The sequence below is a fragment of the Seriola dumerili genome, unplaced genomic scaffold (assembly GCF_002260705.1).
Source record: "Seriola dumerili isolate Sdu_G_001 unplaced genomic scaffold, Sdu_1.0 BDQW01000432.1, whole genome shotgun sequence".
NCBI lineage: Eukaryota > Metazoa > Chordata > Actinopteri > Carangiformes > Carangidae > Seriola > Seriola dumerili.
Window position 1 is genome coordinate 427422 of NW_019174687.1, and position 144179 is coordinate 571600.

Sequence of the window (144179 nt, forward strand, 5' to 3'; positions counted from 1 at the left end):
AGAGGAAGACAGATAAACAAGGTCAAGAGAGTATAGAAACTGGATGATAATCACTAAGTTGCACTAAACAAACACTTCCCAAAAATCGACTGTTCAGTCTGCATGACCTTGAATCTCCTGATAAACTGTAGTAACTCATCAGCATGTAGCATGCAATGAAACAACCGCATGCTGCAGAAAAGTTGATAACCTTATAATTTTGTTTAACACACACATATCCCTTAGCTCCAGAGTTTTTATAATGAATTTCTGCCATTAGATAATTATTTTTCTTTTTATACACTACCAACTTTCAGGACTTTTACAGACTAACCACATGATGTTCTGCTGGAAATTCTGAGAAATGGCAAACACAACCTCTGGAAAGTTGGTCCAGGTTGAGGGGATTTGTGCTCTTTCAGATGCTGTTCATCACTGTGTAAAAACAAGCTCATTGTGAATGAACAAATTACATTCTAACTTGTAGCTCTGGGATTCTTTTTGCTTCTGCTTAAAGTGCGGGCTTGTTTATTATTACAGCTTGCTAAACTGTAGTTACCTTTTGAGTCTGTGTATATGTGTATTTTCAAAACAGAGTGAGATTTTGGCAGGTGGTCACTCTCTGACACACCCTCAAAGGGCTGTTTATACTTGGTTTTAGGGTTAGAATTAGGTTTAGGTTAGTTTTAGGCTGTGGTGGCTAGTATTGATGGTTAAGGTTAGGGAAGGGTCTAGGGAATGCATTATGTTAATGAATGTCCTCACAAAAATGGAAGCACAAGTATGTGTGTGCGTTTGTCTGTGTCATCATGGCAGAATGTGGTCGTGAAGATGCATACTGTATTGGAACTACCACAGTTCTGAGTATAGGTGTATATATTTGTCTGCCTGCTTCTACAACCCTTTGGTAACTGCTGCCCACTGAACCTCCATCATCCTAAGACTGGGGATGAACCATGATGAAGCACAATTAAATGACATCAAGTAAAACAACATCTCCCCAGAATGTTGTATTTTGACAGCTGAGATCTTGGAACGTGGCAACATCACTTTTCCTCTCTGGTTTCCAGTCCTCCATAACTTAGGTCGGGCACATCTACCTGCTGAATTTTTCTCCTCATCATCACTGCAGTCCTTTCCTCGTCATCCTCATCCTCAACCTCATCCTTCTCTCTAGATATACTTGGTGCACAGCTATAGTGGGTGTGGAATTTCCCGTGAGGCTTAGAGGCTTTTGGGTTAGGGTTAATGTCTAGCCTCAGTATCCTCCTCCTCACTGCCTCCTATGTTGTCCTAGCTCACCACATTCTCTCAGATGTACTCTTCAGAGAGAATCAAGTTCTCTTTGCTTGCCTTTTTAATTTGTAGCTGTGTGAACAGAATCACTATAGCTGAAGGGAAATGAGAATGAAAAAGGGAAAAGTGTAAATAAAGAGAGTAAGAGAGAAAACCAGGAACTTCTGAAATCTGTAAAACAATTAAATACAAAATAACATGGATTAAAAATACACACACTTCATAATACCTGATAAAACATGTGATTCATTTCTCGCCCTCAGAACAGTGCAGTAGAGCTTTAAAAATCCAGTGCATGATCTGATGGCTATAAGAGGGCACTAGTCTGTTACTGTCTTCAAGTCCCTGAACATGAAGTTGTGCATGCAGTGTGTGATACATGACATTTACACCCCTGTACTTACCTAATAATATGACAATACACAGCAAGATGGCAACAAAGGCCCCAATGAAGACCAGGTGAAAACAGGAAGGCCTGGACCAGACAAATGTTGCTGTTCCGCCCCCTAGTGTTGCTCTGACACACACACACCCCTAGGGAGAGTGTGGTGGTGCTGCTTACCGCCATCAGCCACCACCACCAACAGGAAGAACCATGAAGACCCCTGATATCTGTCACACTGACAAGATATTACAGTGGCAGCACTGTCTGCAGGGTGAAGGAGATCAAGGGAGGAAGGTGTAGGTAGGATGTTAATGAGATGGATGAAGGAAGAAAGAAAGAATGGTATGATATGAGAAAGATGAAAGAAAAGAAAACAGTATTTAAGCAAGCACAGTCAAAGAAAAAAAGGCTAGTTGAATCAGCTAGCTCAGTTTAAATTGGCTTCATTTTTCATGGTGATTGTTCAGTCCACATATATCAACATATAGTTTATGTGGAGCCAAGAAGCAGCAGGGCAACTGACTTTAAAACTTTGTATTTCAGAGATAAGGTAAATTTTATTTTAAAAAGGTAGAAATAGGTAGATAGATAGATAGAAGTGCTGTCATCACAGAGGTGGTTCTACTGTGAGGTAGGTTTAAAAATCTGACCTGAAAATTCTAAAAGACACTGGAAGCAGAGTGCCAGGAGAGCATTCACATATGTAGTGCACATCATTTGACTTCAATAGGACCTCACAGCGTAGCATGAACATACTTACAGAAGTGCCCTCAAACCATGACACTTTCTACATGTGTATTTTAACACACTCTCTTCATCTGAAGGAAAACAAAGGATAGCTACAGGATGAGTCTTTTTTAAATATACAATATAATTTAGATAATTTAGTTTTAATATCACTTAGCTCTTACTTCTGTACTTTTTTCCATTTCCACAGTAGTCATTATAGTATAAACATATATAGTAATTGCTCAATGCTGATGGCACCAAGGAGCTGGTTGGGACAAGAAGCACAAGCAGAATCTGATGGGCGTGGCCTATATAATGAGATTAAGATACAGTCAGGGAATGCAAACATGTCAGGTTTTTAAAATTGCAATATACAATATGGGAGTTACTGCCCAATATGCCCTTATCTTGATTAATAGCACCACCTGCTGGTGGACATGTGTCATGTTTGTGCACCACTCTATATCTCTCCTGAAAAAATTACCATTTACTACAACTTTTGCTGGTGGAAAAATAATAAATAAATAAATTTGGATATCACAAAAAATTACAACAATTTAACTATTGAAATCACACAACAAAGTGTTGTTGTCAAATGTTATATAATTAAAATGAAAATGAAATGGAAAAGGTTGAGCATACAGTTTGGTATTGAATAAACTTTGGTATTGAATTTTGCTGCAGACTCCCTGTTTGATCTGATCACCATTTGAAACATTTGATATCTACCATCTACAGAATCTCTGTGTCAATTTTGGTAGCATTTCAATGAAGAGTTATGATGTTAATTGATGTTGCATATTTTGGAAAATATAGAGTGATGGACTTGAATTGACCATAGCACTGAGGCAATCTTTCGTCACAATTCAGTAGATTTGCTGAAAAAAATTGAGCTCTGTAGGACATATATGTGTGCTCTATTTAGATTTTTTAGATTTTTTGGTAATAAGCCATGTCCAGTTCAATCAATCATTACTAAATTTCTGCATGTACTGAGGAATGACCCTTGATTGTTCACATCAAAATCCACATGAATCTTTGCATAGCAAAGCTAGGATCAAAGATCCGAAAACATGCATAGAGTTTTGGTTTCAAAACCTTTAGCCAATGATGAATTTAATTTATAGGGGTTTATGCAAAAATTATATTAAACAACACAGGTTTAAAATTCATTCTTACAAAGGAACATTAAGAATGAACAACCCAGGCAAATACTTGGGGCCCAGTGATCAACAGACATTGTCTCAGTCTATGTGCCCTAAACATAGTTTCTCAAAAAGGAACAGTTCACTACATGTGACCATTGTTTTGTCCAGCTTTGTTTGGTGGTTGACATTTCAAAATCTTTTCTGGAGATTAAAATGAGGTGTAAACAGAATGGTTCACAGTGCCAGTGTAAAGACAGTAAAATAAATAAATATCTAATATCTGTGATATTATGTGATTCAGATAGAGCTGTGTTTATGTTAGCCACTAGAGGGCACTGCAGTGAAACATATGTGTTACAGTGAAGAAGGGACTTCTAGGTAATGTTAGCAGTTTATTGTTCTGAGTTACTGATTAGTACTAGTATACTCATGAATGACTGTGAAACTGACTAAAAGTTCCCCAGCATTAGTAAACTTCATGACAATATCAAACCTCATCCAAGAATATTCAACTGAATTCATCACTAAATGTGCCAAGTGTCCAATATTTGTTAAGATATTCTACTCTGGACCATGGTGGCTGACCTACCAACAGGCCCAGTGATCAACAGACATTGTCTCAGTCTATGTGCCCTAAACATAGTTTCATAAACAGCATTTCATTTTCTGGTTAAATCACTAATGATTTCATGAAACATAAGGATTGAAATCAAAACATTGGTTGAAGATGTTTTTATTAAGTAACATTAATTAATTAAAATACCTGTAAACATATAGTACCTCAGGCACTTTGAAGAGATATCAAATTTACCTTTTCACGCACCTTTTGATAGATTCTCTTTTCTCTAGCTAACTGGCCCACAACTCTAGCTCACATAGACAACTTTCCATAACGTCCTCATAGCATTCTAGCCAGTGCCTGGCACAGTAAAAAAACATGTCTAAAAAAGTAAGCTAGTTGCCAAATCGCTGCCCAGCATCTCTATTGTTCAACTTCCTCTCAGCTCTCCTTAGACATAGAAGGTGGCTGTCTGTCCAGAATACTAGCCAATGTTTGGAATGGCTTTCCCCAGTCACCAAGGGAGCTAAAATCTTCTGAATTGTCAATTGTCCATGACTCCTCTATCGAGCTGAGTGAGCCAGCCACAGAGCCATCACCCTCATAGGCATAAGTTGCAAGAGAATCATAGGGCGGAGCGGCATAACCCTGTTGGCTCTCCTCCAGCCGGTGTTCAATGAACTCCCTAATCATTTCAGCGTCACCCTCAGTCACTCTGCCATGGGAAGAGAGCTGTGCCTTGTTGTTAACAGCAACAATAACACTGGCTGTTTGACGATGGATGTCAGGTGACCTGACATCCTCACAGCGACTGGTGAGATGCAGCAGAACCCCTTCACCATAGCCGTTCTTCTCCTTCTTGGAGGTGCTGGTGTGAGTGCAGGTGTGCTGTGATTGTGTGTTGCACAGAGTGCCCATGTCAAAGGCATGAGTGTCTGCTTCGCCGCCGCCCTCATCATCATAGTGAATGACATTATCACGAATGTCCTCTTTTGATGTCATCAGAGTCTCTTTCTCTTTTTGCCGCCTCTGGCTCATGTATAACGCTCCCATAACTGCAAAACATAAGAAGAAGGAAGTTGTGGGTTAGTTTGAAGGACATTTATAAGTGCAATAAATCCATGTGTTTTAAGTCTGAATCTTGACAACAAGAAAGTGTGCTTGCTAACAATTTCTGGTTAACAATCTTTGTTTTGTGATGGATACATGAGCAGGTTTGAAGATGGTGAGAATACTAAACCCCACTGCTCCCACAAATCTCACAGTTTCTCTTCTTACACTTATACTTCTGTCCTAGACTGCTGTGTTTACTTGACTTCTCTGTCAATACACTCTCACTTTTTTACATTAACATACAACTCAACAGAAAATGCCCTTGGATGTATTGTAGGATCTGGTAATTCATGTTTATGTAGGACAATCAAATGATGGTATGTGCATGACATTGTTTCACATGATGTTGTAGGCAGGCAGTATGAAGAGGATAATGATATGTTCATGTAAAAAAGTAACCATTTCAGCTTTAAGAGGTTTAAGAGTAAAGAGTAAAAACTGTTTATTTTATTTTGCTAATGTAACACCTGTCCGAAGAGGGGCAGAAAAGTGATTTAAAAAATCACGAGTGCAATTTTTTTCTGTCATCCGTTTATTACCGACAACAACACAACAACAGGAACTGCAGACTTTCCCGCCAGACAACATAGACTGGGACATTCAATTCAATTGTCATCTAACAGATCAAGACCTTTCTATGTATCACAGATAACACTGCTATGGCTCAATTCCCAAAAATAAGCATGAAAATAAATGTCGTTCCAATATTAAATCAATTACACAATTTTCTTTTTTTTTCAGTCTCTCATGGACTTGACACTGAAAATTTTCTATGAGCTTGTGCTCAAACAAAGGTCAAAGGTCACAGTCCATAATCACAAGGCCACAGTCCAAATCTGCTGACTGGCCGCTGCAGAAACAGTCCATAATCAGTCTTTCAAAAGTCCATGAATTTCCCATGGCAACAGTCTGTTGGCTCAGGCTTGCTGGAGTCAATACAAAAAGGAGGGCTGGAAGTAGTATGTCTGTAGGGGTGGCAGCCATGGGACCAGTCCTGGTGCTTGGTAAACAGGTAACATTTGAGGTGCTGGCTGAATACTGTAGCAGGAAGGGATGGCCAGCTGAATGTAGGTCATGCGTCTTGGCGGGTGTCTCCCCCTCTGTGGCAACTGGTAAGGCGGCCTCTCAGGTTCAGCAGCAGCATGTGATGATGGAAAAGCATGTGGTGAATTCTCGCTGGGCAAATCTTGAGCAGGTAAGTCTACTTCCTCACCAGGCATGTTTTTAGCAGTAACATTGAACTACCCCAGCTGATCTCCTCCAGGGGGCTGTTCTGGTGGTGCAACAAAAACTGGTGTTTTAACTCTTTCTCTTCCGCTGGTGAGAACTGGTGTTCAACCTCCATTTCTGGTTCATCCAAGATCTTAATTGCTTCTGCTGGCATTGTGGGGGCCTGGGGTGGTTCATAATGGAGTTCATACTGATCCCCACTGTCCTCACCAGATTCCTGAATCAGAGATGGAGTCTCGTGTGTGTCTTTGTGTGATTGTGTGTGTGTGTTTGTGTGTGTATTTGTCTCGGGTTTGTGCGTGTATGTGTGTGTGTATGTGTCTGTGTGAAATGTGGAAATAGGAATGAGTTACAAAAAAGGGTCAGTTCTGATTTTCACCTGAAGTCCACTCCTGAATTTATATTGCGGTCTATGGGAGAGTTGAAGGGTGCTCGTATCACTTGGAGGGTCACATTTCAAATTGGGTTAGATATAGATGGGTTAGATATGTTTTGTATGAAACAGGACCAATTTGTCTACAAATGAGAAGGAAATTATGTGTGAAGATGAAATTTTTTGTGGCAGTAAGTACAAGTGAAACAGATTCTTTTTGGACAAATTTTAGAGCTTCTCCCACTCTAGCAAAGATGTCATCCACTCCAGCCGCGAACATTTCATGCATTACACACCCATTTTAAACTAAAAAATGACCAGAAAAAAAGCTTAGAAACTAAAACTGTGATAAATGAAAGACTGTATAAGATATTGAAAAGTTGAATAATCTTTAAATAGCCAGCATAATGCCAGCAACTAATATTTCAAATGGTGTTAGCCTTGGGTAATTGGCTTACTAGTGTATTCTGAGGTCAACGTGACCTTGACTTTTGAGTTTTGACCACCATAGTCTAATCACTTCATACGTGAGAACAAGTGGATATTTCTGCAAAATCTGAAGGGATTCTCTTGAATATTGCGTTCACGAGGCCAAAATAATGATTTGTGAGGTCACTGTGACCTTGACCTTTGATCCCCAAAATCTAACTTAACTTAATAACTAAATTGTGGCAAATTTGAACAAGTTATGTTTAGGCGTTACTAAGATATTGTGTCCACGACAATGGGACGTTTGTCCTTATGGATGGATGGACATCCTGAAGGCATAAAAACTGCCAAATGTCAGTCAAATGTTTGATAACACTACAGACATCACAGAATTTATCTTATTAGCTGATCTGAATCAGCTCTGTCTGTCCGTCTGCACTCAGATTTTGCCATGGTGATCCCAAGGGCCTGATTTACTAAAGCTTTGCGTGTGTAAAAACGTGCACAAACGCGACAGCACGCGCAAACACATGTTGATGCTGATCTACCAACCGGGCACACCGAGGCTTCCATCTGTCAGTCGGGCAAAATAACACGCGCTATCCATTTGCGCTTCTGCCTTCATGAATATGCAATATAGGCGTGCCTGCCAGAACGCGCAAAATATTGGGAGGAGTAGATGCAAATAGAATCATTTTGCGCACGCAATGTGATTTACCAAACCTCAAACTAATTGCGCTGATTATTTTTGCGAATATATTTAGCACGTTTGAGAGTCAAGTCTTAGGCTACTTGGCACAGCCGTGCCGCTATTTTGACAAAACCAAAAACTCACATTTTTATGTACTAAAGCCCACTTTCTTTTAGACATAGGAAACATTTAGTTCGGCCCAGTTCCTGTAATTTTTTCCTGAAACTTAAAACAAATGAAAACGCACACACTTCTGCGCCCCTGCTGGAACGCACAAACAAAAAAACCCTTTTGGCAATTATGCTTTTCCATTGCACAGCTAAAGAACGTTCATGACGCACGTTCATGTCTTATGTGGTGTACCTGAATAATTTAAAAATATTCCCTCTATCCCAGTAATCTGCTCATCACAGAACGTCAGCTGCACCTGCTATTCAATGGGAGACAGAGGGTCCTCCTCCGCCGGTCCCCCACCTGTTTTATTTGCCGATTTGTTATTCTGTGCGATTTTTTCCTTTGTTCTTCTACGACTGTCTTGCCACCTTTTCTTCATTTCATCCGGTGTTCTTTTGGTTTCCCCCTCAGCATTAACCTTGTCACAGATTGCCTCCCATATTGCGTTCCTCCTAATAAAGGTTAAATTCCTTTGCTATAACTCAGAAATGTGCTTGTTTGCCTCTTGTACCAGCACCTCCAATTCCAATTGGATCTGCTCGTTTGCATTCGCCACGGTGAACACCCTTAACTCGCGCAAAATCCTCATTTAGATAGGGCCGGCTCGATCACTTTTGCGCCTGTAGTCAACTGCGCTGTTCTAATCTAAGTAAATCACTCGCAAGGCCCAAACAGGCAGTGCGCGCAATCTATCCGTGTGCGCACGCAATTTAGCGCTCTTTATTTGGGATCTTAGTAAATCAGGCCCTAAGTGCTCAATTCCTACTGACTGAGACCTGGACTCAGCAGAGACACACCTCTCTACCTGTCTGTTTCTGTCTGCCTGTCTTTCTGTCTGTCTACCTCTCTGCTTGTCTGTATTTATGTGTGTTTCTGTGTCAGTTAGAACTGACTAACTGCTGAATGCTTCCTGATTAAAACTGGACTGAAACATATTTCCATTGAAACCAAATGAGATTACAGACGACAGATATCAGAGGAGTCTTTAATAAGGTAATTTGATCCACCTGTGTGCCCCCTCCCTGCACTCAGAGGTTGCCCTGATGATTTTAACTGCTTAAGTTTTACTGAGTGGGACAGAGACTCTGTTGAAACATACCTGTCAAACTGAGGCTTGTCAGTGAAATATTGTAACTGATCACACAAACATTTCGATTTTGTGAGAGGAGACTTTGCTGATCACTGTCATATAAAATGCTTGTCTTTGATGCCAAAAATGTGGCCTATGCCTTTCCTGTTTCCTCCTGATTTTCTGCTCTCATTAAACATTACAGTGAATGGGGCAGTTAGATGTTACCCTGCCACTTTGAAAGGGCACAATTCAAATTCTGTGAGTCTCTGTGCTTTGTTAGTCACACTGTCTGAAAGCTGACGAGTCTAGGTGGTAGGAAATAATCATGAGCATAGAGTTAAATTTGTGGCCTGGAAGATGAGTTTAAGTTTTGTTTTTGAGTAGTGTTTCCCACTGTAGCGGTGATGTCACCCAGTCTAGCCATGAAAATTCTACGCAATACACACCCATTATAAACTCAAAAATGAAAAAAAGCATCAAACGTAAACTGCAATAAATCAAAAACAAATAGCTTCATTCAGCAATCCCACCAATAATATTAAAATATAAAGACTTGAATAACAATGCTTCAGCATTCACACTAATAAGTATTCAGAATAATAACATATGCCTTCAATGCTACTGCACTGCAGGTACATAATAAAATAAAAATATAATATGTACAATTAAATACTAAATATACAAGATAGAGAATACAAAAAGTAGCAGCAGATGACTTGTATTGCACATGGTGGATTGTCTGTCTATGTTGTGTGATGTCACTGAATGCAGTGTTTGTTGTAAAGCAGCAGGACGGAAAGAACTGCAGTATCTCGCCTTCACACACCATGGGTGCAGCAGCCTGTTACTGAAGAAGCTGCTCAGTGTTGTCAGAGTGTCTTGAATGGGGTTGGAGTTGTTGTCCAACAGGGATGATAGCTTAGCCCTCATCCTCCTGTCACCCACTACCTCCACTGGGTCCAAGGGGCATCCCAGAACAGAGCTGGCCTTCTTCATCAGTCTCTTTCCTGTCAGCAGTGGAGATGCTACTGCCCCAGCAGACCACACCATAGAAGATGGCTGATGCTACCACAGAGTCATAGAAAGTTCTCAGGAGTACCCCCTGCACTCCAAAAGACCTGAGTCTCTGCAGCAGATACAGCCTGCTCTGTCCTTTTTTTTTACAATGCATAAGTGTTGCTAGTCCAGTCCAGTTTATTGTTCAGGTTAACACCCAGGTACTTGTAAGAGTCCACTATCTCAATGTCCATTCCCTGGATGTTCACCGGTGTGGGATGAGCGTTTTTGCGTCTGCAGATGTCCAGCTCTTTGGCCTTCCCAGCATTGAGGCGGTTCCGCTGGCACCAGTCCACAAAGTCCTGGGTCAGTTGTCTTTACTCCCTGGCTGAGTCGTCAGAGAAGTTTTGCAGGTGGCAATAAGTGGAGTTGAAGAGAAGTCTGCAGTGAAGAGGGTGAAGAGGAACGGAGCCAGAACTGTTCCCTGTGGGGCTCCTGTACTGTAGACGATTCTGTCAGACACACAGTCCTGGATCCTCACATACTGCAGTTGGTGGTGAGGTGACGGCCCACTCCCGTGCATTCCAACTTGTCCCTCAGGAACGTGGGCTGAATGGTGTTGAAAGCACTGGAGAAGTCAAAGAACACCCTAGGCACCCTCCCCAGGTTCAGTCTCAGGTTGAAAATGTGCTCCACTATTATGCACAGTTGATCAGCGCAGTACTTGAGGAGCCATGAGCTGATGCCATCTGGACCAGCAGCCTTTCTTGCATTGCATCCTCCTAAGTTCTCTCCTCACCTGGCTTGTTGTGAGGGACAGGTTGGAGCCGGGTGATTGTGTGCTGGAGGTTGGGGATAAGGGAGAAGGGCAGTGGACAGGGGATGTAGTGAATGTGTGTGCTTGTGAGCTAGGTGATGTGTATTGTGGAGCTAGGGTGGGGGTGGGGCAGACCACGGAGGGCTCAGATGGTAATGGTTGCTGCAGGGAGGACAGGACGGGGGAAGGGGCAGATGATTGATCAGATCTATTGAAGAAGAGATTCAGGTCATTCGCTCACCTGCTGCCCCCTACAGGTTGGGAGTTGGGTTCCTGAGAGTAGGCTGAGATCATTCAAAGGCCCCTCCAGACTCTGCTGATGTTCAGCTGCAGCTGGTTCTCCATCCTCCTCCTGTAGCTGTAATGCAGTGTGTCAGACTGTCCCTGTGGTCACCACAAAGCACTTCCCACACAGCTGATTCAAAACAGTCCTTTAAAGCGTCTTCAGCCTCATCAGACCATCTCTTGACTGTGCAAGTGACTACTGGCTGCCTGTGTACAAGAGGTTCATACACAGGGAGGAGGTGCACCAGGTTGTGCTCTGATCTTCCCAGGGGAGGGAGAGATGATGAGTTGCATGCCTCCTTTGAGTTGGCATAGAGTAGGTCCAGTGCTTTATTGTCTCTGATGGGGCAAGTGACATACTGGGTGAATGTGGGTAGAGTGGAGTCAAGAGAGGCATGATTGAAATCACCAGAGATTAGGAAGAGGACATGAGGGTGCTGTGTCTGCAGCCTGCTTGTGACAGAGTGGAAGACATCATTGGCTGCATCAGTGTTAGGAGAGGGGGGAATGTACACTGCTATTGTGATAATTCCCTCGGCAGGTAGAATGGCCTCATGCTAACAGCTAGTAGCTCAATGTCTTTATTGCAGAGTTGCTCCTTAATATTGCTGTGCCCAGGGTTACACCATCTATCATTCACAAACACTACCAGCCCTACTCCTTCTTACCACTCTCAGTTGTCCCGTCCACCCACAACAGCTGGAAACTGTCCAATGCCGCGTTAGTGTCTGGCATTAGCGTGGTCAGCCATATCTCCGTGAACAGCATGATGCTACACTCTTGGTAGTCCCTCTGATGCCAGGTTAGTGCCCATAGCTCGTCTATCTTATTTGGCAGAGATCTCATGTTCCCCATGATGATGGACTCGAGAACTGGCTTGAACCATCTCCTCCTACCATGGTGCTCCATTCCGGCACCTCTTCCCCCTCTCTTCCACCTCCTTAGCTTACAGAGAATGTCGGGTCTCTCTCCGGGAAACACCGCCGTATTGCTGAGTGCTGTCAGCTGTTCCCAAGTGTAAACAATCGAGCCATGGCTGCACGCCGGGTCTCCGGTCACAGACGTAAACAATGTAAAAAAAACTTGGATGGCCAGTGCCAACACCACGAGATTATGTGTGCCCATAGTGTGCATCTAGGTTAACACACTGTTTGTTAGAAAAACACAAGGGAAGATAACACAATAAAAAAGAGAAAAAGCTCAACACTGAGCAGGAGCTTTTGTAACAGGCTGCCACTCCTGCGGCGCCATCTTGAATACCACTGAACGTTTTGGTTGGCAATGGCTTAGGCTTGCTCCATACCTTGCTTTCATTTCTCCACATAGTCTCGCTGGTCACAGGAGTCTGTTGTATGTTCTGAGTTAAGCTACGTCATAGCAGCTAAAGTGATGAGAACAAGTCTGCTCATGAATGACTGTGAAGCTGAATAAAAGTTCAACAGCATGAGACATTCATTCATGACAATAAAAATGTCACCTGACTTCTTTCTTTGTTCCCATCATAATTATTACAGCCATGCCATGGGTACAGTGATGCTACAGAGATGCTGTCTCACACAACTGCTGGATGTAGTTAACTATAAAACATTACTCTGAGTCGTAATAAACTGCTATGAGAGGACAGTCTGTTCAGATTACGGCTGAATCACAATCAGCTCATTGACAACAACCAGTGTCAGTAGCATCTTTAATACTGATTTCACATAAGTGATTTACATAAAATTGTGAAAACTTGGACTTAAAACATGAGTTGCAACACCTGAGGTCAAAGTATTAAAGCTGGTGATAAATACATGGAGTACATGTATACAGGAATGAATGATGATCAGATCTATAACAAATAAAACCCTGGTTTAAATATATATATATATATATATATATAATTGTTGGAGACCACATGCTCTTTGGTCTACAGACAATAGAACTGCCACAGTTCCTCACTATTCATACCTGGGGATGACCATCCCCCAGGGACGACCCTCCCCCAGGGACCTCACTGACCAACTCACTGGACTGTTCAACAACACTAGAAAGGACCTTTTTGTTTTGTTCCAAGGACTGGGTAATGTTAACTGACTGGGCCTAACCTCACTTAGCACAGCACAGCTAAGCAACAGAACTCTTGACAATTGTTAATGTACATTTTGGTTAATGTTTTGTTAATGTTTTGTTGTAGTAATGTTTGCTTAGGTTGTGGTTAGTCATACAGTAAATTGATTACTTGTATGTTCACATGCATACCTGTAGTAGTGGAAGCCAAGTGACTAATTGCTGCTGGGATGCAGGCCGGGGACTGGGGTCACCTGGGCAAGGGTGTATGATGTTCGAACAGACCCGAAACACCCGATGAACCCAGGTTACATCACTGAAGATGCATCCCAGCGCATCCGCAGGATGTATTCTAGAAGCTACACGTCTGGCCTTGCCAGTGGCACCCAGGAAAGACTGGGCTGACAACCGAGAATAGATCAGTGACAACTGGAGAGACAGTTGGCAGCTCGGGAAGACGGCGGGGAGGGTTAGCAGCCCAAACTGAGTCTTCTGCAAGGAGCAAGCTACAGGTAGACCTAAGAGAAAATATCCCCAGGGGATCCCAAGAGGGGGGGAAGATGAGATCCCCAACAGGACGGATACCACGGTAATGAACCATGCTAACGACCAACCAACAATGATGAACAACGTTAGTTGCACCTGCGGCAAGCTTTGTAAGAACGAGCGTGGTCTAAAAATCCACATGACCAAGATGAAGTGCAGAGAGAAGGAGCAGGAAGAGCAGCGCACAGGCACCAGCCCTGGTGAGATGCAGGAGGAGCCCGGCCAGGAATCACCCCACAGAGCCCAGAACCTCCATGCTTTCCAGCCCCCCAAAGTCTGCGCAACATCACAGAAACACAAGATTAGATGGCCTCCAGCAAGCAAGGCTGTTGAGTGGCGACAGTTTGACGAGGATGTCTGCAAGATCTTGGAGACTACATCCAAGGGTGACGTTGACGGCCGGCTGCACAGAATGAGAAAGGGGAACCTCAAGCCCCCTACACTAAGAACCGTAGAGCTGCCCAGATACACCAGCTGCGGAATGAGCTTCGAGCACTAAAACGCCAACACAAGAGTGCAAGGGAAGACGAGAAAGAACCTCTCGTCGAATGAAGGAACATCTTGCGGAAGAAGCTCATGACTCTATGTAGAGCAGAAGGGCACAGGAGAAGGAGAAAGGAGAGAGCCAGGAAACGAACAGCTTTCCTGTCCAACCCCTTTGGCTTTGTTAAAAAGCTACTAGGGGACAAGCGCAGTGGTCAACTTTCATGTTCTCCAGAGGAGGTAGACCAATTCCTCAAGAACACCCTGAGTGACCCACTGAGAGACCAGCCGCTTGGCCACTAGAAGGCTCTCATCGAACCACCACCACCCAAGGTTGATTTTTACCTTAGAGAGCCCAGCCTAGAGGAGGTCAAGGAGGTGGTCAAAGGAGCAAGGGCAGCAGGACCCAGCTGTGTGCCATATATCGTCTATAAGAGATGTCCAGGACTCCTCCAGCGCCTCTGGAAGTGCTTGAAAGTGATCTGGTGAAGAGGTAGAGTTGCCAATCAGTGGAGGTGTGCGGAGAGAGTATGGATTCCTAAGGAGAACTCAAAGAACACCGAGCAGTTCCATACCATCTCACTGCTCAGCGTAGAGGGCAAGGTGTTCTTTAGCATCTTGTCTCAACAGCTGAGTTCGTCCTCCAGAACAATTACATGGACACATCAATACCGAAAGGCGGCATCCCTGAAGTACCCGGCTGCTTGGAACATACAGGTGTTTTCATCCAGCTCATCCATGAAGCCCGAGAGGCCAGAGGAGATCTGGCTGTCCTTTGGTTGGACCTGACCAATGCCTATGGGTCCATACCGCATGGCTTAGTTGAGGTTACGCTGCAGAAACACCATGTGCCCAGTAACATCTGCAACCTCATCCTGGACTACTACCACGACTTCAGGCTGAGATTCTCTTCAGGGTCTGAGCCATCCAGCTGGCACCGGCTAGAAAACGGAATCATAACAGGATGTACTATCTCTGTTACCCTTTTCGCTTTAGCCATGAATATGGTTGCCAAGTCTGCAGAGGTGGAATGCAGAGGCCCAAAGACGAAGTCTGGCTCGAGACAACCACCAATCAGGGCTTTCATGGATGATCTCACCGTCACAACATCCTCAGTGCCAGGAACCAGATGGATCCTTCAAGGCCTAGAAAAGATCATCACATGGACAAGGATGAGCTTCAAGCCCAGCAAGTCTAGATCCTTGGTGCTGAGAAAGTGAAGAGCCTGGGTAAGGTGTTAGACTGCAGCCTTAAGGACTCCAATTCCGTCAAGAAGACCATCAAAGACCTTGAAGAGTGGCTCACAAAGGCTGATAAATCAGATCTGCCTGGGAGATTCTGAGCCTGGATCTACCAACATGCCATCCTGCCTAGGATTCTATGGCCACTGCTGATATATGAGGCCCCAATAACAACAGTAGAGTTGATGGAGAGGAGGATAAGTAGTCACCTGCGCAGGTGGCTTGGTCTTCCCCGGAGCCTCAGCAGCGCGGCACTGTATGGAAGGAGCAACATCTTGCAACTCCCATTTAGAGGCCTAAAAGAGGAGTTCGTGGTGTTGTGGATTAGGGAAGAACTCCAATACAGGAACTCGAGGGACACCAAAGTGTTAGCAGCAGGATTTGAGGTCAGGACAGGCAGGAAGTGGAAAGCAGGCGAGGCACTCGAGGTTGCAGAGTCTCGGCTGAGGCAGAGGGAGCTTGTGGGAAACGTGGCCAGAGGCCGTGCGGGTCTGGGTTACTTACCCCAACATCAGATCCACAACGTTACAGGCAAAGAGAGGCGCCACCTTCTCCAGGAGGAGATTAGAGCAGGCATGGAGGAAGAGAAAGCTAGCAGGATGGTGGGTCTGAGGCAGCAAGGAGCATGGACAAAGTGGGAATCCGCAGAGCAGCGAAGGGTGACCTGGGATAACATCCTGCGAGCAGACTACTACAGAGTCCGTTTTCTGATTCAAGCTGTATTCGATGGCCTACCAAGCCCAGCGAATCTCCACATCTGGGGAAAGATTGAGACTCCAGCCTGTGCGTTGTGCTCTGGAAGAGGATCCCTCGAACATATCCTCAGCAGTTGCCCGAGAGCACTTGCAGATGGCCGCTATCACTGGCGGCATGATCAAGTGCTCAAAGCACTAGTAGAGGTGGTAGCCTCAGCCATAACCACCAACCGACAACGCTGCCCAAAGACCATCAACTTCATCAAGGCAGGAGAGAGAACCTCCACAGCCTAGGTCAGCGACTGGCCTCCTAGCCTCAGCAGCTGACTGGGAGCTGAGAGTGGATCTGGTTAAGCAGCTGCGCTTTCCAGAGCATATCGCCCCAACCACACTGCGTCCGGACATGGTCATCTTCTCCAACTCCACCAAGAAGGTGATCATGGTAGAACTCACTGTACCCTGGGAGGAGCGCATGGATGAAGCCCAAGAGCGGAAACGTGCAAAGTACCAGGAGTTGACAGAGCAGTGCAGGAGCTATGGATGGACAACCCACTGTGAGCCTACCGAGGTGGGATGTCAAGGATTTGTAGGCTGGTCATTATCCAGACTCCTCACCAAGCTTGGGATCATGGGTCAGACTAAGAAGAGGGCCATCAAATCAACCGTTGATGCCGCAGAGAGAGCTACTAGGTGGCTCTGGCTGAAGAGGGAAGCCAAGTGGCTAATTGCTGCTGGGATGCAGGCCGGGGACTGATCACCCCTGGTCGGGTCGCCTGGGCGAGGGTGTATGATGTTCGAACAGACCCGAAACACCCGATGAACCCAGGTTACATCACTGAAGATGCATCCCAGCGCATCCGCAGATGTATTCTAGAAGACGAAGTAGTACATCTCAGCTCTATAACCTCCATGTAGTTAACTTCCTCCCTCTAACCTGGTACCTTTAGACTACATGAGCTAGGCTAACAAAGAAACTCACACCTTCCCTCACCCACACACCAGGTGGTCTCAGTGGCCATTTTGAGTAGTTTCTTTGTTTACCTCCATCTTTTGTAGTCTTCTTTGTTCAGGCCATGTGGTCACAGCGACCATTTTGAATGTTGTGTGTCCCCACAGATACCCCACCCCCCCCCACCCCCCCCACACACTCACACACACCTGTATATAGATTAGATTATACATTGTGTTTTTACTCTGTTCCACTGTAAATAAATGTATTTTAATATAACTACTGGTGTGTTTAATATGGCACAAGTATAAGTATTGCCAGCCTCTACTCAGTAGAACTCCAATCCTACAACCTTTACGTACTGTTTATATGGTAATTTGGTTATAGTTATTAAATTAATTATTAAGTTCCAGGTTAATAGTAATAATTTGAGACTGAACCAATATTGGCTATTTCGCCTATGGTTTTTAGGCTGGTGCTCCCCAGGATTTCCAGCCAATCCATTTTAAAGTTATTTAATATTAATATTTTTAATATTTTCTTTATTTGTGATAGCCAATAAGTTGATAGACAACCAACGGTCCAACATATGGTGTCCCACTCGTGACGCAGAGCTCAGACACAACATAATATAAAAAATATGACTAGAGCCGCTTCACTATGGATCCAGGTTTCAGCAGGGCAGTGACCAAGGCCTTCATCCGGCTCTACGACTCTCGTCTGATTTATCACTCAGGGGGTTTGGTCAACTGGAGCTGTGCTCTGGAAACTGCCATCTCTGACACAGAGGTTGACTCTGGGCAGATGATGTGGTCTGTTCCTGGTTATGAAAACAAGTTTGAGTTTGGTCGGTTTGGGTCTTCAGTGGGTCAACAGGAGAGGAGGACTGACTGTAATGTAATGGATACAGACACATCCCCTGACTGGAGACAGTTGAGGTGGAGAGTTGAAGCCAGAAATCTTGCTGTAGTTATAGACTCAGACCTCAACTACAACAGCCACATAAAGACAGTTACAAAAACTATTTCACTCTACTATTATTGATTGATTATTGATATTACTATCACTAAATGGTCTCAGACCCAAATACATCTCTGATCTACTTGCACTTGGTGCTTGCATTTTCTAATTTCCTGTCAGCTACTTTTTCAGAGAGATTTATTATTACCATCTATACCAGCATTATCGGCTTTCAGGGACACGAAAAGTTTCAGAGTCCGACCGGCAAAAGACAACATAATGGCTCTGAGGACAGAGAAGCAGTGTGACCATAAAAGACATATGGAGAGTAAATATATCGTGGTTAATAGTTACTTAATAGCCGCCACAAATAAATCAATGTGTGTATGAGAAAGGATTCGTCGACGCAAAATATTGACGTTGATGTCCGCGATTATAGCGACTTATCGCGGCAGCCCTACATAGGACCACACATCAACACACACACACACACACAAGTATATGTAAATACATCATGTTGATTTACCTTAGAGTTGCTCTACCTGACTTAAAAGGCTAAGAGTTAATGAGTGTAATTGGCCAATCAGAATCAGCTTTGTCCATTTCTGCCCAGTAATTGAGAGTAGCACCTGCTGAGTAACTGGTTGATATGGGGACTATGGCCACCAGATTGAGGAAGGAAACACACACACACACAATCCCCACTGTCTCCCTAGATTCAGGTCTAGTTACGTGCTGAAACTTCGCTACAGAGGATGAATATATGCCTGCAATGCTATTGCATTGCAGGCACATCATGAGGGAAGTTGAATCCTTATTCACTGTATCAATGTATGGCTGTGTTTTAGTTATGTAGCAGGAACTTACCTATCAGCAGAGCCACACACAGGAGAATGGCCATCAAAGCTCCAGTGCTGAGGCCCACAGGCAGGAAGATGGCCTCGGCTGAACAGGTCAGCAGGGAGCCTCCCGCCTCACAGGAACACACTCGGATGGTGAGGGTGGCTGTGCTGCTCTGAGCAGGGTAACCACTGTCTTCAACTACAACAGGAAGGACATAGATGTCTTGCAGCCGCTGTTGGAAGCCTGACCGCCGAGTCACAATGCCAGCAGTGTTGTCTGGAAACCAAGAGGATGATGTAACACCAATGTCAGTATCCTTGATCCTAACTGTTCACTAACTGGCTGACTAGCTTAAGGTCAATGTATTCCCAATCTCTCACGCACTTTATTTCTTCCCAGAAGGCAACACACCCTCATTCCTTAGGCTGAGGCAGGTTATGTAGTCACTTGAAAGAAGTGTGGTTTAAAGGTTGAAAGTATTTGTTTAATTTGAGATTTACTCATAGTGAGAGGCATAATAGAAAGATAAGATTAAAAAAATAACCGCAATCACAAACAAATGTAACTGTTGTTATAGAGGGAGATTATAACATAATACATATAAACTGTTTAGTGTGTTTAGTGTGAAAGTGTTTAACACCACACTCTTGTTTCAGGAGGTGCAGGGAATCCTTTTGGCGATCATTTGTATTGATAAAACTCTCTGAAAGCTAAATGCTTTGATTTGGGAACATGCTGACATGCTGACATTACTTCTACAAAGATTGACAACAGCCAGATTAAACCACCTGATTGTTTAGATTGCTGCCCACTAGGGCTGGGACGATTATCCGACGTAATCGACGTTGTCAATTATAAAAATTATTCGACGTGGAATTTTAGTGTCGACGCGTCGTGTAAAACCACACAGGGTAAATGTTCATAGAACAAAACCGGAACTTTCTAATGGGACCGTTTATATCCATCAGTTTACCCGGATACAAGTGCAGCGCAAGGGCTGGGACAACGCGGTGATGTAATTGAGGTCATTGACTACGTGAATGATTTGTGTCTGTGAAAAAAAAAGAGAAAAAGATTTGCGTCTGTGTAATCTATTTGAACAACATGGCGGCATCTACCAGCAGTACGACGGAGCGTGTGGAGCAACACGCGGCAAAAAAGGCTCACACACTACTCGCAAATTACTGTTAGGTTAATAAAAAAAATAATCGTTAGATTAGTCGAATAATCGAAAAAATAATCGCTAGATTAATCGTTCAAAGAATAATCGTTTGGGACAGCCCTACTGCCCACATAACTGCTCTAAAAATCTAATACTAACACTAATAGCTTCACAAAAGACAATCCAAAATATGTAAACTCCATGATAAACCAGTCATGGATTTTTCCATGATCATGACCACAATTATTTTTACACAACGCACAGGAGCCTGTATAATGGATTCATATTGGAGCAAAAAGAGGATGTGCCAATACAATAATGATCATGTTTTAGAGTTTGCAAGGTATTTGTTACCAGTGTAGTGTTTAGAGGGAGTTTAAAAAGAATATATATGAGCTAGTTTTTTATGAATGCAAAATTAATTTAAATATTGCAAGTACTAAGTTTGGTTTGTCTTTTTAGTTGCATAACTCATCCCCAGATGAATCTGCTATGACCAATGACCCATTGGAAGATGGAGAAGATGGAGCAGCAAAAACACAGGCAACACTGCATGGCTTGCTGCATTTAAATAAGTCTTTTCAATATTTAAAAAAAAATATTTTTCAACAGTAAAAGTCAATTCAGTGTGGCTAATATCAATGATAATATTAAACTGTCATAAGTCTTCATGATGCTCCTCAAAAATACACCTTACATAGTTTGTTTGTTCATTCTTAGAAAAATGTATTATCCCTGAAAAGGAGTGAAGCCTGACTTATCATCATAATAGGAAATGGAATTTGCCTTAAATCACATTTACGTGCAAAAATGCATACCAGTGAACATATTAAGTATGTGAACAAATAAGTTATTTGTACTTAATGGAATCTGCAATCTTAATCTCTTTGAACTTTCTTCAATTTTAAGACAATAGCTCCTCTGACATGTGCCAGAACATCTTGTCAAAGATCTCCAAATCGTACAATGGATCTTTCAAGAAGGAGGTTCTTAAGACAAGGCACAGGACAGGTATGCTCCTGTATAACCACAGTATTCACTTTGATGTATATATGAAGCTCTTAATTATGTGGCTTTTCATTAACTAAACTTTGATAAATGTGGCTTTTAAATGCCATATGCCTCAACTAAAGAGAGATAATGTTCATGTATTAAAAGTTTAATGCATCGACACAGTGCATGACATTCAGTTTAGTAAAGGATTACCTATGTTACTAAATAGAATCTTTAAATTTTTGTCTTTTTTTTCCAAGGCCACTGCATATATGGAAACCTCCCTTGATGAATCCGATGACACAAACAGTGATTCTGACTATGCCCCAGACTCTAAAGATTCCTCTGAGCACAGTGAAGACACACCACTGTATCCAGTTGCCAAAAAGCTGCTGCCCTCTCTGCGATATCCCCTTTTATCTCCGGGAAAACAAGATATCAGTTCAGAAAGCTCAGTAAAAAGAAACACCACAGTCAGATCTAAGAATTCGGGCACTCCAAGGAAGAGAAAGATCTCATCCTCCAGTCCACTAAAGAGCAACTTGAACACTCCAAAGAAAAGCAAAATCCAACAAATGGGTGACTCAATTAAAGTATTGCCTCCATCAAATTCTGAAACTCGTCGAGTGTATAATAAGACAAACTACTGTATCTTTTGCCTCAAGCCCACATCAAAAATTGCACGACACCTGGAAGCTGTACATGGGAATGCAGAAGAGGTTGCTGTAGCATTTCAGTATCCAAAAAATTTAAAAGAGAGACGCAATCATTTGAATGTTCTTCAAAGGCGAGGAAACTTTGTCCACAATGCCAAAGTTGTGAGGGAAGGAGCTGGAGAACTGCAGGCCTGCTACAGACCACAAGAGTCAAGACGTACTATCAATTTTATTCATTGTTTTCACTGTCAAGGACTCTGCCAAGCAAACATTGTGAAAACACATGAAAGTCTGCCCAGCAAAAAAAGAACCTGATGATGAATCCACAATTGGGAAGCAGTGAGTTCGATCCAAATGTGCCCTTAAAACTGCTATTGTAGGTGAGATTACTGAGGGCTTGAAGAGTGTGATTTCCTGCATGACCTGTGATGATGTCACTGGGATGGTCCAAAATGACCAACTTCTCTTGCAGAGAACACAAACACCTGTTTGATCTGAACTGGTCAAAAAAGAACAGACATGACTACATAAAGCAAAGACTTCAAGAACTTGGGCAACTGTTGCTTGTGGCTCAGAAGAATACCCCTTTCGGAAGGCAGAGGAACCCATCTATCCTGCAGACTTCAACCATGTGATATCTGCAGTAAAAGAGTTGGCTGGGTACAATCCAGAGAGCAACACGTTTTGCAAACCAACCTTAGCCCTGAAAATTGGCAACAGTTTGGGTGCCATCTGTGAGCTTGTAGAGACTGAGAATTTGTCCACAGTTAACAGACTGGAGCCTTGTAGAATTTGCTCAAGAATTCAGGACCATTAAAAATTTCAGATGGAAGGGATCAATTACAAGAGGCGCAACAACCACTATGAGAGAGTCAAAGTGGAATGCACCAAAGATTTTACCTTTCACTGAAGACGTCAAAATGTTGGACTCTCACATGGAGAATATTAAAGTCGTTGCTGAAAGAATGCTGAAACTCTGTCCCTCGGCAAACAACTATGTAACACTTGCCAAACTGACACTTGCTCAGGTGATCATTTTCAACAGGAGAAGAGAAGGAGAGGTGTCAAGAATGGAGCTGGCCACTTTCAAAGCAAGAATAAGTCAGAACTCAATGAGGACGAGGTGCTTTTGGCAGTGGAGAAGAGGACCCTCTCAAAGTATAAAGGCCAAACCATTGACAACATTGAGATTGACCGTGAAGGTATGGATATGTGTGTGTATAATAGTATGTGTATTAGTATGATATATTTAGTTCAGATACTGGGGCAACCCATGGTTATTGTCTCATGAGAAATGTATCATCAATACTTGTTAACGGTAAGGTAGTGTTTATACTGTAAAATTGTATGAATGCAAATGTACAGTCTGTCAAGTTAGGTATTGTTAACATATTTTCTCCATAGAAGATGTTACATATGGTCATGTGATATACAGCATTCCTACACCAAATTATTTTGATTGAATGTGCAATTGAAACAGTCTATAAACAAGCTATGAAAGTATTAGACAAAAAAACGAAAACGTACCATCACTGTCAGATATTAAAAAAACATGAGCGCTTAAGCTGGGACAATATTGTTAAACACACTGACGCGATTTTGATTTATAAAATTTTCCACGGCAAAGCACCTCCTCCATTACAGGAATTTGTGAAAAAAAACTCAAACAGATCAACTAGAGCCGGTTCTAGAGGTGACTGTGTAGTTCCTTTTAGAAAAAGTACCTTTAGTCAAGCTGCTTTTTCTTTTCGTGCATCTCACACCTGGAATTCAATACCAAGCATGATACGTGAACTCCCGTCTCTGACTTCTTTCACCAAACATGTTAAAGCTTGGCTACTGGAAGATCAACATTGTAACCACATCTTAGCCTAAAACTTGTATAGTTGCTCAGTGTTAGCCAATTGTTGGGGTACCATCCGCAACTCCCAATGAGTGCATACCCAGTATTGTGCATTCAAAATAGCAATTATCTACTGTACAATTGGGCAATCTGCAACATAAGTATGCACTTAACACTTTAACACTATAGCACTTTGCACTTTAATCGGCTCTCTGATATTTATCTATTTAAGTTTTTAGCATCTAAATACTAGTGAAATACGTACAATACCCCGACCCTTGGTCTGCATGTTTCATGATCTACAATACTACTGTATCTTTTTTTGTCTTCCAATTGCCCTACTTGTTGTTACTGTTGTTTATTGATTTTATTATTTCACGATGTTAACATCAACCTGCCAAAGGGACTGCAGATGGAAATAAGCCGCTTGGCTATAATCTGTCATATTTACATGTATATGTTCATTAATATGCACCGTCCCTTGTTTTTAAATAAATAAACTCCAAACTCCAATAACTGCAATAATGTGGGCAATCCATTCAGAATGGACTTGTTGGTTTTCTGTCTTAAGGCTAAAATTGTTGAAGCAATGTCCTTTTTTTTCTTCTTTTACATTTTCTCTTCAGAAACGATTGATTCCTCACAAGATCAGGACATGTGAAGTGATGAGGATGAGTCTGTTAATTCAACCACTGAGGTAACAGGGGAAGATGACTGTGAGTCACCGGAGACAGCTTCACTTCCAACCACTTCTTCCAGTCCTCCTCTCAATCAAGGTAAAAAAACATTGTTTTGGCTTGGCTTAGGTCTTTTTTAACATTAGAAAGTTAAGGCATTTTCACACACATAGTTTGTTTGCTGTGGTCTAAATCCAAATCCAAGCGAGCCAAAATGCAGTACTACAAGCCAAATGAGAACATTCACTTCTCTCACTAGTCTGATGTGTGTGGGAGAAGAACGTAAACACAGGAAGAAGGTCCTGAAGGAGGTCCACTAGCTAAATACAACAGACTATGTTGCACTAGTCCAGGCCCTGACCTTGATTCATACTCTGGCTAGTTATTCACAACTGTTAGGATCACTCATCATCCCACTATGCAAAGCACGCTTGGGTATGGCTTAAACTCGAAGTACGCCTAGTAGCTGGATCAGATCAAGATCGGATCAAGTTCCCACCACAAACAAACCACTCTAGAGTTCATTTGTAGTTACCTCCTTTAAAGGGTCTTGGAGCAGTTGTTTCGGTCTGCACATGAGTACGATTGCTGTTTTCACACCTGCTCTAACAAATTGCACCAAGGGAATAAATGCTGTAAGGATCAGTTCATCCAAACTAAACAAGGCAGGTGTGAAAGCACCCTTAGTATCTGCGACTAGTCACTCTCTGGTTCCTCCTGGCAGATAAACTATTTTTGGCACATCATTATAGACAGTAAATATAAACATAACCAAACCCACGGGTGACTATCAGTTTGTGTATTTGTGTATAGCTGAAGACCTTAAAAGTGACTTTAAAATTATTGGTTCCCATTCTGAAGGTTAAAATTCTGTGAACAAAAGTTTGAAAGTTGCTTAAAATCTCTTTGATTAAAAATTCATAAAAAATAACAACTAATAATAGAAATTGTGATGCCTATTTCGCATTGTGTTTAAATAATTAAAAACCTCCGTAGCTATATCATTGGTCAGTTTACCTTGGTGTTTTCCTAGCATTTTGAGCAGTAGCAGTAAACAAAAGCACAGATTGTGAACTCTTGTTTTGGAGCGACTACAGCAAATGCTTAGAATAATGATATATTGACATCTCCTCTATCTCCTTCACAGACAACCGAGGTAACTCAAAATGTAAGTGGTCAGACAGTGAGGTACGTGCAGTTGAAAGACACTTGATGACAAATTTACAAGAAAAAAAACTTGAATATTTTCTAAGATTATAACGTTGTAAACTTGTTAGAAAAAAATCTGAAAAAGTCACAAATTTACATGATAAAAAAATCAAAATAACTCTTTTGTTTTGTTTTTTCCACCTAAGACAGCATCTTGGAACCACTGTAGGTGGAAAAAAAAACGACGGTAAAAAGGAAAAAACTTTTTTTTTAAATAAAGGACAATATGTATAACTGTGTCTGTAGTTTGAAGTGAAAATCAACAAAAATTTATTAGAAACTCAAAAAGGTTGCTGTTGAAGTTTCATACAGTAATTCACCTTTGGAGTAAAGTATACTAAACTGTATAGTACACATACAAGTACTGGTGTACTTACAGGTTGTGAATGGTCATGGAAACTTGTGGGACCTTGAAAAGTCATGGAAACGTTTTTAAATTCTGTCCATGAAAATGTGGGAACCCCAAATAGATAAAAATGTTAAAGTATACCTGTTTTTTGTTGTATACCCGTTTTAAAGTATACCATTTTGTTGTTGTATGACTGTTTTAAAGTATACACAAACTGCACTAGTCCAGGCATGTTGCTATAGAGCCTTAGAAGATGCTGCTCTGAATATTCTCTAGTCAAGTATTTTCACTGACTTGGCTGTCCAGATGCATTAATTTGAAAGCTAGCCAAGTTCTTGACAGAAAAACCTTTAACTTTATAGGTCATCACATTTGATCCGTTATATATGATCTTTTTGCATTATGTTACTAAAACATAAGTTAACAGCAAAAGTATGTCTGTTTGATGTGTTTATTTTCATGCAGATTTTCATTGTGGTGCTACTATGTCTGATATATTCAATCAACCTCTTGATATCCTTTAATACCCAGCATTTCCATTACAAATTTGTAGAAACGCACCTGATATAGATAGGCACACCTAAGAATTTAAACTGAAAACATGAACACAAGAGATGGTAAACAAAATGGTTAATAGCTGTATACTGTACACCTTCAGGAAGCTGTAATTATGTGTATGGGAACACATACGCAGGAACTCACCAAGGTAGCTCAATAGCAGTGTTGTAACAAGCAGGAAAAACAGACAGTATGCATTTTTTTGGTATCAACTCTGAGGCTAGTGCTAGCATGCTCCAACCTTTGCATTGTAGTGCTGTCATTAGCATTAACAGTTATTAGATCTGATTCACTAAGCACTGGAGGAGTATATTGGGATTTCGTTTATTTTTTGCTGTTTATCCGGCAGACAGCATCCGACCACAGTTCACCAGGAATAGAAACTTATAGCCTAGTACCTTTGCTGTGCCCAGACTTGTGGGTGTTGACCAGGTCCATTGCATGGGTTACAGTGTCTGCATTTTCAGTTTTGACTGGTGCTTCTGATTCTGATGTTTTGACAGCAGTAATCTGTGTTAATGATTCAAACAGCATGTTGATAAACTGTTCCTCTTGGTTTATTTCGTAGTGTGTACATCCTTCCTTCCTGTTCAGCAATTTGCTGTTAGTTGGAAGCAGCTAGTAAAGTCAGAAGAGGAGTAGGATAACCCTAACTTATGCATTGGCATTTTTATCAGTCACAAGAACTCGATTTATGGTTGAATTTTATTTTCACATTACAACATGTTCTCTTTACTAAGCATATCGTAAAATAATATTGAATGACTGTTGTCCCCAAAGGAATTTCAGGAACCCAAAGGTGAGTTTTATCAGTTTGTGTATTTGTGTACAGCTGAAGACCCCAAATGTGACATTAAAATTATCTGGCCCCATTCTAAAGATTAAAGTTCTGTATGAACAAAAGTTGAAAAAAATTACAATCTTGAGTGATTTTCATAATCTGGGCACTTCCAGTAATATATTCCTCCTGGCAGCAATTCTCTAAACGATTCAGAAAGTGGTGTCCCCTGTTGGGGGGTATTCAAACAGCTGCCCCCAATTACGACTTAAGCGAGTATGTGTGTGTTTGTCTCCGGTTTGTGTGTGTATGTGTGTGTGTGTTTGTGTGTGTGTGTGTGTGTGTGTGTGTGTGTGAGAGACAGAGTCTGGCTGTTGAAGACACAGAGCTCATACAAATGGGAGACAGGGGTCAGAAAACCTCTCAAACTCCTGCCATTTAATACAAAACGGTACATAATATCAGCAAAATTATCACATGGTCAGCACCACAAGACTCTCCTGAACAACTCTATGTGGGTTTGGTGTTTCTAGAGCCAAAAATGTGGAAACAGGAGCAAGTTACAAAGAAGGATCAGTTCTGGTTTTCTCCTGAAATCTGCCCCTGAATTTGTATGGCAGTCTATGGGAGAGTTTGAGGGTGCTCGCATCACTAAGGTAGACACTTTTTATGAAAGAGGGCAAATTTGTCAACTAACGAGGAAGAAATCATTTGTGAAGACTGAAATATGTGGCTATGAGGATGAGTTAAACAGAATTTTTTCAGAGGAGTTCTAGAACTTCTCCAACTCTGGCGATGATGTCATCCACTGTAGCCCTGAACATTCCGTGTACCATTATAAACTCAAAAATGATCAGAAAAAAGCTTGAAACTAAAATTGGTAATTCGAAAATTGTTGAAGATATCAAAAATTTGAATACAGGCTTAAAGGGGACATGAAACGTGAATGTTTTGTCACTACCAGTGCCAGAAAGAATACCTAAAATATTAACTTCACAAGTTGTTAAAACCACAGATATGACAATTTAATTTTCGTAATTTCTACCTAACTATGTAGCTAGCGAGTCACCATTTTGGCGTGGCGCCATTGTCTACGTAACAGGGTTAGTTGGTTCTGTTGGCCTGTTGAGACAGTGAAGCATTTCTGAACCTGGCAGAAGACAAAGTGGTTTGTAAATGATGGAGGATGAACTTGAAAGGTCTGTAGAGTCTGCAATACGTCCCATTGCATATGCTTTCAAGCCAATACGGCATGGGAATCGTACAGCAGTACCATTACTGCAGGAAGAAGTCATGAAGCCAATGGTTTGGGGTGAGGAGTGTAACGTACATACCTGGTCTGGCATCAGTCACAAGCCATTAAAGAAGTTCATTGTAAGGACATGCAGAGTTACGGACCCACAATTGACACTTTGTTACTCTTCCCACCATCAAACTATCAAATTGCTAGGAAACAGAGACAAAGGACCCTTCTCTCACAAACAGTCTATGCTTTTAGCATGCCAGAGAGACACAGAACCAGAAGGGTCAAAGGGTCAACTCCAGAGGATCAACCAATGGAGACCAGGCAAACTGGAGAACACAGGCAAAATCTCCAGTTTGTAACAACAAGACTCTATTTATTGATATTTGGTTGTTTCTTACATGGGACAAATAACATGAACACACACACACTCACACACCCACCAACCTCTCTTCCTCTGTCCCTCTCTAGATAAGAGTCATAAACTACAACCCACATTCCAATCCTGGAATTCGTAGACGTAGTGATCATTAGCTGTATAGCCATAGTGTATAGCCATAACATATTCTCTCCCACCATTGCCAACTCATCACACCGCTCATTTCATTATTATTTTCATCTTTATGATTATTACACCATGCATTTACTCTGTAGATAGTAGTTTAGTATTAAACTCCTTTATTTACACCCAGTTGTTGTCCTGTTGTGTTCTTTTGACATAGAAACTGGAGATCCATTGAATCGAGAAGTCATGGCTTCTGATATGAGATTGATAAATTTATCAACGAAGTAATTCATTGTTGTCCTCCCAGAGGACTGGTGCCCCATTTCAACGAGAGCAAATTCTAAATTATGGCGTTAATGCTACAGGAGCTGAAACTCTGGAGCGCCCTAACAATAGCATGTAAGTAAAGCTAGCTGTGGCCACTGGTGAATATTCAGTAAATAAAGCAAATACGAGCTAGACCAGAGAAAGGAATATGATAACATACAGTGCAAACATTGTTTCCATGTGTGGTTTGTTTACATATAGTTGTCTGACCGACATTGTTTTTTTAAGTTGTTCCCCTAGCAGTAATTACTATTTAAACCCTATCGTTAGCAAGTTGACGCTAACACCTGTTAGCAAAAAATGACAGTACCTAAGGATAGTTGTTCTCTGCTCCACACAGGTTACATACAGAGCAGCACATTATCAACCCGATGTTTGGGATAGTATGGTCAAAACACTGGTGTGGACAGTTTGATGTTGGATATTTAGACATTAGGGATATAAAACATAAAAGTGATTATGAAGCAGGGAATCAAGTTAATGTGATTTACTGGGTGGATTTACACTTTAATCACCAAACATGACAAATGTAAACATATAACGGAAAAAGGACACCTTGTACTAGTTTTTGTGGCAACAAATAAGACTGCATGAATACCAAACAATGGTTGATGATGACATAGTTCGATCCTACTTGGATCTTTGTCAGAATGTTAAAAAAATTGAAAACACACCCATATTTATACATTGTACAAACCAACAGGCTGACAAGCTCTATGATGGCATGTGTGGTTAACCATTCAAACGCCAAAGAGTTAACATTCAAAATCAATTAAGAATTCAGTAAGCTACTCAAAAAAAGTACAAAGAAGAAAGCAGTAATATAAGTCATATTTCAAAAATATCAAGCATCTTATATATAAACATATAAGATTTTTCCTCATATTACAATGTACATCACCTCTGTTCAAAAATCTATTGCTTAATAATTTAACCAATACATTTCTTTCAATACATGCCTTTGTGCCGACTTTAAGTTAAGTTAATAAATAATTTCAATAAGTTAAAGATTATAAAAGTTTAAAAAAGTGGGTTTCATAAGTTAAAAGGTTAAAAACAATTGATTCATCTGTATTAGTTCATGTTCTGTGCTGCCACCTGCTGGTCACAGGTTAGTCTGTAGTCAAGCACATGCTTCAGTTGAGATCAAGCAGGCAAGACGGACACTGCTCGATGCATGTATCTGTTGGAGGCTTCTCCGTCACGCTTCTGTCTTGGAAATCATGTGTCGGTGAGTAGTATGTGTAGATTCCTGCTTAAAGTATTTACATGATGTAGAGTTTTATCGGGTTAGCTAAAAATGTGCTCTGCTAATTAGCAGCAGCTAGCTCTGTTGACAATTGGCTTGTGGGTTTTAGCTATTTAGGTAGTTAAGCTATTTTCCACACAGTACAGTGCTTGTTTTGACATAGTTAAAGTGTGTGTATAACATGTAATTTCTACATGCGGATGGAAAATTTTGTCTACTGATTTATGTTTTATCTCTGTAATGTTTCAGTTTTACAAACAAAGCAAATGTGGAAACGAGTCTTCAGTAAAGCTGTCTAGCTTTGCTAAGTGAACCTGCTGCAAGGGCAGTACAGTCTTTTTAGGCTGACTGCATACATGCAGTTTACCCTTTGGGCCCGGGGTTATTTGAGGAAGAGGAACCGGATCCCGACTCCAGCCTGTGCTGTCACCTCCATCAGGGCTGTTTTTCCCTCAATGGAATATCACGGCTTTGAGTATGCCTATATGTATGATTTTTAAGTGTTGGAGTGTTTTCCATTAAATGATTTACTTTAATATCTCAAGTGTGCATGTAAATGTCCATTTAAATGCTTTTTATTAGTTTTGTTGCTCTAAAGCAGGGGTGTCAAACGTACGGCCCGTGGGCCGGAACCGGCCCGCCAGGGGGTTTAGTCCGGCCCGGGGATAAATTTGCATTATTAAAAAAAAGAATAAACTTAATTTTCTTTAAAATCTGCAGTTCCTATGTTGTTTGCTAGAGGCGTTGTGTTTTAGTCAGTTCAATCGCTTTACCCGCTTTTTCTCTTGGAACGGGCACCCTCATCAGCGGAATGTCTTTGTCAAAAAAGAGAAAAGTGGACACAGAGTGTCGGATTTTTCAAGAAAAATGGACTTCTTCGTATATGTTCACGGAGGTGAATGGGAAACCCGTGTGCCTGGTGTGCATGCAGCAAGTTTCGGTGCTTACGGAGTACAATATTCGGCGCCACTATGAAACTCAGCATGGTGAAAAATACAACAGCTTGCACGGAGAACTGAGAAAACAGAAGGTAAATGAAATGTTGGTCGGTCTGAGGAAACAGCAATCTGTTTTCACCCAGAGCCGAGAGGTCAGTGATGCTGCGGTGAAAGCCAGCTACGTAATTGCTAGCCAAATAGCATTAGCATCAAAGCCGTACTCTGAGGGAGGGTTTGTCAAAAACTGCATGCTGAAGGCTGCTGAAATTGTGTGTCCTGAGAAGCGAAAAGCTTGTGCCAATATTAGCTTGACGAGAAATACCGTGGCAGACAGGATTTCGGAACAATCGGCAGATTTGGACAGCCAACTGAAACGCAAAGTGGAGTCATTTCTGGCATTTTCTGTTGCAATTGATGAGAGTACTGATATTACAGACGTCGCTCAACTGGCCATATTCATTCGTGGAGTTGATGACACTTTGACTGTCACAGAGGAGTTTCTCGAGTTGGTGCCTATGACCGACACCACAACAGCTGAGGACATTTTCCGCTCCGTCGTTGGAGCACTGGACAGGGTCGGGGCGGACTGGTCCCGCGCCGTAAGCCTGGCCACTGATGGTGCGCCGTCAATGATCGGGAAAAAAGCAGGTGTTGTGACCAAGTTCAGAGAGAAAGTACAAGCCGCAAATGGAGGGGGTGATTTTTGGACATTTCATTGCATTTTGCATCAGGAGGCATTATGCTGCAAGTCCTTAAAAATGGATCACGTCATGGAGGTGGTTGTCCGAACTGTTAATTTCATCCGAGCCAGAGGTCTCAATCATCGTCAGTTTGACAGCCTTCTCAGTGACTGTAACATTACCCATGGTCTGCCATACCACACTGAGGTAAGATGGTTAAGCAGAGGTGCTGTGCTGAAGCGCTTCTTTGATCTACGTGGGGAAATCGGACAATTTATGGAGAAAAAAGGAAAACCTGTTAAGGAATTACAGTGCCCACTTTGGCTGCAGGACCTTGCATTTATGGTTGATATTACAGAGCACTTGAATAATCTGAACAGAATGTTGCAGGGACGCAAAAAAATTGTAACACAGTATTATGACAGCATACGTGCATTCAAGTTAAAGCTCACGTTATGGGAGACGCAGATAGCAAGCGGAGACCCTGCTCATTTTCCCTGTCTCCGAGATGTGTGCGCAGCAAGCGTTAATCCTGACGTGAAACAGTACAAAGACAAGATTTCAGGGTTGCTGAGGGAGTTTGAGAAACGATTTCAGGTCTTTAGCGAACTCGAGACAGAATTCGCAGTTTTTCGCTCACCATTCACAGTCAGAGCTTCTGATGTGCCTGTTGACATGCAACTTGAAATCATTGATTTGCAGTGTGATGTAGAATTGAAGGACAAATTTGCCTCTGTGGGCTTGGACACATTTTACAAGTATCTCCTACCACGCTATCCTAAATTGACAGCACTGGCTGCAAAAATGTTGTCCATGTTTGGGACTACCTACCTTTGTGAGCAAGTTTTCTCACTAATGAACATTAATAAAACGAAGCTACGCTCAAAGCTCACACATAAGCACTTAAATGAGATTCTGAAACTGGCTGCTACTCAGGATATGATGCCTGATATTGATGCACTTGTGCAGGCTAAAAGATGTCAAGTTTCAGGGGCAAATACTGAGCAAGACTAAATTCTATGGAATGCTGCTTTGAACGTTGCACTATAAAATAAACAAATGTGAATATTTGCTCTAGTAATTGCTGTGAAAGTCAGTGGTAGTAAGAAACAGATTTACAAGAGAAGAGTATTGTTAAGTAAAATATTATGTCTTATGCATGCCACATATGTTATCTATGTGAGTTTTTTTTGTTTACATTTTATGCATTAACAAGGAAGGGGCCAAATTTACTTCATCAAATGTCTGTTTAAAACAGCTGCCACTTAAGATTTCAAGTGTGTGGCCTCAATTTATGTGTTCAGAATTGCTTCCTAGATGTGGAAAATGGATTTTAAATTCATTCATTTCTAAATTTAGATGGGTTTGGTGTATTTTAACATGCAGGGCAGTGTTTTTAAGTTCCACGAAACTGTTTGTTGACTAAATGTTTTAAAACATTGTACAATCACTGTGATCAGTTTTTTTATGTATAATGCACTTAAATAAATGTTAAACTGAGTAAAAGTGTAAAAGGACAATTAATTTAATGTAAAGATTTTTATAATTTATTTCTTCTTTGCACTAATACAAAGAAAAAAAATGGACTTACGGTTAGTTCTATGTAATTTTGGAATGAGTTTACTGGTCTGGCCCCCTTGAGATCAGATTAAGCTGTATGCGGCCCCCAGACCAAAATGAGTTTGACACCCCTGCTCTGAAGCATATTTGAAAGTTTAGCATCAGTCAAATCTGGATTGGAATTTCAAAACATATCTGGTATATAATCTGGAACAATACTAATGTAATTTCATGTCTAAAATGAGTAGGGACTATGTGTGAATGATTTAATCAGTTATTCACTTTAACTTATCATTGTTGTTCTTTCTGCTTTCCTCAGTGAGACGTGTTACAGGACTGTGAGGATGCAAATCTGCTCAGATGTTTGGCAACAAACAGTGCTCTCTCTGGTTTTTCCACTCCTTTGTGCTGGACCAGGGTGATAGGAGTCTCAGTTTTCAGCTCCCTCAATGTTGTCCTGATAGATGTTGCCCTACACCTATTGATTACTCCTGCCAATATGTTCTTCCTGAAGGTATAATCCTTGTCAGCCTTCATTGGGGTGACCACATACTGTTGAGCAGCCTTGGAGTACTGGTGTATATGCTGCTCCTCACCTTGCTTTGTTTTAACTGTGTCCCTGTTCACATTTTTGTTGTGATCCAGACATACCTCCAAACTCTTCCTAAGAAATTTCTTCCTCTTTGTGGCATACTTAGTATACAGTGAGTGAAGACTTTCTAGCTGTCCCGTGTGAATGCCCAGTGTGGTTTGGTCTAATTTCTTCAATAGCTGCTTTTCAAGCACTATCTTGAAAGTGAGGGAGGAGCCACAGCCGCTGACTCTCTTCCTCAGGGGTGTAGGTACGGTGCTCACACTTTGTGATTGTCTCACCAGACACCCAGTGTTGCACATTGGTAATGTGATGCAGGATTGAGATCCACTTCTCTTTCAACCTCGTCACACTTCCCTCACACGTTGTGACACAAAACCAGAGGTGATTTGTGATCATTCTGATCCACTCAAACAACTCTTCATTGTGGCACTGCAGCAGCTGCAACAATATGCCAGCAGTCATATTCGTGTTGTATGCAATTGTAGTCCTGCCTCATGATTTTCTGTACTGATGGGTGGCAGTCATTTGCCAAAACAGATAGGGTGACATCATAGTCCCCTAACTTGGAAAGGCACCTTTCCAAACCTTCAACTTCAAGCCAATAACTTTTTTTTTCACTTCTGTAAGTTTTACAGTTTCATGTGCCACCACCAACTTTGACTTGATGTCCAGGAGCGAATAGGTTCCATATGAAGCATTGTGGCTTGGGCTGTCATATCGAGAGTCTCCTGATACAATCAGTGGCTCATCACAAATGGTACTCAGTTCAGTCTCATTGTGTAGTGTCCAGGTGTTGTTGACCTCTGGGATGACATAGGCCTTCTGTATGTTAAACCACTGTCTTTTTGAGATGGTTTCCAGACCAGTGGTATCACACACTTCCAAGAACGGACTGCACTCGTTACCAGTGACAAATACAGCGGCAGGCACAGAAACATTGCATTCCATTATTCCCCTAACTAAAGGCTTAGAATGCCAAATATAATCGTGACCATCTATGCATTCAGTCTTACTCTTAAGAACAAATCCACTTATGAGGACTGCTGGTGGCCTCATCAAACATTTGCCACAACTTTCCCGATGACACACACGAAACAGCTTCAGCAGTTCCTCTGTTGACACATTACTTTTTCTGTCTTTTGAGAAATTTGTTTCCTCAACATCACTGAACCTTTCATCCTCATCACTGATACTTCCCTCACCACTCAACTCAAACTCATCATCATCAGTGGCATTATCTTGAATCTCCATTGAACTCTCTTCCTCAGACTCTTCACAGCCCTCACTGCTAAGGTCGAGATCTTGTTGGGATGGTGATGTCCTAGCTAGTGAGAGGCCTTCGGCAGATCAACAATATGTGTGGTCATTGTTTATTACTTGGGCGGTAAGTATGTAATCTGTTAAAGGGCCTGTGCAAATGTACTGTTTATCGCCTCCCTTTTCTTTATCCTGTTCCAGTGGATCAAGTGGAGTGCTGACACAGACTGTCAGGGATCGGGTGCTAACTGTCCCCTGCGCTATCTCCTCACTGATGTCAGCCTCTTGGAATTTGCTGCTGGTCACTAGTTGCATGCATGTCTGCCTATCCTGTAAATACAAATTTACTGCTTTTAGGTACCCAAGTGGTGTTGACAGCCATAACATGAAAGACTTTGTACTTACATCCTGACTACTGATTTGAATCACATTAAAGAATCATACACCAAAACACTTTTGTTGCGTTGTTATTCTTACAATTAATTATTGCTTTTATTTTGTCTTTTATTATCATGACATAAATATGTGTATACACTGGTGATGTTTTTTGAGTTTCTGGGGGACATTGAACAAAATAAACAAAATTATGATGTTAATATCATATTTATTTTAGGAGCCAGGGTACAGAATGTAGCAGCCAGAATCATACTTTCTCTGCAAATGTCAAGTTTTTTCCTCACTGACCTGACTTCTATACTTGTCTCACTAGTATCTATTTTTCCCTTTTCCTGGTTCTATTAGTTATTATTCTTTTGTGACTATCAGTAGTATCAATGTACAGTTATTTCTAACATCCATGGACAATCATGCAGCCATATTACTTTAGCAATATCCACCTGACTTGTGCTGTTGTAAAGTGTATTTCAGCACAATAAAGTCACTCAGCAGTGTTATACTAGGCAAATAGTTTATTATAGTTATGGATATATCTCCAGTCTCCAGTTTTCTATTTATTTAAGTTCATTTATAGTTGTAATTAATCCTTTGATTTTATTGGTTTCTCTGTCTCATTGTTTTTGATTTATGTGAAGTGGCTGCTGTAACACTAATTTCCCTTTGGGATTAGAAGTACTATATGTATCTAGTATCTTTTAATCAATTAAAGTCTAGTTTCAGTTCTGGTCTTCATTTTGATTTTTTTCTGTATTACTAGGTGCTGTTTAAAGTCTATAGTTACTACTAGTAGTTTTTAAGAGATTGGAGGACCAATAGAGGGCTCCAGTGCTATTTGCATAGTATCTAAAATATATGTTAAGTAAAATGCAAAGGCTAGATTATACTGAAATACTGATAATTGCCATGCAGAAATATTTCATTTGTCCACTGCTATCGGTTCATATTGTTAGTTTGGGAGTGTTATGGAGTGTTTTGGTCATGAATAAAATAAGTTGTTTTCTGGATATTTTTTTTATTTGCCCCACGTGTCAAGACTTTTCTGTAGTCGGGCCTCGGGCCATGAAAAGGAAAAGCTAGCAATAAAACTTTTTGCACGAATTGCAAATGGTAGAACCAAGATGATGGTGAGGAACATAACAGATTTGGGGATAACGTCTGTGGATTATCTAACATTTGGAGTCCTGGCTGACTGCTTTGGAAAACGAGGGATGAAGGTAAGAAATATTTCCTGGATATTTTGGAGGTTTGCATCAGATGCAACCTCTGGCTGAGGAATCAAGTGTGTGGTGCGGAATTACATTGATTTCAGGTGTCATAGTTGTGGCTCATTTTTCATTTTTAACAGCCTTTTTGGCTGCAGTATCGCATAGCCGATTGCCCATCAGATGACTCCTATGCTGGGAAGGAATTGAACATCATCTCCATTACCTTACATTGTAAAAAATTGCAAAGAAAAAGCTTATTATTTTAAAAAATTATGAATTGTATCAAAAATTTTAAGGAAAGTATACATACAAATGTTTTGATAGTTGAACGGTTTATGTAGCACAAAGTAAGCAGAAGTAGTTAACTACATGTTTGTTTGCATGTGTCTGTTTGTGTGCATTTCTGTCTGTCTGTGTGCCTCTCTGCTTGTCTGTATTTTTGTGTGTTTCTGTCAGTTAGAATGACGAACTGAAATTAACTGCCGAATGCTTCCTAACTACAACTTTACTGAAACATATTTCCAGTGAAAACAGTTTAGAGGTGTGTAAATCATTGTCTGTATTTAGTGCTGAAGCAGTCTGTAGCGGGATTTTTTAGGAACCAGACAAGTGGTTCATAAACACCACAGACATCAAAGGAGTCTCTAATCAGGCAATTTGACCTAGTTGTGTATCCCCTCCCTGCACTCAGAGGCTGCCGTGGTGACAATGCTGTCCATCTGTCTGGCTGCGTACCTTTCTTTATCTCTGAAAAAGGTAGCACCTGGAAAACACTTGTTAATCCACCAATCAGTGCCACAAGACTCTCCTGAACACCTCTATGTGGTTTTGGTGTTTCTAGAGCCAAAAAATTGGAAATAGGAGCGAGTTACAGAAAAGGGTCAGTTCTGTTTTCTTCTGAAGTCCGCTCCTGAATTTGTATTGCAGTCTATGGGAGAGTTTAAAGGTGCTTGCATGACTTGGAGGGTCACATTTCAAATTCCGTTAGTCTCTGTTCTAAGGTAGACACTTTGTATGAAACAGGAAAAATTTGTCTACTTATTAGAAAGAAATTATGTGTCAAGATCGAAATATGTAGCTGTAAGGACAATTTACACAGATTTTTTTCAGACAATTTTTAGAGCTTCTCCCACTCTAGTGATGATGTCATCCGCTCTAGCCCTGAACAATCCGTGCAATACACACCCATTATAAATTAAAAAATTATCTGAAAAAAGCATGAAACTAAAACTTTGATAATTCAAAAACTGTACAATATACGAAAAAGCTGAATACAAGTTTAATAGCTGAATGTCTTGTGAACATTTTAAGGTTTGAATGAAGTCTGTAGCTGAAAGTATGCTGAAGCAGTTGAAGTTCAAAGAGGCTGAAGCTTTCAAGGATTTGAACATTCTCTCCATTCATTTGAATGGCACAAAAATTGCAGAAAAAGCATAATATTTTGAAAATTATGAATAGTAGAAAAAGGTTGTATACATCCAATAATCTACAGAACAATCTGAACGTTTTGATAGTTGAATGGTTTTTGTATGAAAAAGTATGAAGGAGTAGTTAGAGACCGTAGAAAGGTGGAAGAAGTAAGAATAATAATATGATTAAAATATAAAGATTTGAATATTAATAGTGTGAATGTATAGTGTGTTCGAGACCACAACTCTGTGTCAGAACAAAAAGGAAACACTTGTCGCTATTTAACATTTTCTCTTATATCCAGTCCCTTCCCGGTCTGTCTCTGTTGCTTTAATAAATACTCCCCTCACATTTCCTGTTTTCCCCTGCAACACCTAACCAACAAGCATTGTTACATTTTTGTATGTTGCACCTTAACAGTCAGCATCATGCGTGATAGAGTCAGACACACAGGCCTGCAGCAAGTGGGGGGAATTGAAGCGTATGTGTGTGTGTGTTTGTGGGTGTGTAACAGGACCAAGTTGCCTTAATGGTCTCTACCCTGTCAGGTTACATCTCTGTCCAACAAAGGGAGAATGGATCTTTTCTGACACACACACACACACACACACACACGCACAGATACAGAAAACTGTTTACAAGTTAGTACTCATAGAGGGAGATGACAGTAACACTGGTGTTATACTCGAAATCCTCCTTTTACTTTCCTTCAGTTGTTAACTACTCCTGCATACTTTGTGCTACATAAACCATTCAACTATCAAAACTTTCAGCATCTTCAGGAAATGTATCCTTTCCTTCAAGTTTCTGATGCTATTCATCATTTTTGAAATAATAGACTTTTTCTGCAATTTATACAATAAGTAAGTTAATGGAGATGATGTTCAACTCCTTCAAAACTTCAACGTCTTTGATATTCAACTACTTGAGAATACATTCAGCTACAGACTTTATTCGAACTTTAAACTGTTCACAACACTTCCAGCTTTTAAGTTATTGTTCAGCTTATTCATATCTTAAATTAAAGTTTCTACTATTTAGGATGTAGTTCATCTCTCTGTTACTAATACAAATGATTACTTCTTTATATTTTTAAGGAATTTAATTCCTACTTCCACCTATGAACTTCAGCTCCTCTAGTTTAACATTTTGGCATCTAATTTTTCAAAGCACTTTCAGAAATCTCTTTCAGGTGTGACATTAGTTTTGCTTGTACATTTCTTCTTTCTTAGGTTTATTTCAGTTTTTTAGCAATTGCTGAAGTAATGCTAAAGTAGCTTTTGCTTGCAATTGCTTGAGCTACTTTAGCATTGCTTCAGCAGTTGCGTTAGCTTTTTCAGCATTGCTTCAGTGATCTCATTCAGCTCTCAGCATTCACATGCATTTTCACTAGGAAATGCATTTTGTAGTTCACCTTATTCTTCTTCCGTATCGAAATTTCTGCGCGTAACTAGTCCCGCAGTTTTGAGAAACCCAGACAATATATATATCGATGCATGCAGCTCGATCGGGATGGTGTGCTATGACTTTTCTAAGCGATGTGTGTAACCATAGCTACATAAATGGCGATGAAAGGCGAAAAAAATCCCATGATATATCTGGTAACCTAAAGATGTTCTTTGATTTTATCGTTTTATTATATATTATTATTATCACCCTATAACATATTTTACCCCTCTGTCCCAATTTTCAAATGTAACATAATAACAAGTTTACTCAGAAACATTTTAACTGACTTACTTTGTTCTTTTATCTGAGAACATTTTTACACAGTGAGGATTGTGATATTTATTACATCTTCGGTGATGTCTGCTGTCTTCAGGCACAGCTCCACTTGCTAACCAGAGTCAACTGCGCACTCTAACTGCCATCTCTGAAAATTTTGCTCAAAAAAGCCAGACAAGCTCTTTTAAATCCCACAATTTCCAACCTTCATTTACAATTTTTATATCAAAAATGTAGAGATTTTTTTTGTCCTGTATCCCCCAGTTTGGGTCTCATTCTGATATCTTTTACAGTTTTTGAGGAAGTGATGTGAGTACCCTCCACCTCTCCCACTGACCGAAATACAAATTCAGGAGCAAGTGTTACTGGGCAGAAATGGGCAAAGCTGATTCTGATTTGCTAATTAAACTCATTAATATTTAGCCTTTTAACTCATGTATGACAGCAACTCTAAGATAAATCAACACAGTGTATTTGTGTGTACTTGTTTGTGCGTGTTGATGTATGGTTCTTTGCATGTTTTGTACATGTCTTTTTATAATTGTGAGGACAATTTTGGTTAAAAACCATTATTGTGAGGTCTTTTTGGCCGGTCCTGACAACTTCAAAGGGCAGTTTGAAGGTTGAAAGACACACAAACTCTATCACTGTCATATGGATATTAACTGTATAAGTGTCTCAACCTGGTAACACAAGCATTTTGGAGGCTCTATGGTAGACAGCCACACACGCACATTGACAGACACACACAAACACCATCTTACTTTTTCGATATTCACCTTCAAAATAAGTGTCTCAACAAGGTAAAAAGAACTCACTGGAGGTTCTGTTGGGCAGCTCTACCCCTACACACAAACACACACACAAATTGACAGAAATACACAAACACCATTTCCATGAACTGGATTAACTAATTAATAAAAGTCTCAACATGGTAAGAGTGAATTATTGGCTCTGTTGTACAAAACCTTATGCAATTCATACTGCAAAACACAGAAGCACAGACACTTTTAAAATAAGAGTCTCAAAAGGTCTGAGGTAAAGTAGTTCATAATAGTATGATCTTAGAAGCTATCGTCTATATGGGGATATAGAGGTATATCTTTATTGCAGATCAATTTCTGTTAGGGCATGTACATGTGTGTAAACATGTCTTGCTATGGTTGTGGGGACAAATTTGGATTTTCAAACTACTCAGTGTGATCAGTGTGAGGTTATTTTGGCCAGTCGTAACAGCATCAAAAGGCTTTTTAAGGGACATCTGCAGTGACTTAGGTTAGTGTCAGGATAAGTCTCTAAGACATGAATGAAAATGAAAGTAACGTCATTTGTACAGATTGAAATGAGAGGAGTGACGTACACGCAGCAGGCACATTAAAAATTTCTCCAGGAATTTTCTAGTCATTATTATTATCATAAAAAGGCTGATGAAATTCTCTATAGCAAGAAAAAGTCTTTCCTTTTTTTTGCACCAATAAAAACTTACTTATTACACCAGAGAAAAACTTATTCTGCCATTTCAAAATGAGTGGGAAGAGTGAGTGGCAAAAGCTGTATCCCTTTGTGCTGCCCCCTAATGAAAGCACCCTAACCCTATACTAGAATAAGGGGAATACTAGATGTAAAAACATTATTACAAGATAGGCTGTATTTGCCAGATTAAATTAGATTGGATATTCTGTCAGACCTACAAATTTAAATTCTAAAGTTTTTTTTATACTTTTATGCTTAGAGATTTACAAGGTAATATTTTATTTTGTACCTTTTTAATTTCACAAGGAATTCTTGTCAAATTGTAATTAATATATTTTATTCACAAAAATAACTTGTTATTTTATAATCAGTAGATTAGATATTTTGTATCGTAGCTTTAGCTATTTACAGATTTACAAGTTACATTTACGTAGAGTGCTGTTTTTGTATTGATGCATCACTGACAACCTGGTTGGTTAAGAATTGAAATCATTTGTCTCTAAAGGTTGGGACAGTGGAGCTCCAACTGGAGCTCTGTGGCCCAGGAGCCTCAGAACCGGACACAAGGCAGCCCCACACAGAAGCCAGCTTTCCTCTCAGGGAAGGGAGACCACTGCCAGCCAGCCCCAGCCACTGGCCAGGGTGTGTGACATTACAAGGTCTGTATGTGTTCTGGTAGGAATGTGCACCCAAAATGTTGCACAGATGGACTGTAATACCATTTTTATGTATTTGACAGTGATATTTCTCAATAAAGAATACTTTATTTTTAGTTAGTTTTGTTAAAATTTGAAATACAGGTGAAACGTGAAAAGTTTTTTTTACAGTGCAGACAGGGGTTGAAATGAGGGGGCTGCAGAAATTCACAGTATGAGAAAGATAATGAGTTTTACACATTACAGATTATGTAAATATCTTCTGCTAGACCCCCAAAATAAAATTATAAATGTGAAAATGCATAATATAACCCCTTTGAAGCACAGTGGAATGTAGTAAAATGTCCAACATACAGTGCTAATGCAGGAGCATGGAGAGGTGAGAGTTGGATGATTGTGTTGCGTTTCAGACTTTCATGTCCTGTTACATTCCTACAGATCATGTTCATTTTTTCTTTTCTTCTTGAAATAATTATTTATTTATTATTTATAATTATTTATTTTATATGTTTATTTTTTCTATACCTTTATCAGTTCAGACAGTAGAGAGGTGACAGAATAGAGAATGACATTCAATAATGGTCTCAGGTACAAGTCATTGTTCATGGTAGGCTCCTTAAGCCTCTAGATTCAGGTGTTAATTCTCTTGGCTAGCAACCCATTTCAGATTGTCATTTTATACTTGCTATTATAAAACATCATCACCATTTTAAAGCACTTTACTAATGAAATAAAGTAGTAAGATTATAAATTGTAACAATCTTCCTTTTTACTGTATTGGGACTCATCATTCAAGAGACCAGATGTTTCTTTGCTCCAGTGGACAAAGGAACTCACACCCCACCTGGGGACCACCCCCTGACCCCCCCTACAGACCTCACTGGCCAGCCAGTGTGGGTCAGCATGTGACATGTGACTCCCTAGGGTGTCACCAAACAAAACTAGATCTCTTGTCCCTCTTCTCTCTCTTCTCTTCTTGGCTTGCTCTGGAGAGCTGCTCCTGCTCTCTCCTCCCGGCTCTTCAAAGGGCAACAGGGCCCCAGCCCACGTCAGCTCCGCTACCTGAGAAACCAGCTCTCTCGCCGGCCTGCTCACAGCAGCCTGCAAACACTCTTCCCCTCAACAGCAGCGACCTGCTTCGGATTAACAGAGAGTGAACCAAGTTCTCTTCAGAATCAGCAGCTACGACACAAGGCCAGCTGATTTTCCAAGCAACAAGAGTCAGCAGCCTGCAAACACTCTTCCCCTCAACAGCAGCGACCTGCTTCGGATTAACAGAGAGTGAACCAAGTTCTCTTCAGAATCAGCAGCTACGACACAAGGCCAGCTGATTTTCCAAGCAACAAGAGTCATAGCAGAGTTAGTGTGGAACAGCTAACTCCACCAGGAAGCCTCCCAACTCACTGGACTTTACAACAACAATGGAAAGGACCTCTTTGTTTGTTCCAAGGACTGGGTAACGTTAACTGACTGGGCCTAACCTCTTCCCAGCACAGCATAGCACAGCACAGCATAGTGTTGGGACTCAATCATTCAAGAGACCAAATGTTTCTTTGCTCCACTGGACAAAGGAACTCACACTCCACAGTTCCTCACCGTTCACACCTGGGGACGACCCTTCCCCCCACGGACCTTACTGGCCAGCCAGTGTGGGTCAGCATGTGACATGTGACCCCCAAGGGTGTCACCAAACAAAACCAGATCTCTGGCGCTCTTCTGCTCTCATTCTCCCTTTGGTTGCTCTGGAGAGCAGCTCCGCTCTTCCTTTCAGTTCTTCAAAGGGCAAACAAGGCCCCAGCCCAGTAGAGCCCTGCTACCTGAAGAACCAGCATCTCTCGCCGGCCCACTACCAGCAGCCTGCAAAACCTCTCTCCTCAATAGCAGCGACCTGCTTCGGATTACTGTGAGTGAAACCAAGTTCTCTCAGAATCAGCCAGCGACGACCAAGGCACTGGTTTTCCAGCAAACGGAGTTGTAGCAGATTAGCATGGAACAGCTAACTCCTGTGAGGAGAACAAAGGAGATAAACTGCAAAGTAACACAGCCAGACAGGACTTTACTATCTCCAACTCTAGGACTCTCTAACTCACTGGACTTTCTACAAACGGACAAGACACTGGAACTAGCGCTTTCTCAGATCGTCGTGTTCTAGACTGTGTGCTGACTCGTGCTCAACTTAACTCGGGCTAACCTTTCCCAGACAGCATAGCACAGCACAGGCATAACTAGCCAGCGAAGTCTTAACTTTGTTAATGTACCTGTTGATTGATGTCTTTTGTTGTAATGTTTGCTTAGGTTGTGGTGCAGTCTAATACAGTTAATCAGGTACACGTATGTTCACACACATAGTAGTACGTCTCAGTTCTAGAACCTGCATGAAGTAACCTCCTCCTCTAACCTGGTACCTTAGTATTACTGAGCTAGGCTAACAAAGAAACTCACACTTCCCTCTCACACACCCAGTGGTTCAGCGGCCATTTTGAGTAGTTTCTTTGTTTACCGCCATCTTGTGTAGTCTTCTTTGTTCAGATCATGTGGTCACAGTGACCACTTTGAATCAGCCATCTTGCCTTTGTTTGTGTCCTCACAAACACACACACAAACACACACACACACACATACACACACCTGTATATACTAGATCAGACATTGTGTTTTACTCTGCTCCATGGTAAATAAATGCCTTTAAGTATATCTACTGGTGTGTTTAATGTTGCACAAGCGTGAATATTACCAACCTCTACTTTGTAGAATTCCAATCTTTCAACTTTAAATTACTCTTGATATGGTTATTTGGTTATAGTTAGTAAGCTAATGGTTAATCAGAGTTCCAGAATAATGGTAATAAATTGAGACTAAAACCATATTGGCTATTTTGCCTATTAGTTAAGGCTGGTGCCCTGAGGACTTTAATTAATTTTAAAGTTATTATTTAATATTAATATTTTTAATGTTAATATTTTTTTAAATTTATGATAGCCAATTAATTGATAGACAACCGAAATCCAACATATTTGGTGTCCAGCTCATGAGGTACAGCTCAGATCCAACAACTCTTTTAACTTACTTCCAAAATCTCGAACAGTGAAGTTTCTGTTGCGGAGTTCCTTGGGTGTCTTGAAGAAGAACTTCTGGCCAACAGGAGGAAGGTCCTTGTCAACAGCACTGACCATCTGGATCACCTGGTCAGGGAGCCAATAGAGAGAGAACAGTGAACCAGGGAACCCCAGAGAGAAAAGTCAGTTGGCTCACAGGTAAAATATTAGGAAGGAAAATGAAACAGCAACTTTATCCCCTCCCTCTAATCCAGAGGTGCATGTTGTTACAATCAAGTAAATTCCCTGGGTAAATATCTAACAAATAAAATTGTTCAGATATGTTCCACACTGTTTCCGTTAGATACAATGGACGGATCCTATCAAACAGATAGATCAAATTACCTGTCCAACTCTGGAGTTTTCACAGACGAAGGTATCAGAGGGAACAGCCAGCTCAGGAGGGAACTCGTTCACATCCAGGATGTTAACTGTCACTGACACTTTGATGGACAGCAAAGGGTTGTCTGTAAGGGTCAACATGAAGTAATATATGATTATAAACTCACTGACACAGCCTAATTATTATGTGCCTGCAATGCAATAGCATTGCTGTTCTCACAGCAACAAAATCATCTTGCTGGGAACTGATATATCTGGTAACCTAAAGATGTTCTTTAATTTTATGGTTTTATCATATCTTATTATTATCACCCTATAACATGTTTTACCCCTCTCTCCCCATTTTCAAATGTAACGCAGTAACACGTTTACTCAGAAACATTTCTTACTTTGTTCTTTTATCTGAGAACATTTTTACACAGTGATTTACTTCTACTGATGTCTTTTCACTAATAGTAGAGACACCCTTCACGTGTTGACGTGCTGACGTGCTGACGTCAGTTTAGTGTCACATCTCCAGTCAGTTTCTATTACTGGTAGAGTTAATTGCTGCTCTGTCTGAACACAATCAATGTTGCTGTTTTCTTCATCACAGTGTCTAACTACCTGCTGTACATGTTAACTAACACTAGATCTGCTCCAGCACTCAGACCTCTCTGCTCCTTTTAGCTACTTTCACTAACTCAGCAGTTATTTACATGCTGTTCAGATCTGCTAGTTAATTTAGCTTAGCAGTTAGCACTATGTTCTCTCTCTCTTCCTCTTTCTCGCTCACTCGGTGGTGTGTTGCTGTTACTTCAGTGTAGAGGATTGTAATGTTTATTCTTATATGTTTATTACATCTACATGTCTGCTGTCTTACTTTAGACACAGCTCCACTCACTAACTGGAGCTAACTGCGCACTCTAACTGCCACCCCTGAATAAGTGATTTTCTAGTTATTATTATTATTATTAAACACCCATGACTAAATAAACAACATTCAGAGCTAAGTTTGGAAGACACCAGCCACTGGTATTACTTAAACAATTTCCTCTATAAGGACTGTGTGGGTGTGTGTTCATCAGATTAAAACATTTAGGAACAGCAAAGCACCAAATGTGCACATTCACTCAAGGAGAGGAGTCAGCTTGTAAAAGAACAGAACAACCGAGAGCTGCTGTTGGATCTTGAGGTGACGTCAGTAGAGCTTCTCTTTATACAAGAAACAAATCAGTAATGAAATTAATTAATGGATTATAAGCTAGATTCAATAGTTAAAGGATGTCCATCATCAGAATGTTGAAGAGGTTTAAGCAACACGATTTCAATCGGGAAATCTGCTCCAAATGCAACTAAATCAAATAGCTTTTGGTTTTGTGACTTTGGTGTTAAAACTGCAGTCCTACAATATTGATAATTTTTATTTTATGGAACCAACAATGATCCACACACTGTTCAATATTTCCCTGATTATAAATGAACATTTCAGTCAGACTGACTCATCAGACATCAACTACTTCTCCCCTCCTTTCTTTCTCTCGTCTCTGCAGCAGAAACAGTCTCACGTTGACTTTAATTGTTTTATCTGCATCTCATGTTTATAATAGTTTGTTCATCATTAGATAAAAGACAAAAATACTCATTGAGAAACTTAATGATAATTCATGTATTTATTTACAGTATATCCTTAGTCTGACTTTAGTAATTGGAAATCATTACTATTGTTTCTTTTTTATTTTAGTTATGTGATCATATTACTTTATGACGTCACTAAAACCAAATTTATCTGCAGATATCACTGTCTCTTCTTATATCGTATTAAGTACTTAGAATTAACAACTCTGCCTCTTTCATATGAACGAGCTCATAGCTGGACAATTAAACCCAGGGTTAACTGAGCCAGTTGATAATCAGCGTCTTAGTACAGGCTATCAGGATAGCCAGCATAGGAGAGATATCCTGAGTATGTTGAACTTGCTTCATAGCACAGGCCTCAGTTTCATCTATTAATTAATGTAACTTTACTGTCAGTCTTCTGATCTGCATTTGTCATCCCTGCCTGTGCTGTTACTGACGAAAAGGACCTCTCTATAACATTCCTCTGTTAACGTGAGCACATTAGTTTGCACGCACAAAACTGGGAATACTTTAATGCTTTAATCACGAATTAAATATCACTCACTGTTTATTAAATGGTTGACGATAGCTTATTGTATTACACAAAAACCTGTACTAGTAAAACACAAATTTTTACTAATACTGGTTTCAGATATGGCCAAAATACTGTATGTTTCAATAGCTTTTACATTCACCATAAATTATGATTTACAGAAACAATGCTGAACAACTGTTCCTAGTCTAACATGACATATTATTATTAATGCTGCTGCTGTGCTCTGTACTGGTGATCCCAGTTGTCACATCAGTTTTTGGCCACTAGATGGAATCAGACTTTACATGGTTCCCAGGTGTGTGTGTGTGTGTGTGTTGTGTGTGTGTGTGTGTGCGACTGTGAGTGTGTCTGTGTGATTACCGTCATTTCCACATCTCCTTTGTCCAATCATTTTGGATCACCCTTTCTTTAACATGATCTTGTTTTTCTGTCTACAGCTGAATGTGACAGTCGTAGGATTTACATTGTTGCTCTGCTAATAAAGAGGGTTGACAGATTCTTGGCAGCCCATTGCCTCCTCAAGAAGCTTACAGGAGGAAATCAAATGGTGCATACACAGTGTGAATGAGTTAAGCTGCTTGCTCAAATGTACTTAATTTAGTTTCCACCACAGTTAAGACAGCTGCAGCTGCACTCCAATGTACAGAAAACAAGGGAAAAGAGAGGCACAATCATATTGACCTGGAGTCTAACTATAATAGGTCATGCATCCCTCAAGAATTTAAATTATCACAATGGTTTGTCTTTATATGTTCTAATTATGTATACCATAACTTTCATTCACTCCTCCTTGAACCGTCACCTTACCATGGTGGAGGAGTTTGAGAGCCCTAATGACCCTAGGAGCTATGTTGTCGGGGGCATTTTGCCCCTGGTAGGGTCTCCCAAGGCAGATTGGTTCCAGGTGTAGGGCCAGACAAAGAACGGTTCAGAAGATCCTAATGATAAAAATATCAAGAACCCAAGTACTGTTGGAATATTTCAGGCTATTAAACCTAAAACTGTTTAGTGATTTACACTAGTGGATATTTAGGTGCTAAGGGTGAGTTGTGGTTTAAACATCTGCCTCAAGGAAACTATTTACAACCACAGATAAGGACCACTCTATGGGCATGTGTAGGGGGCAGCCGGAGGTAACAGAGGTAGAGAAGTGGTAATTTATGTGTAAACACTAACTGTCTTCTTTTTGGCGCGCTGAGTTTTAGGTTTCACTTAGGGTCGGAGTCAGATGGGAAGGAGGAAGCCAGCAGAGCCAATCAGAAGACGACAAAACGCCCATGCACATTTCTTTGTTTGTATCTGTATAAATACACTGGATCAGGGAAAGTCTGTGGACTGACCATCACTTGTTATTGGTTAGGGAAATACACATCTGATCCAGAATTCTGTATTTGTTCATTGCTTGTTGAAAAGATTTACTAAACAAATTTAACTAAATTCTTTGGTGTGGACATTTACTGGTCTTTTGGGTATTTTGAACACTGCACACACCCCGTGGGGGGGTGAGAGTTTTTTCCTCCAAATAGCAAAAAACTCCTTCAGTACCCGGCCCGGAGGGACACCGGGGCCCCGCCCTGGAGCCAGGCCTGGGGTTGGGGCCCATGGGCGAGCGCCTGGTGGCCGGGCCTTGGCCCATGGGGCCCGGCCGGGCCCAGCCCGAACCGGCTACATGGGTTCGTCTCCCAGTGCGCTCACCACCTGCAGGAAGAGTCAGCGGGATCCGGTGCAGTGTGGATTGGGCAGCAGACCAAGGGGGAGGCCTTGGCGGTCCAATCCTTGGTTACAGAAACTGGTTTTTGGAACATGGAACATCACCTCTCTGGTGGGGAAGGAGCGGGAGCTTGTGGAAGAGGTTGAGCGATACCGGCTAGATATAGTCGGTCTCACCTCAATGTGGCATACAGAGCCATCAGTGAGTTGATATACCTACATTATTATTTTTATTTTTTACATTTTTAACATAATTTCCATTTAGTACAGCTCATGTTCAGAGTGTGGTTAAAATTGTCTGTGTTTTATGATAAGGAAAGGTTGGTTTATTGTTTGAAAAATGTAGCATCATCTAGCAGTATGTATCTAACTCTGACCAGCAGGACGAGCGCATTCGCTACACTGTGTTCGGGGACAAGGGAAGTCTCGCGTGAACACGTTCAGAGAACGAGAACACATACTTGAGTGTGAAATTACTGTGTGTGTGTGTGTGGCGAACGGTGATGGTAAAAGACATATGATTGCTCTTTACACGTAAGAAGGGAGAGTTAGAATTGTGTAAGTGAGGGGTGAATATGTTGTGTCGTAGTTTATGGTCCCGGTTGAGTTATATGTAGTATTGTTTATGAACGTTACTTGGTCAGCGAAAGTAACGTACTGAAAACGGCTGTTGGGACTGGTTGCGTAGTTACCTCAAGCGAGTTGGAGGATGGAGAGTAAAACTAGGAGTCGGTCTAAAGAGCCCGGACTGCTCGTGTCTAGTTCATAAATAAATACATAAATAACTTAAAATAGATACATGGTTGATTTGATTAATTTGACAATGTTTGGTATACATGATTGGCTGACTGTGTATTTGAAAAACAAGTTGATATTGAATGTACATGATGAAAATGGTCTGGAATAGCAATACAACAGACGTGATTTATTGTTTGGACGTTAGTGTAGATGTTCATAATTTTTCTGTGTTCGAATGTCAAACACGTTCAGAGAACGAGAAAACATACTTGAGTGTGAAATTACTATGTGTGTGTGTGGCGAACGGTGATGGTAAAAGACATATGTTTGCTCTTTACAGGACAAAATAAAACACTTTTCAAATTAAATGTGTAGTGGAGGGCAGATTCACTCTGCACCACGCTACATCAACACATAGCGTCGGCTCCGGAACCCAAGTCCTTGAGAGGGGCTGGTCTTTCCTCTTTGCTGGAGTTGCGGGTGAGGCTCTCTGCCTGTATGTTGGAGTTTACCCCAGTGGACGAAAGGGTTGCGTCCCTGCGCCTTTGGGTCGGGGATCGGGTTCTGACTGTTGTCGGTGCCTATGCACTGAACAGCAGTTCAGACTACCCGCCCTTTTTGGAGTCCTTGGGATGGGTGCTGGAAAGTGCCCCGAAAGGGGACTCCATTGTCCTATTGGGAGACTTCAATGCTCACGTGGGCAATGACAGCGTGACCTGGAAGGTTGTGGTGGGGAGGAACGGCCTGCCTGATCTGAACCCGAGCGGCGTTCAGTTATTGGATTGCTAGTCACAGCTTGGCCATAACTAACACCATGTTCAAGCATAAGGACGTCCATAGGTGCACATGGCACCAGGACACCCAAGGTCGCCGGTCTATGATCGACTTTGTAATCGTATCATCAGACCTGCGGCCGCATGTTTTGGACACTCAGGTGAAGAGAGGAGCAGAGTTGTCAACCTACCACCACCTGGTGATGAGTTGGATCAGATGGCAGGGGAAAACGTCGCGCAGACCTGGCAGGCCCAAACGGGTTGTGAGGGTCTGCTGGGAAAGCCTGGCGGAAGAACCCATCAAGATGATTTTCAACGCACACCTCCGGCAGAGTTTTGATCGCGTCCCGAGGGCAGTGGGGGACATTGAGTCTGAATGGGCCTTGTTCCGCTCTGCTATTGTTGAGGCGGCTGTTGAAAGCTGTGGCCGCAAGGTAGCTGGGGCCAGTTGTGGCGGTAACCCCCGTACCCGCTGGTGGACACCAGGGGTGAGGGAAGCCGTTAGGCTGAAGAAGGAGGCCTACAGGGCGTGGTTGGCCTGTGGGTCTCCGGAATCAGTTGACCAGCGGGCCAGGCAGAGCGTAGCCGCGGCAGTTACTGAGGCAAAAACTCGGGCGTGGGAGGAGTTCTGTGAAACAATGGAGGAAGACTATCGATCGGCTCCAAAAAGGTTCTGGCAAACCGTCCGGCGCCTCAGGGGGGTAAGGCGGCAACTCGCTCACACTGTTTCCAGTGGGGGCGGGGAGCTGCGGACATCAACTGAGGATATAGTCGGACGGTGGAAGGAATACTTTGAGGAGCTCCTCAATCCCACCAACACGTATTCCGTGGAGGAAACAGAGTCAAGAGACCTGGGGATAGATGGTCTAATCTCCGGGGCAGAAGTCGCCGAGGTAGTGAAACAACTGCGCGGTGGCGGAGCCCCGGGGGTTGATGAGATCCGCCCTGGGTATCTCAAGGCTCTGGATGTTGTAGGACTGTCTTGGTTGACACGCCTCTGCAACATTGTGTGGACATCGGGGGCAGTGCCTTTGGAGTGGCAAACCGGGGTGGTGGTCCCCATCTTTAAGAAAGGTGACCAGATGGTGTGTTCCAACTACCGGGGAATTACACTCCTCAGGCTCCCTGGTAAGGTCTATGCCAGGGTACTGGAAAAGAGGGTCCGGTTAATAGTTGAACCTCAGATCGAGGAGAAGCAATGTGGTTTTCGTCCTGGGCATGGAACTGTGGACCAGCTCTTTACCCTCGCTAGGGTGCTGGAGGGAGCATGGGAGTTTGCCAATCCCGTCCACATGTGTTTTGTGGATGTGGAGAAAGCTTACGACCGTGTTCCCAGGGGCTCCCTGTGGGGGGCGCTCCGGGAGTATGGGGTGAATGGTCCCTTGTTAGCGGCCATTAAGTCCCTGTACCAAAGGAGTGTGAGTCTGGTTCGCGTAGCCGGCAGTAAGTCGGACCTGTTCCTGGTGGGGGTTGGACTCCGCCAGGGCTGCCCTTTGTCACCGGTTCTGTTCATAACTTTTATGGACACAATTTCTAGGCGCAGCCGGGTGGTGGAGGGGTTTGGGTTCGGTGGTGGGAGGATCTCGTCTCTGCTTTATGCGGATGATGTAGTCCTCTTAGCTTCATCGAGTGCCGACCTTCAGCTCTCGCTTGGGCAGTTCGCAGCCAGTGTGAAGCGGCTGGGATGAAGATCAGCACCTCCAAGTCTGAGGCCATAGTTCTCAGCCGGAAACAGGTCGGGGGGGAGGCTCTGCCTCAGGTGGCGGAGTTTAAGTATCTCGGGATCTTGTTCACGAGTGAGGGTAGGATGGAACGGGAGATCGACAGGCGGATTGGGGCGGCGTCAGCAGTGATGCGGGCGCTGAACTGGTCCGTTGTGGGGAAGAGGGAGCTAAGCCGGAAGGCGAAGCTCTCGATTTACCGGTCGATCTACGTTCCAATCCTCACCTATGGTCATGAGCTTTGGGTAATGAACGAAAGAACAAGATCGCTAATACAAGTGGCCGAAATGAGTTTCCTCCGCAGGGTGGCCAGGCTCAGCCTTAGAGACAGGGTGAGGAGCTCGGTCATCTGGGAGGAGCTCGGAGTAGAACCGCTGCTGCTCCATGTCGAAAGGAGCCAGTTGAGGTGGTTCGGGCATCTGGTGAGGATGCCTCCTGGACGCCTCCCCGGGGATGTGTTTTGGGCATGTCCCACCGGGAGAAGGCAGCGGGGCCGACCAAGGACACGCTGGAGGGATTATATCTCTCGGCTGGCCTTGGAACACCTCGGGATTCTCCGGGAGGAGCTGGTGGAAGTGGCTGGGGAGAGGGCCGTCTGGACCTCTTTGCTGAGGCTGCTGCCCCCGCGACCCGGATCCGGATAAGCGGGAGACGACGAGACGATAACTTTCATTCAAAGTTGTACAGTGCACAATTTGACATTAAAGGACCGTGGCAGTGGTTTACTACAAAACTACAAAACATTTCATCTGTTGACAAAGGTAATTTTGTATGACGAGAAGCTCCAGATAAGCTGTTCAATGGATCATATGGTCAGAATGTTTTCTCAACTGATGTTTCCAAGTTCAAGAATCAACTTTCAATAATCCATTTGCTTTATATGACAGTTGGGCAAAGTGCATCTGCTAATGTATGATATGATCCAAAGCTTTAGTTTGCTTTACTTTTAGACTGTGTTTCCATCTGGTATTAATATTCAACAATCTGTACCTGGATATTTTATCTGAATAATACTAAATGAGCATTCATGTCATCTAGAGTCTGCCCACAAATCTCATTAAGCACATTGGGTAGGAGGATCTGGCTGACTTGTCAACAAACATGGCCCATCTCAGATTAAGGGAAGCTGTTGGGATCTTCTGTTTCCTTTGACAAGTGCTCCTTGATAGCTTTTTAAAAGGCATGCAAGTTACTGGCCTAATCATTGGGATTCAATGCCTTGCTCAAGGACACATGAGCAGGGATCAGATTGCCAAACTGCCAAGCAATTAGTGGACAATCTGCTCTACTTGCTGAGATACAGCTGCTACTAAACCTACAATTACAACGCTTTGCGCCTTTTATCATTTATAAACCAGAACTACATACAAAAGATAGTGAACTGAGGTGACACGTGGCTGTAGGTTAAAACAAAATGATCTTGGATGACCTGAGTGCTGAAGGCAGGTGCGCACCCCATGGGCTCAAACACCCTGAGCAGCAAGTCCCTGGTTTGACTCCCGACCAGCCAGAGCATTTGCTGCATGTCATTCTCTTGCTCTCTCGCTGCATTTCCTGTCGGTCTCTATCAAATAAAGTAATAAAATGGCCTACAAAATTATCTTAACTCCAATGAGATTGATAATGTTCAGAATCCTGTGAAGAAGACTGTGACATGTTTGTCTGGTGTGACTATGGCAAGTACGTAAATATGATCAGTTAAAAAACACCTATAAAATAAGGGTTAGGATTACTCTTTCACTTTCACTCTATGTACCAGTGGTATGAGTGGTTGACTCATCGCTCTCAAAAACATGTGCAATCATCCAGCAACTATTTCACTGTCAGACTGTTTATTTGTTTCCAGTTAGATTTGTAATACTTAAAGTAAAATTTGAAACCCCATGGGGATGTAGCATTTTCAGATGCTTTCATATATGGGGTGACAGCCTTTATACAACTGTCTGGATCAGATGTGCTTTCTGGTTAATGACATTTTGCATTTGTTCAAATAGCCCTTTATGCGCTGAAGCTTTTGAGCCTGTGTGTATTTGAATATGTGGTGGTTCTTTGAGTGTAGCACTGTGTATGTGTGTATGTATGCACCCTGTTTGGACATATGTTGTGTGAAACCCAGTCAGTCTTGAAATGTAGAGATAATTATTCTGTTTGGTGTTGATTTCTCTTGGTTCATGGTTATTCGTTGATCATTGGTGATGAGGTAGTTATTTTGACGGATGAACTGATTGACCTTTGTATCTGGTGATGTGATTGTCTTTGGACAGTTTGTCGCTTTATATAGAGGGTCTGAAACAATAGAATCAAAAATGATACTATTATTTTTGTATGCTTGTTCTGAATGCAGGATGTTGTTGTTGTGAAATACTTACTGACTTTGGTTGCTACTACAGTAATATTGTGCTGAACAGCTGTCTCTCTGTCCACGTATTCATTAGTGGAGATGGTTCCCTCAACAGTGTCAATGTCAAAACAGCTGTCAGACTCTGTGTGCCATTCCAGTGAATACCTGCAGAGACAAGACCAGTCCACATGAGAGGGTAACAGGTTCAAGTGGTGAGCTGGGTGCTCTGTCATCAAAGGGCTCAGAGAAATGCTCTCACAAGGGTCACAATAAAGAAAACCCATTAAGAACAACAAAGTTCTAGTTTTGCTGTTTTTAAGCACCAAGGTATAAAAATTGTTTGGTTGTTTGGTGTTTCGCACCGTATTTAATGAGGGCTGATGCTTTTAAGAAATACACTACAAAAGTCTCAAAAGTAAAGAAGTTCTAAAACACCTACTGTATATCCAGTAGCTTCCCACTACTTAAAGTCAATTGTAAAAGCAACTCTCAATTGATCACATGTATGCTCAAAGAAGGTAAAGGCAATCAGAAACAAAGACTCACATCTGCCATATTGTACATCTTTAAAACTCCTTACAGTTTATGTAGTGGTTCTGTAAGAACATATCAATGTCACCCAATGACATCAGGACACAAAACTGACAATTTGACCTGGCACATTCTAGGATGTACCTTCAAATGAAATTCATGCTTGTGAAAGGAAAACTATCAGGCTAGTAAGACAATGAAACCTTTTCATGTCTTCCCTAAAGGAGTCCCAACCCTCCAGGATTGATTAGGAAACTCTGAAAGGTAAAAGCTAGGATAGGAATAAACAAGGTTAAATATTTATACCAAATCTGAATCAAAATATGTTTGAGTTCTCTTCTGTACTTTGACAGTGGCTACATGCAGTACTAGGTGCTGTTAATATTGTTCAAAAAACAAGCTAATGAAGAGCGTGTTACCTGACAGCGCTGCTGCTGGCATCCAGGTCATGAGCTGTCACTGAGCCAATGATGGTTCCTGGAGGAGTGTCCTCATACATATCCATATAATAGGAGGTCTTGGTGAAGACAGGAGGCTCCTCCATGTCAAGGACATTCACCTTTACTGTTGCTGAGTCCTTGAAGGGACCCAGGTGGAGGAAATGGGGGTCCAGCTGTGTGTTGGATGCCTGCACCTTGAAAGTGTATGACTTTTTGGTTTCATAGTCAAGAGTCTGCAGAAACACAAGAATGAAGTAATAGAGGGACGTGGAAATATAAAATCAGAATCGTAAAATAACCATAACCATATAAGGGCTGTATAATATACTTGAAAAAAAAAGTAACATAATTTTCTTACATTATTTTGTTACATCTCAGGCAAATGTAAGAACATGAATGTCTTGTCCACCAAAATGAAAACAACCCCACTTTTTGTATGAGAAAAAAATGTTGGTATGGTATGAGAACTAGTCATTTTATTCTTTCAATATAAATATTATTATTATTATGTGCCTGCAATGCAATAGCATTGAAGGCATATTTTATTATTCTGCATACTTACTTGTCTTATTCATCTTCCATATCGAAATTTGAAAAAAACAAGCCAATATATACTGTATATATATCAATGAGTGCGGCTCGATTGGGAATTGTATGCTATGACTTTTCTAAGTGATTTGAGTAACCATTGCGACGTTAATGGCGATAAAAGGTGAAAAAATTCCGATAGAGAATGAATGGGGAGACGTCTTCAAAAGGACCAACTTTGGAGCTCTACTGCTGCGTCATACTTCAACGTAGAAAAATGGTTGAAATGTTAAACGGGTCACAAGACTTGAGACTCTTTTGGGTTAAATTGGTATTTTGACAACTATTACAGTTTACACGAAACCACAGTTTACATTTTCTGTCATTTTTAGACCATTTCAGATTTATAATAGGTGTGTATTGCACAAAAAGTGACATTTTTCTGTAACTCGCTCCTGTGTCCACATTTTTGGCTTTAGAAACACCAAAGCCAGATATGCATTGCACAAAGATCTTGAGCTGGCCACAGTCAGGGTTAGAGAGGCTCGCTGAGCCAAAGTCACACCCAGATCTGAGTCAGCTCTGTGTCTTCCAGCTAGACACAGGTGTTCGAACCAGCTCGTAAAGACTCTTTGATCTCTGTGATGTTTATAAAACAGACACACTGACACACACACAGACACACATACACACAGGCAGAAAGCTGTTTACAAATTAGTGCTTATAGAGAGAGATTACAGTTCAGACTGGACAGTACGACAGTAAATACAGCAGCAGACATAATGAATTCACTCTGAGCTTTGAGCTCAAACTGTTCAGCCATCATAGTAGCTCTCCCATAGACTGCAATACACACTTGCACACACACACCACCACCACCATCACCATCCCCACCCTTCACCCTTCATAATTTTTTATCACTGAAGGTAGGCTAAATAACAGACACATCTCTGTATAATATGATATACACTACATCCTCCATAGTGATCAATTGAATCAACAACTAAATAATAAACCCAATAAATTGCCATCTGAGTATATGAGCATATCAGTAATTATCAGGTGTATGCTCAGGCTCCAAAATGCCTAACTACAGTTAATTGGTTGATTTCATTGCTGTTATCACCTGGGAACTGATATATCTGGTAACCTAAAGATGTTCTTTAATCTTATAGTTTCATCATATATTATTATCACCCTATAACATGTTTTACCCCTCCCTCTCCATTCAAATGTAACACAGTAACATGTTTACTCAGAAACATTTGAACTGACATTCTTCATTCATTTATCTGAGAACATTTTTACACAGTGATTTACTTCTACTGATGTCTTTTAACTAATACTAGTGACGCCGTTCACGTGTTAACGTGCTTACGTCAGTGTGGTGTCCTATCTCCAGTCAGTTTCTGTTACTGGTAGAGTTTATTGCTGCTCTGTCTGAACACAGTTAATGTTGCTGTTTTTTCATCACAGTGTCTAACTACCTGCTGTACATTTAAACTTACATAAGTTCTGCAGCACTTAGAGCTCTCTGCTCCTTTTAGCTACTTTCACTAACTCAGCAGTTATTTACATGCTGTTCAGATCTGCTAGTTAATTTAGCTTAGCAGTTAGCACTATGTTCTCTCTCTCTCCCTCTTTCTCGCTCGCTCAGTGTGGTTTTGTTGTAACTTCAGTGTAGAAGATTTGGATGTTTATTACATCTTCAGCGATGTCTGCTGTCTTACTTTAGGCACAGCTCCACTAGCTAACCGGAGCTAACTGCGAAGTCTAACTGCCATCCCTGAAAAGTTTCCTCAAATCCTTAAAAATCCCACAATATCCAACCTTCATTGACTATTTTTATATCGAAAATGTAGAGATATTTTTATCCTGTATCACCCAGTTTTGGTCTCATTCTGATATCTTTAATGGTTTTTGAGGAAGTAATGGGAGTACCCTCCACCTTTTTTGACTGCAATACAAATTCAGGAGCAGGCATGACGTGGCAGAAATGGGCAAAGCTGATTCTGATTGGCTAATTGAACTAATTTATTCTTAGCCTTTTAACTCAGGTATGATAGCAACTCTAAGGTAAACCAACACAGTGTATTTGTGTGTACTTGTGTGTGTATGTTGATGTGTGGTTCTTTGCGTGTGTGTACATGTCTTTCTATAGATGTGAGGGCAGTTTTGGTTAAAAACCATTATTGTGGCCAGTTTATTGTCAGGATAAGTCTTCTATGTCTACGACATGCATGAAACTGAAAGTAACGTCCTTTGTACAGATTGAAACGTCAGGAGTGAAGTACACACACCAAGCAGCAGGCATGTTCAAAATTTCTCCAGGAATTTTTTAGTTTATAGTCTATGGTTTATACATTTTAAAAGAATTAAATGCACAGCAGAAGTTCCAAACTGAGACCTAAATGATGATTTATTGCTTTTCATTGAATCAGCATTTTTTAGAGAGATAAACAATCTACATGTGATTAGTCCTGTGTCTAACATTAGTACATCATAAACCAGAATCCTTATCATTAGTTATTTGTTTGGGCATTTCTGGCCTTTGTTATAATATGTGATACTGAGAGAGATACAATGGCTCTGAGAGCTCAACAAACTGCAGAAAACACATACAAAGACTAAAACGCTGCAAAAACTCACAACACATGTAAATACACAAACCTGCTTTAAATTCAGAAAGCATCTTCATCAATTTGACAACACATGCGCTGCAAAAAAACTCACAACACATGCAAATAAACAAACACTCTGAAAATTCAGTCCTAAAACACAAAGGAAGTGTTTCCAGTGGACACAAGTGTAGGTGTGTCGGTGGGAGATGGGGCATGAAGGCGTAATCCTAACCATAGCGGCCCGGGTTTGAGTCCAACCCGTGTGTATTTGCATGTGTGGTGAGTTGTTGTGTTCTGAGTTTTTGCAGCGTGTTTATGTCTTTGCTTGTGTTTTCTTAAGTTGCAGTGCATTGAGCTCTCAGGGCCACCGTAGAGAGAGACAGAAAAGTTAGGGGAGAAGTCCTTGCTGGATTCAAACCCAGGCTGCCCAGGCTGCTGGGTTAGCATTAATGGTATGTGCTCTACCAGGTGAGCTAACGAGGTTTCTTGATGTAAAGTACTCTGATGTATCCTGAATATGCTCTGTTCCAAAACACTGTCATCCTTAATGTTTTTACTAAATGAGGGACAGTTATAATTCTAACTTGGAGAAGACTCATCCAAACATGTCAGACTCACAAAACAATGCTTATATTTATTCTCTAATAAAACTTTCAGCCGGTGATACACAAACCTAGTATGTCAACCTCAGGAGTATGTGTCTACCTGTATGCTGTGGCTCATTTTTGTCTGTTGCTTTGAATCCTGAGATCCACACAAACAAACAACAGCACTAAGACTTCTTGTCAGAATAAAAAGAAACACACTTGAATCTATAAGAGACTTTTAAACAGCATCAAATACTGTGATGTGTTGTAAGTGTAAGTGTTACGTGTGTAAGTAGTGTAGAGTGTACCTTCTGGTGTCAGGGCTCCAGACTGCAACCAAACTGGTTGCGTATGCCACTATTTTTTTGAGTGTGTGAGTTAAAATGACACATGGTTGCATATATGCAAGTGCATGATCATTAGGCTGCTTTGTATTTTAAGTATTTTTTTTCCTTCACTGGCTCAGTTGGTCTGACTACCTGCACTTTCATCTAGAATGCAGGTGTAGACAGAGACAGACAGAGACAACAAGCTAACTCAGTACCCTTGGTTGCAGAATGAGGGCAATGCTACGATGTGTACGTAGGGTAAGCAATGTGATCCACGCAATTTAAGTTGACACTCTTGTATCACAAAACCTGCTGGGACTGAGCACCTCCCCTCTTCTTTTCAGGGGGAGAATGAAATGGTCATCCGATTAAACTCTGCCTATAACAGAGCCAGGGGTTAAACTGGGCCGGCGGGGACCGGCGGAGCTGAAATCCTTCTCCATCGATATCATATTGTCATATCACACTAAAAAATTTTAAATCTCCCAGTAAACCTAATAGCATGTGAGTAACATACACAGTCTCTAACAGTGTGAATAGCACAATTAGACACAATTAGACACAAAGAGAAAAAGACAGACAGAGAAACAAAAAGTTCTTCAAATCATCAGGGTAAATTAAGAAATATCCATAAACCTGTAATTTATTCCCATTCTGCTGCTACTCTCGGGCCATGCGCATGCAGGCAGGTGTGTGGGTGAGTTACTATGGCACACAATGCTGTGTGTCTGTCCCTCTTTCTCATGATTCAATAACAGGTTTTTAAGTTAGTATTTCTTTGCAAAAATCATGAATGTTATTGTACATCATTACTGAAATCTAGTGATATAATTTTACATTTTTGTTTAACATAATTGAAGAAGAGGAAGCCTCAGAGCCTCCTTCATGAAGAAATAGGTTAGATTTAAAAAAGGGGCTACCAAATCATGTGCACCAAACTAGTGTAACCAGGAAAAGTTAGTCTGGAGCCCTGAATGTGGAAATCCATTTAGAAATCTTAGTCAGCTTGAAATGGTACCACATGATATGAAATATAATCACATCAGAAATATCATAAATAATAAATTTCCTTCAGCTAATTATTCACATTCTTGTCTATATACTGTATACATAGATTCAACAGGTATCATATCAGCCTATTAAATCATTTTATTGAAAAATGTGCATTAGAAGTAAGCATTTATTGACAAATTCTCACAATAATCCACATAATTTGTACATCTGTATACACAAGACATTACAGTGAATGAAGTGGGAAAGTTGTTAAAAGCTCAAATGTGAGACTGAGATTACTCAACTCTTACTGTCTGCAGGAAATGTGTGATAGCAGGACTATTATTCAGCCTTTGAATCTGTTCTGTTGGTTGGACAATTCTCAATGACAAACACTGAGTATCAACAAACAGACCAACACTCAGTCTGCACTCTAACACAATTAGCGACAATGACAATGAAGATATATATGAAACTGATTTGCTATCATGTCTGCTGTAAAATGGTGAACACAGGACAGCAGAGAGCAACTGGAAACCCAATCAACAAGCTGATTAACATCACTAATCTACCTCTACTCATCTAATATGTATCTAATATCTATATATATTTGAAGACAAGTCATATCAGTACTTTGAAAAATCTGCAGAGATCAATAGGCAATGTAAGCCAACCTAGCCAATGAGAGAGAACTAAATGTTGGTGCTGAAAACCATGGATGTATGGGCTATCTCATTTCTAAAATAAGAGACATAGCTGGGCAGGTTTCTTGCTCAAAAAATGGCTGTCCTGTCTGCTCTGATTTAGAGGATAGTCTGAAATAAAAGCCTCTGCTTGATGTGATATGACATTTCTGCTGTGTGTTCCGGTGTGTGCTTCTCTGTGTGTGTGTATGTGATTGTGATATGAGGTGGTATCTGTCTAGATTGAGCAGTTAACAGTTCAAGTTTTTCTGAGTCCTTAGATCACTCCTTTTGGAGGAGCTCTTCTCTGTGATCTTCTTTCCTGTTAAAAACTTTATGAGGCGTTAAAATAAGTGAAACTGAATGCCGTGCGCCACTACGAGTAAGTGTCATATAATGAAGTTCATGTTAAGTAAAAGAAATGCAAGACTTTTTCACTGCAACTGATTGGATATCGTATCAAAATAAAATAAATCTGGGACAGTAAACAAAACGTATGACTTCTCTTCTTGATTCTTTCTTTTCTCTCCATATTCCTCCTCCTCGATATGTATCACACATCATCAGGGGAACCCAATGGCTGACACTGCAAAATGAAAACTGTGTGCATGAGAGTGTGTGTGTAATGCCTTTGTGTGTCAAAGGCATTATCTGGTCTAATAGCTTGGTTCAAGGGAAGGTTTAGAGGTAGAATGTTTGCGATCACAGCCAGATCAGCACATTCCTCCAACTCTTAGATCACTGACAGCAGATCACAAGAAAAATGCTGTTGCAAGAATGAAGAATGTGATTTTGAACACTTGACAATACAGAGAGAGAGAGAGAGAAAATGTGGCCTGACAGTCTCCTTGGTATAGCTTCTTCAGCTCAGTAGGTATGGGATGTTTAATTCCATATTTGGTACACTTTAAAGACAGGAGTTCTTCCTTCATGTACATTATTTTCTTCATCATCAGACAAAACAACAACGTATAATAAAGATGTCAATCAACAAAAAATATACTAATATACTGCAAAAAAACTATGAGCTATGAGGACTCGCTGCCACCAGCGCATCATTTAAGCACAAATACTTAATAATAGTAATGATAAAATAGTTCATAAAGCAAACCAAAAGGTGGATTCTGTTGCAAAGTAGTCACAGGAAACTCAATATATTTGTAATTGACCAAAGTTAGTGCTGACCAATGACTGTATATAGAGATGGACAACATCACAGCTCCCCAAAAGTGAAGGTAAAACATCTTCATTGCACTAGAGGGAAGCACTCATCTCCAGGATATTTTGGCTTCAATTTTGGACAGTGGGAGGAAGTGGAGACACATTTTGCATCTTTATATACAGTTATAGGTGCTGACAGTAATTGTTAATTAAAAAACATGAACAAAACTATAATTAATACCGTGGTGGTATGCCTCTGTCACTCAGACAAGTTTCAGGTTACATCCCTGTTTATCCAGAGTCATAAAATATTTACCATTTGTGTGATATTTTGTCATAATTGCTACGTGAATTCTTGAGTTATGACTAAAAACATGTTTCGTGTGGTCACAGTGACCTAGATCTTTGACCACCAAAATCTAAGCAGTTCATCCTTGAGTCCAACTGGACATTTGTGTCAAAGTTGAAGGGATTCTCTTGAAGAATCCTGAGATATTGTATTCACAAGGCTAAAATCATGCTTTGTGATGTCACCATGATTTTGTCCTTTGACCTTTAACCACCAAAATCTAACCAGTTTATCTTTGAGTCCAGGTGAACGTTTGTGCCAAATTTGAAGAAATACCCCCAAGACATCACTCACATATTGCGTTCACAAGGCCAAAAACATATTTTGTGAGGTCACGTGCCCATGAACTTTAACCCCTGACCACCAAACTGTAATTACTTCATCCTTGAGATCAAGGGAATGTTTGTACCAAATTAGAAGAAATTCCCCCAAAGCATTACTGAGATATCGTATTCACGAGAATGGGACAGATGGATGGTCAGATGGACCCAAAGACATAATGGATAAAAACAAATTACACCTAAATTTTGAATACACCTACCTACCAAGGGCCAGCTGGAACATATACAAGAAGTTTTTTATTCCCTATGCCATACAGGCACCTAACACAAAATGACTGTATCTGAGAACACTTGTTTCTTATTTTATAAGGTTTGCTCTCTGTTTTTTTAATTTATTTATTTATCTATTTAACGTATCTGCTGCTACCTGCTCATTTGCACAATTGTATGTTGTACATGTTACATTTTTATAATGGCATGTCTTCTCATGTGGATTATACCTATTTTTATTGTACCTCCTTTGGCAGAAGCCGAAGATAAATATCCACTGAGTTGGACAATAAAGTCAATCAATCAATCAGAATATGGCTACAAACCAACCAACCAATCAGAATATGGCTACAAATCAACCAATCAGAATACAACAACAAATCAGCTAATCAGAATACAGCTACCAATGAAACAATAAGAATATGGCTGTAAATCAACCAATTAAATTTTGGCTACAAGGCAACCAATCAGAATACAGCTAAAAACCAATCTATAAGAATACAGCTACAAACCAACTAACCAATCAGAATATGGCTATAACCCAACTAACAAATCAGAATGGAGCTACAACCAACCAATCAGAACATGTCTACAAGCTAGATCTCCCATATAGGAAAATATTATATAAATAAAATAAATAGCATACAGTAGCCAGATTTGCTAATGTATAAACAGTTTAACAAAACAAAAACACGCATTAAATCCTCCAGCAATGAGAGCGCTGTATGGAAACTTCCTCCTCCTCCCAGGTTAACAAAGCATAAACTTGTAGTTGCATTTTTCAGAACTCAAAATAAAATAAACAGTTCGGGCCTACCTCAGACTTCAGCATACAGGACAGCTTGTCTACTGGTTGTTGAGAAATAGCAACATGTCGACAGGGTTAGTCTGGTGCGCAGTCTGTTAACTGTGAGAAGAACTGTCAAAATTCATATTGTTGGTTAACAGTTAAACAGTTAATTATTAACATCCCTAATTGTGTATATTCGATATATCGCCCACCCCTACTAAACTTCAACTAACCAATCAGAATAGAGATACAAACAAACCAGTTAGAATACGGCTACAAATCAACCAATCAGAATGAACCCACAAACCACCCAATAAGAATACGGCTACAAATCAACTCATCAGTCACAATACAGCTACAAACTAATCAACCAATCAGAATACAGCTACAAACCAACAAACCAATCACAATACAGCTATAAATCAGCCAACCAATTAGAAAACAGCTATAAACCAACCAATCAGAATACATCTACAAATTAACTCACCAATCTCAAAACAGCTACAAACCAAATAACCAATCAGAATAAGGGAACTAATCAACCAATCAGATTACAGCTGCAATCCAGCAAACCAATTACAAAACAGCTATAAATCAACCAACCAATTAGAAAACAGCTATAAACCAACCAATCACAATAAATCTACAAATTAACTCACCAATCTCAAGACAGCTACAAACCAACTAACCAATCAGAATACAACTAAAACCTTACTAACCAATCAGAATACAGATACAAATCAACCAATCTGAATTAAAAGTATTCCTTTGAGTACTGGAGATATTGTGTTCACAAGGCCAAAACTGTGTTATTTGAGTTCACCATGACCTTGACCTTTGACCTCTGAAGAACAGACAACCCTAAAACTTAATGCCTTTGGCCCTTGCTTTGGCCCTTGCTTTTGCCGACGCAGAAGCATAACAATGGAATGGATCGATAAGGAGCAACCATACTGTGATGTTAAGTTGCAGGTAACAGGCTGCACACCTCCCACTCCTCATGAAGGTAACAACTACCAACCATCTTACTGTGTTATTTCTGATAGAGTGTTGCTGCCCCCACAGCTCTGGGACATACTTGCTGTTCCCACCAGTACCCATGGGTGTCACCATATATGTCACATACATCTAAAGGATTTTTAATTTAAATGAGCCTAATCCTTCCCATCTATTGGAGACTTTAATTTAAAAAATGTGCATGATGTGTTCAGTTTCACTCATAATATCTTACCACTGCTGTAATGAGTGTATGTGCAGCTGATAATGAGTGTGTTTACCTTTTTTAAGACTACAATTCCCTCTTGACTGTGGCCATTAGAGATGATGTCAAACATGTTGCCCTCATCGCCTGGAACAATGGCATAATCCACCTCTGCATTGCTACCAGCATCCAAATCGTGGGCCTGAATCCGACCCACTGCTGAGCCAACTGATGCAGACTCGGGCACCCGAAGATGGAAAATACCTGAAAGAATGAGGAAAGGCCACGTACAATTTAGGAAAAAACATCCATCTTAACAGACAAACCAATCAACAATTCATTAACCCATCCAAACATCACTGTTGAGATGTTCTTACTCTTAGCAAAGCGCGGTGGGTTGTCGTTCACGTCACTGAGGGTAATATTGATGGTGGTGGTGGAGGCAAGCCCCCCCAGCTGACCTCCCATGTCTTTGGCCTGGAGAAGAACCTGATACTCCTCTTTCACCTCCCGATCCATATTGGCCAATGCTGTCCTGATCACTCCTGGTGTGGGGAAAATTATAAAATGAACTTTCCAACTATTCTGTAACCCATGTCATGTTTTTTATGTAATTAGGTTTAATCCCCAGATTTCTATCCTATACAGTGCCGCAGGGATGACATATTTTTGTAGGCCAGAAAACAAGATGACATGTTTTGTTCAGCAGAATAATCTTCACTAATTAACAAAACTTTTTTGACTTTTGATTTATTCAAGTATAACAACGAAGTACACCATGGTCACATGACTGAAACGTCACCACCTTGTAATTTGATTTGGCTCTCACCTCGTCTACAAAAGCCTTTCCACTGAGAAAGTTAGTAAAATGGAACTTTTCCCAGGAACCAGGAACCTTATGACGAACTATGCACGTTTCGACCATAGGAACCAGAGTCTAAATTTAGTTCCGGGGTAACTGAAGTGCCCCAAAATGGTACTTGGTCGGGGGGTAGAACTTTCAAAAGGTTCAGGAACTTTGGGGTGTAGTGTACATACCTGGCCGGGCATAAGTCATAAGCCATTAAGTAAGTTCATTGTAAGGACATGCAGAGTTGCAGACCCACAATTGACACTTTGCAACTCTTCCCACCATCAAACTATCAAATTGAAAGGAAACAGAGACAAAGGACCCCTCTCCCTCAAACAGTCCATGCTTTTAGCATGCCAGAGAGACACAGAACCAGACCAAAGGTCAAAGGGTCAGCTCCAGAGGATCAACCAATGGACACCAGGCAACTGGAGAATATAGGCAAAATCTCCAGTTTGTAACAATAAGACTCTGTCTAATGATATTTGATTGTTTCTTATATATGACAAGTAACAACAAAAGGACTGATTATCACTAAGGTGTGAATCCTGGCCTCTCTGTGCCATGCATGAACACACACACACCAGCCTCCCTTCCTCTGTCCCTCTCTAGATAAGAGTCATAAACTACAACCCACATTCCAATCCTGGGTAGTGACCAGCAGAACTCTCTTCACAGACACAGATCTAAGGAAGAATGTAAAATTAAATATTTAACTGTTCTGTAACTCATGAGATGTTTCTATGTAATAGTTCAATCCCAAACTTCTATCCCAATGTTTGAAATGTAACATGTAGACTTTAAGACAATGTCCTTCATGTGACCATACTGTCAGCATCCTTCACACAAGGTAACACACACTACATGACATCCAGAATGTCCATGTTATTATTATTACAGTCAAAGAACTGCTGTGTAATCCACATTTGTAGACTATTAGCTTTAAGGAAATGTGTATATTGTTGTTTGATCAGTTAACCACTTGTATTATGATTAATTCCACGTTTGAAGGATGTAATATGAAATCAACACTCGTATCACTCCTATCTGCCATTATTAGTGCCATTAGGTTTATATGTTATTTCATTTAATGTTTTGTGGCCATGGTGGAAGATGGATGTGCGAGTTTATAAGTAAATTATAGAATTAAATTATTCAAAAGTTCAGTGGAAAATTACTCTCTTCTGGTGGACTGGTGCCCCATTTCAATGAGAGTAAATTCTAAATTATAGCATAATGCTACAGGGGAATGTGGTCTGCAGTGCTGAACATTTCTGACTGGTCGAGTACTCGCTGCATTTCACCTTCGATGTTTAAAAGTCTGCAGTGAGCAAGTGAGCGAGCACCGAAGGAACAAACATATTTTCCACACAGCGAAACAGGTCCGGAAGAACAAAAAAAAAATTAAACAGGACTCCAAAAAAATAATGGACCACAGGGTTGCCACCCGTCACGTATAATACGGAATCGTCCCATCTTTGAAAATAAGATGCTGCGTCCCGTATTGAATATATACAGCACAATTTGTCCCATATTTTTGTTCATGTTAATGTTAAGTAATAATTTTTCATAATCTTCCTGGGACTTCCTGGGCCAGACAAGAATGGGCCACAGGAACCTTTTAGTTCCTGCAGAAACTTTTTGGTCAAAATGCAGCTATAGTTTGCAAGGGCACAGGTATAAAAACAACAAGGCTGTAAATGCTGAAAGACTGTTGAGTAGATTGGTTTTCATGTTCAGCATGATGACGTTTAATGTCCCTGACAACCTCTGTATGTAAAAGCTTAAAAACCAAGTCAATGCCAAATGAATCAGAAGAACCTCAGAATGTTTTGTAACTTTTTAATAATGAGAAAACCATAAGTTGCACCACAGTGCAACTTAGTAGGTAGTAGGTAGGTAGTCAAGATCTTACTATTTTGCTCATGACTGGGTTGGTGTCGAGATAAAAAAAAACATTTTAATCAACAAATTTCATTTGTAGAAATCTCAGTATGATTTAGTTGTATATTCTTACAGTAAATAGCCACAACATATTCTCTCTCAGCATTGCCAAATTCATTACAGGTTCATTGTGACAGCTATTGATTAACATTCTTCTTTTGCTCCACTTTTCATCTTGGTGATTATCAGAAATTACAGAGCTTTACATGAATTCAGGGCCTGTCCTGTCTCATGATTCTGTGCTGCCTATCTTTTATGTGATGAAAATGTTTCTCTTGCTGCTCTCTGCCTGGACATCTTCACCTTTCTGCACTCCTTCTTGGTTGAAGAAATATTAGGATTATTCCTTTAAACTAACGCTAAACATGTCAAATGTGCAGTGAGAGGAAAAAATGTCATCTTCTAAATATTTACTATTAACTGACAATGACACACTCCAGTGACAATGCAGAATCCCATACTTCCCTGCCTGACTTTGTTCAGCTAATTACCACCAGATCCCAAGATTATCCTCAATGTGCAAATGTCCAGAAAATGCTGCTCCCTTCTCTGCTTGACAAGCCCCAGGCTTTTTGAGGTGTTGTATCTATCATTTCAGCTGTTAAGCTGTTGTATCTATAGTTAAGATAGTTTACAGAGACAATAGCCTTCTCCTGCCACAGGTCAGCAGTAGATTACATGATGCACTCAAATAGGCAATATCAGATCCTTTATAGGACAGAATGCTGTGCTGAGATCAGATGAAAGGAGAGATATCATTTCCATTTCAGTATCATTCTAATTGATGTCTGCAAACACTGCTTGCCTTGCTTGCCCTGACAACACACCACACATATATATGTATCTTACATTATATGTTCTGTCCCTCCACTGACACACACAATCACATACATATGTAAATATACTGTATATGTATGTGTGTGTGTGTGTGTGTGTGTGTGTGTGTGTGTGTGTGTGTGTGTGTGTGTAGGTGTGTGTGTTGCAAGGTTCAAGGTTCAATTGCTTGTACAGGTCCCAACTGAAATGGGAAACTGGTCACAGTTGCTAATGGCTTCCAACAGTCTTTTCCTTCAGTGCAGTCTATTCATAAAGAGGCTGGATGGTGAGTGATGCTGCTCCTCAAGGCCAAAATTAGATGTGACACTCCCTGTTCAGAGTAATAACTGCTCAGTGGAGATGTCTAGTAAAGGACTCAAAAGCTTTATGTCCCTTTCAGTGCTTGTTTTAGCATTCAGGTGCAGGACTGAGGAGGAGCCCACCTTCAGAACTACTTGTCATGACTGATTGAATTTTATGCTTTCTAGGAAAGTGAAGACAGCAGGGAGTGTGAGCTGTAGGTTCATGCAAAAGTCATGTGTTATACAACTGTATGAGGAACTCTTGGTTTATTATGGAAGATGTAATGGAAAAGTTTTAACATGTCACGTGCTGCTGTCCTCTCACCTGTCTTGGGGTCCACAGAGAAGTAGGGTTGTCCATGAAGGATGCTGTAAACAATGCGTGCACTGTTGCCATATGTGGGGTCATCTGCATCTGTGGCAGTCACCTGTGTCACATAGGTTCCTGCACGCATGCACACACACACACACACACACACACACACACACACACACACACACACACACACACACACACACACACACACACACACACAAACACACACACACTTTATGTAATCAACGATATATCCTTGTTAAAGTGTAATGCACCATACTACAGAAGAAAGAACCAGGAATGATCAGATCAGTTAGTTAGAGATTGTCCTCCTGTACAAGCAGCGTATCATGATCCATTGTTACAGTTTATTGTTAAGCCTTATGAGGGATCAATGGAGGTTAGGTGACATTATATAAAAAGTGACAAAGTCCGTATTAGGAAGACAGGAGACCGCAGTTTGCTTCCTGTGAAAGATAGTAAGTATTATTTATTTATTTATTTATTTTTTATACATGATGATGTTCCTCTAACCGTAAGGAAGTATTTTACTTAACATAAACCATATTCTTTTCCTAAAACTAACAAGATAGTTTTTGCGCCTAAACCTAACCAAACTGTGACCGGTACACAACCATGTTAATTATTCTTACCATGACAATTGTCCGGTATGTATGCCTAAGCAACCTATAGTTGTTTTGGTTGGAGGACCTGTTGGTTAATTATCTTGTTATCTATAGAAAACAACCATTGTTGACAATTTTCCTATGTTCATTAGATTAACATGTGGTCTTTGTTCTAGATTTAGAAAAAAGGATTATAATACTCATAGATGAAGACTTATTGATCATCATCAAAATGCATCTCAAATATTTTCGACTTGTAATGGAAAAGTCAAAGCTTATCATTGATGTTCATTTAAAAATATAGAGCTGCCTATATTTTTCTAAATATAGAAAGATGCTGAAAAATACATGATTAAAGTAATTACATGTTTGATCTGCATGTTCATTTGAAGCGCTGCACAGTGGTTTACCTGAGCAATCCATTCTTGTCAAGAAACAGCACAGCAAGAAAGGATTTTTGGTGGGGCCATGCTGATGGCAACAGTGTGAAAAGCTCACTTGACCAAACCTAATTAAAAACTAGCTTCACTGTATAAAGGAAAGTTCATTAGCAATTAAGAAAGAGAGGAGAGGGAGGAAAAAAAGCAAAAATGAACTACAAACATCTCCTGGTGGCAAACAGGAAGCTACAGTCCTGGTGAAACATGTAGGCTAAGATAGGCAATCACACTAAACCTTTGTTGATCCAAATAGAAAACAAGGAGTGGAGAGAACAATCATATTTTTACTACACAAAAATGCTAAACTATGTGCAAAGTATGTGAACTTGGAACTGCAGTCAAGATATAACAACATACAGATTCTGGGCTTTCTGAAGGGGTCTGACTACTGAGTAAAAGAACAAGTGCTGGAGCCACCACGGGAGCAGGGCAAAATTGTGTAACAATGATGCAATGGCTACTTTAATCAGGCCTAGATAGGTGAGGTATAAAGGAAATGGAAAGCAGTGGGGACGTGACAAAGAAGCTCACAGTCTCCATATCCTGCTAAGCCAGAACTGTTCCTGTACCAGTCAGGATGAAAACATTCAGCACAGATGCTGCGCCTTTACTCAAGGAGATGGGGATTCACATTGAAGAGGGTGAGACAGAGAAATTTCAGAGAGCCCTGATCCAATGTTGGGGATGAATGAGAGAGTCACTGAATATCACAGGTTGCTTCATCCAAATAAACAGTAGAAGAATATTTAAATAAGCACACTCAAATAAATAGGCCCAGTAGTGACTGTAATTGATTGTGGAAACTGTGCCTACTGTCAGCCACTTCATAATAACAGCTTGTTAAAATTCTATTTCTCAGTTTTTCTACCTGACTTGTGAAAGCACATCTCTCCTTAAAGCAGATTAATTGTGATAAAAACTAAAACATTGGTTGGTATGAAACGGAAGTCACTTAGCTAAACATCTAGTTTGTTGCAGGGGCACATTATGGGGGGGCATATTCTCCAGAGCATTTGCCACATATCTCAGTTTTAATGTACATGGAAATTCATTTTAGTTTTATTCTATTCCATTTTCTTTAATGTTAATGGATGTTCAAGGACATTTTTATTCCATGTTTAAAGACAAATCTACTGCATCTTGACTTGTTTAGTTCAAAATTGTCAGAGTAAAATTTTATCAGAGTAAAAAGCAAAGCAAATGTTAGACAGCTCAGCTTCCAGCCGCTGGAGACATCTTTTAATCCCCTGGTCCGTTTATAATGGGAAGGAGGACACCCTGTGGATAATTTAGCTGCTGTCAAAAAACCTCCTGAACATCTGGATCATAGATTATTAAAGAAACAAATGTAAGCAGTCTTAGCTCCCAGCCCCTCTCTGACATCCTGTATCGGCTAAACTGCTTCCGTGAATCACTGCAACAGTGAATCATGTGTTGGTGAAACACTGTATCTGTGAATCTCTGATTTTTAATTAGATTTTTAACCTGAACCTGCTTTATCTGGTGTTTCTACCACTTAAAATGCCCTGGTCCATTTGTTGTGAAGAGGAGGACACCTCTGTGGATAATTTGGCTGGTAAAAACCTCCTGAACATATAGGAAAAGCTATTGCATCAAAGGTTAGCAGCAATCTCAGCTACTGCTAAAAACCTCCTGAACGACTGACACTGGAGGAATCCAAACCAAGGGAAGCTTACGGCAATGGTGATGAGAGACATTCATTCATTTCATTCATTCATTCATTCAAGTTGGAACAACAACCTGAAAGTCCGAGAGACATGAGAAATGCAGAAACATGGGCGAGAGTAAAACTTTTGATGAAAGGTGCAAATTCACATCTTAAATATACAGTTTTTGGAAACATTTAATTAGTAATACCCTATTATGTTGTAACCGTTAGTTGCCATCCACCTAGATTACTTAGAAAAGTTATTTATTAGCATTACTATCCACAATAATAAGTAGCACAAATAGTGGAAACAGCTATCAATGTGCTGTTTTAACCCTTAGCAATAAACAGCACATCTTCTTTGTAGCATCCATGTTGCTTCCACAGTCATACTTAAAGCACATGAGCACACCAAAGTTGGGAGAATGACTTCGCAACGTGGGAAATAGGACAATCCAAGGAGCACATGAATGCAGTATTATACTCGGTTTTGATCTAGTCTTGTTTTTTTCTATTTGCTTCAAGAATTGAATGTCTTGCTGAGTTAATAAGACAAGATAAATACCTATATGGAATACAGGATATAAAAAAAATTCTAATTTGCAGATGATATATTAACATTTTAAGTAGATCCCAGCATTGTTGTCCAGTTTAAAGGAAGATGAAGATAATTCTGGCTATGTAACAAATGAAACAAAGTCTATAGGTATGACAACAAAGCAATGAGTAAGGGTTAAGAAGGTGTGTATATGGAGAAGATCACAAGGCACTGACTGAAAACAGAAATGTTTATGGGTAGATTATGCTCTGAGGTTGTCAGTCCATACGTCCGAACGTCCATATGTCCCATTCTCATGAACGTGGAATTTCTTAAAATTTGGTGCAAACCTTGAACTCAAGGATGTACTCATCAGATGTCTGTGGTCAAAGGTCTTCTGAACTCCTCAAGGGACTTCCTCACAAAACATGTTTTTGACCTCTTGAATGTAATACATTAAGACCACCTTGCTGGAATTTCTTCAGAAACATTCACTTGGACTCAAAGATGAACTGAAGAGAATTTGGTGGTCAAAGGTCATTGTGACCTCACAAAACATGTTTACTTATCCAAATGGTAAAAGGTCAACTTCCCTGTGACATCATAATGTTCTGCAAAAACATGTCCGAGACTGCGACCATATTTCTTGCAACTTGGCTGGTTTGCGGAGGCATATGACCGCAAGGTGGTGATTATAGTTTTTCTTTTCTATTTTCCCTTTTAATTTATTGCTATTGTTATATAACTTTTATTTATTGTTGATTTTTTTCTGTCAAGTCATCTCTTCTGTGTCTGTAACTTGTCTGGTTAGACTGTATCTTATATCAAAATCAACAAGTCTACAGAAAACAAGTGCAAGCTTTGAAGTAAGAAATGCATCTATTCTTAGCTGTTGACTTTTCATAGATAGGATTAAATCTTTATCATATGGATGCTTGTACTGTTTGCTTCCATAGCTACTCCACTACACAGTTTGTTTCTGTATCTCAGTCTCACAGAAACATACTGAGGTCAAGCTTCTCTCAGAGCACTTTGGGTCTCAGCTGAAGCATTAACAGCTTAAGGCCTTAAGACCTTGACTGTTAAATTACCTCTCAGTAATGGTATTTAGCAGACAGATGGGCCACTAAGTCTGTATTAGTTTACTGTGTGTGTGTGTGTGTGTGTGTGTGTGTGTGTGTGTGTGTGTGTGTGTGTGTGTGTGTGTGCATGCGCATGTGTACGTGCGTGCATGCAAACATGTGGATATGTCTGCTACAACTACAACTTAATGTGTCCAAACACACACGCAAAGTGAAACTTAAATAGCAACCTGGATCAAAAGCTCAGTTAATATTTAGTTTATTTCAATTAAAACATGACATGATTTCAATGTCAACTTACTTTTAAATAGTTACAAAGAGGACAGTTGTTTACAAATATACTTATACAGTAAAAATATTATTTAAGGCTTTTAAAATGAAAAATGTTTTGTTTCTCCAAGCCCTTGGTTTGATGATGTCATTTGATCGTCTCTCCAATCTATCCAACATATTGTCATGATTCCTGTCTTAACCCTGTTTATTTTGGCCATTCTGCTTCTTTTTCCTGGAATACTCTATCCACCCACCACATTTCCACCTGTTTGGTGGAAATGTCATCAGTAGTTCTATTAAGGTAACTTCAATGCATCAGTTCTGCCTGTTTTTCTACACATACAGTTGCAATCAAAATTACTGCCCCACTACCCCCCACTGCAAATTAGGTTTATTGGCAAAATGTACAAACTAGCAGCTGTTTGCAATAAACAAATCAAACAAGAACAATTTAAATAGCTCAACACAACTAATATTAGAAGTGGTTTCTCCAAATTCAACACAAAATGCCATTTTTAATGATTACTGCAGTCTCAAAATTATTCAACCCCTTCATGATGTTGGGACTCATCATTCAAGAGACCAGATGTTTCTTTGCTCCACTGGACAAAGGAACTCATACTCCACAGTTCCTCACTGTTCACACCTGTGGACGACCCTTCCCCCCACAGACCTTACTGGCCAGCCAATGTGGGTCAGCGTGTGACATGTGACCCCCAAGGGTGTCACCAAACAAAACCAGATCTCTGGCCCTCTTCTCTCTCTCTTCTTTCTTGGCTTGCTCTGGAGAGCAGCTACTGCTTCTGCTCTCGGCTCTTCAAAGGGCAACAAGGCCCCAGCCCAGGTCAGCCCTGCTACCTGAGAAACCAGCTCTCTCGCCCGGCCTGCTCACAGCAGCCTGCAAACACTCTTCCCCTCAACAGCAGCGACCTGCTTCAGATTAACTGAGAGTGAACAAAATTCTCTTCAGAATCAGCAGCTACGACACAAGGCCAGCTGATTTTCCAAGGAACAGGAGTCATAGCAGAGTTAGCGGGGAACAGCTAAATCTGCAAGGAGAACAAAGGAGATAACAGCAAAGTAACACAGCCAGACAGGACTTTACTCCACCAGGAAGCCTCCCAGCTCACTGGACTTTACAACAACACTGGAAAGGACCTCTTTGTTTGTTCCGAGGACTGGTAACGTTAACTGACTGGGCCTAACCTTTCCCAGCACAGCATAGCACAGCACAGCATAGCTAAGCAGCAGAAGTCTTAACTTTGTTAATGTACTTGTTGATTGATGTCTGGTTGTTGTAATGTTTACTTAGGTTGTGGTCAGTAATACAGTTAATCAGGTACACGTATGTTCACACACATATTAGTACGTCTCAGTTCTAGAACGTGCATGAAGCTAACCTCCTCCCTCTAACCTGGTACCTTTAGATTATATCACACCTTCCCTCTCACACACCCCAGGTGGTCTCAGCGGCCATTTTGTGTAGTTTCTTTGTTTACCGCCATCTTGTGTAGTCTTCTGTGTTCAGGTCATGTGGTCACAGTGATTACTTTGAATCAGCCATCTTGCTTTTGTCTGTGTCCCCACAGACACACACACATACACCTACACACACACATACACACACCTGTATATACTAAATTAGACATTGTGTTTTACTCTGCTCCATTGTAAATAAATGCCTTTAAGTATAACTACTGGTGTCTTTAATGTTGCACAAGTGTGAATATTGCCAACCTCTACTTGGTAGAATTCCAATCCTTCAACTTTAACTTACTGTTGATTTGGTAATTTGGTTATAGTTAGTAAGCTAATGGTTAATCAGAGTTCCAGATTAATGGTAATAAATTGAGACTAAAACCATATTGGCTATTTTGCCTATTAGTTTAGGCTGGTGCCCCGAGGACTTTAATTAATTTTAAAGTTGTTATTTACTATTAATATTTCTAATATTAATATTTTCTTAATTTATGATAGCCAATAAATTGATAGACAACCGAAATCCAACATATTTGGTGTCCAGCTCATGAGGTAGAGGTCAGACCCAACAATGACAAGCATCTTTAGTACTTAGTAGAGCACCCTTTTGCTGTTATGACCTGCTGCAAACGTGATGTATAGCTAGACACGAGCTTCTGGCAGCGTTCCTGAGGAATCTTAGCCCATTCCTCATGGGCAAAGGCCTTCAGTTCACTAATATTCTTGGGTTTGCGTGCTGCAACCGCCTTTTTCAAATCCCACCAGAGATTTTCAATGGGGTTAAAGTCAGGCGACTGTGATGGCCACTCTAGTATCTTCCAGCACTTCTTCTGAAACCAAGCCTTGGTGGACTTTGAGGTATGCTTGGGATCATTGTCCTTTTGGAACATCCAATGACGCCCAAGCTTCAGCTTCCTCAGAGACAGCATGACATTTTCTCCCAGGATTTCCTGATACTTGATTGAATCCATCTTTCCCTCCACACGCTGCAGGTTTCCAGTGCCAGAGGAAGCGAAGCAGCCCCAGAGCATCACTGAGCCACCACCATGCTTTACTGTAGGCAGGGTGTTCTTTTCAGCGTATGCTTCATTCTTCCTCCTCCAGACACACCACTGATCCATCAGCCTGAAAAGTTCCAGTTTTCTTCCATCGCTCCACAGAACAGAATCCCAAAACCTCTTTTTTTATTTATATAGTTTTGAACAAATTGGAGCCGACTTTTCTTGTGCTTTTGGGTCAGTAGTGGTGTACATCTTGGAGTTCGGGCATGGAGCCCTTCAGTGTTTAGTATGCGCCTTACTGTGGAAACTGAAACCTTAGTGCCTGCTGCCACCAAGTCTTGCTGCAGGTCTTTTGCAGTCAGTCGAGGGTTTTTGACCACCTGCCTCCTCAGGACTCTGGTGGCAGCCGTTGATAGCTTCCTCTTTCTGCCGCGTCCAGGTAGTGTAGCCACTGTTCCTTAACTTTAAACTTGCAAACTATGCTTCCAACTATATCTCTAGGAACATTCAGTGCCTTTGCTATCTTTTTGTATCCTTTTCCTTGTTTGTGCAAGTAATGATCTCTTCTCCAAATGTTTTGGACAATTCTCTTGACTTAGCCATATTTCTAACATGCAATGAAACGTCACCTTCAACAGTCCAGGTATTTGAGGTGTTCTATCTCAAGTACACCTGATGCAACTAATGAAGCCCTTGATTGGTTGCATCAGGTGTGCTTGAGACCACACCTGATTTGCAAATGTGTGCCCTTATGAGGAATTCTATTAAGGGGGTTGAATATTTTTGAGACTGCAGTAATCATTGAAAGTAGGATTTAGTGTTGAATTTGGATAAAATCCTTGTAATATTAGTTTTATTTAACTATTTAAACTGTTCTCCTGTAATTTGTTTATTGCAAACACCTGAAAAATTTTAAATTTTGCCAATAAAACTAAAATTCAATGGGGGTTGAATAATTTTGATTGCAACTGTAGGTCCTTCCTGGCTGTGGTCTTATTCCCAGCCATGTTATATGGATATCTCAACAAATACCTATACAGGTTATATATTTGTTACCTAACCTATACAGGTTACATATTTGTTACTGTGGTCTACGTGGACCCATAAAACAGACATCACTAAAGATAATAAACATCACAATCCTCTCTACATTGAAGTTACAACTACACCCCACTCTGATGAACAACTTCATCCATTGATCCAAGACACACTGAACAAGAGAGAGAGCAGGAGAGAAGCCAGCACTAACTACTAAGCTAAAGTAACTAGCAGATCTGAGTAGGATGTAAACAACAGCTGAATTAGTGAAAGCCACTAAAAGGAGCAGAGAGCTCTGAGTGCTTGAGCAGAACTATTGTAAGTTTAAACATATTTTAATTTTATGTTATTTGGCCACTGTCAAAGTTGGAGGAAAGGTTTGGATTTACAATCATTACACCCACCACTGCATAATTATGTAAAGTCAGTTAAGTGAAATTGCTAAATAACCAATGATTTGACAAAATGGGGGGATAGTTAGAATATATTGGTATTGCTACAACTCATGCATAATTCTCAAAATGTTCAAAAAGAGAACAAGTTTATTATAGGTATTGATTTGTCTCTGAATGTTGCACTTTTTATGCTTGGTATCCAACCTGAAATTTATAAAGTAAATAGTAAATAATTTGAGCTACTTATTAAGGATTTTGCTCCTAATGCACATAAAATCTTGAAAAATGTCATGGTGCATTTATTTTAAATATGATGGAAACTTTAAAAAAGTGTAGCTGTAACAAATGTACAACGTTTTCAAATGCTTAAAGACTGGTTCATTTCTTCAGATTTTTAATGAATTAATCAATGAATTAAGAACTATCAGACTCGAATTCAGCCCCAGTCAGACATTTGTGACTTATGACTTGCTTGCAGTGATCTAGGACTTTTTCCTCAACTCAAACAAGAGAACAAACGGTACTTTGAATGCTTCATGGATTCTAGTGCCATTGCATTTTGATAATTATGTCAAATACCCACAGTGCAATTATAAAGCATAATGAATGTTGCAGTTTCTTACTCATCCAAAGGATCCTTGATGCTTGACATTTTGTAACTATTCCTTCTATCAGCTCATTGTTCTTGTTTTGGGGAATTGAAGTGGGTCATTAAATATGTATTCTCTGTAGAATATAATCATATGAATATTAAAGTAGAATTTAAGCATAGCAAGAATCTGTTCTCTGTCCTCAGCCTCTTGCAGCCTTACCTGTTGGGGACATCTCAGGGACACTGCCACTGTAGGGTCCATCTGGGAATCGTGGCTCATTGTCATTTATGTCCTGCACCTTGATGATGAACTCGGACTCTGGCTCCAGAGGGAGGCCTGTGTGGATGTCAACAGCCTGGGCCTTCAGCGTGTAGTAGGACTTTTCCTCCCTGAAAAACATCAAGTATAGAACACGCACTGATGTTAATATTCCCAAGCAACAAACGATTAAAACAACAAAAAGAAAACTATACAATACATGATGTAGTTGTGCTTTAGAGGATCTATATTTACTGTGAGTTTTTATTATTATTTTCCATGTGTGATGCAGAAGAAAATAATATGTATATAATACACCCACATGAAAGGTTAGTTAATAGGACACTGGGGACTGTGATTATGTGTTAGACTTTTACTGTGATTGCAACACCTCACCATCTCACCTCCCTCCTATTTTACCTTTGACTCTCGGAGTATCTGCTGCTTTTATAACAATGGTTGCTATTAACTTTAAAGTATTTGTTATAGTGTGTTCACTATTTTGCGGTGTTTACAATTTGTAGGAAACATTACTGTAAGAAATTCATTGTATCAATGGTCACATACCATCATGCATTGAAGGAGATAGAAAAAATGTATTTGATGACTTCTGGGTGAGAAGAATGATGTAATTAGTATTGATAATTTAGTTTTGTGTTTCCTCATTTGACACACAATGTACTCATGATACACACAGAAATGGCTGATAGTAGTGGCAACCTTTTTCCTAATTGAAACAATGCTCTGTCCTTCCTGGGAAGTGTTGAAAGTAAAAGCTCCTTCTTGGTTTTCCATAAAAAAAAGAAGTTGTTGCCTGGACAACACTATTGGTGATGTGTCAGTGGATTGTAGTGATATTTCAAGCAGACTTTAGTAAGTATCACAGTGGTATTCAATCTTCAAATAAATGGGTAATGAGTAATAACCTATTTGTAAGTTGCAAACACATGAGTAATGTAATGCTATACAGTCAAAAACATATCTTAATGGAGATGCTGGGAGTGATGGCTGGTTCAGCAGAGCATGTGACTTTAACAAGATCCCATATTAATTGTCATTGTCAACTGCATCATTTTTGTTTAATAATTTAACTAGGCATTGGTTTCCTAACAAGTAACAGTAAAAGATTTAGTTCCCTGAACTTTACCCACAGAGGTTTTGGAGTTTGTAGGTCACTGATAAGAGACCTATGAGGTCATATGCATATGTGTATGAGGATGTTTTAAGTTTGCCAGTGTGCAGCATGATGTAGGGCTGTCACAATTAGTCGCCATAATTGAAGATGAGTCAACGAATCATTGAATTGAATACATTGATATTATTATTTATTATTGTCGCACTGCTTCTCTCTCCTCTGCTGTCTCTCTCTCACACACACACACACACACACACACACACACACACACACACACATATTTTCAACTTGTTAGGAAAAGCAAAACATTAGTTAGAATGTCATCACTATGTAATTTTTAGACAAAGGTGGCTCAGTGGACTTTTGCCAAGCTTTAAATCTGGAAACAGCTCTGTAGATAGATAGATAGATAGATGATAGATACTTTATTTATCCCCTAGGGGAAATTCATGTGTCCATCAGCTCATTGTTGATGATAATAATAATAATAATAATAATAATAATAACAATAATAATAAAAACTGTTAATAATTAGATTAGTCCACTTCCTTTGGCTGAGTTGTATAGCCTGATGGCAGGGGGAACAAAGGATCTCCTGAACCTCTCTGTTCTGCAGTGCAGTGCGATGAGACGTTTTCTGCAGCTGAATGTTGTCGAGAGGATGTTGTTATTGTCCAAGATGGCCTCCATCTTACATTGCATGTGTCTCTCCACAACAGTCCTGAGTGAGTCCAGGACCCTACCAAGCACAGCTTGTCCAGTCTCTTTGTGTTCATGTTGGACATGCTGCCACCCCAGCAGAGTGTAGCATAAAAGAGTATACTGGCCACCACTGACTCATAAAACATGTGCAGCAATTCACTGCAGACGACCTGAGCTTCCTGAGGAAAAAGAGCCGGCTCTGCCCCTTCAGATACGTGGCATCCATGTGCAGAGACCAGTCCAATTTACTGTCCAGGTGCACACCTAGGTATTTATAAGTGTGCACCACCTCAATGTCCTTCCCTCGAATGTTGACTGGCTGAAGGGTGGGCCCAGACCTCTGAAAGTCGATGACCATCTCCTTGGTCTTGGAGGTGTTCAGAAGGAGGCAGTTCTTGTCGCTCCATTCACTGAACCATTGTCAGATCCCTGTACTCCTCTTTCTGTCCGTTCCTGATACGCCCCACAATAGCTGTGTCATCCAACACATCGTCTTCAGCTCATGTTGCACACACATGAGCTTCTCCCTGTCTCAATCCCTGAAGGCCTCCTTTTTCTGGTTGAGGAGGGTCTTGATGTTACTGGTGATCCAGGGTTTGTTGTTTGGAAAGTAGTGTACAGTCCTTGCTGGTATTACAGTGTCCATACAGAAGTTAATGTAGTCTGTGGTACATTCAACCATTATATACATTAAAAAAACTACAAGGGGCTTCATTACTGGGGCCTGTTGCTCTGTGTAATGGTGAGATCAGTAAGGTCAAATTATTCCGACATTGTCATAATGACAAATCAAAGTACCTATGTTGGCTTACTTTTATAACTTATAAGCAGTCAGTACATAATTCACGGAAAGTTGCTAACAATCCATTCCAATACTAAGACGATTGTGTGCTATTACACATATAAATACGTGATTGGTACTAATTAATTTATCAGTAGCTTCAGTGAAGATGCAATATGAAATCAATCATATCTCTGCAATCTAGATCAATCTGTGTTAGATGCCAGTTATTTTTCTATTAGAAGCTCTACACAGCACTTCAGACAATATCACTGTATTTTTATTATGATTGATGAGTACTGACCTGTCAAGCCCCACCAGTGCATGTATATCCCCAGTAATTTGGTCAATGGTGAAGACGGACCCAGCTCCTTCTCCTGACAGAGTGTACTTCACTGCACTGTCTCCATGGTCCATGTCTGTGTGGAGCTGCAGGAGGAAGAAAACACACATATGGCTCCAGCTGCAGCAGCAACCAGTCACAATAAAACATAATTTATTACCAATGTCAGTGTCATTAGCAGTGTTGGGGAAGCTACTTTGAAAGCTGGTAGAGTGGGTTTGAGTCTGGCCCAGGCCCTTTGCTGAATGTCATCCCCTCTCATCATAGTAATGCCAAAAATTCCCCCAAATAAAAAACTTTAACTATATATTTCATAAGCTAGTCAAAGGAGAATGTCCTCAGAGACCCTGCAAAATTATTTTCTTGATGAGTTTCTTATAACTTCTACGCATGTGAGATTATGAGATTGTCCACCTGTCAGAAAATAAGCCTACATGTTATCTGTGAAAGCAACTTATTATGAGTAGTTTTGTTAGATGACCTCTAGTAATTATGACGAGCAAAGGAAGAGGTCAAGTGATCTAGTATACAGAGCAACAAAGTATGCATTACCAGGAGACTGGGGTAGATCGTCATCATTGTTTGTTTTAACCATGACCGTTCCACAACCATAACTGCATGTTTCATGTATCGTAACCAAGACAACGAAGGTCGTGAAGGGCCTTGAAGGTCCTAACCTTTAGGAAGTACATACTCGAACTCAAACCATGATCTTTTCCTAAACCTAACCTAAACCAAATACGGTTTTTTGTAGATACTCACTTTGGACTTACATTTGCAGTGTGTCCAAAATGTGTCCACACTGAAATAACCCTAATGACATTGAAATGGTGTCATCAAAGTTATTTTCTCAAAGCTGCCACAGAAAACATTGTACAACTGTTTGCACTCATCTAAAATGTTGTGTGCAGTCTGTTGCCACAGGACCTTCATTATGACTGGCCTCATTTCATGTCCATGAGGCAATTCAGCACTCCCTGTAACTTTATGAGACAGGAGGCTGTGCAATGAAGAAGAGATGAAATTTGAAATAGTGTTTTGAAAGGAGTTAAATAAAGAATCTAGTTAACCCATGAAAATAAGCTTGTACAACACCAAAACAAGAATGGGAACTTTAGCTATTTAACTGATCATGGTTTGTACTCTCTGAGAAAACACTTCTATAACGGCTTCTGTGGTTGTAGGAGTTTGGCCAAATCTGAAAAATGTGGCTTGTTTACTTGCCATTGTCAACTGTCAAGCTCAACTTTTAGGTCAACATGGATATGTAAGAGGTGCTCAGAAGCTCAGAACCATTAGTTCCAATAGTTATACTTACAGTTTGTTGCTGGAATGGTGCGTCATCTGATGATGATCTGAGACAGTCAAAAGCTCCAGAACAAATGACTAAATAGACCTTGAGCTGAATTTTTGTTCTTTCAACCTTCCAAGATAGAGGATGATATGTCAAGCTGTCACATTTAGCTAGGACTTGGAGACTACAAATGTATGACAGGAAGTTGCTGACTGACTGAATAACTGACAGGCTGGCTGACTGATTGACTGACTGACTGACAGACTAACTGGCTGGCTGGCCAGCTGACTGACGATATCTCCACCGCTGGTCAGCGTGTCAGAGTGCCAAGCTGCAGTCTACTGAGCTACTCGGGAACTGCAGGGAAGAGGAGGAGCTCTTCCAATACACTGAGCCTCACCTTCATAGCAGGACATAAACTACTTTCATTACATATATCATTATTACAAAAGGAGGCAGAGAAATAACTAAACATAAGACACACCGAGCAGAGAGAGGGAGGGAGAGAGAGAAGTCATCGCTAAAGAGGCTTCATTCTAACAGCTATGAACAACTCTACATATCAAACAGAGGGAGTTAGACATAAAGACATGCCTCTAATAAAAGTCTGTTACATTCTAAAGTACATAAAGACTAAACAATTGTGGATCCAGACAGAGGCTTTGCTCTCTCTGTGTGAGAGACTAAATAAGAAGGATAGTCTGTCTCAGTGCCCCGGTGGTTCACATGGTGGAGCGCATTACACTTTGGCCCTTTTCTGCATGTCATCCTCTCTCTCTCATACACAATTACTGAAATAAAGGCAAAAGCCTGAAAAAATGTATTGTGTCTCTTCTAACTTTCTCTCTGAGTGATCATGTTACAGTAAAAATAGCTGAAATCACAGCTCAGTCTTTGTCTTTGTCTTGTTTGGTGATTTTGTCAGACGACATCACAGTAATAAAATCAGAATTTGGCCATAGGTGCAGACATATACTCGGTTTAGACCTAGTATTTAGACATAGAAGACATAAACATAGAAGTGCAAAACACTGCCTCTTTAAAGAAACAAAGTTCATAGAAGACATTTTCTTACAGAAAGGGAAACACAAGAACTAAAGCATGAATGAATGTACAATATGAAACATGTTAATCAAAAAGATAAACCCACGAAGAATTAGTTCCATACATTGCAGTCTGCCTCTTTATGGATATTTTTTTTAAATCTTTCAGCTCTTTTTTTGGCCCACAAATGCTCATTGCTGTTATTAATTTAATTTCCTTAACCAGAAAGATCTGATGAACCTACTGGGCACTACCTGCCCAGTGAAAAGAGCCGGCAGACAGTGTCTAGAAGTATAGAAGGGTGGATATTGGACACAAACATAAACCTAAATGAATGCTAATATTGCTCTGTATTCGCTAATATGTTCCCTGTCAAGCTGATAAACATGCAGACAAACTGAATGTAATGCAGACCAACATCATCTTTACATCAACTTACATCACATTATTTTAATCTTTAATCACCGATGTGTTGGGACTCATCATTCAAGAGACCAGATGTTTCTTTGCTCCACTGGAAAAAGGAACTCACACTCCACAGTTCCTCACCGTTCACACCTGGGGACGACCCTTTCCCCCACAGACCTTACTGGCCAGCCAGTGTGGGTCAGCGTGTGACATGTGACCCCCAAGGGTGTCACCAAACAAAACCAGTCCTCTGGCCCTCTTCTCTCTCTCTTCTCTTCTAGGCTTGCTCTGGAGAGCAGCTTCTGTTCTCTCCTCTCGGCTCTTCAAAGGGCAACAAGGCCCCAGCCCAGGTCAGCCCTGCTACCTGAGAAACCAGCTCTCTCGCCGGCCCGCTCACAGCGACCTGCTTTGGATTAACTGAGAGTGAACCAAATTCTCTTCAGAATCAGCAACCACAACACAAGACCAGCTGATTTTCCAAGCAACAGGAGTCATAGCAGAGTTAGCGTGGAACAGCTAACTCTGTGAGGAGAACAAAGGGGATAACAGCAAAGCAACACAGCCAGACAGGACTTTACTCCACCAGGAAGCCTCCCAACTCACTGGATATTACAACAACACTGGAAAGGACCTCTTTGTTTGTTCCAAGGACTGGGTAACGTTAACTGACTGGGCCTAACCTTTCCCAGCACAGCATAGCACAGCACAGCATAGCTAAGCAGCAGAAGTCTTAACTTTGTTAATGTACTTGTTGATTGATGTCTGGTTGTTGTAATGTTTGCTTAGGTTGTGGTCAGTCATACAGTTAATCAGGTACTCTTATGTTCACACACATATTAGTACATCTCAGTTCTAGAACCTGCATGAAGCTAATCTCCTCCCTCTAACCAGGTACCTTTAGATTACATGAGCTAGGCTAACAAAGAAACTCACACCTTCCCTCCCACACACCCCAGGTGGTCTCAGCGGCCATTTTGAGTAGTTTCTTTGTTTACCGCCATCTTGTGTAGTCTTCTGTGTTCAGGTCATGTGGTCACAGTGATCACTTTGAATCGGCCATCTTGCCTTTGTTTGTGTCCCCACAAACACACACACACATACACACACTGTATATACTAGATTAGACATTGTGTTTTACTCTGCTCCATTGTAAATAAATGCCTTTAAGTATAACTACTGGTGTGTTTAATGTTGCACAAGCGTGAATATTGCCAACCTCTACTTGGTAGAATTCCAATCCTTCAACTTTAACTTACTGTTGATATGGTAATTTGGTTATAGTTAGTAAGATAATGGTTAATCAGAGTTCCAGATTAATGGTAATAAATTGAGACTAAAACCATATTGGCTATTTTGCCTATTAGTTTAAGCTGATGCCCCGAGGACTTTAATTAATTTTAAAGTTGTTATTTACTATTAATATTTTTACTATTAATATTTTCTTAATTTATGATAGCCAATAAATTGATAGACAACCGAAATCCAACATATTTGATGTCCAGCTCATGAGGTAGAGCTCAGACCCAACAGATGTTATATTTGTCTATTTGTCATTACAGTCAGACATGATAGAAAAGGACACTGGTGACACTGATCAGAAGGCTTGTAGGATGAAGTATTTCATCGAGCTGGAATAAATGCATCAATTTGTCTGCAAATGCATCAAGTACCTTGGTTTTGATTGTTGAATCCCATTATGCCCTGATACTTAATTGGATATCATACAGTAGGATGAGTATCAGTGCTCAAATTAATTTAAATGATTGGAGTTTAAACAGCTATATATATTCTCTCTTATCATAGATGTTGTTATTGGCTCTGAACCCAAACACTGCAAACTTGATTTTAAGAGTAAGAGTCATGCTTGCAAGTGTCACTGCAAAGGTCAGGAAGACATATGTGATGAGGGCAAGAAGGTGATATAGCTCGGACACAAGAAGCACACACATCCAGCTGGTAGGAAAATAAACATGCAAGCACTACATCTGACTGCAGCAAAACAACCAGCTCTGTATTGAAATCAAGGGATACAATATGAAGACATTGAACTGTCTTTTCACGCTGATTTTGACAGCAGATTTACAAGCTGTTATCATTTTCCAATGCATTTATGTTTTGTTCTGTATGTTGTAAGATTGTCCAGTAAATTTAATTTTAAATCAGGTAAAGGAGAGATAAAAAAAATCAAAGCACTGATGATTTATCTTCAACAAGCTTACAAACTTACTTAGATAATTTCATCAAAGGTTGAATTAAAGATGAATCCAAATACTTTAAGACACACAGCCTATGGTATTTTCTTCCACATATGAAACCCCTGACATGCAAAAACTAAGCATTGTTATGTTGCTTTAAAGATCCTTCTGATGAAAATCAAGTTTCCAACCTTGTTAACAGATGGGCAGACATTTTGCTATCTCATACTACATTTTAACTGGACTTTCTTTACATCTAAAACCTATGTACAGAGTGTAGGTAACTGAAAGACATTACAGCGAAAATTCACCTGGGTGTTGTTCATCAATGCCGACCAGAGCAGATAAATACCCATTTCTACTGCAGAGTCATTTGACCTGGGTGTGAATGCCAATTGAACCCTTTTCCATTGCCAGCAAAAACCCAATGTTAGTGGGTCTTAGTGGGTTTTTTGACCAGTTTTTTTAAACAGAAAAAAAAATTTTATGCACCAAAACACCATTACTGACATAAATGTATGATGTTGACATTTTAGTGATTTAGTAGAATTTGGCCTGTTACTGCGGCTGTTGTCCAGCTCGATGCGTCAATAACTTTTTTTTACAAGTAAGACAAAGAGACTGTTTGATCCAGAACCAGCGGGTTCAGGATCCACTGCCTAATTTTATTTATTTTAGCATATTCATATCTATCCTTACTATTTATTATATACACACACAACAGACCTAACATGTTTGAATATAAAGAACTTGTATGATCTAAACTAATTGTCCTATCATGTTTGTCTGTATCAGGACCAGAATTTCTGTCCATTCATCCCCAGTGATGGACAAGCACCTGCCTTTTCTTCTGTGTCCGGCCTCATCAATCATCAACAACCACATTACAGTAACACCTTGGAGTATTATCCCTGCACAGAATATACATATTGTCTATACTGTGATCTTTTGCACATCCTGCTCAGCAGGAGTTTTGTCAACACTTTTGTACATAGTTTTTTTCATAGTTTTATTTTTTCAATATGTTTATCTATGTATATTTATCTTTTTGACTGTTGCAGTATTTTACCTTTTTATTGTTATTTCCTGTTAATATGTTTATTGTATACTGCACCAAACACCAAGCCAAATATCTTGTAAGTAAAAACATACCTGGCAATAAGCCTTATTACTGATTCTGCCTTTGTGATGATTTCATCATCCCTTCCTCATGCTGCTGTAGCCTGACACCCATGTGTCATGCAATATCCCCTTGCCTTTATATTTTTATAGGTAAATAAAAACATACTGTTTGTATTACAAACACTCATAATTTGTTTCAGTGCTATCAACAATGTTAACTATCAACAATAAATGCACATATAAATTATAAGGAACATGCGGAAAACAACAACATGATTAACTGGACAGGTGCGAAGAGGTGAAATGCTGCCCCCTATGGAGGTGGATCAAGCAGCACGATCTTACACATTATAGCTTTAAATATTGCGCCCTGTTTTGAATCAATACGGCGACTTGTCCCATATATCCGGTTGCTGTGAACACAGCATCATCCCACCTGCATTCATGCTGCTTTTAGATAGAACGCGGCAAAAGCACTGCTGCACTCCAAAACACATTATTTCTAATGGCTTGCGCCACGCCAGAACAGTTTGAGCACTGTGAACAAAGTTCAAGTGTGCTGTGACAACAATCTGCACAGCCAATTGAAACACAGCATTTGAAATACAACACAAAACGAAAATGGAGGAGAAACTGATCCTTTGTGTCTCTGAATACCCCGAAATATATGATACAAGTGTAGCGTACATACCTGGCCTAGCATCAGTCACAAGCCATTAAGGAAGTTCATTATAAGGACATGCACAGTTACGGACCCACAATTGACACTTTGTGACTCTTCCCACCATCAAACTATCAAATTGATAGGAAACAGACAAAGGACCCCTCTTCCACAAACAGACCATGCTTTTAGCATGTCGGAACGACACAGAACCAGACCAAAGGTCAAAGGGTCAGCTCCAGAGGATCAACCAATGGACACCAGGCAACTGGAGAATATAGGCAAAATCTCCAGTTTGTAACAATAAGACTCTGTCTAATGATATTTGATTGTTTCTTATATATGACAAGTAACAACAAAAGGACTGATGAACACTAAGGTGTGAATCCTGGCCTCTCTGTGCCATGCATGAGCACAAACACACACGCACACACACACACCAACCTCCCTTCCTCTGTCCCTCTCTAGATAAGAGTCATAAACTACAACCCACATTCCAATCCTGGGTAGTGACCAGCAGAACACTCTTCATAGACACAGATCTAAGGAAGATTGTAAAATCAAATATCTAGCTATTCTGTAACTCATGAGATGTTCCTATGCAATAGTTTAATCCCAAACTTCTATCCCATAGAATGTTTGAAATGTAACATGCAGATTTTAAGACAATGTCCTTCATGTGACCATACTGTCAGCATCCTTCACACGAGGGAACACACACTACATGACATCCAGAATGTCCATATTATTATTATTACAGTCAAAGAACTGCTGTGTAATCCACATGTATAGACTATTAGCTTTGGAAAATGTTTATATTGTTGTTTGATCAATTAACCACTTGTATCATGATTAATTCTAGGTTTGAAGGATGTAAAATGAAATCAACACTTCTATTACTGCTCTCTGCCATTATTAGTGCAAGTAGTTTTTTATGTTATTTCATTTAATGTTTTGTGGTCATAGTGGAAGACGGATGTGTGAGTTTATAAGTAAACTATAGAATTAAATTATTCAAAAGTTCAGTGGAAAACTACTCTCTTCTCAAAGTGGAAACACAGGAGATGACGGGTGACACCCCTGAAACATGCGCCAGCCCCCAGGGGATAAAACAGTCGTGATCAATTCACACATTGGTCAGATGTCAGATGAAGAGAAATCAGAGAGGTCAGGAGTTTAAGAGGAGAGAAACCCAGATGCTAAAAAGGAAGAAGATGCGAGAAACATAGCTAAAAGCTAGAGGCTGAAAAGCTGAAGCTAGAAAACGATGCAGAAACTAGAAGCTGAGATCTTTGCTCAAAGCTCAGAGTCCCGCCTCAAAGCCCGGCTCTGTAGCCATGTAAACTCTTAGCTCTAAGCTGCTAGCCACAAACTCATGGCTCTTAGTTATTTTTGCAGTTTTCGCGTCTTTTAATTTTCTTTGCCACAAGCTCCAAGTAACATCGTTTTTATCTACATGTGCGATCTTTTATTTTCATAAGCCAAGTCAAGACCAACTGAACCAAAACAACAAGTGCCTTAGAGTAATTTTGTAACTTTAAATCATCATCAAGTTTTCCTATTTGAAGATTTTGGCAACCTTAGAGTCATCTGGTCAACGCCAGTCTCCTCTAAAGTTATCCAGCCAAAGTGAAGAGCATTAGAGTTTATTTCGCATCAACCCGCAAGAGACGCCGGCAGATAACACCTCTGCACGACCACCTGCAGAGAAGCCGAGTAGAAATCAGTGCCCGAGACAGAAAGTCTCCTGGCAAACTCCACCAGAGCTGAATCGCTGAGCCACCGGCAGAATCTGTCATCGTCATAACAGGACACGGCCTCCATGAGAATCCACCTAGATCCCACGTCTCCGGGGTTACCACGGCAACCACAGCCACCTGGGTTCCAGCCAAGGGTCTTCAGCTACAGCGCAACTCACAGTAGGCCGGTCTTAACACTCTGCTCATGACTGGGTTAATGTCGAAACATAGCAATATTTAATCATCAAATCTAATTCATAGATGTAGTATCATTAGCTGTATAGCCATAGTGTATAGCCATAACATATTCTCTCCCACCACTGCCAACTCATCACACTGCTCATTTTTATGATTATTACACCTTGCATTTACTCTGTAGATAGTAGTTTAGTTAATAAACTCCTTTATTTACACCCAGTTGTTGTCCTGTTGTGTTCTCTTGACGTAGAGACTGGAGATCCATTGAATCGAGAAGTCATGGCTTCCGATATGAGATTGATAAATTTGGCAATGAAGTAATTCATTGTTGTCCTCCCAGAGGACTGGTGCCCCATTTTAACGAGAGTAAATTCTAAAATATGGCATTAACGCTACACAAGCTTGGGCTTGTATCAGGATGTCGGCAGGAAAGCCCTCTCCTGGCTACAGCTTTCTACCCAAGTAGGCATGTCAGGTGTGTTTTAAGATATACAGTCCATGGTTTTAGCAGTCTGTAGCTGGTTGTAGGTAGGCGCTGTGTGTAAATGTAGTGCTAACTCTTTCTTCTGAGTACAGGAAACATACATCTTTCAGCAACGGAACACACTGGAGGCTTATTGCAGTATGGATATGTCCGCTCATATAAAGCCTATAGTCCCGCTAGAAGTTTTGAAAACCCCGCAACTTCACCGGACAGTGCGCTGAACCAAGCCGCAAGCGCAGTGCAAGTCGCGTTCTGTCTGAAAGCAGAATCAGCCTCTTACGGCTGGTACCTGCCTGCCTTACTGTTCATTAGTTTGGTTGGTTAGTTTTAGGCATGAGGAGTGATAGATCGTCAGTGATAGGGTGAGAGAGAGTGGGGTAGGCCAAACAGCAAGTCTTCTCACAGACAACCAGTGGGGATGTCCTTGGGTGGCAACCCTATGCTGGTCCTAAGTTGACATGGTTACAATAATAAACAAACAGCATACCAGGTTTAGGCAAAAAAAACTACTTGGTTTGATTCATGGAAAGATGATGTTTGGGTTAAAATAAGTACTTAATACAATAATAAGTTACTAACTAACTGACTAACTAGTTAAAAATAATTATAGGTGTAATAACAACTGAAAACGGCCATTTAATTTTGGGATAATATTCAAAGCAGGTGCTTGAAGCCACATGAGAAGCCCCGTCAGTGTGTTCATTGGTTAAATGTGTCTGGACTGGGAGTGAAGAAGGTTTTGACAAACATTCATATGTGTGGTTGACTAGTGGAGTTTTACCAATGCATTACTGCCATGCTAGAATAAGATGTAAAACAACAGGCCTTCATTCAGTACAGTTTAGGTTTAACCAACACAAAACTTCTGGTGCCCAGCAATGAAAATACACAAACATTAAACACAGACACACAGACATTTACCTTCAACCTTTCTGACAAGTGCAGAACTAAAGCCTAATCTTGTCAACGGTGACTTCAGAAGGTAAGGAATCTAACCTAATCCCAAGTAAAAGACCACAGTGTACACACACACACACACGCACGCACACACACACACACACACACACACACACACACACACACACACACACAGTTCTTCTCTCTAGAAAATACAAGCTTATTTGTCATAGATAAGCAGTGAAGAGAGGAAGCTGGGGAGTGTCCACCTCAACCTATACCCAGGATATGTATTCAGTTGAGAGTCAGTGTATGTGAGCATAGCAAATTACTTTTCCACAGTGTGTATCCTGTCACAGTACAGTGTATCTGTTCTGCCCAGAATAAAGTAGCTCTTCCTTTGGAGGTGTTTATGCAGTGGAACAACAGCTCTGTGAGTTTACAATTTATTCCTCACAGCCTTCCACACTCACTCTCCATTCTTTTCACTTGTGTCCTGCAACATTTCACTTGCCTTCCTGTAATTCAACACACTTCTGTCACTTAAAAATGAATAACTTCACCATTATTTATGTTCTGAAATAATAATATACACTCACTTTATTAGGAACACTTGTGCATCAACATATTTTTTTGGGCTTTTTTTTATGCCTTTATTTGGTAGTACAGTAGAGAGACAGGAAATGGGGAGGCAGAGAGAGGGGGAATGACATGCAGCAAAGGGCCGTCCAATGCGGGACTCGAACCGGGGCCAACTACAGCGAGGACTGTAGCCTCTATACATGGGGCACCTGCTTAGACCACTACGCCACTCGACGCCCTGTGTCAACATATTTTTATAATTATCCAGTTAATCATGAGAGAGCAGTGAATAAAATCATGTACATACAGGTCAGGAGCTTCAGCTCATGTTCACATCAAACATCAGAAGAGGGAACAATGTGATCTAGTCACTTTGACCGTGGCATGATTGTTGGTGTAATTTTCTGAAACTGCTCATCTCCAGGATTTTCACACTCAACAGTCTCTAGAGCAATGGTTCATTTTACAACCCATGTCCCATATATGACCCCATAACAATACAGAGGCCAAATAATAAATTCTAATACGTTCTTTTTATGATAACAATCAAAAAGCTAACAGCTCCCAGCAATTTTAGGCTAATTGAGGGACATCCAGTAGGATCATGCTTCATGTCACAAACTGGTTTCATCAACATGACAGTGAGATTAGTGAACTTCAGTGGCCCCCCATTCTCCACACTAAGTGCTCTCTGTATCTATATTAATAGAAATTTGAACCCTGTTCCAATTATGTTTCCAACAAAACGTATTTGCTGTTGCACTTTACTTGTATAGGAATGTAATATATATTGGCACACTTACTAGAATAGTGTCAACAAATCCTATGTGGAGACCCAAACCATCAATTAATATATCCTAACTGTTGTGTGTGTATCCAAAGCCTCTGAATCATATAGCTCTATTGTTGTTCAAACACTCTTTAAAACACATCACTGAGTCACACTGTTGCACTGGGTGATATATTGATGACAAGTACTGAGAGACAAGATAAACACAGTGTGGTTTTGTTCTTTTTATAGTATTTGTTGGCAAGAACAAAACAATATGACTGTTTTATCCTATAAGTTTGTATTCATATTTGTGACTGTTAAAATATAGTTTTAAGTGATAAATAAGTCTGCACAAATGCTGCATTTCCACACGACAATAACACATTACATCTGATATAAATGAGGCCAAACGTTTATAAAACTGAAACAAGTATCAAATGTTGATTGATTTTCATACCAAAAACATAAATGAGTGGAAACCAGCAGCAGTCTGAAATGGTTTCATTAAACTATGTGCAACCAAAATTGTTGACTCTATTTGCATGGAGGTGTGGTGTGCCTGGTGGTTGTGATTGTATCACATTGTCACATACTGACTAAAAGTGAGACAAAGAGATTATCATATCATATGTGGATGATAGCAAACATAAAAAAGATTTTTGTTTGCACAAAATGTTATTTTTTCTTGCATGACAAAAATTTCTGTGTTTGAAAAAAATCTCCTGTACTCAAAAAGTTGCATCATGCACTGAGGAATGAGGCACAAATGTAACATAATACATATTATTTGTTAGCTTCTCTGGATATCTTTGCTTGATGCAGTTCACTGTGTTATGGGGAATTATGGTGTTTTGAGGACAAGTTGTGCAGCAGAGGTCCTCCTTTATATGTGTGGCCTGTTCGCCTGTTAGAAGTAAGTGATAGTTGATGAGACATGCAAGTGTTAATTTGTTTCACACTTTTTTATACCCTAGCTGGACTCCTGTTCTGCCTCAAGCCACTAAACTTGCTTGCCTCCACAGATCCAGCCTCCAGACTTAAACTCCAAGTGTTATAAGGTCATCTGATTCCTTCTGACGCCCCCCCCCCCCCGTGATAATAAAGCTGTGGCCCTGCTATTAGCACCAACAGCAGATTAATCAGGAGCCCCTGGGCAGAAATCCTCTCTGGCTGGGCATGAGTAGAGCCTGGCTTATTCTGTCTGACTTCCTCTTCAGCCCTTGCACGTGTCCCCCCACTGCCTGTAGTTGGGCCAAAGGAGGACGATAGAACTTAGAGAACAAGTGTAAAACTACTCTACATTCCTAACTACCACAAATGTATCCTTGAACAAAATAGTAAGTTGTTTAAAAATCATGCACACTTATCACCCTGAAGACCCCATATTTGTGTATCATGATTTATGTGTAGGAAGTGATCACAGCTCATGGTGCTAGTGCACCTGAAAAGTTCTTTTGACCATTTAAAGCAATGCTTATCAAAACAGGAACCTCGGGCTGGATCCAGAACATATGTCACTTACTAGAATATGGGAGGATACATTTTTTGTGATAAATGTTGCATACTGCAAAGTGGCTGTGTTTGGAACCGTCTTCTTATGTACTATTCATACTAAGTGTGATGTAAAGATGAGTACGTAGTGCATTCCAACTGCATAGTATGTGAATTTTACACATGTAAGAAATACCATGATGTATACTAGATTAGCAAGGATTTTTAAGTATCACTGTGAGCATACTGGACATACTCAGCAGTCCCATGATCTTGATCTTCAAGGTACGATGGCGGGATACAAGGTGGAGGCTGGGTAGGAGGCATAACCGCAAAACACTGCTCTGGACCAGGGTGTCGCGGTACAGTACACCAACCATCTGCTCTCCCCAATCTCCAAAATTGTCACAGCAGATTTACAAACAGATGTTACTCATATAAATGGACCATAAATTATGAGTCTATACAGTAACATTCTCACATAAAAAATGTTCAAACTTTTCTGACTAAATCAGTACTCATATTTTTGTCTGATGTGAGTTTCAGATGTTTTTGGATATTGATAATTGATGACTTGTTAAATGATCTTATTGATCTGGTTTGTTTCGGAGATCAGTTTGAGTGTTTTGATAAGATATGTGAATAAATGTTACCAATAATAAAAAACATGAGGAGCTCTTAGCCCCTTTTATTTTGTTAAAGTAGCTCTCAAAGGAAAAAAGGTTGGAGATATCTGATCTAGTCCAATCACAAGTGCAATGAGAAGCTTTCTGTCAGTCCATGATGTGAAAACATTCAATGTTTATTGCTAATGCAGCAGCAAAAAAGCTATAAAACTTTACTAGGAAAATGAAAGTTAAGAACAGAGAATGAACACAGAATTGTTTTCAGAAGTCCAGCACTAAGATACAGTATATACTAACAACACAGCTGTTTGTGGAAAATGAAGGCATTGATTCATGCATTCATTGGTCACTCTAATTTTTGATGGCCAAGTTCAAGGCACTGTCAAGCAACCATGGCCATTTATTGTGGAAAGACTGTTGCTTCTTACGACTTGTGTTACATTTTTGTAGATCTGCCATTGTTTCTATAGGTTATGATAACATTATGCTCACTAACTGTAAACAAGTCACAGGTTATATAGGTTCAATGAATCACTTTATTTGAATGTGTATCAGTATGTCTGTAATAATGACTCACTGAACAGAAAACCTGTGGGGTCAGTCAAAGTTGAAGCAGGAAGTGGTTTTTATTCTGTTATGGATGTTCATAACTGATTTTACCATTCACCTTCAATTTCTCCTCCAATTAAGTTTGGAAGAGACAATAGCTAACCTGAAAGTTTCTTTCCAACCTGTCTGATCGTCTGACTGTCTGTCAGAAATTCAAAATATAAAACATCAGTGTTGCCCAGTTGTGGCACTGAATACACACACAATACCTGTTAGTATGGTAAATTCATTGCTGGTTTTGGTCTGCAAGTGGGATTTATTGACAATAAGAATAGCTGTTGCATGTGGCCTTCACATGCAATGGCACAACTTGGGTGACATCTATCTAGCTATCTGGTAAATACGTGTAGAATATTAAAAGCTCAGATGTGACAAATAGTTACCTACCTTCCCGACATATTGTGGTTCAGACCCCATGTACTCCTCCAGGACAAAGAACTGGTTCCACACCCATCCTCTTTTAACACGCTGCACCCTCGATATCCCATGTCTCCTTAGCCCTGTCCTGACTTTGAATGATGACACTTCCTCCACAGACATCCTCACACTCTTAGTCCCAGTTGCTCCCTTGGTTGACATCACTGCACCTTTAGGTCTTCTCTGGAGCTGAGCCTGCACATGGATTTGGGAGCTGTAGTCCAGCAGGAAACAAGAGCCCACCAGAAACAGAGTGACATACTCCCTTGTGATCATCAGGGAGGATTGTTGCTAAAAACAAAAGGTATTGAAAAGTTCAGAGAGCTGTCTACTTCCAGGTTGGAAATCGACATACATCCAAAGCTGGATTTGAATTCCAAAATTCCAGTATGAACCAAGATGATGACAAGTAAATCTGTTAGTGTAGTGTCCTCTCAGAAATGTGTAAGGTACCTAAGGTCATTATGTTGGGCGAGGATATTATTGACCCATTTTTGATGTTGGCGGGGGTTCCCTTGAAAGGATTGTGTTTAGAGTCAGGTTCTAGGTCTGGTTATGTGATATCCCTGTGACACTTGAAGTTGGCTGCAAACCTTGTCTTCTCTTCAATTCTTTTTCTTCAGCCCTCAACTTAGACACCTGGAGGAAAAAATGAAGTTAATGAAGTTGAGTGTGAAAGTTCATTCTTGACCAAAACAAAAAGAAGTCTTATATCAAGCAGATGATGTTTGTTTTGTTGTGTCCCAGGATGACACTTGTGCTATTTCTATGATAACTGAGCATTTTTTTAATCACAAAGTACATCAGCAATAATAATGCAGCAGTTTCAGTAGTAAGCTGCTTCATGAAATACTTATTGTAATGTATGCCATCTGACATCTGAGAGGTGATGTGAAGTGTTTACTTAGTCTGAATGATTGCTGCCATTGCCGCAGTCACCAACATATCAGGCCAAGGACCAAGGACCTCAAATCAGATCAGAGCGCTCTAATTAGAAAAGTCTTTAGCATGCAAGGTTGGCAGCCTTGCTGGATTAGTCTGTCAGCTGATGCACGTGCAGAAGGGGCTGTTTGTTTATGCATGCCACTTTTTGAGAGCATCATTATTTGTGTATTTTTTAATGGGATGATTGTATTAAATTATTGAAAACTGTACTGCAATGTTTTGTGAATGAATAGAGTGGTACATATATTTATGGCAACAATTGTTGTGAACTCAGAGACTCAGAGGCACACAGCAGACTGGGTTGATGTAAGAAGAAGAATCTTTACTGAAGCTTAAGCAGGTCACACACAGGTAAGCAGTCCAAACAGGGCAAACAGTAGCAGATCTAGCAAAGGGGAAGGGTATACAGGGAAGTATAAATCCAAAACTGAAATTGGGTGGCAGGGTGGTCGAGTGGTTAGCACTGTCGCCTCACATCAAAAAGGTTCTGGGTTTGAAACTGTTGGCCAGCCAGGGCTTTTCTGTGTGGAGTCTGCATGTTCTCCCCATGCCAGCGTAGGTTTCTTCCACAGTCCTTAGATATGCAAGTTAACTAACTGACTCTAAATTCCCTGTAGGTGAGTGTGAGTGTGAATGTTTCTTTGTCTCTATATGTCAGTCCTGTTATAGACTGGAGACCTGTCCAGGGTGTACTCTGGTGAATGTGCAAAAAGAGTCTTGTTCAGGGAGGTGACCAAGAACCCAATTCCTTTCCTTCATGATTTTAAATCTAATTCCTCATGAATTTGATAAAAAAAAAACATTATTTAGACATTACATTTCCTACAAAATAACTGTATATAAACGTAAACTTTAGGAAACAGGGTTGATTTCTGACCATACATATTTACAGTCTCCATTAACAACTACCACCAGATACAATTGTCAGTATGCCTATATGACAATTTTGTACTTCCAATACCTGCATTAAGTAATGTGACTTTCTACAATATCTGCACATGGTAACTGCTGTATGGTTAAGGTAAGAGAAAGATAAGGGTTAAGGTTAATTAACACATTACCATGAACCGAAGGTTTATGACAGGAGGCAAACTCTGCCCTGTCAGACAGGCTACACACCCATCCACCAGCCCAACCATCACACACTTTTTCCAGCAAAGTCATCATCCCAGGCCGCCCTGTGTGTAGGCTAACCCTATTTGTTAACATGACCAGACTGGTTATAAAGTTGGTCACTATGTTAATCCAGATTACAAAATAAAAAAATTGGACTGACTAACAAATATGAAAAATATGTTCAAATTTAAATATTTTTAAAACAATTTTAGCAATTGCATGTTATTAAAGGTGAAAGTGGAAGCTACATGTGCACTATATAGTCACAGCAGAAACCCAAAGTAGGCTATGAGTCAATAGGTTAGTCAAGTTGGTCAAGTTGCTTGGTGACGACGTGACAAAACAACTCGGGCCACCAGGAGATGTCATGATACTCTGCCACTGTCTTCTTCTGTCTTTCTGCCATGTTGTTCATTCATGAATGAAATACAAAGAGTTGAAGCCAAAAATGTAACCAGAATGAATAGTCTACAGGCCTCTGACTCATTAACTGTAAGATGTCAGCTGGCGCTAAACATTAATGCCAACTTTCCTCTGTTTAGTCTCGACTATAACTGGTCCGTAGTTCTCGTTTCCTTCTTGTTTCCACTAGAGTGGCAGTGTTTCTGCTGCAGCTGAAAGGAGGTGAGTGTTGTCAAGCTGGTCCACTCTTTTTATTCAGCTATCCTAAACCAGAGTCAGTATTGTGGGTAAGCCACAGATTGTTTGGTGGTGCACAAACAAAATTACTTTGAATTGACAGAAAAATCAAAGATGAATACAGAAAATCTGTTACAGAGTCAAGCGGAATAATATTGTTTCCCAAACATCCATATTCCTGTTTAGGTCATGAGAGACTTTTCTGTGCTCTGCTGCCCATTACACCGTCACATGACTAAGTTGTCATGGATCAGAGCCCCATGAAACAAGAGATGGTGAAAATGCCTCCTGGGGATGCTTCTGTGTGTGTGTGTGTGTGTGTGTGTGTGTGTGTGTGTGTGTGTGTGTGTGTGTGTGTGTATGTTCTCCAGAGAGCTGTTAGCCCAGTCTGGCATATAAATTCAAAGAGTATTAAAATAATTTTTAAAGGAAGATGAAAGTGGAATGGTGCTTCAGAGTAGATAACCTAGTTGCGGCTTTCTATGACCTGGAACAGTTGTACAATTGGTAACACCACAATTACCCTTATTTTCCCTTATTTTTTTAAATAAAAGGTGACAACCCTAAGCACAAGCTGTAACATACTGACTTTGTCATGTGTAAATCAATCACAGATAAAGAAACTGTCTGAGTGAATGATGAATGAAAGTAAGTTTTCTGTCTTTTCATCTTTACTAATTAACCATTTAATTCACTTAACAGCTCAGAGGCTACCAGCAGCTACTGGACACTTTTAAGGTGGAATGTTTTCTTATGTTTTACTCAATGCATGATTGACATTTGGAAATCAATCAATACAACTTAAATGTCAACATTTCATTTGTTGTTATTGGCTGTCTATATGACATAGACTTTAGTGATGAGCAGATATTAAAGCTCTTAAAGATATAAATAAAACTTGCAGATGGGTGTTATCAAGCTGCTTCTTCCCCTCAAGTTTATAAAATCTGTTAGAAAATGTGTTCAAACACTGTGCTCAGTGAAGATGGAGTAGGTTGAATTATTTTTTCCTTAATGTTTTTGCTCACACCAAGGAGGATTACCTGGGCAGAAACCAACATGGCACCATTTATAACACTGGTGAGCTAAACTCTCAGAAAAAATGTGCAAGACTGAAAAATATTAATAGATTTTTTTGAATTTATGAATTGATTTTGAATTGTTAGATAGAATCATGATTCTAATGTGACTCTATTTTTTTCACCTAATGAAACAAATTACAAAAAACTTGAGGATAACCAAACCTCACAAGATCTCAGCAGAGATGTGGTTGATCATCAGATCCAGTATTAGTTTTCCATAGTATATTACTGACATTGTTTGCATATGATGAATAATCAGCCTGGTTAACTTGGCTATGGAAAAAAATAGCATATCATCAAGTATCTTTAGAATTATTAATGATGCAGTGTACAAAGTTTGATAATTACTGTCCACCTGGCAACACTGATCTGCATCCTGGTAATCTCTGGTATGTTTTTTAACATTATGTGCTGAAGGTAAAAGTTTCTGTTGATATGCTATCCAAACCTTGCTTGTCTTTTATGTTCTTTAAGATTTCTTTCTCAGGTATATATATAAATAAATTCAGTACAGGGTTGGAGGGCAGTAATACAGTGCAATGATGATGTGCACTACTGGAAAAGGCTCCTGACTGGGAGAAAAGAGATAAGAGTCACTCCTAAAAAAATAAGGCACTACCTCTCAAACACCAATATCTGTAGTCATCGTGAGGAAGCTCACTCATGAAAACATGATGTCATCATTACAATCCATGATGTAGCTGTTCTTGGATACAAATGATTTCTTGCCCTGTGGTCTAAACGTTGCTAAACATCAATATTTCAACTTATCCAGAGGTGAAGATTCTCAAAAATTACACAACTGCTACAAATCAAGCTACAAACTTTTCAGAACCACCTTTCAGTCCTCTGACAGTCATTTGATACGTACATGATACATTCATAGTGTTTGTTTAACTAACCATACAAATCACCAACTTCACCTCCTTCAAACACAAGCCTTACTCTGCTCTGACCTCACCTTCATCAAAGTTCATTTCAAACAATAAAATTTTTGGTCATGGTAAAACATAAATGTACAGTTTATGTTAAGTTTCATAAATCCTGGTCTCTACATTGCGATCCACTTGAACTTGTCATATACCATTCATAAGCTCATATACTGTTACTGTATATACTATATATATATATATACTGCATTAGTAATTGTGGCTGCAGTCAACCTAGGCCACAAATGAACATGCAGAGTGGAGTGCAGCATGGGTTCAGCTGGGACACACTAAAGGTTTGTCTACACAGGAGGCATGTCACGTGGTGCAATGGCTCACTTTTCACTCACACTTTAACATATTTTTATGTTTCAGGTCTATTTTCCTCCATTGTATGTGCAGAAATACAGTATTATGTATTCGGTTCTGAGCACTGAAAAAATGCAAGTGACCTGCACTCAGCACTGATTCTGTGTAGACAGTGATGAAGGACTGAATAGGGATGGGTAAGATTTTAATGGTAGTACTACTTTTACTGATACTGCTTATCTTATCTGAAAATGAAAATTAATTTCTGAACAGTTCAGATGATGCTTGGTCCATTTCAGATTAAATTTAACAATAAACCCAGAACTATCAGCTGGATAATGGTTACTTTTCATCATTAACTAATGTTCGTATAATGTAATTAACTCTGTGTGTGGGCTCCAGGCTGCAGCATACAAAACACAGCTGGAGCCTGTCTGTATATGTGACAGACTTTCACTTGATGTTTCCAGAGATCACACATGTTTCCACTACTCCACTTGAAAAAGACTGAACCACACTTTGAATGTTTAGTTCTCTCCACCAGCGTAACTAAGAACAGAGTCTCTCTGTTTTCTTAATTTCTCCGGGACCATGAGCAGAGCCGATAACATCAGAGCTTCTTGATACTACGGCCCTTAAAAATGTAGCCTGTAGCTTGTTTAATACCAGGTTTTGGTACCCATCCCTAGGACTGAAGCTGCTGCTTTTGCTAAATGAGCTATGTGGAACATTGTGTAATACACTAATGTTAGATCAGTCCTTTTCATTAAAAAATATCTACACATCTGCAACGCTATAGCCATGAGCTTTATCATCATTGTTAAACAGAGGCACTACTGATTACTTTTCACACTATTTGAAAACAGTATAACATGTAACAGTATCAACTGTGATAAAGCAGAAATCTCACCAATATGTGGCCTATTCAAACAAGTTTGCAGCATCTTTTTGCCAGAATGGGATGATTACCGCCCTGTGGCAGATGGGAGGGGAAACAGCCATTGCAGCTACAGTTGATGATAACAGCAGATGTTTTTAAGAGTTCTTTCAGCATTAGCCACAAAGAGGCAGAAATGAATCCATTCCAAAGAGCAGCGCACAGATGATTATTTGAACTGTAATACATTTTTGTAGATTAAACCACCCAACATAGTAACAAATGTGTGTATGTTAATGCATAGTATACAGTATAATATAAGGCAGTGGCCATTCTTCTGCAGAAGTACTGTTACTTTTGACATTGAGTATTTGTTTCTGATAATACTTTTTTAACTGTGGACCTGTACTTGTAATGGAGGAGTCAAATGTTGTGGTATAGCTAATACTTCAGTAAAAGATCTGCTTGCTTTTTGTGGTGAAAACTCTCAGCCAAATGGACAGGTGTCTCCAGTAATATCCCATGCACCACATAACGCTAACTAGCTAATTAATGACCCTGTCAGTCACACATCAAAGGCGACTCCCAGGGAGCAGCAGAGTAGTATATACTCAGTATCAACCGAGTGCTTGAACCAGGAAATGGAGGAAATATTACAGAAACAGCAGGGAGGCCAGAAACAGCTGATGATGATATTTTGTGTGAGTTGATGGCATTTCTACCGTCACCCATTAAGTTTCTTAAAATGACCACAGAGCCTCCTGCCAACAAAACTTTCTGAATAAAAAGATACCTGACATTCACTAACAAATCGGTTGGACAAGCTGTGGTTAATTTACTTTAAAAACAATATTGATGTTCCTCTCAGGCCCACATTAAGACTTTTTCATTTTTTCATACCTTTGTGTTTCTCGTAATAAAGCTAATACATTTTTAAAAGTTTCACCAAGTGCTGCACATGTTCAGAATCATCACAACCTCAGCTAATAATTTATGTTACTCAATAGACTTCTGTACACATTAATAGGGGTTAATAGCCCATAAAACAAAAAAACAGAATGACAAGTCTGTTTCAACTGTAACAGTTGAGTTGTCCGTTAATTTAGTGACTACTTCTATGAGGAATATATTTTTGCTCTGCTTGGCAGATCCCGCTGACATTTTGAGTGAAATGTCTTCTAAAACAAATTGATTGACTGTCATGAGATTTGTTACCGACATTCATGTTTATTAATAATTTTTCATCTTGCGCCATGATCAGTTCAAAATGCTGATCTGTACAGTATTTTTGCTACTAAATGTTAGCATGCTAACATGCTAAACATCAGCATGTTAGCATTTTAATTGGTGCTGATTTTAGCATTTAGCTCAAAGTATAATTGTGTCAAAGTGCAGCCTCACTGAGCTGCTAGCACGGCTTTAGGCCAGGAACATACTGGATGCCTCATGTGTGCTACTGAATGTCTTGGATTTCACTTCGGCACATGTTAATGGGTTAGAGTGGACACACTGCCTGTGTGCAACGTGCATCCCACGCCTCTCAGCTGCGTCCCTTGATCTAGAGATTCAGCCTCTCACCTATTTTTCATGCATGATGCACATGTCTCCCAGCAAAAATAGACAGAGAAAAGAAATGTTGTCATTCACATCATGACAGCAACATTACACAAAACTGACACTATTTTTTAACCATTTTTAGCAGCTGCATGTGGAGACAGTGACATTTTAGAGACATTTTCTGTCAAAAATAAATAAAAAATTTTATAATTTTAAAAAATTTATAATGAAGAGAAATTCAACATTCCAGTAACCTGCAAACTCAATGTAGAACACATGCATATGATTCTCCACAGCAGCTCAGTGATGGCAGCCGCCATGCCCACACAATGCTGACAGTGTGTTTCCAGCAGTACAGTTGCTTTTCATGTGTAGTTTCTCACCCTTTTCTTTCACTCTTTATGCTATGTCTTATATACATAACTGTCATCTCAACACAGGTCAGGTCAAGGTTAAGGCTGTACCAGTTAGGAGTGGGGCTAGTCATTTACTCCCCTACTGCAGTCTTTAACCAGTGTGTGTGTTTGAACTACTTGAGATCTATAATACACTCACTTGTTAGCTCAGCTCAGTGTGTTTTAATGTATTGTTAATAGATTTACATTATTAAAGAAAGAAAAATGGGATCAGAAATGCTCTTTTTCATCATTCATTAGCTGAGAGCTTTGAGCAGGCTGCACTGTCTACATGTCATGGATAGACAATGATTGATTGACACACACACAGACCAATCAGTGTTGAATTCAGACACATGCTGCATTGTTTATGTTTTTATTTTGGGTTAGGTACTAATGAGGGGACAGACCACGATAAACGTCTATGTAAGCACGCAAAACAATTATAATTATTATTTTAATTGTGGTGAAAATCAGGACATTTTAGTGTTTTACAAATATTTGCTGGGAGTCAGGACACCCAGCTTGAAACCAGGATGTCTGGTAACTGTACCACAATAGTGTGTAATGTAGCATACATACGTGGCCTGACATCAGTCACAAGCCCTTAAGGAAGTTCATTATAAGGACATGCAGAGTTACAGACCCACAACTGACACTTTGCGACTCTTCCCACCATCAAACTATCAGATTGATAGGAAACAGAGACAAAGGACCCCTCTTCCACAAACAGACCATGCTGTTAGCATGTCCAAACGACACAGAACCAGACCAAAGGTCAAAGGGTCAGCTCCAGAGGATTAATCACTGGACACCAGACTACTGGAGAATATAGGCAAAATCTCCAGTTTGTAACAATAAGACTTTGTCTAATGATATTTGATTGTTTCTTATATAGGACAAGTAACAACAAAAGGACTGATTAACACTAAGTGTGAATCCTGGCCTGTCTGTGCCATGCATGAACACACACACCAACCTCCCTTCCTCTGTCCCTTTCTAGATAAGAGTCATAAACTACAACCCACATTCCAATCCTGGGTAGTGACCAGCAGAACACTCTTCACAGACACAGATCTAAGGAAGATTGTAAAATTAAATATCTAGCTGTTCTGTAACTCATAAGATGTTCCTATGCAATAGTATAATCGCAAACTTCTATCCCATAGAATGTTTGAAATGTAACATGTAGATTTTAAGACAATGTCCTTCCTGTGACCATACTGTCAGCATCCTTCACACAAGGTAACACACACTACATGACATCCAGAATGTCCATATTATTATTATTACAGTCAAAGAACTGCCGACAATCCACATTTATAGACTTTTAGCTTTGGGAAATGTTTATATTGTTGTTTGATCAATTAACCACTTGTATCATGATTAATTCCAGGTTTGAAGGATGTAATATGGAATCAACACTCCTATTACTCCTCTCTGCCATTATTAGTGCAAGTAGTTTTATATGTTATTTCACTTAATGTTTTGTGGTCATGGTGGAAGATGGATGTGCGAATTTATAAGTAAACTCTAGATTTAAATTATTCCAAAGTTCAGTGGAAAATTACTCTCTTCTCCAAGTGGAAACACAGGAGATTGGGGACGCCCCTGAAACATGCGCCAGTCCCCAGGGGATAAAACAGTCGTGATCATTTCACACAAAGTCACAAAAGTCGGAGAAGTGCAGAAAAACCTGAAAGGTGAGAAGAGGTCAGATGTCAGTTAAGAAAAGTCAGAGGAACCCAGATAACAAGAAGATGCGAGAAGCGAGAAACGATGCAGAAACTAGAAGCTGAGATCTTTGCTCAAAGCTCAGGGTCCTGGCTCAAAGCCCGGCTCTGTAGCCATGTAAACTCTTAGCTCTAAGCTGCTAGCCACAAACTCATGGCTCTTAGTCATTTTTGCACTTTTCGCGTCTTTTATTTTTCTTTGCCACAAGCTCCAAGTAACGTCATTTTTGTCTACATGCGCAATCTTTTATTTTTTATAAGCCAAGTCAAGACCAACTGAACCAAAACAACAGAAGTGCCTCAGAGTAATTTTGTAACTTTTAATCATCATCAAGTTTTCCTTTTTGAAGATTTTGACAACTTTAGAGTCATCTGGTCAACACCGGCCTCCTCTAAAGTTATCCAGCCAAAGTGAACAACATTAGAGTTTATTTTGCATCAATCCACAAGAGACGCAGGCAGATAACACCTCTGCACGACCGCCTACAGAGAAGCCGAGCAGAAATCAAGAGTGCCCGAGACAGAAAGTCTCCTGGCAAACTCCACCAGAGCTGAATCGCTGAGACACCGGCAGAATCCGTCATCGTGATAACGGGACACGGCCTCCAGGAGAATCCACCTAGATCCCGCATCTCCAGGGTTACCACAACAACCACAGCCACCTGGGTTCCAGCCGAGGGTCTTCAGCTACAGCGCAACTCACAGTAGGCCGGTCTTAACACCCTGCTCATGACTGGGTTGATGTCGAAATATAGCAATATTTAATCATCAAACCTAATTTGTAGATGTAGTATCATTAGCTGTATAGCCATAGTGTATAGCCATAACATATCCTCTCCCACCGTTGCCAACTCATCACACTGCTCATTTCATTATTATTTTCATCTCTATGATTATTACACCTTGCATTTACTCTGTAGATAGTAGTTTAGTTAATAAACTCTTTTATTTACACCCAGTTGTTGTCCTGTTGTATTCTTTTGACGTAGAGACTGGAGATCCATTGAATCGAGAAGTCATCGCTTCCGATATGAGATTGATAAATTTGGCAATGAAGTAATTCATTGTTGTCCTCCTAGAGGACTGGTGCCCCATTTCAACGAGAGTAAATTCTAAAATATGGCGTTAACGCTACAGTAACCAGACCCAAGTGACACTGTAGGGAAGTGAACATGCTGTACAGCTTTCTGACTCGCAAACTGATGTTAGTGGTGCATTTTCCCCAACAAATGGCTGAGGACGTTTTTACATGTTTGTATATTGGATGAGAAGGAGACTTCAGCAAGAAAGCTAATCTGGGTTGTTGTTCAAACTGTGGGTCTTGTGTAACAGAATACTGTCTTGTGCAGTGCGATCATCTGCTCTGCCTATGCCAGAATGACAACATTACTGCTTTATATCAACATAAGTTCTCTATCTATGTAGACCAACAACAGAATGGTATTCCATTGAATTAATGCAAAATTAGGGGGTGCAATCATGAAACAAAAAAAAGTTTTTTACATTTACACATAGTATTGAAGGAAGATGAAATCTTCATCAAATGTTCTCTTGGTAAGGAACATGCTGGTACGTAATAGAAAAGAGGATAGAGTAGGTGGAGTGTAAGATAAATGAGATGTGTGCTTTGAGGCTTGGAGGCAGTGTTCTTTTAGAGGAGCTGACATGCAGGCCATCTCTCTATGCCAGACTTAGTTTTTCCCTAGAGATGTCTCAGTTGTTTTCTATGGCCACAGCTGAAGCTCCAGCCAACCAGCAGAGCTGTAGGAGATAACCAGTGATTTTTGATGTGACAGATAACCAGCTGAGGCTCCTGCTGAAGTTGAATGAGAGTATTACAGTGGGCTTCCTCTAACAACATTAGTTCCTTTATGAATAACCGCTTCTGCTGCTGTGGGCAAGCACTGCTGACTTAGCAGCAACCTCACTGCTGTTCACATCTGGCTGGTCCACTGGTACATGAAGTCATCACCAGATTCTTACATTAACATTAAATGATAAACTATATGATTAAAAAGCTGTGTTACATTGTATTACAGTTACAGTCTGGGTGAGCAATACGTTCCTTTGTCTCACTATATGTGACTGTATTACTGTGTGTGTTTCATTTTTCCTGATTTCTCTAATGACAAGGTGATTGGCCTCATTCAGGTTCTGTTTACACATTAAAAAATGTAACTCATTTTAATGTTTTTGCTCAGATCTGATAAAATATGTAAATGTTGATGACTTTGGTTTGATATCTGTAAATGCGACTTTTATCTAAACACACAGATCAAATTTTCTCTAGTTACTGCACAACAAACTGGCCAGAATCCAGACAACCCTGAGGTAGCAGTAGCAGTAATCTTTAAGCCTACATTAAAACCAGGGCTCCTCTCTTTTCTTCTTTGCCTTTAATTTATTCATCACAGGCTTCTAAATATGCCTCAGAAAGCAACAGCTAAAATTGTTATTACTGCCTGCTATGCATCCATTGCAGATGGTGATTTGCCTATGTGGCCTGTGGGCGTTGTTTGGTTATGTGGTTAACTGTAGCATTGCCGACTCATTGAAGTGTATGACATCTGAAAGTGTCTTTTTGTAAAGGGAATAAAGCAAGGTGGTTAAATAATCACTTTAGATCTTTGTAGTGAAAGCAGGAAATCCATGATTGTAGTGCAGATACTTTAGTGTACTGGGTCTGTTTTTCTTGGTCTGCGCCCCTTAGTTCTAATGATGGTCCATTTCCTGTTTAAATATCACAATGTCCCAGTTCACAAAGCCTGGTCCGTAGAGAACTTGACTGGACAACCCCATCCAACACTTTTTGGATGAACTGGAACACCAACAGTGAGCCAGGCATTACCAGTCAACACAGTAATTCTACTGGACAAAAAATCCCAACAATCCCAATCCATTTAGAGGCCATCGGCTCTTCCACAAAACATACCTTTTTCAGGTCAGTCTGCTCCAGACCACTTTTATTTTACATTTCTAACCTTCTAAAAGACAAATTTATGTATTTTACTGATGTTCCCACTCTGATCCGTCCTCTCAAAGGACATCTCAGCTATAGAACAACAGTATATCTGACTTATGTCAGAATGTGAAGCAATTCACATGTATTACAGATTGTACTGTAACTTAATAAATGAGACCTGTCTCACTTGTTAACAGCCTGGACTGATTTCTATGACTCTTCTCAATACCTTGCTTCCACTCTCGTACAACCCCAAGGGAGTGCAACACTAGCTAATATTAGCTTAGTTTTTTAGGATAAACACAAGAAGCTTGTGCTGTAAAAAAACTGGACCAGACTCAGTGAATAACTCCCTAAGCCCTATGATAACTATTAATTCAGCTACACAGACTAATGAGCAGTGATAACTAACATGTCTTTGGGGTCATCAGGTGGGAACCTCCTTTCACCAGTGTTTCGTCTAGTTGGTCCCACGACACCTCCAGGAGGCTAGACAGTGATCACTGGCGTCTCAGAGTCACTCCCCTAATGCCAGCCATCACTGCTCCTCACACCACAACTATTTTCTCCTTTACCTTGCCTATGCTACCACACACAACATTATCAACTAGGACAAAACACACCAGCAGATTCAGCAAACAAACTCCCCTAACCAGTTGGAGAAAATGGCGGCCATTTTGAATGAGGGAGGTAGAGTCAGGGAGAGGTGCCTGTTTGGGCTAGCTCTCCCCCGCCGGGTTAGGCTGTGCTCTACCTCCCCCTACTCCCCCACTCTCCAACAACTCACCTAAAACAAACAAACTCGCCTAGACAGTCAGAGACACACCACAGACCAATTCAAAGCAATACAAACAAACCAACTCACCTGAACTAACCGCATGGTCTCAAAGAGGCTCACACAGGCCACACCCTCCACTTAAAAACACTTCCTCTTCCTGGATTTTCTTCCTTGCTTCTCCTAAGAGTCTGTCTATCCTAAGTGCTCCCCCTGCTGGGCCCCCAGCTACCATTACTTCTTCTAATCCAAATCCACTGACTGGATCTTGCTGCCTCATCTGACATGTCTTTTACTATTTTCCTCACACTCTGTCCACTTGCTCCTAGCTCCCTTACCAAAGAGACAACAGACCTTGCTACAAATCCTCTACATCCTACTTCTACTGGACAAATCCTAACTTTCCATCCTCGCTGCTCTGCTTCTGCCCCTAACTCTACATACCTGAGCTTTTTCCTTTCATATGCTTCTTCAACTGAAGCCTCCCATGGAACAGTCAGCTCTATGAAATATACTTTCATTCTACTCCTAGACCACAAGACTATGTCAGGCCTTAACTTTGTACTGGCTATTTCCTGGGGAACAACAAGCTTTCCTCCTAAATCTACCTGCATTTCCCAATCACAAGCATCCTCTAAGCTGCCTTGCCTCCTTGCTGTCTTACCAACTTTCTCTCCCTCTTGAACAAACTTTATTGCAACTCTCTTTGTTTTAGACCCTCCTAAATTTGCCTGCCTCCGTAGGTCTTCTATTCCTGCAGCTAAGCTTTTTAAAACCTGGTTATGTCGCCACGTGTACCGGCCTTGCGACAGACTAACCTTACAGCCTGACAAAATGTGCTTTAGAGTTGCAGTACCTGAACACAATGCACATAGCGGGTCTCCATTTACCCAGAGTTTTAGGTTCTGGGGAGTTGGCAATACATCATATGTTGCCCCTATCAAGAATCTAATGCTACTTTCCTCCATACTCCACAGCTCTTTCCAGCTAAGCTTTTTCTTATCTACACCTTCCCAATTTAACCACTGTCCCTGCTTAGCCTGAGCCACTGCCTTTGCACCCCTTAATATCTCCTCCTGTCTACGAACCTGTTCCACCACTAGCTTTCTCTTTTCCTTGGGACCTGCTCTACTCCACACCGGTTTGCCTGGGCCAAGCCCCAAGCCTCCCCGGCCTATTTGGACATTACCCACAATCTCTGTATGCCTGAGCGTTGCTTCTGCCTCCTGCACTGCCATTCTTGGATTCCACTTTCTCCCCTTGATTGGGTTTGGAACCACCTTACTGACTACCACATCTTTACTCCCAGATAACAGGAGCTCTGTCCTAACCTTAGTACATTTAAACTCCTCCACTAGACTAGTTACTGGGAGCTGAAGTATGCCTTTCCCATACAGTGCCACCGTACTTAAGCATCTAGGAACGCCTAGCCACTTCCTAATGTAAAAGCTAACTAATCTTTCCATTTTTTCTGCAGCAGATAATGGAATCTCATAAACAGACATTGGCCACATCAGTCTGGGAAATAATCCGAACTGCAAACACCACAACTTCAATTTTCCTGGAAGCCCTGATTTATCTATTCTATCCAGTCCCTCGGCAACATCTTTCCTAAACTGCACTATCTGTTCTCCGTCCTTCAAGTCTGCCTTGTACCACCTACCTAGACTCTTTACTGATTTTTCCCTAATTATTGGAATTTCCTCTTCATCTATTACAAACTTCCTATCACTTAGCTTCCCTCTACTTAATGAGATACTTCTAGACTTACTAGGCTTAATTTTCATACTAGCCCACTTTAAGTTTTTATTAAGTCTCTCAAGTACTCTTTTCATACATGGCACCGTTGTAGTTATCAACGTCATGTCATCCATGTAGGCCCTAATTGGTGTAAGGCGCATCCCATCCTGCCGCCTCTCTCTTAGAATGAAAAACATGACAACAACACAGACTCCAACACAAACTTCACATACAGACTCCATGTAAGAACAAAAAGCAACTGTCTATGAAGCTCCTCTGGCCAAACGGGAATGGGAAAACTAGGGCCAACATTAGCTGATAACGATATTACACTATTTAAAAAAACCATAACACTAGTCAAACCTCCACACTTTTATCACTGTCCCAGAGAGAGTCTAATCGATAGTAACTAATATTGGTTACCTCATCTATCAACATGATGCCAATCAATCACGTTCACTCTTGAGTGTGTCATAGTTTTGGCCAACGGCCAGGATACTCGCTCACGGCTTCCTACAGAGTGTGAGCAAAAGGATACTGACCTGTAGTTCAGTTAACAACCACACATAGGTGTTGTGACTGTTACTCTTAGAACCTTTGACAATTTGGCTAGGTAACATTGTTCCAAAAAACTCACCATGAACAGCTCAAATTTCGAGCTGTTCATGGTGGGTTTTTTTCCAGGACAAAGCTGTGTTTTACCTTCAAACAGAAAATCTATCATATAGTCCGCAACACTATCTACACTGGAGGACGGAGATATCGTACATGCCCATGCTGCTGCCACCACCTTTAACCACTAGATGCCATCCAGTGACATCCAGTGCATTACTTCAAACCTCAAGGTCTCTCACTGACTTTTTTCAAAGCTTTCAATAATTTTTTGAGCCAACACAAATGTCCTAAAAGTTATGATGAATGAAATGATAACGATTGAGCTCATATGTCAACAGATCTCCGTGGCATCTGAGAAAACTTCATTTTTTGGAGTAGATTGAGTGATATGGTTGAAAGCTGTATAAAAAGTCGATGGGCCTGAAGTGGGATTTATTTTGTATGTGTTTTTTATTTTGTGAAATGTTTGATCAAAAGAGCGGTGCAGACAGAGGTCCTGTAGCCTTTGACTCCATTTGTTTTGTTTGAAAGGGAAATACTCACATGGATGAGATGTTTACAGAACAAAGGTCGCTTATATTTAATTACAAGGGAGAGATAGACTTTTTTTTAAAACTTTATTCATTATTATGTATTGTATTATTTGGTTGCTGTATTTCATTTTCAAAAAGGCAGCAATAAATGACATTATTGATTTAATTACAGATTTAATACATCAGTAATCTCGTTAAATAAATTAATGCATGATAATCGTGAAACTGTGATTACTCCTCAGACTATAATTGTACCATCAAAATCTATAATCATTGCATCCCTAGTGGACAGTGTCCTTTTTTATGCTGCAGTCTGCTGGGGCAGCAGCATGTCAGACACAAACACAAAGAGACTGGACAAGCTGGTCAAAAACCTGGGTCTGAGCTTGGCAGGAGTCTGTACTCACTCAGGACTGTTGTGGAGGGACGCATGCAATGTAAAACGGAGGCCATCTTGGACAATACCAACCATCCTCTCCACAACATTCCATCAGGCTATACAACAACTCAGCCAAAGGAAGTGGATCATGAACTGGACTCATTTAATGATTCTTTATTGTTTATTATTATCATTATTATTATTATTATTATTATCATTATTATTATTACTAATGAGCTGTTGGGCACCTGAATTTACTTTAGGGCAGGTGTTTTCAAAGTGCGGGAAAGTGAGCCTCCCCTCATAGAACTCCCTCCCTGACCCTCAGGGGCATGTGGATGAGTGGATGTGCATTGTGTGCCCAAGTATGTAGGAACATATTACTCTCTCTATAATGGTCCTGAACATAACAGTGAAATACTGCAACACCGACTTCAGACCTCATTTTAAGACCAACAGGCCCATGTGCGTTTAAATGAGCGCAAGTGTATTAGATATTTAAACAACGTGGGTCCTGAATGGGAAAATGACAACTGAGTCAGTTGGAAACTAGCAAAGACACTTGTGTTGTGCCTTTTGCCGCTTTGCGCCAGGTGTACAATAGAGCCCTGTGTCTTTGATGCCCATTGGTGGTTGATGTGGGTATGCACTGTAGAAAGGAATAAACGTAGATCGCACTCCCTCTTTTTTCTGCTCACCCACGACTCTGTCTCCTCTCTCACTGTAGCTACTAAAATTTGATCCATTTTGCGTCATGCATAGCTGAGTTAAGCTAATTAGATGTTTACAGTTATTTTTTCTCACACTGTGCCTCCCCTGAAGTTCTCTGGTGCCCCCCCAGGGAGGCACACCTCACACTTTGACAACTGCTGCTTTAGGGGATAAATAAACTATCTATCTATCTATCTATCTATCTATCTATCTATCTATCTATCTATCTATCTATCTATCTATCTATCTATCTATCTATAAATTTGACTCACATTTGAACAAAGTACAAATATTAAAATATGAAGAAAGTACAAATAATTCCATAAATCAGCATGATTGTCCATCACAGTGCAGTTACAGATCTAGATCCAGACGATGATTAAAAACAAAGCACTCTTAACATTACTGGATTATGCAGCCTTGAAGGTATGGTCCCTCTGAGTTCTTTTTAGTTTTCCACTTGTTTATGTATGCTATGCAGTGTTTCTCCTATATTCACTCAGCAGTGGCACACCGCCACTGCTTGGTTATGAGTGCCACGGCTAAAATTTCACATTATCTTTAACATCAACATTAGTAGCCTGTTGATCATTAATAACAACAGGCTACTAATGATTTTCACTTGCACACTGTGTGAGCACGACAAATGGCAGTCCCAGTTTTACTCCAGCTGGAATCAGTGTATCTAAATCTATTCTTTATTGCTTCATTGCCTTCTAACTTTAAATGAATGATTTACGGTGTGGTTATGGCTGTTCTGTGTGACTGATGACTGTATATCATTATGATTGCTGCCTGAACAACATAACTCACTTAAATTACATCTGCATTGAACAAAATAAACTACTCTGTTTGTGATACAAGTTACTTCCCTCTCGATCCAAACATAGACGCTTGTCTTTGTATGTGACACAGTTTCCTCTCGTAACAGAATGACAGTGAATAAAGTTGAGACAAAGGATTTCCCTTGAAAAGAAGAAAGAGGAGTAAGAGGAGTTTATTAATATCTGACTTCAGCAAGTGTTTGTTTTTTCGCTTTGAATGTGAAGTGTGAAGTGAGTGGAGTGGAAAGCTGTCTAGCTGGTGAACACAGTGGAACATTTAGCAGCTAAAGAGGTAACTCCTCAGGAGTCCATGGACACAGAGCTGATATCACTGTAAACTTCACCAAGTGGACACAAACACAACGAGAAATGAAAGCTAATGTTTCTGTTTTTTCTGCTGGATGTGTCGCAACTTCATGAGGTGATGTTGTGTTTACAGCTTTTTGCAATCAATCAATGAAGGAAGGAGCAGAACAGTGCACAGAGAAACATATCTGAATCAGCTGTAAAAAAATAAATAAATAAATGAATAAATAGATGAACAAAAATCTGATAATTTTAACTGCTGCATCTTTGCTTGTTTTCAGTTGTTCATTGTGACTTTCCCACAGTATCATGGATTTTTTTGCTCCTAAATAGAGCTGTAGATTGTGTTCCTAGTTAAAACAACCAGTTCACACATTGGTTGATTTCTTCAATCACTACCTCACTGATTTACATCCATAAAGACAAACTCCACTCTACTACATCACAGCCAATAATTTCCTATGTAAACAGTGCACAGGGAAATTAATCTGTGTGATTCTCTTTTCAGAATCACTGTGAATGTTGTATTGTAACACTCATGCTGTTTCTGAAAATAGAATCACATTTCTCATGTGGCAGAGTTTGATGAAACCATCATTAAAAAAAGAAAACAGTTACTTTGTTAATCACTGGGAAATAAAAAATAGCAGATATGTAAATGGCCTATTGTATGAGCTGTAATTTCCTTCAAGCTCTCTATCAGTGTTTGAGGCTCAGTTTCACAGTCCAGTTGTAAAAGCATGAAAATAGTAACCTCAAGAATATTTGAGGTTTTAAGGTGAGAATATAACAAAATGTGTAAATGTATCTTTAAAGCAACACCATTGCACAAGTGCTATACTTCCTTTAATTTTTAATTTCTTTGAGCTTCACCTTTGTGTTCACAGACCAACCTGCTACACTAGATTCTAACTTCACATTGCCAAATCAGAAACTGATCAGAGGGCGTAAACCACAGGCATGTGCTTCCACACAAAGTGAACAGGCTCTCCTGTTTAGGAATGCGCAACATGTCCTGATTGCAGCTCCTCTACTGTAGCTGTCACTTCTTTAATTGATTTAAGAGAACTACAGGCTTCCCAACCCCCGTGCAGCTTACTGTCCCATCTCTCTCATTAAATACTTAAGGAATAACCTTGATACTTGGGAATACATGAACTAAACCATTATCAAGAGGCAGAGAAGCATCTCAGTGCCCTTTTGTACATGTTCTCATCAATAAGCAGTGCTAGGAGCGAAAAGCAGAGCAGTTACCTCACAAAAGCCTCAGTGTCCCTCCGAGCTGCTGCTGAGTAGATTAAGTCCAAATATTTCACATAACAATCTCTGTGGTGATTTCTCTCTCTCTCTGTTAGTTCACCCTGTTCAACTCAAACCACGCTGTGTGCCTTCTTCTCTCGCTTCCTTTCTCTTATCTTCTCCGTGTATCCTCTCAGCTCTGTCTCTCTTTTTCCCTCTAAGTCCCTCCCTCTGTCAGCCTCTTTCGCTCTCTTATATGACCCCCCGCCCTCTCTCTCTCTCTATCCAGTCCTCACCAATTCTGTCCCTGTAATCCACTCTCAAGGTTTTTCTCTCACAATCAAATTTACTTTATTAGAAAAATTGTAATTGAGTACTGTACTGTGTTGCCAAAGCAGGTTGTACAGTGACTGAAATGTATAAGAATTCTGAATTTTCAACAAAAAATTCCATGAAAAGATGTTTATAAGCTTAACAGCTCATTTGCAACAGCTATTACTTTTTGAAACGTAATACAAATGAATGAGAATGTGTTGTTCATTTACATATCTTACTGCACAACATCAGCTTGTAGTGAATACAGCGTTATTAAACTTTTAATGCTTATGTTTAGTTATTTACATTTAACTAAAACCACAATCTCTCCACATGAAGGAATGAGAACAGAGAAGGAGGGAACCAAGTGTAACCCTGTTAAAATATATTGCAGTGTATTCAAGAGAATATAAGTTCAATAAATAAGTTCATAGCTTAATAAATAGTAATTAAGTTAAAAGCTTAGAATTCATTGACCAGCAATGAAGTTATAGTTTTGTCAGTGTGGGAGGGTTGCATGTTGAGTAATGTCATCAAGGTGTACATGTCATTGACATGGTAGTTATTTGTTGTATAAGAATTTATATTGAAATGTGTTCATATCTACAATAATATGTGGAAGGAAGATAGTGAATTTACTATATTTTTGTAACTTTTGTAAATGAGTGAATCACATTCAGGGTCAAAGGACAGGAAGTGAGACGGGGGGAGGACGTTGACGGGAGAGAGAGTGGCAAGATGTAGGAAGACAGACTTGGAGCCCGCTGATGCGGGTGAAATGTGTTTGATTCTAAAGTTGATCATCATTTGGTGAAAGTGTTCGACAAGGACTCTTTAAGAAATGTAAATGGTGATAGAGTTAGTCAGTTGGGTGGACTACTCAACAGAAGACAAAGTTTAGTTAAATTATCTGCTAAGACAGTGGCTAGTGCTTGTTCATGGACTTTGCTAGGATGCTAGCGATCAGCGAACTCCACTAGTAAAGCCTGTGTGAATCTGTGAACTACACGTAGATGACAGAGACCCCGACGGAGCCGGATAGTGCTGCCGACCAGAGGACTTTTCCAACATCGTCTGCCCTGGTGTGAATCCTCGTCTCTTTTCTCTCATTCCTGCCGCCTTGGACTGCGCGTGCGGACCGTCATATTGTATAGGTACCAATGTTTGTTTGCCTGCGGGCGAAGGAGCCATTCTCTTTTGGGCTGCAGCGTACACGAGCATCTTTCTGGCCAGCAACTTTAAAACTGGGTATTTTGGTTTATTTTTTTAATTGCCGGCTATAGGTTTACTTGCTTGGGCTCATAGGTTAGCATTGTGGGTATTGATATTTTGTTGAATTGAATACATTATGTAAAAGGTATTCTGAGAACTGAAAAGACATTTGGAAAAGAAAGGTTTAAATGGAATTTTCTATTTTTTTACTTTTCTAAGTAAATGCTCATACTATGTTATAAACACGTGTGTTTACTGACTATTTTGACATTCTGGACATATGGATGGTAACTTTAAAGTTTGATAGTTCTAAGAACATTAATACTGTCTTGTGAGAGTTAAAGTGTTTCTTAAGAGTGAAAGTCATTTCAGAGGCATTGCATTACATGATAATTGCAAAGTAAGGTGTAATGGTTATTAGTTTATTAGAGATTTAAAGTGAAAAGCATTACATTTTGAAATTACATGCGCATAAGGTAAGTTAAAGTAAGCTTATTAGTATCACAGTTACCTATTCTGGATATAGAAAAGAACTCAGGTTAGCCACCTCTCATTATAGCCCATGCTAGAGAGGCGCTACACAAGGAACCAGAGAACCAAAGAACCAGAGAATCAAAGAATCAGAGAACCAATGAACCAGAGAACCAAAGAACCAGGGAACCAAGTGTTGTGGTGCTACAGAGACGCCCCGGACTACAAATCATATTCTCCAGACGTAAAGAACATGTTTGGTTGGAACAAGACTGACAACAATCACATCATCCTCCTTTTTCAGTAAAAATGAAAAATACAAAAACAACTGTTCCAACTGAAATTGTCACTCATATTGCAATATCTGCCAAAATAATCGCAATATAATTTCTTTTGCATATCATGCTTCCCTACTTTAGCTGAAACAACAAAATGAGTGTTGATATCAGATTGTATTTAGATGTAACTGATGTCAGCAGTGTTAGCTTACAGTCATTTTGTTACAGATCTGTTGACACTTGTGCAGTTCCTTTGACCAAATATCGTAGCTGTCAGAATAATAATAACAATAATAATAATAATAATAATAATATCTCTTACTTGGAATTACAACTCGGAGAATGATGTGTGAACTTGTTACAATCTGTGTGATAGAACTCAAGACATGAGGAAAGGTGAGAGGATACAGTTCACTATACTGACTGGTCAGTAAGACCGAGATAGCTCATACTCCAAAGTGAAAAAGGGCACCTTTCAATAAGCCAGGTGGTCAGACTGAATGTGAAGCAGGTGAAAACACAGGTGAACACTAATCCCCCCTGAGGGGCTCCATTTAAGTCACGAACCCAATTTCCAAGTTGAAAAAACAAGCCAAAAATGAACCCAAAGTCACTTTTTACATCATCTGCATCTGTGTGAATGTGTTTCCCTATGTGCCTGCGATCTGTGTGCAGTAACCTGTTATCTAGACCTGCCTGCTTCTCCATCCATCTGCCTGTAAGCCTGGTCCTCTTCATTTTACCTATTAAAGTTGCTTCACTGCAGGTACCTGTCTGTGTGTCTAACAGCTGCAGCATGAACCTTATGCTAAAACCAGAGACTAATTTTTATACTACTGGTGATTTTATCATTTAATACAACATTTAATCAGTTAGCTTTAGAAGAAGTTTATTAAGTTAGTTATTTAACTTTGGTCAGAGCTGCTGCTCCCAACAGAGAAACAACAGTGATACTGAAGAAAAGACAAAAGAACATGACTGAATTATATTCAATGTCAGAGAGGAGTAAAAAATAAAGGAATGCATAGATGAGATTTATTCTTAATTTAATGTATTCTCTGTCTTGCTGTGTTGCTGTTTCTTTTTCAGCTCAGCCTGTTGTTGAAAATGTCACAAACTTCTATTTCTCTCTTTCTCTGGCAGAGCCTCACTCTATGCCTCTTCCTCTCTTTTCATTTTATCTTATTCCCATGTTCCCTCCCTCTCCACTACTTCCCCCTACACCCCCTGCCCGCCCATCCCTCCTCATAAAGATAGTTCAGAGTTGTTGAAGGTTTCAGGCAAACAGTCTGTTTCTCTGCTGGCTGTTTTCTCTGCATTGTAGCTGTTATCTGACTGCATCTCCCTTGAGGTTCTCAAGCAGGCCTCTCTCCCAGCACTTAATCACACGTACACATACACACACACACACACACACAGAGAGAGAGAGAGAGAGTCTTACAAGTATGCCTGTTATGACAGCCAACAGTGACTCCTGCATGAATATGAGCACAAGCACAGGATGACTTTGGTGGTGTATGAAAAAAAGAAAGAAAAAAAGATGTCACGTATGCACACACACACACACACACACACACACACACACACACACACACACACGCACACACACACAAGCCAACCCAAACATTAGTTATGTGTGACATACATGCAGGCTTGCACACACTGAAATACAATTCTGACGTGACCTGCATTCACAGCCAAACATGCAGCAGGTGAACAGACAAACACACACACACACACACACACACACAAACAAAACACACACAAAGGCTAAATTCTGGATTAGCATCCCCCTCCCTCCCCCATCTTAAAGCTTGACGCTGTAGGGGTCTCTGGTACTGCAAAGACCCTCATCTGTCCTCCATCTTAACCAATTACACACTTAACATGTGACAAGACACTGTGTGTGTGTGTGTGTGTGTGTGTATGTGTGTGTGTGTGTGTGTGTTCGTTCATGCGTCAGCCTGCCAGTCACTGCTATACATCTTTATAAATGTGTTTGTTGGGGCCAATCACATGCAGCCTCATTACTTGACAGAATGCAGCTTGCACTCCTTGGCTGAGCAGTTTGACAGATGATCAGAGATGTTCTGTATATGTCTTTAATCTAAGCGCTAATCAGAAAAGATGCAGCTCTTAAATTTTTGATGGAGCCTTGATGGATGAATGTCCCTCTCTGCTGCCTGACCTAAATACAAACACTCCAACCTCCCTCTTGTATTGCTCCTGCCATTTCTCTGTCTGATGTTCTTTCCTCTCTCCTTTTATCTCACTGATGGATTGTTGGGGTGTCCCTGCCTCTGTTTCTTTCACTTGTCTCTCTTATCTCACTCAGTGCCTTTTTCAAAGCTGAGGAAAAGTCAAAGAGAGGTGAGAAGGACAAATACACATTTTAAGTAGAAATACTGATCTTAACAGTCATCAAGATCGCAAGAATTCATTCTATATCTATCTCTCCAATTAATGTGTATGTAGTGCTGACCAATAAGTCACACACACACACACATTTTCATCATCATCGTGATATGAACATGTGCATTAAACACATCGCAAATGACTGACTGAAATGAGTTAGAAAAATCCTATTTTATTTACATGCGCCCTGCGTTCACACAGGGTAGTCAAGGCGCAGTGCCTCTGCCAAATAAAAAGGAAAAAAACTACTGTGTTTTGGTGTCCTTTCTCCTCACACGAACACACACAGTGGACAGCACAGAGGTGGTGGTGCTGACCAGTGAGAAGTGAACTTTTTACCCAAGCTGACAACAACTACGGTCATAACGTAGCACTGTAAGTGTTACCTTTGCGAGTGAAAAGGCAATCAGTGTCTTTCATCAATCCACCTGTTCAACAAGCTTTAAACACATAGAAAAACCATATTTATATATTATATCCCGTCCACCACGGTTTGTTTATATGCAAGCGCAGCATGCTAATGTTAAGCAAATAGTGAATTGTAATGAACAAGCTAAAAGGAAAACTGTGTGTGTGTAGACTGCAGCTTCATTTGACACAAACCTTTGTAAACTTATACGACAGACCCCACCCCCTGCAGCAGAGGGAGGAGGAGATGACCGATAGCTGATGTCAAGTTGTCATGAACAAGTTCATCTGTTGATCAAAGACACACCGAGCAAGAGAGAGAGAGCAAGAGAGAGAGAAGCCATCGCGAACCGCGAGGACCTGAACTACCTGAGGAATAAGAGCTGGCTCTGCCCTTTCCAGTAGATTGCATCCGTGTTCAGGGACCAGTCCAGTTTACTGTCCAGGTGCACACCTAGGTATTTATAAGTGTGCACCGTCTCAATGTCCTTCCCTCGAATGTTGACTGGCTGAAGGGTGGGCCTAGACCTCCGAAAGTCGATGTCCATCTCCTTGGTCTGGAGGTGTTCAGAAGGAGGCAGTTCTTGTCACTCCATTCACTGAAGGCCATCATCAGATCCCTGTACTCCTCTTCTTGCCCGTTCCTTATATGCGCCACAATAGCTGTGTCATCCGAGTATTTCTGGATGTGGCAGGACTCAGAGTTGTATTTAAAGTTCGCCGTATACAGGGTGAACAGGAACGGAGCCAGAACAGTCCCCTGTGGAGCCCCAGTGCTGCTCATCACTGTAACCTCAGTTACCCAGCTTGACGTACTGTGGGCATATTGTCAGGTAATCCACAATCCAGGACGTGAAGCAGGGATCCACCATCTTCTATATCTATAATGGAAGTCCTGACGAACTGGCAGATTTCTTCACTCTGTTGAATAGTTTTGACAGTAACCTACAATTTACATCAGACTATAGCACGGAAAAAGTGAGTTTCCTAGACGTGGGTTATGAAAAACAACTGCTCCCTCATAACAACACTTTACAGAAAGGACACTGACAAAAATACCTTGTTGCTGGCTTCAAGTTTTCACCCTACTTCCCAGTCAGTTTTAGGAAATGCCATTACACAGAAGATGGAAAAGGCTGTGGACACAAAAAACAGGTTTGCACAGCGAGGATACCCATCACTGAATTAACCAGGCATGTGAATTGGCCCTTAAAAAAACGTGCTCTGATCTACCCTGAAAGAGTGCTAATTAACAGAAGAAATTCTCAATCCAATTTATCACCCAATATTCTGCTCACTCAGTTGCTATGATATCTTCTTTCAAGAAACATTGACATATCAATAATTCTGACCCCGAACTTTCTTCCATCTTCAAAGATTCACCCCTATTTGTAAATAAGAAGGGGTAACACATAAAGGATCATCTGGTCCGTGCCAATTTCGACCCCTTGGCCGCTGTAGTTAGGACTAAACCTATTTGGTACGCACTCTACCAGGTGAGCCTCCATGGCACCTAGCTGTACACTTTAATGACGTCCAACATGACATCTCCACACTATGTTTCTGAGGCATTGAACATGTCACTTTACTACCCACGGGGGGTAACTATGACAGACTCCTCAAACATTCTGGATCTTTACTCTTCAAACATTGGTTCCTAAGGGACTTGATCTTCTCTTTAATATGTTTCTATAATTCCTCACATGGTATGTTTTGTAAATATCTTTTGTAATTAAGTGTCTTTGTATTTCTCAATAGGCCCCTTTCCTAATATATATTTGAGGGAGTCCCTATCTAGCTCTATGTAGAGGCATGAATGTGCACACACACTTCCTGGCTCCTTTTTCTATACAACCAGATCTTTTATGATGCCTCGGATGTATGTATATGATCATTTTGGTTTGTTTTGTCTTGAAACTTAAGTATTATCATTATTATTATAATTATTATTATTGCGCGAACCTCTGGACAAGATATTTCTGTTTCTAGATAACTAGGATGCATGTACGATGGACACTTTTGCATGGATATTTATGTCGGATGTTTTCATATACTCACTTTTTGAATTTATCTTCCACTTCATGTGGGAGGAGACGATTGGCTGCCAACTCAGCTACTCTTATTTAAGATGGCTCCATTATGTCGAAGAACCATTTGCCTGATGAAGGTCTAAGACCAAAACATCACGATTAAATTGTTTGCTGTTAGTCAGACAGTGTGCAGGATTTCTTTTTTTGCCAAAAGGGAAAGGATAAAATATGTTATATGATGATAATAATAATATATGATAAAACTACTAAATCAAAGAGCATCTTTAGGCTGCCAGTGTCACGCCTCAGTCTGTTAGTTAAGTTCATATCATTTTCATTTCATTTATTTATTTATTTGAAAAGGACAGTGCACATTAATTAACCTTTCTGTAAATGTGCCAGTGTAAGCCAACAGGTTAATTTTCAACTGCAGTCCTCTGGCAGGACTACTTTTGTTTCTCCTATTGTTTTTTTTCTCATATTTCCTGTTTTATTTTGAAACTCACCTCTTGTCTCATTTAAGGTATTTCACTTCCTGTCCTTGTGTGTTTCCTACCTGCCAGTTCGTCTTGTTCCCTTGTGACAGCGTACCAGCAATTCTTGTATTTCCCTAGTGAATTCTTATTGTTTTTTGACCAGTTCCTGGCTTTGACACTGCTTTTGACTGCCAATTTTGTAACTTTGCCTTCAATGATTGACCTCCTGTGTACCAACTGATTACTTCGATTAAAGAACTGTTACTGCTTTACCCCAGATTACAAGTCTGCATTTTTGTCCCTGCTTGTATCATCCAAGTGAATCAGTTCCCTGGTGAGAACAGCACTGAAATCAATTATAAATAATATCAAAAAGTTGAATAGGTCCGATAATCTACAAAAAAAAACAAACGTTTTGATAGTTGAACAGTTGTATCACAAAAACTGTAAGAGTAGTTAGATGCCAAAAAGCATACAGAAGGCTTAAGGCTATCTAAGTTCTATGTGGTTTTGGTTTTTCTAGAGCCAGAAATGCGGAAATAGGAGCGAGTTACAAAAAAGAGTCTGTTCTGGTTTTCTCCTGAAGTCCGCTCCTGAATTTGTATTGAGGTCTATGAGAGAGTTGGAGGGTGCTTGCATCACTTGGAGGATCACATTTCAAATTCTGTTAGTCTCTGTGCTAAGGTAGACACATTGTATGAAACATGACAAATTTGTCTACTAATGAGGAAGAAATTACATGTGAAGACCAAAATATGTGGCCGTAAGGATTAGTTAAACATATTTATTTTCAGACAAATTTTAGAGTTTCTCCCACTCTAGTGATGATGTCATCCACACTGGCCTCGAACATTCTGTGCAATACACACCCATTATAAACTTAAAAATGATCAGAAAAAAGCTTAAAACTAAAACTGTTGTAATAAAAACTGTTGATGATATCAAAAAGTTGAATACAAGCTTATTAGCTGAAAGGCTTGTCTACAGTCTAAAGGTTGAATAAAGTCTGTAGCTAAAAGTATGCTGAAGTAGTTAAAGTTTAAAGAGGCTGAACTTTTCAAGGAGTTGAACATGGTATTCATTTGAAAGGCAAAAAATTGCAGAAAAAGCTTAATATTTAAAAAAAAAATTTAAATAGTAGAAAAAGGTTGTATACATCCGATAATCTACAGAACAAGCTGAACACTTTGAAAGTTGAATGGTTTCTGTAAGAAAAAGTTAAATAATAATATTAAAGATTTGAATAACAATAGTGTGAATGCTGACTCGGCATTCACACTAATAAGTATGCAGAATAATAATATATGCCTTCAATGCTATTGCATTGCAGGCACATAATAACATTGGAGTTATCTGGGAATAGTTAAATATTCATAGAACTATTTAGCTGAGGATCAATTTAGTCCGTGTTGTATCTCACATAAATTGTACATTTTTCCCACTGATTTTCAAAAGATGTCATTTTTTCCATGATGAAAATGTCTTTGTATTTTCTAACCACTGTTCTTGGTTTGGAGCGTTTACATTCAGACAGTTTCTGGAAATGGCTTTTTTGCTTGCTGCAAGTAAAACTTTGGTCAGCTAGAGATCTTTTCTCATCACAGAACCTGTAATATTCCCAAGACACATCACCAAGCAAGTGTTTGGAATTTCATATCCCAGGATATTTTTAACAACTGCATTGACATTTTCCCAATATAGCCTTATCTTTGTGAGGCTCCAGAATATGTGTGAATGATCACTCTCCATGTTCCTACACAGCCTCCAACAGTTTTGTCTGCTTTTATTTTGGGTATAATGAAAAAACGTGTTAAGTTCTTTCAGCAGAAGTCCCTCCATACTGGACAACTCAAGTTGTGTCTCACAGATATCATACCATTCTTCCTCTGTTATTTGAATCTTTAACTCTGCTTCCCATTTTAATTTTATATAGAGGGTTGATTCCTCCATGCCCCCCCCCCAATGCTTGGTAGAGAGGAGAGATGACCCGAGACCCCTTCTGTTTGTATGCATCCACTATCAATCTGATGAACTTATTTGAAGTTGCATCTGTTTTCAACCTTATGTCTTTACTGAAGTAGTCTCTTAGCTGCATTAATCTAAAGAGATCTTTGTTCAGGATCATATTTTGCCTTTAAATCTTGGAAGCTCATATATTCCCCATTTTCTGAGATTGTGCACATTGCCATCATGCCTTTTTGTGTCCATTCTTTGAATATTGGGTCATACATCCTTGGTTTGAAGTTTGAGTCATATGCAAACAACCTCAGTATGGGAACATCCCTCTTTAGTTTGTATTTTTTCCACAATAACATTCCATATGTGTAAATGTTACTACTGGATCCATAGCATGTCTCAAAACCCCTGCCAAGTATTTGTGCCCCACCAAAATTTGGATCTGGTAACCCTAAATCTCCCTTTCCATTTCTTTCCATTGAGACTCATAGTCCGGTCTGTGCCAACAGACCAGGGGTCTGAGTTGGGCTGCATAAAAATATTCCTTAAGATTTGGTAAGCCACTCCTCCCTTATTTTTGGGCAGTCAACCCATTCATACCGGATGCTGCGCAGTGCAACATTGCCCCTCCCGCCGGTTGCTGCGTAGTGCAGCAATGTTGATTCCCTGTCATTTTCATGATATATTTATACATATTTTACATATTTATATGCTGCATGCGTCATGCAGGAGGGGCAATGTTGCGCTGCGCAGCATCCAGTATAAATGGGTTAAAGTGTTGTAAATTTTATTCTTGGCTTTTTGCTGTTCCAAGGCTAAGAATCTGCTTTGGGTAATATTAATTGGGAGAGATTGGAACATATATAGTAGCTTTGGTAGGATATTCATTTTAACCATCTGTATTCTGCCACTGAAATCTAAAGGGAGGGTAGATCACCTTTCAATATCCTTTTTAATGTTTTTGTCAATTTTGTTGTAATTGGTATCAAACAAATTGGAAAGTGTTTTAGTTATAGTTACACCAAGATACTTAATTGTTTTAGCATTCCATTTCAAATTATATGCATTTCTGATTTGTTGGGATGAGTTATAGTTTAATGAGAGAATTTGTGTTTCTGTACCCTGAGTAGTGTCCATATGCTTTCAATGGATTCATAAGAATTGGGAAACATATATCTGGTTGTTCAAGAAAAATAATGACATCATCATGAAAAGTCCAATGATATGTTCTTTTCCTTCATTCTGCCTTATTGCTTGTGCTAGGGGCTTTGCGTATAAAGCAAAGAGAGTTGGAGAAAGACAGCAGCCCTGCCTTGAGCCTCTCTCCAGCTGGATCTTATTAGACAGGTTTCCGTTTACCTTAATCCTGGCTGTGGGCTCATGATAAATCATTTTAAAACACTGAATTGCATTTTCAACAAAACCAAATCTCTTTAATACTTCATATAAGAACACCTAAACACTATTAAATGATTTTCTGCATCTAAACTGCTCAGAGTAATAATTGCTTCTTTCCATGATGGAAGAGCCCTGCCCTCTTTAAGGGTCCAGTTAAAACAGGACAGAAGTAAAGGTACAGTAAGCTCCTTCTGAAAGACCATGTACCATTCTGATGGAAACCCATTGCTGCCTGGTGATTTACTGGCCTCAGTCTGCTGATTGCCAATTCCAGCTCCTTTACTTTAATTTCTGCCATAATGATATCATTCTGTATCTCACCAATAGATGACAGGTCAAGTGAATTAAGAAAAGCTCTTAATGTCTTTTCATCAGCTGATGGTTATTTGGAATAAAGTTTCTTATAGTACTCTTCAAATATTCTTTCTATTTCATCTGGCTCATGTAATAATTGGTTGGTATGAGGGTCTCTTATTTTATGGATTTCTGTTTGCATAGGCATCTGACCAGACGTCTAGTTGCTTTTGGACCTGATTCATAATAAGTCTTCTTTACAAATCTTTCCCTGTCATCTATCTCCCTCTTGTCTCCCTAATTTGTTGTAATACCGACTGATCCTCTGTGTTTTGCCCATACTGTACATTTACTGCCATACTGACAACTTACTGCTAACGTTTTCCTCTGCTCTGTTGCATTCACTGCTTTACTGTCACTTTTCTGCCGCTCACTACGCTACTCTAACATTACCTTATATGTGGATGTCCTTTGAAGAATGAGGAGGATCTGATGCACTAGTCGATGACTCAAAACAATTCCAAGATAACATTGGGTGTTGTTAGATACACTGATTCCAGCTGGAGTAAAACTGGGACTGCCATTTGTCGCGCTCACACAGTGTGCAAGTGAAATTCATTAGTAGCCTGTTGTTATTAATGATCAACAGGTTATTAATGTTGATATTAATGATAATGAAAAATTTTAGCCGCGGCACTCATAGCCTAGCAGTGGTGGTGTGCCACTGCTGAGTGAATATAGGAGAAACACTGCATAGCATACATAAACAAGTGGAAAACTAAAAAGAACTCAGAGGGACCATACCTTCAAGGCTGCATAATCCAGTAATGTTAAGAATGCTTTGTTTTTAATCATCGTCTAGATCTGTAACTAGACTGTGATGGACAATCATGCTGATTTATGGAAATATTTGTACTTTGTACAAATATGAGTCAAACTTATAGATAGATAGATAGATAGATAGATAGATAGATAGATAGATAGATAGATACTTTATCCCCTAGGGGAAATTAAATTATATATTATCACCTAGGTATAATGCTTTCAGTCGGTGTAGGATCACACATAAATGATTACAAATTTTCTTGCAACTGCATGACAGTCGAAATGTCTGTTGGCAAAAATAGGCTTGGCCTGTATGGGTAAATACATGATGGACCATCTTCACACGTCAGGATAGGATAGAATGTGAAGTACCTGATCTGTGTCTATATTCACACCAAAAACGGATCATTACTTTATTTTACAACCAAATTTACAAGCTCCATTATTATTACTTTTATAGTCCATTTGATGTCTTTATAACTACACATATACAACACTCATCATGTTAATGTCTTCAAAAAAGGAACAAATGTGAAAACTGGCACATCAAACTTATTTAATTTTGCTGTAATGCCATTTCAAGACAGATTTACGTACGCCTGGATTTGCCACACAAGCTGTTGCTGTTTCTTGACTTTGCCATGTTGCCAAGTATAGGGTCGCTGTCTATAACTGCAAATAAGAGAAAATCAACCTTGGCATCAGTAAAATAAATACTGCGTTTCAGCCTAGCAAAAATTTCATTCTGTGATATGTTTTTAAATGACATGCAATAATAATGCTAAAATTGCATTTTATGCAAAAGGACCTTTTGTACTACTACTACTCTACCAGCAATAGGTGCTGTCTTGCTTGCAGCCTGAATGAAAACTGCATGCAGTATATCTAGACCAGTGGTCCCCAACCCCTGGGCCCCGGACCAGTACCGGTCCGTGGGTCGTTTGGTACCGGGCCGCACAGAAAGAATAAATAACTTACATTATTTCTGTTTTATTTATTATCTAAATCTGAACAATGTTTTATTTTGAAAAATGACCGAATTCTCTCCGTTACATCCGTCTATGACTCACGTGACTCACTCTTGACACATGTCAAGATGCTTGTCTCGGTCACGTGATACATTAACACTAATATTAAACCCACAAGCTAGCAAAATGAGTAAAAAACAGACGTCTTTGGAAAGTTTCTTTGCAAAGGGGAAAAGGCCCAGTGAGGAGACAGAAGAAGAACCTATGACCACTAAGAAGAAGAAATCTGTATTTAACAGACAGTACCAGGAGACCTACTTAAAATAAGGATTTATCACAACAGGTGATTCCCACGCACCAAGCCAGCTCTGCATAATATGCGGCGACCGGCTCTCCAATGAGGCAATGAAGCCTTCAAAACTGCTTCGCCACTTGGAGACCAAGCACCCTGCATTAAAAAACAAGCGTATGTATTTGTATTTATCCACCACACCTTAAAGGCCGGTCTGTGAAAATATTGTCTGACATTAAACCGGTCCGTGGCGCAAAAAAGGTTGGGGACCGCTGATCTAGACAACAGTCTAGAGGGTTGTGCTTCTCCAGTAAGTGAAATTCAGTTCTCCAGACTCCACCCTAACATTTCTAGGGCCATCAGAAAGCACTCTTAGCAGGAACATTCTGAACAGCAGAAGCTAATATAAGAATAAGTTTACAAAGCAAAGGTCTTAATCTTTCTAAAATGAAAAGCTCCTGCAAAACTGTCCAAATGAAATGTACAGAGAAACATAAAGCTGGCTGTCAAAGAAGTTCACTTTGTTCTGTTTGAAAAACTGAAAAAGATACTGCTGAAAGCATTTAGAGAGCTACAACCCAAAAGAAAACATCAGCATGCTCTCAACAATGTTTTGGTGAAAATTTCAGAAAATGCAAATGGAGGGGTCAGAGGCCTCATTTGAAAAGTCTGTGTTAACCCAGTTAATGGTGCAGCTGTCATTCTGTTCCATGTTTTGTTCTGTGTTTGTTCACAATTAAGAGTAATCTCTCCTCTTAATTAGGTTCAAACTCAGTAAGAGAGAAAGCAGTGTGCTAATATAACAACAGTTGTCTGAGAATGATATACTGGTTATTAATTATAATACAAAGTCATGCACAGAAACAAGTCATCCATCATATACAGTACGTACTAATTCATGCTATAGTACAGTGGGTTCTTACTGCTGACAAAAGCTTTATACATCTCTGAAAGGCATTAGTAAATAAAATACTCTCTCTCCTCCATCAGCAGAAATGAATTAAAAGCAGCCTGGAGCTTTAGACAGTGTGTGTGTGTGTATCTGTGTGTGTGAGAGCACTTTTCACTACATGTGTACATGTACAGTAATGTATATGTTGAGCATTAAGTATGCAATCATGAGCAAAACATGCATGCTGTTGTTGTTTGTGTTTGTGAGTTTGTAAGTAGACTCAACAGTGCAAATATGTATAGCTTATGAGTGTGTGTGTGTGTGTGTGTGTGTGTGTGTGTGTGTGTGTGTGTGTGTGTGTGTGTGTTTATTCTTTGGTCAGCCCGTGCACAGATGGTATGGCGTGCCCCTTTAGAGATGCACAAGCTAATCCCTCAAACACATGGTGGTCTTAATCGGAGCGAGTGTGTGTGGGTTTGTGTCTGTGTGTGTTAGGATCAGGGAGAGAGGGTGTGTAAATGAAACAAGAAAATAGTATGTGTGTGTGTATGTGTGTGTGTGGGGGGGTGATATGTGGACAGAATGCGGCACACAGTACAAGTAATAATGGCTGTGAATATGGATGTTAAAGTTATCATCCTGTGTATGAGTGCTCACAAAGCTTCTTCCCACTCACATATATTCATACACAGCTTGCCATAGGTAAAAATAATGCATTTGTTTTTCACTGATATAAAATTTAAAAGCATCCAATTTGGCAACTTTGAGCTCAGAATTCAGGACTGCCATTGTGGGAACAGTGCAGGGGGCTAATATCATGACATACCTCTAAACAGACAGATTTTTTGCCTGGTATGGCGAATGTCCCTGACTGACTCACTGATCATATTTCCACCACTGGTCTGCCAAATGCCACGTGACTGGACTATACCTATTGTTACAGGCAGTCTACCGAGCTACTGGTAGCTACCCGACTTGAGTGCTACTGTTCACTGTTGGACACCGTATGCGGGAGTTTTGTTTTTTTCTCTTCCTCTCTCCCTCTTTACCTGTCACTCAAATAGGGGTCCAGCACCTGCTGACACCTGCTGTCAATTACATCTAACCAATAAAAGGAGGGACCTGAGGAGCGGAGAGAAGGCCCTGCTGTCACAGTTGCCACATATCCGTCAAGTGCTTGGGAGTGGAATCTCCTCCCAAACCTGACCCTTGTTCTTCAGCATTGCCAGATTGCTGGTTTTTGCTGTTTTAGTTTCTTATTTTAGGTATCAGGTTGGAGATCACGGTAGTTCAGTTATCGGTTTTTGTTTTGATTTAGATTTAGAGTTTTGAGTTAGGCAGTTTAATGGGGAATTGCTGGGAGTGACGGCCTATGGCGAGGCTGGCTCAGTGGCCTTCCCTTTCTTTTGTTCTTTTTTGGCCATGACCTCCACCCCTCTTCTGTTTTCTATAGTTTTGTTGAGCTTCCAATACACTGAGCCTTGCCTCCATTACAGCAAATAAAAATGTACCATTATTACTAAAGGAAGCAGAGGAATAACTAAACATAAGACACACCAAGAGGAGAGAGCAGGAGAGAGGGAGGGAGAGAGAGAAGCCATTGCTAACTGCTAAAGAAACTAGCAGATCTGAATAGCATGTAAACAACAGAAACACCAGCAAATGGAAATAAGACAATACTCTTACTGCAGTACAGAAATAAAGTCCCTGTTAAGACATAAAGGGTTTCTGTTCACTGAAAATGTTTCACAGCCCATATTAACACTGTATTCACAGCTGTGGGCACATTGGGTGAATACCTCCTACATTACTGTGCATGTGGTGCGTGTTGATGGTCACTGATGTCTGAGGTGTGCAGAGCACAACCACGCTGACTGAAAGTTTAAAGTTGTTGGACTTGGCCCGGAGCTTAATTGACCTTTTTGCTTTTAGCTTCTTTGGCTACTGCTGGTGCTGCAATCAAAGACGGAGAGTCATTTTTAATTAACAAATGAATAAGGACTGTCTCCAAATGTAACTATACAATAAAAATATCAAAATCTAATTAAGACAAAATTAAAAATATCAGCCTTGAGATTCAGTCACAATGTTTGTTACAAAAGTTTGACACTGTAAAGTGATCTAACTACTGTTCACACATTCACAGTGTAACTTGCAGGTCTTTGAGACACGTCCACAGTGACTGCAAATAAAATCAATGCCGATTTTATTCTTGTTTGTTTGTAGCCATGATAAATATCAAAAACAAATAGCCCCTATGATTACTCTTAGGGTTGCGTGATATGCAAAAAAAAGGCCAAGATGTCTCTTTTGCACCACAACACTTGTTACTTGTTGTTCAACAATGCACAGCAATGTAACACATTTTACCTTTATCAAAAAAAACTGCAGCACCTGCGATTTGGATGTTGCACTTGGCCATATTGCAATTTTGATCATATTTTGATTACAATTACTAATATAATCTGTCATGGTTTGCCATGGCAGACATTTTATGTTTGACTTTATGTTTGAATTTTGTAACTTCCTGTTTTATTTTATGGTGGTTTCCTCGTGTCTCTTGATGTTTGTACTTCCTGTCTTTGTGTTTCCGTTTGGTGATTGTCTGCCCTGCCCTAATGTGTTTCACCTGTGTTCAATCACCCTTGCCTCCCTTGTGTCTATATAGTCTCTGTGCTACCCTTTGTCTGTGTCGGTTTGTCTTGTAGCGTACATACCTGGCCTGGCATCAGTCACAAGCCATTAAGGAAGTTCATTGTAAGGACATACAGAGTTATGGACCCACAATTGACATTTTGTTACTCTTCCCACCATCAATCTATCATATTGATAGGAAACAGAGACAAATTACCCTTCTCTCACAAACACTCCATGCTTTTAGCATGCCAGAGCGAGACACAGAACCAGACCAAAGGTCAAAGGGTCAGCTCCAGAGGATCAACCAATGGACACCGGGCAACTGTAGAACATAGGCAAAATCTCCAGTTTGTAACAATAAGACTCTGCCTAATGATATTTGATTGTTTCTTATATAGGACATGTAACAAGAAAAGGACTGATTATCACTAAGGTGTGAATCCTGGCCTCTCTGTGCCATGCATGAAAACACACACACGCACACACACCAACCAACCTCCCTTCCTCTGTCCCTCTCTAGATAAGAGTCATAAACTACAACCCACATTCCAATCCTGGGTAGTGACCAGCAGAACACTCTTCACGGACACAGATCTAAGGAAGAATGTAAAATTAAATATCTAACTGTTCTGTAACTCATGAGATGTTTCTATGTAATAGTTCAATCCCAAACTTCTATCCCATAGAATGTTTGAAATGTAACATGAGACTTTAAGACAATGTCCTTCATGTGACCTTACTGTCAGCATCCTTCTGACAACACATACTACATGACATCCAGAATGTCCATATTATTATTATTACAGTCAACTGCTGTGTAATCCACATTTATGGATTATTATCTTTAGGAAATGTTTATATTGTTGTTTGATCAGTTTACCACTTATATTATGATTAATTCCAGGTTTGAAGGATGTAATATGAAATCAACATGTATACAACATGTATAGCCATAGTGTGTAGCCATAACATATTCTCTCCCACCATTGCCAACTCATCACACTGCTCATTTCATTATTATTTTCATCTTTATGAAAAAAAAAACAACAAACCACATCCACCATTTTGGCTCACGTGACGCAACCCCTCACGTGTGACATCGTCTTTCAGATCACGTCCGCCATCTTGACCTTGAACTTTACCCTTTTCTCGTCTCGTCTCGTCGTCTCCCACTTATCCTTACCCTATCTCTAAGGCTGAGCCCGGCCACCCTGCGGAGGAAACTCATTTCGGCCGCTTGTACTCGCGATCTCGTTCTTTCGGTCATTACCCAAAGCTCATGACCATAGGTGAGGATCGGAACGTAGATCGACCGCAAAATTGAGAGCTTCGCCTTCCGGCTTAGCTCCCTCTTCCCCACAACGGACCGATTCAGCGTCCGCATCACTGCTGACGCCGCCCCAATCCGCCTGTCGATCTCCCGCTCCATCCTACCCTCACTCGTGAACAAGATCCCGAGATACTTAAACTCCTCCACCTGAGGCAAAGCCTCCCCCCCGACCTGAAGCAGGCAATCCACCCGTTTCCGGCTGAGAACCATGGCCTCAGACTTGGAGGTGCTGATTTTCATCCCAGCCGTTTCACACTCGGCCGCGAACCGCCCAAGCGAGAGCTGAAGGTCGGCGTTCGATGAAGCTAGGAGGACCACATCATCCGCAAAAAGCAGAGACGAGATCCTCCCGCCACCGAAACCAAACCCGTCCACCACCCGGCTGCGCCTAGAAATTCTGTCCATAAAAGTTATGAACAGAACCGGTGACAAAGGGCAGCCCTGGCGGAGTCCAACCCTCACCGGAAACAGGTCCGACTTACTGCCGGCTACGTGAACCAGACTCACAATCCTTTGGTACAGGGATTTAATGGCCACTAACAAGGGGCCATCCACCCCATACTCCCGGAGTGCCCCCCACAGGGTGCCCCTGGGAACACGGTCGTAAGCCTTCTCCAAATCCACAAAACACATGTGGACTGGATTGGCAAACTCCCATGCTCCCTCCAGCACCCTAGCGAGGGTAAAGAGCTGGTCCACAGTTCCACGCCCAGGACGAAAACCACATTGCTCCTCCTCGATCTGAGGTTCAACTATCGATCGGACCCTCTTTTCCAGTACCCTGGCATAGACCTTACCAGGGAGGCTGAGGAGTGTAATTCCACGGTAGTTGGAACACACCCTCTGGTCACCCTTCTTAAAGATGGGGACCACCACCCCGGTTTGCCACTCCAAAGGCACTGCCCCCGATGTCCACGCAATGTTGCAGAGGCGTGTCAACCAAGACAGCCCTACAACATCCAGAGCCTTGAGATACCCAGGGCGGATCTCATCAACCCCCGGGGCTCTGCCACCGCGCAGTTGTTTCACTACGTCGGCGACTTCTGCCCCGGAGATTAGATCATCCATCCCCAGGTCTCTTGGCTCTGTTTCCTCTACGGAATACGTGTTGGTGGGATTGAGGAGCTCCTCAAAGTATTCCTTCCACCGTCCCACTATATCCTCAGTTGACGTCAGCAGCTCCCCGCCCCCACTGTAAACAGTGTGAGCGAGTTGCCGCCTTCCCCCCCTGAGGCGCCGGACGGTTTGCCAGAACCTTTTTGGAGCCGATCGATAGTCTTCCTCCATTGTCTCACCGAACTCCTCCCACGTCCGAGTTTTTGCCTCAGCAACTGCCGCAGCTGCACTCCGCTTGGCCCGCCGGTACCAGTCAGCTGATTCCTGAGACCCACAGGCCAACCACGCCCTGTAGGCCTAGGCACCTAGGACCAATCTGCCTTGGGAGACCCTACCAGGGGCAAAATGCCCCCGACAACATAGCTCCTAGGGTCATTAGGGCTCTCAAACTCCTCCACCACGGTAAGGTGACGGTTCAAGGAGGAGACTTTACGCTTTTTATATATATTTATTTATACAATTGTAGTTGTTGACTCAAGGAGGTCATCTATTTTAAGTTATCTACTAAGGTCACAAGACTGCAACCTGGTTTGGTTGTCATTCCCGGTTGCCGGCTGGTTCCCTGTATGATTAATTAATATGAATAATTTTATTAATAATAATTATTAATTTCTTAATTAATAATTTATGATTGTTAGACATAATAATAAATCATACATGATAACCAAACACGTTCCTACCAGACCCAACAACGCTATTGCTGTTCCATAACTCAGTTGTTTTCGTGGTTTTGAGTCTCTACTAGACTGTTAAGATGCACTGCGTCTGTCATGGGTTGCCAAGACGGACAATTTATGTTTGAGTCATTTCCTGTTTTATTTTGTAGTTTCCTTGTGTGTCTCTTGATGTTTTGACCTCCTGTCTTTGTCCTGTTTCCCTCCTTGTTGATTGTCTGCCCCGCCCTAATGTGTTTCACCTGTGTTCAATCACCTTTGCCTCCCTTGTGTCTATTTAGTCTCTGCCCCCCCCTTTGTTTGTGTCAGTTCGTATGTTATTGTCACCTGCGTTACCTGTTCAAGTTAACCGTGCTTCTGGTTCCTGTGTGAAGTCCCTGTGTTTCCTTGTGCTTTGGCTTTCTGTACAGTCCCCAGTGTACATCGTGCTTCTGCATCCTGTTCGGCTGGTTCACCAGTTTTTGTAAGTTCTTCTGTTTATTAAACATTTTTTCACTGTCTCCCCTGTGTTGGCTGCATTTGGGTCCAGCCTTATATAGTACTTTGACAGTGCGAACTGACCAAAAAATTGACCCAGCAGCCTATGCCAGCTTCATGGCTTTTTTTTAAGTTGCCTTGCAGTCAGCCTCAACCCTCTCAGCCAGCACCCCCATCAGTCATCAGGTCCCTTTGCACACGGGTTGATCCGCTGTCTGATTCAGATCTGGAGGACCCTGAGCGGTCTCCTTTTTGGGGAACCTGGCTAGCCCCTGGGAAAAAACCCAGGTCACGGAGACGCCATTTCCCCAAGCAGCCTCAGCTGCAGAACTCCAGCTACCAGTCCTTGGTCTCCAGCTTCCAGCCTGAGCCACAGTCCCAGCCGCCCAGCTATGAGAAGCCTCAGCTCTCCAGTGACCACGAGCCTTCCCCAACCACCCTGGCTGACACATCAGCTGTTACAGCATGGGGTCCCAATTGACGTCTCATCGGCTCCTGACTCAATTCATGGGTCGACCATCCTGGCTGTTGCATCAGCTGTTTCAGCGTCGGGGGTCCGGCTGAATCATACTTCTGTTCCTCAGTCAGAGGTTTGGCTGCTCCTGTTCCCCAGTCGGCGGTTTGCTGGCCTCCTGCTCGCCCTCTAGAGGGGCTCTGCCTGCGAAGCTGGCCTCCCGGCCCCCCTCAGGAGGGGCCCTGTCTTCGCCACTGTCCTCCCACACTACCACTGGAGAGAACTGGTCTTAGCCATCGGCCTCCAGAACGGCTTTGTCCATTTGCCCGACCTCCGGGTCCCCCCACTGAACTGCCCAGCCTGTATGGCCCCTTGGCCGTGCTCTCAAGTTGCCCTGTTTTGCCCCTGAGCATCAATTGATGTTTTCCTGCTCTGCCCCTGTGATCCCAGGCTCCTTCCCTTGCCCAGTTACTTTCCTTCATGTCCACCGGCCCTTGATTATAGTCACTGAACAGTTGGATTCTATTAAGCTACAGCCAAAATCTAATTGAGTTAGCAAAAATGAGTGATATGATTTCATGAAAATAGCATAAAATATTCAAAGCAGTGGCAGCTGAGTGTTTTGCAAGTTGGCAAGAGCTCAAAAGATGATTTCAGTCAGGTGGTCACAGCAACAGTATGATGAGGCCTTTTTTTAGCAAGCAAAAACCACAGCTTATCAATGGAAAGATGACATTAGTGGAGTGCGTGGAACGATATGGTAGATAAGGGAGACACCAACAATCAGTGATGTAAATATAACCACTGTAGGTCTGGGAAAACTTGATGGGAGTTGTGTTTTTCTATACTAAGGGCTCTAGTCTAACAGTCCAAAGTACAAGGTCTAAAGCATGTGGCGTAAATACATTTAGGGCAGTCCATGTCACTTTTGATATTCGCTGCTCCATGCTTATGGTTCATAAGAGTTGTGCTTTGCCTATTAATTATTCATGGAAGTGGAAGTAATATCCAGTAAATCAATCACAGTGCCATCTCCCATTCCCTTTAAAAGCCAGGTGCGCTTGCACCTTGGCAGATTGCTATTATAATGGCGCAGTGTTTCACACAGAGTTGGACTGTAATTGTGGTCAGTTGATGACATATGTGACTGACCAGTGAGTCCAGTACTGACCAGTGAGCCCAGTCCAATTGCGACACAGGCATTATTATGAGACGTGTAAATCCATTTTCGGCTCATTATGAAACTGGTGGTAGGTGATGAATGGGAAACACTGTGGCTCACTGCTTGTGCATAACAGGCAGAATATATGCCTGTTATGCACCAGCCTATGTAGGCACATATTACTCTCTTGACAGTGCTCATTAAACTAACAGTGAAATACTGTGACACTGACTTTAGACCAGGTTTGTGTTGGTCAATTACTTAGGAATAGAGCCCTATAACTACAGATGTTCCAAAACCATGTTTTTCTTCCCGATAGCTTGTGTATCGTAGCATACTGATCCGATCCCGCTGCATTTATATATAAAAAAAAAAAATAATAATAATGAAAAAAAAAAATTAACTATCACTACTAATCATGTTAGGATGTGATATGACTGGTATTATTGTTGTGTGGCATTGTTCAGAAACCCTTTGTAAAACATGAACAAAAACATGAATGCCATAGAATCTGTTTTATTATCTAATCTTGACTGTTATTCTTACAAATCTAAGAATAAATAACACTTCCTACAATACTTGTCGTCACACTAGAGCCACCCTCCAAATTAAAGCCTTGCATACTGTACTGTGATGGCCGCACCAGCAGCCACACATTGAACAAAGCAATGGTGGTAACTGTTTTCGTTTATTTACATTAAGAGTCTTTCTTTCTTAGCAAAAACCACATATACAAACAGATAAATAGTTACACACAGGTTTTTGGTTTGGTATAACACAGTTATTAGTAATATTTGACAGCATGGTTATTTATTTGGCATGCACACATTTAGTTAACTTTAGTTAACTTTTTTGTAACTTTTTAAAGCAGTGAAAAAGAATTGATTTCCAGTATAGCGTGAACACCACAATTTTGAATTTTCTCTCGTTGAAAGGGGGCACCAGTCCTCAGGGAGGAGAACAATGAATTACTTCATTCATTAATGTTATCAATCTCATAACAGAAGCTGTGACTTCTCGATTCAATGGATCCCCAGTCTCCATAGGACAATGACGGAGTGTAAATAAAGAAGTTTAACTAAACTATCTACAGAATAAATGTAACGTGTAATAATCATAAAGATCAAAATAATAATGAAATGAGTTGTGTGATGAGTTGACAATGGTGAGAGACAATATATTTTGGCTATAAACTATGGCTATACAGCTAATGATCACTTCGTCTACGAATGAGATTTGGTGATTAAATATTGCTATACTACGACATCATTCTGGTAGGCTTCTCTGCGGGCAAATGTTGGGATCAACATGGGTTATGAGTGACCCAATAACCTCAAAATTGGAACCTCCAATTGAAGGGATCACCTTGTAGTGTCAAAGCTTAGAGCAGAGCAGGCTGCGCAAGCACCAGGAAAAGTCACTCTGGAGGAGAGAATCAATCACCAAAAGAAAGCCACTCGTTAAACTACAGTGTACTAATTGATGATAAGCTGTAATTAAATAATTATCACTGAGAGGTGCCATACATCCGTTTGTTTTATGACCTACAATGGCAAAAAAAAAAACTTTAACTAGTGCAACTGAAGTCGCGCTTGGCACAAAATGGCGTCCGCGCGGGAAAACTTTTCCACTTTTTAATGTCATTTAAACATAAATAACTCATTAAAACAGATTACAAACTTTACACAAACACTCACACTAATAATATCTGTCAATATAACGTAACATTTCGTGGTGCATTAACCATTTACTGACCTGTATAAAGCAGAGGAATGAGGACACATTTCGTCTTGTTTCCTTTCCAGATTGCCTTTGAGGAAACAGCAGCAGTTGCGCTTCCTAACCGTTCCCCGTAGCAAATCATGAGAACACAAACGTTCCGCCCCCCATTTCCCATATAAACGGAGCACCCCAAGACAATATATGACTTCTGATTGAAAACATAAATATATACAATAACAAAATAATTGTGATACTCATTAAAGCAATTTTACCACCTAAATGTGGTCACCCTATTTTAGGTGTGCCACATATAATATGTAACTTTTATACATTAAAATGTCTAAAAATGACTAGACCTATGTTATATATTTTTTGAGTTGTGTTCTTACATTTTCCTAAATGTTTCTATCAATTCTCAAACCTACAGAAACACGTAATTTTAATATGGTAACGCTCTGTATCATTTGGTTGAATATCTGACATCATATCCCCTATGCGCATGGGTCGGTGTTGTGGTTGCTTCACACGTGGAACATCTGAACCACATGTGCCCAGAATGTTTCACATGTGAAACCATATGTGACATATCACATGACATTCCTCTAAACATGTGATAAATCACATGTGCATGTTTTTAATCTTAAACAGTGTGGTGATCATGGACTCATGGTTTTATTTTGAAAGACTGTTGCCGGAGTTCCCTTTCCTGTTTGTGCTGTGTTTGGCTGCTTACCTTTCCCCAGAGGCTGCTCCCCTTCCCCGCCTGTGGCGCTGACGCTGATTGCACTCACCTGCTGCCAATCAGCATCTCCAGGCCTATAAGACCGCTGCAGACTTCAACCTCAGTGCCAGAGTATTATCGCCTCAACGCAGTGGTACATGGCTCGATCTCCAGCGAAATAAGTATTTTTGAAAGAAAGATTGTTCGTACAACTACCTTGGTTCTAATCCTCCTGTTTGTCTGTTTTTTCCAGTGTCTCCCTCCGTGCCTCACACCAGCCCACAGATCAGCACTCTCTCTCAACATTTGGTTTATCTCTGGACTCTGGATTTCCTTCGTTCCTGTATTATACTTTACAATAAACCCTGTTAAATCGTTTCCCTGTCTGGCTGCTTTTGGGTTCAGTTCCTCCACCTCGTTACAAACAGTCTGTTAAGTCTTGACCTTGTGCTGTCCTATGGCGTTTCTTCACTCCCACCTCCTGCTCATAAGCCACCTGTATTCCCTATATGTCTTTTAATTCCAAGCGAAAAGTTGTTTCTGTTGTTTTTATCTTGACTGTGTTTCCCCATGTCCAATGACAGCTGGGATTGGCTTCAGACTCCCCACAACCTTATACGGATAAGCAGTGTAGCTAATGGATGGACGGACATTATTTTTCCTGTACAGCTGCTTTTGTTTTGGAGAGAATAATAAATTGATTGATATGTTAATTACCTGATATTAGCCTAGCAGTCACAAATGGACTATGTTTATTCCTAACACACTATCTCAAACACCAATTGCCAGATTTGTTGTGAACACAAATAGACCTGAACAGATAAGTCAAGTCAACTATTTATATAGCACGTTTAAACAGCTTGAGCTGACCAAAGTGTTGTACAAAGAGCAATTAAAATAAGTACAAAGCAAAAGACAAATGCTCAGAGCATGACAATAGACTAGGAAGTTAGTGAGCTAAAAGGTCAGTGAATAAAAATAGGTCTTTAACGCGGATTTAAAAATGGAGATGGAAGGAGCACATCTGATGTCGGATGGCAGCAAGTTCCATAGTTTTGGAGCTGCAACTGTGAAAGCTCTGTCACCTTTTAGTTTTAGGCGAGCTCGTGGGACATGTAAAAGGGATGAGCTTTGAGATCTGATGAGATCTGAGATGTAAGGTGGGGCCTGACCATTGAGAGCCTTAAAGGTAATCAACAGGGTCTTGAATTGAATTCTGAAGTGAACAGGAAGCCAGTGAAGGGAGGCTAAGACTGGGGTGATGTACTCATGTTTTTTAGTGCCATTCTAGCAGTTGCATTCTGGACCAACATCAGGATAGTGAGGTTTGAGGAAGGCCTAAATACCGAGAATTGCAATAGTCTAGTCGAGAAGTGATAAAGGCGTGGATTACTTTTTCCAGGTCATTTAAGGACAGAATTGGTTTCAGTTTGGAAATGGTTCTTAATTGGAAGTAACTACTTTTAACAACAGAGGTGATGTGTTTGTCAAGGCAGAGCTCAGAATCAAGGGTTACACTGAGTTCTTTAGCTGGAGGCTTCACATGTGGGATAAGGTGGTCAAGATTACTTGTGAGGTGGTTCTGGATTTAGAGGGGCCAAATATAAATACTTCAGTCTTGTTATTGTTTAACTGAAGGAAGTTGTTTGCCATCGAGGCCTTGATGTCCTTAAAGCAGTCAAGGAGATGTTCTTGTTAATATAACTTCTAACTTCAACTCAGTGTGAGAGAGGCTACAGTTCTCCTGTCATTAAGTGAGAGATGTTACACCTTTATCATCCTCACACAAACAGGTGTATGTCTAGCCTCACACAGTCCTCAGTAAAGGTAGTCAAATAAATGGTTCACAGGCTTATTACATGAGAGTTTATTAATTTTAGTGTATCACATTGCATAAGATTCTTTTGAGTCACACATGTTTTATCTTCACTCTGTCACCTTGGTGCTTTCTAGCAGCAACATCACAAAACAGACACTGGGCTTGTTTCAGTCCCCACACCTCATTGAAAAGATTCCTGTATGTGTTCTCGTCCCTGTTCTGCCTGCTGATCTGTTGAATGTGTCCTATCACAGCTTTAAACAAAGAAGAGCACAGACTGCTGCAGCATGTAAGGTTAGATGGGCACAGGTGCAAAAGTGAACATCCTTCACAACATATACACACCCCCTCACCCCCCTGATGCCAAGAGAAGTGTAGCTAACCTCAGAGAACAGAGGGGTTTGACATCTGAGAGTCTCATTGGTAAAAATGTCCATGTATGCCTGAGAGGTAAAAAACTAATTTAGTTTTCCTTTGGGGTTAAATGTATCCACCCAACACTGGCCAAACTGATAGGTGGATAAATCTTCAAATATTTTTCCAGAATCAGAATTAGGTTTATTGCCAGGTAGGTTTTCACATCCGAGGAATTTGCTTAAGTGTTTTGGAGGAATAAACAGAGAAGAAGAAAAAATATAAAGAAAGATAAAGGAAAAGCAAGTACTGCAAGTCAGGTAACCTGAATATAAATAGAACATTTTTTCAATAAAATGTGGACAATAAAAATTTGAAAATTTAAAAAATCTATATAAAATAATTCAAGAATGGAGAATGTGCAATATGAATGGGGGGATGTGCAACAGTTCACAGGATTTTATCCTATATATATTCTTACACACTAAGAATCTAAAGGGCAGTCAGTGACAGTGGGGGTCTCTGGCCTTATTGATGTGGCCAACTCCATTCAGGAAAAAGCTGTTCTTTGG

At 40.5% G+C, this 144179-nt stretch overlaps 1 protein-coding gene across 1 annotated transcript; it reads right to left on the minus strand.

Moving 5' to 3' along the window:
- Positions 1 to 4308: 4308 nt before the first annotated feature.
- On the minus strand, positions 4309 to 117011 carry LOC111233866 (cadherin-12-like). Its single transcript, XM_022761767.1, has 14 exons — positions 116927 to 117011; positions 97699 to 97884; positions 97216 to 97536; positions 82668 to 82792; positions 79707 to 79876; positions 70363 to 70482; positions 66503 to 66670; positions 66202 to 66389; positions 56312 to 56565; positions 55390 to 55526; positions 45927 to 46048; positions 45554 to 45668; positions 19067 to 19318; positions 4309 to 5151 (listed from the first exon to the last, which is right to left on the minus strand). The coding sequence occupies exons 3-14, from the start codon at positions 97519 to 97521 to the stop codon at positions 4538 to 4540; spliced, it is 2571 nt and encodes an 856-aa protein (XP_022617488.1). The 5' UTR covers positions 97522 to 97536; positions 97699 to 97884; positions 116927 to 117011; the 3' UTR covers positions 4309 to 4537.
- Positions 117012 to 144179: the final 27168 nt, after the last annotated feature.

Coding starts and splice junctions, on each gene's coding strand:
- LOC111233866 (XM_022761767.1), bottom strand. CDS start 97,521: ATGATCACAAGGGAGTATGTCACTCTGTTTCTGGTGGGCTCTTGTTTC. Junction 79,877..82,667: donor GCACTGGTGGGGCTTGACAG/GTCAGTACTCAT, acceptor GATGTTTTTCAG/GGAGGAAAAGTCCTACTACA. Junction 70,483..79,706: donor CCCTGAGATGTCCCCAACAG/GTAAGGCTGCAA, acceptor GCATGCGTGCAG/GAACCTATGTGACACAGGTG.